Source organism: Poecile atricapillus, chromosome 1 (assembly GCF_030490865.1).
Source record: "Poecile atricapillus isolate bPoeAtr1 chromosome 1, bPoeAtr1.hap1, whole genome shotgun sequence".
NCBI lineage: Eukaryota > Metazoa > Chordata > Aves > Passeriformes > Paridae > Poecile > Poecile atricapillus.
Window position 1 is genome coordinate 143,388,713 of NC_081249.1, and position 141,495 is coordinate 143,530,207.

General features: G+C 43.6%; 6 protein-coding genes across 6 annotated transcripts; 4 read left to right on the forward strand and 2 right to left on the reverse strand.

Moving 5' to 3' along the window:
• The first annotated feature begins 9,880 nt into the window (after positions 1–9,880).
• LOC131585948 (embryonic protein UVS.2-like) lies at positions 9,881–22,733 on the forward strand. Its single transcript, XM_058852627.1, has 11 exons — positions 9,881–9,989; positions 10,151–10,175; positions 11,137–11,271; positions 12,560–12,677; positions 13,237–13,415; positions 17,087–17,168; positions 18,094–18,221; positions 19,949–20,064; positions 20,481–20,706; positions 21,753–21,871; positions 22,437–22,733. Exons 1-11 carry the CDS (start codon positions 9,921–9,923, stop codon positions 22,665–22,667), a joined length of 1,428 nt encoding a protein of 475 aa, XP_058708610.1. The 5' UTR covers positions 9,881–9,920; the 3' UTR covers positions 22,668–22,733.
• Positions 22,734–27,057: 4,324 nt separating this feature from the next.
• Positions 27,058–39,427, forward strand: ZFYVE19 (zinc finger FYVE-type containing 19). The gene is made up of 11 exons (XM_058853532.1): positions 27,058–27,283; positions 27,779–27,900; positions 30,504–30,557; positions 31,055–31,215; positions 32,427–32,572; positions 33,471–33,585; positions 34,124–34,333; positions 35,106–35,185; positions 35,894–36,004; positions 37,396–37,538; positions 38,900–39,427. The coding sequence occupies exons 1-11, from the start codon at positions 27,230–27,232 to the stop codon at positions 38,970–38,972; spliced, it is 1,269 nt and encodes a 422-aa protein (XP_058709515.1). The 5' UTR covers positions 27,058–27,229; the 3' UTR covers positions 38,973–39,427.
• Positions 39,428–44,125: 4,698 nt separating this feature from the next.
• Positions 44,126–51,085, reverse strand: PPP1R14D (protein phosphatase 1 regulatory inhibitor subunit 14D). The gene is made up of 4 exons (XM_058853546.1): positions 50,647–51,085; positions 46,419–46,514; positions 46,201–46,233; positions 44,126–44,241 (listed from the first exon to the last, which is right to left on the reverse strand). The coding sequence occupies exons 1-4, from the start codon at positions 50,827–50,829 to the stop codon at positions 44,173–44,175; spliced, it is 381 nt and encodes a 126-aa protein (XP_058709529.1). The 5' UTR covers positions 50,830–51,085; the 3' UTR covers positions 44,126–44,172.
• Positions 51,086–59,507: 8,422 nt separating this feature from the next.
• On the forward strand, positions 59,508–79,237 carry SPINT1 (serine peptidase inhibitor, Kunitz type 1). The gene is made up of 11 exons (XM_058864413.1): positions 59,508–59,649; positions 59,829–60,301; positions 67,789–67,940; positions 69,337–69,472; positions 71,324–71,494; positions 72,187–72,213; positions 73,136–73,261; positions 74,169–74,219; positions 75,014–75,184; positions 75,864–75,920; positions 77,008–79,237. The coding sequence occupies exons 2-11, from the start codon at positions 59,872–59,874 to the stop codon at positions 77,202–77,204; spliced, it is 1,518 nt and encodes a 505-aa protein (XP_058720396.1). The 5' UTR covers positions 59,508–59,649; positions 59,829–59,871; the 3' UTR covers positions 77,205–79,237.
• A 20,077-nt stretch (positions 79,238–99,314) lies between these two features.
• Positions 99,315–103,934, reverse strand: RHOV (ras homolog family member V). The gene is made up of 3 exons (XM_058850358.1): positions 103,734–103,934; positions 100,361–100,419; positions 99,315–100,037 (listed from the first exon to the last, which is right to left on the reverse strand). Exons 1-3 carry the CDS (start codon positions 103,927–103,929, stop codon positions 99,597–99,599), a joined length of 696 nt encoding a protein of 231 aa, XP_058706341.1. The 5' UTR covers positions 103,930–103,934; the 3' UTR covers positions 99,315–99,596.
• A 9,599-nt stretch (positions 103,935–113,533) lies between these two features.
• Positions 113,534–122,786, forward strand: VPS18 (VPS18 core subunit of CORVET and HOPS complexes). Its single transcript, XM_058857846.1, has 5 exons — positions 113,534–113,669; positions 116,540–116,681; positions 116,868–116,959; positions 117,658–119,528; positions 120,250–122,786. Exons 1-5 carry the CDS (start codon positions 113,579–113,581, stop codon positions 120,976–120,978), a joined length of 2,925 nt encoding a protein of 974 aa, XP_058713829.1. The 5' UTR covers positions 113,534–113,578; the 3' UTR covers positions 120,979–122,786.
• Positions 122,787–141,495: the final 18,709 nt, after the last annotated feature.

Below are 141,495 nucleotides of genomic sequence, written 5' to 3' on the forward strand. Positions count from 1 at the left end.
TAGTTATAGCTGGATTTGACGTATTGCTTCGTGCATATAACATCTGGGTCTTGCACATGGAAGGAAGAGATTTTGATGTTTCTGTGATTAAATAATAATGTGTTACATTCCTCATGTATCAAGCACATTTTATGACCATATATCCCTCTTATTGGGAAAGTTCTTATCTAAAATCCATTTCAAATCTCTATTAAAGATCCTTCTGCATAAAGATAGAGCACTTACCCATTATCTTGTAGAGCTGTAATCAGTCTGCTCGCTTCTCTGAATGCAAATGCTTTTTGCTCAGTTGTATAAAATCCTGAACTCCAAACATCAGCTTGGCTTATTGTGTCATTACTTTTTGTTCTTTGTTGTGTTTCTTTATAGTTCTTTGAAAGAGCATTGTTAAATGAGGCAAGCTGTTTAATGCCTGTGACAGAGCCTCTCTCAACCTGTTACATGACAAGAAAATAAATACACTGAAGATGATATGAGGAGTCACTGAACTCTCGACATGGTCTGCTTGTTCTCAGAGCACCAAGAAAGAATGGGTTTCTATTTCATTATGGCAGGAGGTGTTCCATGAGGCTTCTATTAAATTACAAAGCACTTCCACCAACAGATGATGGCATCTTCTAGTGAGATTTTATACAAAATGGGTTGTATAAAAAAAGGACACATTGTTGGCAAGCAAGGATTCTTACAGCCTGATTTTTCACCTACATCTCATATCATTCATTCACATCCCTGCAAAAACTAGGTAGAAAATGCTACAACCTGCAAGGATGGCATAAATGATAAAGTAAGAAGAGCCATTATAGAAGCATAAGTATAATGGTTGCACCTCCTGCGCATTACATAATAGTTATAGGAGTATTCAGATATTAAATTTAGGACTTCATCACTGAGGTCATACAAAATTCTCACTAATTTCCATAGGATTTTTCTTTTGTTTCAGTACAGTAGGAATACATCAGATACCCCATCTTTTAACTCCCAAACTGGTGAAGAGTTTTGTTTTGTCTGAGGATAAAATTCTTTTTAATTAGAATTAATGTTTTTTGAAAATTAAGAAGATACAAATTTTAGTTTAGCTTTAAAATATAACAAAGATAGATTGTTCATGTAGTATATGGTTAACTTTGAATCACTGGGAAAAATAAACTAACAAGATTTGAAATCACTTCATACTAAATAAACTGTGAAAGCATTTATATTTATAGGTTTCCTAAATTAAAATTCAAATGAGATTAATTGCAAAATCCAGCCTAAAAAGTGACTGAAAGCTGCATTTCATCAAAAGCCATGTGTTTGGCAATAAAATCAGGTTTTGATAATTTTAATGAGGAGAAAAAACCTCAAATAAGCAAGTCTGAACTTTTGGCTTCACTTAAACAAAGCTGCTGTATTTCATATGACTTTAGTTATAGAGCACGAAGGCAATTTAATTTTTACGTAGGCTTCAAAGTCTTGCAATAGAAAACTGTTTCTCCCAAAATGCCAGGATATATAACTGGATTCACATATGGGCTTCCCAGATTTCAGGAATTTTCAGATTCATTTTTACTTTGAACTCATGCCAAGGACTTGGAACTGTACAGACAGCAAAGCTCTGCTAGTAGATTCTGCTGACATTTGGAATCACCAGTGACTTTTTCTCAAGATCTCAGAACAAGGCTCTTGATAATAATTCACCCCTACCATAAACAATAAAATTCATATCATAGTTTCTCTCTTTACAGGGTATTTTTGACCTGTTTAAGTATTTTTTTCCACCTACACAGACAATAAACTTTTTTACAGGAAGGAGACCCTGACATGATAATGCTTTCAGAGTTATGGTGTTTCCGATAACCTGTGCTTCTGGCCAACATCCTCTAATGAATTTATCATCCACTGTGTGATCTCCCCTCTCCAGGGTAAAGTTTCTTCTCAATGTTGACAGCAGGGATGAAAAATCAACTAGCTGCCTAGAATCTGTGGTCCAGAAAGAATACTAGTGGCACTGAACAGAGATACACTTTTATTCCAGTAAAAATTGTACCTCACAGTGTTAGGACATAATGGAATATTGACTTGGTTAACCTTCTGCTGAATTTCTGTGTTCCTTTTGAGTGAGTGGAATTTTCCTTTCCCCTGTTCTTTCAGAGATGAGAGATTAACATCAGTGGCTTGTTTCTCTGCTGGGCACTGTGTGAACTTTCCTAAGATCTACAGGTGTACTTTGGGCTATAACTTGGTCCAGATCTGCTTGTCCACTGCAGCTTTAGCCAACTGTCTCTGTGCTGCCTTCTTACTCCCTCTCCCAGGTAATCTTTCCAACCTGACCACTGATCCACAAAGCATGCACTGTCTTGCATTAGTTCCATATTAATGTTCCAAGTTTAATAATTCTAATAATTAATAATTAATTACTCTGGAATAGTGACAGTGTTGTTGAACTGCAGTGCTAGGAAATAGGCAGAGACCATCTACCTGGGAATCTCTAGCAAAAAGAAAAATTACAGTCAGTGTCACCAAGTTGATACAGTAACTGCCAGAGATGCTTCTCACACTTCTCACACTTCCCACACTTCTCACATAGGCACACTTTGTGTAGCTTTTAAAACTACCCACATTCAACAGCTTCTGCTCAAAACAAGTTTCCACCAAGAGCAGCTGACAATACACATGAATATTGATGGGAAAGTCCAATCACTAGGCAAAAAATATTTCTATTTTATTTTAATCCCCCAGACAGCATCCACAGAGGCAGGTCTGTGTTCATGCTGCCTTTCATGCCAGGCTAGGGCAGATGTCAGCACCTGGAATGGTGCCTAGGATGTTGAACACTTCAAACCAACTATATGTAATCCCAGAATGACTAGCAATAAACAAAGAATAGGGTTACACATTCCTTTATTTGGTGTAATATGCAATCCATGTGTACTTTTTGCAGTTTACAGTCAATACAGATATTGCAAGCTGACACAGGTGACTGCCTCTCTTCTTATAAATTAGGGTTAGAGCAAGTTCCAGTCTTCAGATGATAAATTAACTCCAGAGGACTGTCTTTCATTCTCTAGGTGCTGATCTCACTTTAGTAAGAACAGAGGCTCCCAGATAATTACTTGAAGCAAAAGCTGCATGAAAGAGGGAGTAACCATGAATTAAACGGTGCACTGGGGATGTCGTATGAACAGTGAAGGGGGCACATATATTAAAAAAATGCCTGGCAGTACATTAATCAAAGGATGCACTCTCATGTATTTCTGAATATTTAATTGGAGTTGCACACAAAGTGGATGACAACAATGCCTCAGAGCTCATGATATAATACATAACCATCATTTTGACAGGAATCCAGTTCCATCTCAGACCCAGTTCACAGCAGTGGATTAAAGGGTGTGGGGGAGGGAGATTCATACCTTGGCTTCAATACCAAACCAAACAAGAAGTATTTTGCACAGGCTGTTTAAATGCTTATTACAGACTTCATGCACCCTTAAAAAAACCCTTGAGAGCAAATGTTTGTTAGTGTTTGTTTGCTTAGGTGCTTGCAAGAGACACTGCCCCAATGCAAAACCCTGTGCTTCTGCCTTTATGCACTTCTGCTTTTATGCCTGCATATGGGGATTAGCACGTACAGTTAATCCTTTTTCTGAGCCTAGTGAAATGTGGTGGGACCATTACTGCCATGAAAGGGAACTTTCATCTCCTTCATACTTTTCTCCACTAATGGGCTGTGCCTTGATAATTATAGCTCTAAAAGGAAAAAAAATATTGACCTCAGTTTGCTTATTGTAGAGACACTATGGAGATAGGATACCAGCATTGCCCTGGAGATAAAAGCACAGGTAAGTTATATGGATTCTAGTAACTGTTGAAAAATATATGAGCTAGATAAAAAGCAAAATCCTAAAGGTCTCAGTTCTTCACTGCAGCAGGGAAAGTGCTAAGTTTGCACAGCAGAATTGCATAAAATGCTGTGGCAATTGTACTGTGGCTGTACTGAAAGCACAGATTCAGATACAACAGACAGAGATTCTGTCACTTTATTTTTCACTTCCTTCTTTCTTTGCTTTAATTTTACTGTTCATGAGTTATCCAGTTCTTCCAGCTGATAGAGGCAGCAATGTACCCTTATATAGTTGTTTCAGTTCCTTTTAATCATCAGGAGAAAGACAGTGACCAACATGAATTTTAATTTTTTTGTTCTAGTGGAATATTGGCATCTGAAATATCTGACTTAAATATTAACCAGCACTAAGATACTACAGCAGGTTCTTAGATTTCCCTGTTTAAGGTTTGACCTTAATTTCTGTGTAGAAATGAGAAAATAACACCTAGATGATTTGTAAGTGCTTAGAAAAGAATGCTTGAAAACTGGAGGCTCTGTTCCTTTGCAAATATTGCTTGTCAGGAATGTGTAGAGAGTGAGGACATGGGACTCACTTCTCGTTCTACTACTGAGAGATCCTGGATATGCTTCTCCAGGAGTCAGCATCTGAATTTCTTTATTGATGAAATGCAGCTATTCACCCCATTTTTCAGTGTAATATTTTAATATAGTTTCATGATAATTTGAATGAGATATGCTAAGAAAGTTCTGAATGTTATTATCTGGTTCTACTTTTTTTTTACTTTTTTTAACATAGCAGTGAGTCCCAAAACATGTGCTATGCCTACAAATACTCAGAGAAACTGAACCTATTTGATTTATGAAAGAAATGTTAGCTTTCTCCCAGGTGCTCAATGCTTACCCAAGTAAGAAATTTCATCTGAAAGTAGTCTCTTGTGTATGAAACCATTTTTTCTTTCTTGCCCTGAAAGCTGCTATGGAAAAGCATGTACATGTATATATGTTTCTGTGTTTCTTTAAAGTCCAAATTCTGGTTGCAGAGAAAGACCTGAAAAATGCACATTTGTAACATCAACCTTTAAAAAGATTCCCAAAAAGCAAAGAAGTGAGACAAGAGGAGCAACTAAAAGAATAAAAACTTGAAAATGGCAAGAAAATATTATTATCTGAAATGGAAATAAGATGTGTAATAGACATTGTAAAAATACAACAATCATGCTTAGATACAGGAAGCAGCAGAAATAAAGAAAGGAAGATCTGAATAGTGAAAATATAAAGCAATGTAAATTCTGACAAATGGCATCATATATCATGGGTTAAATGAGAATTTATAAAAACCAAACCAACAAAAATCAATCAAAGTTGATGGAATCAGTAGATAAGCAAGTAGCAAAGGAGAAGATAAGATTACTACAGCAAAGCTGTGCATCCCTTAGATTGATGGCCTACAGAGCAGAACAGGGATGTTCCTGATGAAACATTCCTTACAGTTGATCTGAGGAATTCTTACGTTCAAGAAGAATGTCTCAGAGAAAATATCACTGCTGACAAGAAAGGGTTTTAGCCCAAATCAGTGCAGTAAATAGTAACAAATTACTAGGAGCAGATGATGCTCACCCAGGAGCTCAGAGGCAGCTCACATATGAAAGTGCTCAGCTGCTGAGTGAGCTCTGTAAGTGCTGCTTAAATCACCACAGTGCCAGGGCTACAGGAAAGTGCCATCAAACGTTAAAAAGGATCCTGGATGAGCAATTGCATTTCTTCCATGCCATATCTTTGGCCTAGTCTTGGTCTCCTTCCTGGACCTCGGACATGTTTTGTCCTTGTCTTTAGTCTTGTCTCTGCCTTCAGCTTCTGGATGCAATTCACATCAAACAGGCTGTGCTCTCCTAGGGAGCCCCCCCTTATAGAGTAGCCCTTTTCTGGCTGTTCCCTTCTGGCCCATTTGTCTTGGTTCTCTTTCAATGATGTGTAGTTAAAGTGGAGCTAGAACAGAATAGGAGGATTATTTGGGTTCGAAGTAAAAGCTCCTAGGAGGACTCATCAATAAAACAAATCTTGAGATTTGGGAATCTTTTAGAGAAAATGGTGCAGTTAAATGGCCCATTTTCCTAATGGGCCATCAAAGCACCTCAGAAACACATTGTGGCATTTGTATGCATAATCTGTAAGTATCTGGAGGAGGTGCGTACTGCAGTCACAAGCTGCAGAAGCTAAACCAAAGTTTTGAGATGGTTCAGGCTAAAATTGGTGCATCACTTCTCAGCACAGCTTACAGGACAGACTCTTCATGCCTGTAAACATTTTTATGCAGGAAGCAGTTAGTGGTGCCTGCTGAGACAGGGATCAAAGGAGCGAACAGTGGTGATGGGGAATTCCTGACTGTTCCTGGAAATGTGTCCCACTTGCACAAAATCCAAACCACTAGAGAGCAGCATTAAATCAGGACTTCTGTTACATGTCTGAACATAAAACAATGCTTTAGTGTGATGTTTGCAGTTGGACACTGGCTTCTGACCAGGTTTTACCAGAACCAGGGAAGATATAGACCAGCCAGTCCCATCTGGCTCAGTCCTTGGGTATGTAGATATTCAAATACTGAAAACAACCTTTGTAAGTTGTCTCCAGGATCCCAACTTTCCCCATGCATCAAGTTCAAAGGCTTCAAGTTCTCTTCAGCCTACAGCAAATCAGAAAAAAACACTGTGCTGTAAATGCTTTTTGTCTCTAGGCATCATCTGGGGTTAAGGGTCACTGACCCCTGGAGTTATTTCCTGTGCAAAATCTTTGGACTTGCCCCTCTAACATTGTATCGTTCTGACACTGGAAAGGTAAAAGATAAGTGATGGTAAAATAGCAGAGTTCACACTGATGCGGGAGTTTGGGAAGAACAGAGTCTGCATACATGTTGTTTTTACACTGACTTCAACATAGTTCAGCATTGACTCTGGTGATTTTTTTTCTTTTAAAGAATAAATCTTTATTTTAAATAAAAACATACCTAAAATGTGAAAATATGTCAATATATGCAGTGGAATAAAATGCTGTAACATACACCTCAACTGACTAATTATATTAAAACTAGCATTCAAAGGCTTTTTGTATCAAGTGTATGCTTTGCTCAAAACCTTTTCTATGAAAGGTTTGCTTTTGCTGCCTGGTGACTGGGACAAAGTAAGGACCAGGGAACAGATTTAAATCTTATTTTTGTGATTTTGACTTTTTCCACAAAAGCCAAAACACTTTTGCACTTGATCAAGGTCAATGATTTAATTATTCTAAACTGATTAACTGACTGACAACTCAAAAACAGGAAAGCTCATTTTCTTCTCTCAGTTAATGAGGCATGAATTGCATGCTTTCACTAATCCTAGCATCCTGAAAGACATTATATCTGTAAACAGTTAACTCTTAAATATCATTAATTCTAAACACAAATGAAGTTTTGCATATGTTTTTATTGTTTAACACTTTTTAGCCTGTTATAATGTAGTATAATAGCTTCATTTAATGGCTACAGGTATTTTTAAATGCTCTTCCACAGAAGCTGACTTCTCCCTCAAAACAGCCTTCAAAAGAATTGTCATGTAGTAAGTGCAATGCTTTCTATAATTGTTACTTTAAAAACTAGGGATTTTTATGTAGTAAGAATAGTTGGCCTCTTTATATAGAGATATCTGTGATTCCTCCTCAAAAGTAATCAGCTTCCTAAGGTGAGCACACAGTTGACTGATACCAACTGTTTGTTCTCTAGAAATTACCTTCATAACCTTTGAGTGAATAGCTGAGGAACTGAGCTTTAATGTGATATTCCACTGGATACTGAGACATGGCCATTCACCTTCCTGAATTTTTTTTCCCTTCACAGGAAGGGAGCCCTTCATAGGTTCATTCACTCTAATGTTTTAGACAGGGAAAATGCCCCTGTGCTTTCTCATTATGGAAAAAAATGGGACATACAATACTTAATGCTTGTGATGATATGTGTTACTGATACAGAACTAGGGAAAAACCCTCTTCTTGAACACCTATAGGTGTTTGTTTTTTTCTGATTTTGTCATTTAATGTTTTGCCAAGACCAGCTTGGATTATATGGTAAAAGAATTGCCCATTCTCTGTAATGGAATAAAGGTGAAACTAATTAAGCACCCCCAAAAATGTAAAAAACATAATATTAAAATTTTTAAAAAATAGCAGTAATAAAATATATGGCAGATCAAGGTCAGTGTGGCCAAGAATGAGAACTGTCAAATGCAATGTAAGAAAAGGCATATGGGAGAAGTAAAGCAAGTTACAGCTGTGTAGTCAAATTTGGATAGATAATGAAACCAAGACCTGGACAGTATTCTGGTAGAATATCAAAGCAGATAATGTAGACAAGGAGGATCAAAAAGGAAATTTGCATCTATGAGACAACTCCTGATAATGTGCTATTGGGCGATACAAGACTTTGGTCTATAAATTGGCCTTGATAAACACCCAGTTGTTTCTGGCAGTCAGGAAAACTAATTAAACCATGGGATAAATCCCTTGCTTTGAGGGATTTTTTCTTCCCATGGAATGAATATGCAAAACTGTATGGCAGAACTTCAAAGGGCCCTCTCATCCCTACTTGCTGCACACCTGGAGTGACCCAGCTGCAGGCTCTCCACAGTGATCTGGTCTTGTTCTCTTGCTTTTATTGCCTAATAACTTCTGCTCTCTCCTCTGTCATTTTGTGATGTGTAGCAGAAATACACTCCTGTGACTCCTTCTGTCTCTCTTTTGAGCCTGATCTTGAATAGACACAGAGGTTGCATGGAACTGTACTGGAGGAACTCTAGTTAACGATGTAACAAACTAATGAGGACTTCTGAACTTCATCCTCTGATCAGCCAAACGAAAAAGGGTCCTTTTTATCTGCACCTCATTATTTTTCTACATGGAAATGATAAATGCAGATAAGTTGTGGAAGTCACAGAGATGTGTTTTAGAAAGCTGAGGAGCAAACTGTTAGTAGGGTAAAATGAAAACATTAGTAGCAAAGCTTTACATAATATCAGCTAAAATTTTCCTAGCAAAGTACTTCTCAGAAACAAAGGACCAGCCCATATATCTCTCTGGAAAGGCACTTGTCATCTTGATTTGCTGCAGATCACATAGGTTCCTCAAAATATTGTTCTTGTAGGAAATGTCAAAAGTTTTCTTGCTTGTTTCTTAAAGATCTGATACAGTAAATCTTTACGATTTTCAGTAGCTCCTCAGTATTTTTTCAGGGGATCTGCCTGCTATGGTGATGTTCATGTGGCTTTAGCATGAATATTCTAATTCTTTGGCTTACTCTTACAGTGTGAGTTTTCTAGGATTCAGCCTGCTTTTCTAGTCTTGTTTCTATTCATGGACATCAAAGGAAGGAGGGCTTCCCAGAAGCCGGGAAGCCAAAACTCTGTGACCTGGTGGTTTTATGTATTTGCAGACTCCAGATAGACACACAATTTATGTCAGCAATGATTATATTGCAAGATACCATGTTGGAAAAACAATTTCTGTCAACAATCAGATTCATCTCTGACTCTAACAGATTTTTAGTGCTCCTGGCCAGAAATGCTTGGCTGGGAGCTGTGCACAGAGGGGACAAGCAGATAGATGGGCTCTGCAGAGCAAACTAAGGCAGTAAACAGTGGTTTTAGTGGTAGTAAACTAAGGAGTTATTATCACAGGTAGTCAGTGTGGATGGATCAAAGAGTGCCTTGAGATGGAGTTTTGCTGTAAACAGACTGCTGCTGGATATCCTGTCCCTTGGTCAGCAGTGAGGGGACCTGCAGCAGCTCATGGCTTCTTCTTAGAATTAAAGATGAGTCACTTTAAGGTTACTGAATTTTCTTTCCTATTGCTCCACTTCCTCTGTTTTCTGAAGATAAATAAGAAATGAGAGCCTGGAAATTCTCTTGAGAGGTCCTGCAGCTTGTTTGTTTTGTGAAAATACTTCTTGTTATCTAATTTTGTTACTCTTGTTAACAACAGCAGCAGCTTTCCCATACAACTTGCCCCAAGTAAACTAACCACAATTTTGAGAACTGAGCTGCAGAGCAGAGAAGACCATCCTGGAAATTTGAAGATGAAGTGCTTTGTTCTGCCAACTCATTTAGCATTTCTCTGTAGCTTTGCACTAAGTAAACCTGTCCAGGTGTGTCCCTGCTCTGAGATGTTGAGAATTTACATTGCTGCTGCTGAGTTGCTCTATCTTAAAATTAATTAGAAACTCTTACTGCTGTGTTTCTGCTTGATAGAAGTTTTCTGCTATGGAGATGAGCATGTACTAAAATATACGCGCTCTTTTTTTTCCAGATGCCTACAAGAAAGGATGACTTAGGTGAGTTTGATTGTAATTATTATATAAAAACAAAAGGTTTTGGTGGAGCTGCCTCAGTATCATGATTTGGTATCTTTTTCTCTTTGAAAATGTTTTCTTTTCTCCACCATCAGTGGAAGGCAATCCACAGAACTCAAATGTGTTTTAAAATCACATTCAGTGTGATTTTTTTTATGCTGTTGTGATAAAGAAATTAAGAAGAATATTGAACAGTTGCTACATGAAATGTTTTTTTTCATATGTAGCCCTAGCAAATCAGAATATTTTTCACTTTGTTCTCTTTCTTATGTGATATATGGTACTTTCCTGTCTGCTATACCCAAGACTTCTGACATTTTTTTGCCTAATAACAGAGAGCTTTTGTCTGTGAGAAATGTATTCCCAGTGTTTTAATGTCAGAACTGAGGAGCACATCACAATGTCTTATGTCAAATTCACAGTTAACCTGGAAATTAATAGCTTGCATACATTCAATATGCATGATAAAAACAGTGATTTCTTTTGTATGTTTAATTATATTTTTACTGAGGTCAGTTATAATTTTTCTTTAATTCCACAAGCTCTAATGAAGAGAACAATGACTTATAACACTTAACATTCCCCTCTGAAAGCTCCCAAAGCTTCTTAAGCTAAAGTTTATTTAGTCACAACTTTGATTACAGCTGCACTATGACATTAATACTAAACTTTTTTAAATTTTATTTTATGTATGTATGTATTTATTTGTTTGTTTGTTTGTTTATTTATTTTTATTAATACCAAACTTTTCTATCCAGGAAGCAAGGCAGACCTAACCAGTCTAGTATACAAATCCTTCCTCACATTATTAGGAAGTGAACTTCAGTGAAAGGAGTTTCCAAAGATGCAAAATCTTGGTTAGTGTGTACCTCTCACCTCTCCTTCTGCACAAGTATTTGCCTTCTCAGTGCCTTGTATGTTCTTTATTTTCTGCACCTGCCAGGTGAAATAGCTGTGTATGAAGGAGACATCCTATTGAGAAGAGGGCGACGCAGTGCAATTAACTGTGAGAGCTGTTTATGGCCCAAATCACAAGACGGACTGGTCAAAGTTCCAGTTAACATCTCTTCTGATTTCTGTGAGTGTATGCCAATGGATGCTCTAAAGTTAGCCTTGATTTTCCTGTCCCTATACTCCCTGTTATTTTATGTTTCTCTGGCGTGCACTGAAAGCAACCTTTGCCCAAGTGAGAATTTATTTACACGTCTCTTTTTCTATCCTGTTAACCCCATGGAAGTTTGGCTAAGACTCCAAACAGATCACACTAAAATATGTGGTTACTTGGGCCAATAGTCAGGTAACTAATTGTAATTTCAAATATGAGCTCGGTCCTGTTAGCCCCCATGTACTTTGATATTTAGAAAATACATTAGAAGAGGCATAACTTGTTCACATTATAAATGTATTTTTGTCAAAATTGCCACTAGGAACATGTTTTTGAACTCTATAGTTTTCTTTCAAATCTCTCATAGAAATATTCCCACACTAGAACCCCTGTAGAGGCAAAAATGGAGGAAAAATCCTTGGAGATATTGTTTGCCTTTGTTGATTCCCTCTAGTCAGTCAATCACTCTGTCCTGTGCAAAATGTTGCAGGAGTGAATTCCATACTGACCCTTCTTTCAAGATCTTACCTTGAGAGAAAATGGCATGGAAGTAAAATACAGCCTGAGCCTGATTCCCTCTCCTCGGGAAAGGAACTGAGGAAAGCTCAATCTCTGTGTTACCCAGGCTGCTCCTCTGCCCACGTACCTCCAGAACTGCAGTATATACTCTTGTGGATAGGTGAGGGTTATTCCCTCTTATCTCCCTCTCTCCAAAGTTTAAATATTAGGAAATTGAGATACACATCAGTTGTAGATGAATCATAACTGAGGAAGCCAAATTAGGCCAAAATGTTCCAAAGTAGATAAACACTCTGATCTTTATTTGGGTACCTGAATAGAAACAGTGATCTTCAGAGCCTTGGCTGTCTCAAGTGATTCCAAGGGGTCTGTGGCAAGCATTTGCTCTTTCTGATAAACAAAACAGGGTTTTGGTGCTTAGCTACAATCAGATGGCTCATTTGGGATATTTTAATCCAATTATTTGTATCTGATACTGCCTCATTTCTTCTGTTCTGTCTAATGGAAGACACAATGCCAATCTTTTGCTTTCCATCAGCTGTCTCCTAAATAATATGGGATAGCTGTAATTGTTATACTTCCCCGTAAAAGTCCAATCAGTTTGAAGATCTCCTTTTTTTACTATACTTGTATGATAAAGAGCTAATGACTGCTGTGAAATTTTGAAGGAATGTACCCCATCAATGCACTTTGGTTTTTGATTAACCAAGAAAGATTTCTCCTGGCCCCCTTCTCTTTCTAGCAATGACAGAGAGGTCTTGGATTGCTGATGCTCTGCAAGAGATCTCCACACTGACCTGTGTGCAATTTGTAAATCGCACTACAGAAACAGACTACGTTTATGTTGAGCGAGGGCAGAGGTAAGCTCCCGTCTTCTGAGAATGGCAGCACTCAAAAGGTCTTTCAGATTCTTCTGGCTTGTTTTGAATTTTAGTAATTGGTTTGGGGTTTTTTTAATTCATCCTAGCAGTAAAGATTTAGAGACAAAGTGCAATTTTTCATTTTTCTTTAGATATACTGGTAGTTACATCAGCTAATAGGCTGCAGGAATAAATGTGTGTGTGTGGATTTAAAGATAATGGGGTGTAATTCAAAATAAGAAATTTTTCTTAATTGTTGTAAACATTTAAATAAGTATAATTGCTTCAGGTTCTTTGCTTAACACTTTATACTCTTTCACCTTAGTTTGATATAGCAAATTTACTGGTTTAAAGTTTGCCATCCTCATCACAAAGGCTTCATTTCCCTCCCACTGTGTCATTTGACAGCTTCCAGAAGCCTAGATATCTCATGCCAGGGACTATTTGCATGTCCCCTGCTGTGGCTGCATATCTAGAGAACCTTGGTGACATAATCAATGCATCTATATATTTGTATTTGTAAATGTGATCCTTTTGGTTATTGATTGCTTCTTCTCAGCTGCTGGTCTTACTTTGGAAAGATTGGAGGACGTCAAGCAGTAGGTCTGGTGAAAAATGGTTGCATGGATAAAGGAGCAATTCAGCATGAAATGAACCACGCACTGGGTTTCATCCATGAACAGGCACGGAGTGATCGGGACAGGTTTGTCAAGATTATGTGGGAACACATAGTGGCAGGTATGTCCACTAAATCTTAAGAGAAAATATATCCTTACAGTTAAAGGAGAATGTTTCTCCTGTGAACAAGAATGCAAGTAAGGAGCATGATTAATGCTGGCTGAATTGCAGCAGCAGCAGCAGCACATTCAGTGTGATGGAATTTCTTGTTCAGTGTTTGTATTAAGGGAATTTCTTGTTCAGTGTTTGTATTAAGGGAATTTCTGTGGCTACACCTATGTCAGTGTGAAAGATGCAGCCTAAAAGTAGCTCTATATTCTTATTTTGATTGCCATCTTGAGCCCAGACCCCAAAATACCAGGATCATCAGGATTACAAAATGTTATTGCAAAGACAATGGCCAGAAGGTGAGGCTATGGGACCCTTAAGTGAGGGGGGTGAAGTGTGACATTCAAGATCATGATGGGGAATCACACAACAATTCTATCCCGGGAAAGCCATGGAATTAGGGGAAGGCAGCCAGTAGGCATCTTGGCAGTGAGTGAAATACACATATCCTAAAATGTGTATGAACAAGTGGCTCAATGTGGAGGCTTTGGAAACACATGCAAACATTAGCATTTGCAAAATTCTGGGACCTGGCTTGATGTGAGAGGAAAGACTCAAATTATTTCCTCCTTGTGGACAGGATCATATACACATGAAAAGAAGGAGCCGTGGGGAGCAATCAGGAGTGGTAATTCTGTAGAGGAAAAATGAGTAGATACTATTTATGGAAAGGAATGCAGAATGAAAAGTTTGGGCAGGTGCCCAGGATCTGTGTGCTGGGAACATGGGCTCATCATATACAAGAGCTGCAGGTTCTGGGGAGGAAAAAGTAGAGAGAATGGCAAGAGATCCAAGGGAAAGTGAGACAGTGGTCCATAGAAGGAAAATACCAGAAGAAAGTATGCAGGGAGTCACTTGTCTGACATCTGTTAGAGAGCTGAGTAATCCATAACAATTGTAAAAATACAATAGTCAATTTAGTTCATTATAGAAAATAATAGTAAATGAGGCTGGACAATTGAATACTAAATTCTATTAAGTCTCTTCAACAAATAAGATAATCAACTATTCAATATCATGCACAGCTAAAAATATATTCATCTTCTTCTCCAGATGGAACTTGATTGTTTTTATTGCAAATTCCTAACACACTGTTCTCCAAACTTTCTTCAGCTATTCCCATGATATCCTAAGTAAATTCCATTTTTGTTGTTCTTTATTGAGGTTTCAGCCCTAATGTTAAGGTATACTTTTGCTGTGAGTTGTTTGCCATTGTACAACAAGGGTGTACCATGTTTGAAATGTCAGCAAAAGATGTGCTAGGAAAGAGAAGTTGATCTTTTCTAAAGTTCATTACACACTAAATACACTAAACACACATAATCTTACACTAGTTTTGCAAAGGGAACTCCACAGGTTCAGATGTCATAATTCCTGAAGGATACACATGTAACCAAGCTCTGATTCAGGCACAGTATCATGAAATTATAAATGAGGAGGAAGAGGTAAAGAGGACAAGGGTTTTCCAAAGGAGATGAGGTATATCACTGGTGTTTTGGGTGTTCACCATGGGTGGAGAATGAGATGATTGTTGTGGCAAGGGAGTTGAAATGCAGAGTGCACAGCTCAAGCACTGTAGGGAAAAAATGCAAAGATATGAAGGGAAAAGGAAATAAAGAAAGAGCTATGTTCATGAGGACTGTAATGTTAAAACATGCTGCTGTTAACAGTGCTGATGCCAGAGCTCCTGCTGACCCTGATGGTGCAGAACTAGACCTCAAGACCTTTTCCAGCATGTCAGCTTACTCACACAAGCTGTTTTCCTTCTGACAGGACTTTCATATTGTGAATATTTTCTGGCTTTTGTTTTTATCCAGCAATTTACCTTGGAAGCCATCCTACTTCTTTGTTTTGACAAAATGCAGCATGATTGGTTGTTGTCCACTTAGCTACTGGAAACTCAGTTTGTTTTTCCTACACTTTTGTGGAAAAAAAAAAATATTCAGAGTCTTCAGCCATAGTTTCTTTTTCAGCTCTTCTGAGTCATTGCACTTGTATTCTGTCAGAAGTAGAGTTTTTTTCTTTTTTGAGAATAGAAAAGATGGGGTAAGTCCCCAGATATGTGCAGGTCTAGACAGCCAGATCTCTCTGACATGTGATGAGGTAGGTAGTAGTTTGCTGGCAGCACCTTAGTCCAGCCAGGATGCTGTCACTTTTTCTTTATTTAGCAAACTAATTCAGCAAAGCACTTCTGTGCCAAACAGCCATATGCTTCAATGTTTCACCACGTTTGAACTGTGTTCTCTGTTCATCACCTCAAAAAAAGCTGCACACTAGCTGATAATTCTTTCTGAAGTCAGTGTAGCAGATAAGAGGGACTGAGATTAAAACAGAGTCAGGAAGGCCAATACTGTTGAGAAACAGTTTAAGCCTTGACTGAGTTTTACAGTTATGAAAAGCTCCAAATTCATGTTTATCCACAAATTTTCTGTTACTTGGGATTTCAAATCTTCTCTTTCATCTCTTAGCCCTCAGTCCAGGACCAGTGCTGAAGAACATTACTGTCTGAGATCTGCTCTGGCTGCAAGCCTGACAGCTGTGTTAATCTCAAGGATGTCCAACTCTGAACTTGTCCAGATGGTCTGTGGTTTACAAACCACATTTGTAGTTACAATAATGAAGGTACAGAACTGGAAAGTAGTGCTCAGTGGCTAGGGCTTTAGTCTTAATGCCAGGCTGGCTGCATTCAGCTCGCTGCTCTGACAGTGCTTGTTTGCCTCTCTCACCATGGAGAATTACCCAGCATGTAATTCATATTCATGATCTCCAGTCAGTGAGAAAAAAAAATGTTTTCTTCATATGAAACTCTCTCCAACTGTGTCTCTCTTTCTTTCCCTCTTGTCTGACTATCCTGGAAGCCGTAAGGAATAGCTTCAGTGCCTAACTTGGAGAAAGAAAGCTAGGTGATGTGAAATCCCGTCTCTGTCCCTGGGCCCCAGCCCTGTACCACTGTAACACCTTCTTATCTCATATTGGCTTTTTAAGGTTAAACAGATGAAAAGTGATGAGATGCTCAGCAGCTGTTCTGACAGAATTTGTTTTTCTGCTTCATGTGAGTCATATCACTTCACTCTAGTCACTACTGAGGGGTTTGACCAGAGACAAAACCAGAACATGTCCAGTAGCACAGGCTCTGGGGCAAGTAACAGGGAAAATGTATTCCTTTCTTTTGTGGCATTATAACCCTATGGTGGAAGGACTCAGCAAGACATCACCCATGCATAGCTCTGAATTTTTCACCTAGGTGGTCAGCCAGATTTCACTCTCAAGGTATGCAGCTTTGGGGACATAGTTTGGATGATTATGGTATTCAAGATGATGCACTGAAATGTATTTGGAGACACCCTAATGAAGATGGACAGAGGAATATTTTGCTTCAATAATAGAATGTATTCATTAATAATATCAAAATTTATTTTATTAACTTTATATTCTGAAACCTACTAGACTGTAAAAATGGATTTCCATGGATTTCAAAAATCTCTAGTGGTTTTGATATATCCAAGATCTCATGAGAACACATATTGGTATCCTATGTTACTCTCTAGATTATGACAGCAGGGAGTGTACTATTAGAGCAGTAATAATTGTTCTGATTGAAATGTTGCTTTCCTACCTTACAGGGGAACAAGGGAACTTTGGAAAAATGAATTCCAAAAACCTGGGCCTTCCCTATGACTACTCTTCAGTGATGCACTATGGCGCGTAAGTTTGTGGAGATATCCTTTCAAAGGAGCAAACAGCTTTCAGATCTTCTGCTCAGATCTAGGAAGAAGAAGTTGCTTGTTCAGGGAGTGACTTTTGCTGTTCATTTAAAATTCAGTGCATGGACATAATTAAGGGTGAGCATTTGTCAGCAGGATTCATGGAAAACAAGAGTTGATATGGATAGAATCAAAACATAGGACCAGATTTTCTTCCAACATACTCTTGCCTCTTGCTAAAGGCCTTTAACACGGCTGTGGCCCAAAGTCTAACTACTGAATCACTGATCTAAACCAGTTCTGAAGTTTAAATTATTTTGTAAATGTAAATGTCGCATGTAGGCATGTAAATGTAGTAACAGCTGATCATAGACAACAACATTCAAGTACAGAGGCAAGAAAGATGCAATTTTTTTATATCATTGAGATGTTGTGTGTTGCCTTATGTTAATCTGGGAACACTGTCTAAGGCTGTGTTTTAGTCCATAATGTACAAGCTTGTATCATGCCCTTCATTTCCACAAGCAAGTAACAATTTCTGAACAAAACTGTGAAATAAAACTGGACTAGCAGGAGGCAGGAAATTGCAAATAGCAAATTGGCAATTAGTAACTGAGACAGAACTATTTCTGCTCCTCTGCCTCAGGAACCAAGAAAGTGGGATTCAGTCCATTTTGCTTGACATTGGTGAAAGGCATTTTCACTCAGGACAGAGCAGCTTTTTCTGCTTGTTTGCTTTTACCTGCTCAACACCAAATATCTGCTACGCTGTTCCTCTTCAGGGAGGGCTACCAGGTCTCTGAGAAGCTTCTTGTCCATTTCCATTAAAATTCTGTTTATGTGGTACATGAAAAATGATTATGCAGTTAGAGAACTTCCCTGTCTATGAAAAGCAATCTAGAAATGTGATTTCCTTATTTCTACAGGTATGATTTCTCCAGCACTCCAGGAAAACCAACTATTGTACCAGTTCCTGATCCCTCTATACCTATTGGGCAGAGAGAAGGGCTGAGTAACTTGGATGTAGCTAAAATCAACAAGCTGTACAAGTGCAGTAAGTGTTGTAGGTAGAAGGCATGTGAATACTCCTGATGTCTGTAGGCACTGACAGACATCCCCCAAAAGAAACTTTATTTAGCAAACTAAGGCACACAGTCCCTTCACTACGTCTCTCTCACCCTACAACACAAAACTGAACTGTCCCTGTGCCAAACTACTGCCTTCTTGGAAAGGACAGTTTACTTTCAATAATTCACTCTCATTTTGAGTTATCCTCACCTAATCCTGCTCTTTGAGATAAGCAAAATCCATCAGAGAAGTCATGGTTGCTGCCTCTGTCAAAATCTCATTTCAGGAAAGGTCTGAAGGTTGCAAAGCATGTAAGCTTTTCCTCAGCCATGAGTATAGCTTAGAGTCATGTGCATCAGTAGTGCCAGCAGATTTGTGATTTCTCTTAATTAGAAAATAACTGCAGGGCTGTAAGTATGGGTGCCATTCAGCCTGATCAGAACACCTTTGAGGAGAAAACCATTGGCATGTATAGATATCTACTTTCTTGCCACATCCATTTTTTAACTCATGCCTGTAATATCTTCAGGTCTAGAAATACCTAGCTTTCCTCTGTAAACAGGAACTCTTCAGCCAAGATACACAAAACATCTTGGTATAACATCACGCTCCTGCACTGCATGGGCTTTGCTTCAACTACCAGGAAAAAGGCTAATTGATTTATATGGTATTTGACTTTTCTGAGATGTTATTCAATTAGTTTCCACCAAAATAGCAAGAAGCATTAACAAGATCTAAATATTAGTGTACTGAATTCTGCTCTTGTGTTAGAACTTAATTAAAGAATTTGAATTGAGAAGAAATCAGCATTTCTTCAGCTGGATTGTTAGGTACAGAAATCATTGCTGAGAGTGGTTCTTCCAAATTCGCAACTGCAGATATAACTTCACAATTTATGTGTCTCAAAGATAGTGATAACAAGTATTTAGCAATATTTATTCTTGACAGTGGGACTGGGAATGAATCACACTTCAGTACCATTACTATGCAATTTCATAATTAGATCTGTATGTTTTGGAAGAAAAGGATTAAATTTTAAAAAAGACGAAAAATTTGGGAGCTAAAGAAACCCATAAAAAGTCTAGTTGTCTCAGGAAAAGTAGGAAGCAAGAGAAAAATGTCATAAATTCCTGTGAGTAGATGTCATATATTCATATTCTGTAATTTGGGGAATTCAATAAAATGCAAAAAATTAAGATGTGAAAAGACAAAAGACAGATGAGATCAGGCTTTGTATACCAGTCATTAGGTCTGTAGGTTGACTTCAGTGCTCTTTGCTACTATCTTCTCTCAGTGACTACCTCTCTCAGCTTTGACAAAATCTTGTTTTCAAGCTTGATTTTTGTGCACCCTTATGAATACACATACAGCTGTGGATGGAAATTGATGTACTGCTGTCATTGAAAGTACTTCTGTTGATGAAAGTTCATGAAAGACCCAGGCCTTTTTTAGTAAACTGAAATATGTGAGGGAAGCCCTATTGCCTTTCAAAAAAACATTAGTAGCTGAAACAGGTAAGCACTTTAACTACCTTTATTTCACTTGGAGGTTTTCAATAACTTGCATAGCAAGAACAGCAATACAGTTGTAAGCATTATAATTAATTTAGACAAGTTTGACTGCTGCAAATGATTGGAGAGACCTGTCAGGCATTTTGGGAATATTTTTGTGCAGTTTTCATTCTCTTCAACACTGTTTGGTTCTTCCCTTCAGATTGCTGTAGCTCTGTGTTGCCTAAACCCAAAGGCTCGTTCTCCTCTGTCAATTACCCATTCCCATACCCGAACAATAGCAACTGTCTGTGGTTGATCCGCATCCGTCGAAGTAAGGTAACTTTTATTAGGAGAAAAAAGGGTTGAACCACAGTGTCCAGGCTACACAGCATTATTTTGCTACCATGAGTAACTCCTGGGAGTCAGTTCATGGATCAAGACATTTATTTTGTTATGCAGTAAATTAAAGTCTCAACAATTTTCATAAGAGTTAAGACAATTAGCGGGATTATTTCACTCGATGTTTATGCAGTTCAGATTGGATGGCTTTTCAAAGACAAGCAGTAGTGAAACATCTGTCTCTGGGATCTGAGTAATAGGACAACTAGGTGAAATCCTGTCTTCTTTTTATATGGAAAGTAAGGTTTCAGTAATACAGGGATAGTAAAATGAATATGAAGGTTCATGTAGATGGTTTGAGACTTTCCCTGTGTATAACATTAAACCCAACTTTTGCTTTTTTGTTTCTCCAGATTTTCCTGCAGTTTGAGGCCTTAGATCTCCAACACTCCTCAGACTGTTCTTCTGACTATATAAAAATTTACAATGGGAACAGCAAGAGCTCCCCTGTATTGCTGGACAAGTACTGTGGGAAGGCTCCACTGCCCTCCTTAGTGGCATCTGGATCGACAATGCTGGTAGAGTTTGTAAGTGATGAGAGCATTACAGCCACAGGATTCAGAGCCTCCTACAACAGAGGTATGAACAACACACCTTTACAAAGCCTGGAGAACAGCATTAGCATTACATTTGTGCAGAAGAAGTGAAAACTTTTACTATACACTACAGAGTGGGTCTTTTTGCTGTCATTCTTCACACTTTCACAGCAAATGGAAATGCAGAAGGGTAGGCAATGATGGGTCTGAAGGTTCACAGGAAACAGAAAATGGGATGTTGCATGGGTCTTATGTTTGTTATCCTGAGGTCTCGCTCACATTCTTCTGAGAGCCTCTGCTAGGCTTCTTCATATCTCCAGAACAATGTCTTTAAATAAAAACAATGCAATGACTGACATTAATAGAAGAAGTGCAGCCAAAGAGCACAAAGTCTGCAGAATCAACAAAAGACCTCAATCAATGGGTTGCAAAGCCTTTATCTGGACAAGACATTATTCAAGGTTTTGTGGAATTTTACGCAGCAGGAGAGGTACTGACCTTGGGTACCTTACACCTTCTGAATTAAAAGTTTTCTTTATGTACATGAAACACAGTACTTCCCGTAGACATGTGAGGAGTGCTTTTTTTGCAAACACAAATACATTCTGGACTGCCAGACCAAATTCTGTTGTGCTGTGACATGCTTTCAGCAAGAAGGCAGTAGCCCAAAGTTGCTTTATTTCAACTGCAAATCCAAACTTCTTTAGAGCATAAATTGAAGAAATCTTAGAAAAATGTTATTTTTACTCTTTTTGCTTTATTCAATGGAGTAATTTCTAGAAAGCACTAGCTCTAGCTTGATAATGCAATCTTGAATACTTGAGCTGCTTCTTTTCTGAAGGGCAGTTAGTGCCACCAGAATGCTATGCTAATATGGGAGCAGTTGATTGAAAAGACAGATTCTAGTTCCTTCAGTACAGCTGCTGGTACAAATACTACGTGAAGAAATAAGGTGCTTCAGCAGTAGATTTTCATGGTAGCACATTTTTTTCTTGGTTTGAAGAAATAATACAGTAGGGTGTAAGCAAGCTCATTTATACTGATAAAACACTCTTCTTAATATATCTGATTTTCTCCTTTACTTCTTAGTGAATTGTGGAGACACCTTCAGAGATTCAAAAGGAGTCATCACCTCTCCAAACTACCCCAATAAATACCCCAAAAACCGAGCATGTTTCTGGGTCATCACTTCTCCAGTAGGATACAAGGTAAGGCACAGACAAATTCATTTGTGGGTTTCATCGCTGTTCTCTGATGAAAGCTCTGTTTCCCTTGAAGAATAAGAGCTGTTATGTCACTTTTTCAGCAGGCATTCTCAGAGTAAAAATGTGAAAGCAAAAATTAATTTTAAGAATTTATGCTGGATCTTGGTATCTATAGCTCAGCAAGGGAAAACCTTTACAAGTGCAAGTGAACTCTTATCAATCTAGCCTGTACCACAAGGCTTTGCTCAAAATAATCCCTAGACAAGAGCTCCCACTAGAAAACTGAAATATCACACAGTGCTGTTTTTATATTTCTCTAGAGGAAAGAATGTGAAGCATAGAAGATCAATCTTGTCCCTTGCTTCTTCTTCCAATCCAAATACTGATGAACTAAGCAAATAATTTGTTACTAATTTGCATTGCCATATGGGATCAGGATGTGGTGCATACACAGAATAAAAAATGGTGCCTGCACACAAGGAGTTTAGAGTATTTGTTGTTGTTAAAAAATGGGTAAGAAAAAAGCCTGCAACCCAGAAACAATGTGCTTTGGTTGTATTTTCTCCAGATCTCTCTCAAAACATTATCCTTTGAGCTGGAATATAGTGACAGATGCATCTATGACTACTTGCTCATACATGATGGAAGCCGCCCTACATCACCTGCAGTTGGCCCTTATTGTGGGACAGAGAAGGTTGCAGACTTTACTTCCACTGGGAACTTTGTGCTGGTTGAATTCCACAGTGATTTAGTGTGGGAGTTGCCTGGATTTGTGATGAGTTATACATTTGCTAGGTAAGTACAATACAGATGGTGTTCGAAAAACACAGAACGAGAGTAAGAGTCCAGCTAGCCACAGGTAAAAGTCAAGATGCCACCAATTTCAGAAAAAAAATATAGCCTGATACCTTTAACAAGCATGAAGTTTGACCTCATAGTCTTACAACTACAGTTAATTTTCATGGTGAATCACGGAAAGAAATGTTCCTGCCCATGGGATGCTTCTGTCTGAGACTGTATGCTTTTTATTATAGTATTCTCATTGCTGGTGTTGCATGGTGAAACACAATAGCAGAGCTGAAACTATGTAAGCAGATGTCCAAGAACTTCTAGTGGTAGAAACTATGCCCATAAAAAATTTCAGAACATGGCTATATAGCAACTTTAACCTGTATTCTGGCAAACGCTATCACCCAACCTTAATGTGCATTCCAGCATGCATACAGAAAAATCTTCAGACACATTTATTTATGTTTTGAAGCCAAGATCACTTACACAGTTCATATAGGCACCAGAGCTTAGCCTAGAAATCACCACTTGACACCAAATAAGTGGTGTCACGGAACAGCATGACATACAGTACCTCAACTCAAAGATTTGCACTACTCTGTGAGGTGAACCAGGTCAGGGAACAGATTTAACTGAAGAAACTAAAGTTGAGTGGCAGGAACAAGCAGTGAGGGAGAAGTCATGGAATGAAGCACCTATTGTTGTCACTTTGCTGTGGCCTGAGTCAGGTATTGAAATTGTCCATAAGGTGTTACCAAAATATTTTTTTTTTAAATGAGGCCTGAAAACCTAATGCAAAGACCATTGACTTTTCTCTTTGGAGAGCATTTTAGGTGTGAATTACCTTGTTTGTAGAGAGAAATCCTCCTCTAAGGAGATGACTGGAGTAGAGAAAGAAATCACCACTGTAAACACCTAACACTTTGGCTTGATTTGATGAATTCAGAATTAAATGCTAGTGCCAAACTGGGAGATGCCAAAACATAATGAATAATAAAAGATTTTGCTGAAAGTATGTCTTTGTGAAGAAGAGCATGTAGAAATTGTCAATTTGCTTTCCTAGTGCAGCCAAGAAAATTTTGAATTATGATGACTTTGTAGCAGTGGGGGGCAGGGGTTTAAGAACTGTAAGGTTTTGCTTTTTAAGCACTGGTTAATTTTCACCTACAGAAGAAGGATAATTGATAAGTTGTGGACATCAGGGTTTAAAGCTTGCTTGCATCATGGTGGGAAAGTGCATGCACAGCAGGCAAGAAATATTTCTATTTCTTACAAACTCCAATCTTATGGCTATAAAAAGAATTTCTTCATTTAATTTGGCTCACTATTTAGATTGGCATATTTTTGGAAAATGTAACCATTTCATCAGCATGACAGAAAATTAAACTCTACTTCTATTTTTAAGTTCAGCTTCACACTGAAAAAATGCTAATTCTTCTCCTTGAGTCTGAGGACTTTGATGGAGGTGCAAAAGTAACAACTCCATGACAACTCTCACTGTATAACAAAGTTGAATGGGTCCCTGTTTTAAACAGCCAGTGCTGAACAGCTTTGTAACTTGAGTATTACTTTAGATTCCTTTCCCTTGGTCTGATGTGGAGCTCTAGATACATGCAATGTTTTAGATGTTCACCCGTATTTGGTAAAAGAATGAACAGCATATTCCAAAAGCAATATACCACATACAGGAATACTGGTCTTGCAATTTGTCCCTAGAAATATGCTTTTAAGTAGGACATTGCCCAGGTATAAACACACTTATGTTCTGAACTATATGAAGGAAGAGTAACCAGCTAGTAGACACAAGGGACAGTATAGTCAAAAGTTTAGGATTTAAATTCCACAATAGGAGGATTTTCAGAAGCTCTAATTAAAGTTCAGCACTCACTTAACACACTCTTGAAATCCAGGATGTAAGGATTTAACCTCAAAACACAGAGGTGTCTAGCAGTGATGAATATATGCATTCCCATAGATGTACATAACTCAAGACACAAAGAGGTTACTTTTATTGCATACAAAACCAGATGTTTTTAAAGAGAGACCCACTTCCACAAGCCTCTGTGTGTGTAAGAAATAGGAGTGTTTGTGTCCAGGTATTCCTTTTTTACCTGCTTTGAGACTGTCCTGTTTCCTACCTGGGAGGCAAATCAGAGCTTTTGAGTTGTATGCTTTTTGTAGTCTGTAAGAACCAGAACAGAGATCTGTCAATTATTGCTGCAGGAGAAAAAACAGCCTGGAATAAAACATTACAGAAGCACACAAAAATGTACTATTCATAGGTCTATTTTTGTGTTTAATTTAAAACACATTTCCCTTACATAAATAAATAACTGTGGTTGAGATGACACTTGCATGACTACAACCCCGGTTATTGAATCATGGAATAGTTTGGGTTGAAAGGGACACATAAAGGTCATCTAGTCCAAAATCCTACAGTAAACAATCATCTTCAACCAGTCCAAGTTGCTCAGAGCCCCATCCAACCTGACTTTAAATGTTTCCAGAGGTGGAATATCCACAATCTCTCTGGATAACCTGTTACAATGCCTCACCACCCACACATAAAAAAATGTATCCTTATATCTAGACTACATCAACCCTCTTTAGTTTAAAACCATTGTCTCTTGTCCTACCACAACAGGCCCTCCTAAAATTCTTGTTCCCGTCTCATATAAGCCCCCTGTAAGTACTGAAAGGCTGCAATAAGGTCTCCCCAGAGCCTTCTTGTCTCTTGACTCGACTCGACCCAACTCCCTCTGCATGTCCTCGTAGGAGAGGTGCTCCAGCTCCCTAATCGTCTTTGTGGCCTCTTCTGGACGTGCTCCACCAGGTCCTTGTCTTTTCTGTGCTGAGGACTCCAGACCTGGATGCAGCACTCCAGGTGGGAGCTCCCCAGAGCAGAGCAGCTACAACTACGTAGGACAGAGAATGTACAACTTGCTGTGCCACAACTGAGTTTGGCAAGAAGAAGACATACAAACCAAAGCCCATTTAAACCCTCCTGCACTTCAAATAGACATTGAAAACCTTATAGGCTAAGTCGTCACGTAGGATTTTATACTCGAGTTCTCTTTACCATGGGAAACATCTGCGGGGCAAAAAAAGAGAAATAAAGGAAAGATGCTGCTGGTCTGCTGCCAAATGGCCTCGGGCTCAGGAGCTGGAGACCCGCGGGGGCCGGGCCCCCTCTGGCGGACACCTGCAGGGAGCGGGAACGGGAATGGGAGCGTGTAGCGCTTCTTCTGCAGACAGGTGACAGAGACAGGGCTCCCCTCCCGCCCTGGCCACGGCTCCCGGCTCCATGGGCAGAGCAGCCGAGGCGTTTCTCAGCAGGCAGCCTCAGTTTCCCGGCCGTGATCCCCCCTCGCACCTCTGCTGTCAAGGTTTCCTTGGGTGGCTGCTTGTATTTTCTCCTAAAGGGCTGCACTCCAAATTCCACCTGTCAATCGGTAGGTTGCACTGTAACATCAAGACTGAAGTCTCCTGTTCCTGTTTTCCCACTGAGCTCTCAAAAGCAAAGACAATGAAGCCTTTTATTTGAGTTTATATTTGTCGCGATTCCTTGCTTTATGCCTACAATATCTAAAATGTCCAGGTGGTCTCCAACACAATTGCTAGACAGATGCAAAGTTTAGCTTCCAATTGTCTTTCTAATGTTTTTTACCATTAAAAAACCTAACCAAAAAAGCATACAAATGCCAAAAATGAAAGATTGAGAGAAAACCCCCTCCCCTCCCCCATTTTATTCCTTTAAATTTATCCTTATTCATATATTAAGGAGTTTTACTTCCTCGAATAAATCAGTCCGTTTCTTAATTTGTGTACGTTTTTACAACGTGGGGTTATATATTAAACTGGAAAGAATGCACAGTGTACCTGCAAACCCACACTGTTAACAGGATGACTCATTTGCACTCCGTGACTCTACAAGCACCGCAGGACATTTACCCCTGAGGGCAGGCGGATCAGCACTGGCAGAAGGATGCGCTGGCGGTAACTGGAGTTTTGTAGTTCAGCTGATTCTTGCTCTTCTGAGACAGGATCTCACCACAGGCTTAGAACAGAAGAAAAAAAAAAAAAATCGAAAAAAACCCAAGAAACCCAGAGTAGCCTCAGGACAACACTGTCAGCCTTAGAGAATACATTTTTTTGTCTTATTAACACCCAAGAACAGCCGAAGCCCTCCGGGACACGGCGCCTCCGGCGTGGGCGGGCAGCGGCACCGGACTGCAAGTACCAGAAAGCATCGCGCGGCGATGGTAGCCCGGCCGGCCCGGCGCAGGGGCCGTGGGGAATCCTGGGCAGTGTAGTTTATTCGCGGAGAGATCTCTGGCGTCTGAAGGCGGCGAGAGCGGGGCAAGGGACTACAACTCCCGTAGGGCCGTGCGTCGCCAGCTCTGTGCTGAGGGGACGGGAGGGTGGTGTCCGCGCCTCCCGGCTTGTGACAGCCCCGCTCGCCGCCGGTCCTTGGGCCTGAGGTGGCCACGGCACCGGCACCGGGGAGACCATGGAGCTTGGCACAGCGAGGGTGCAGCGCCATGCCTGAGGGCGGGCCGGGGCCGTAGCGCCATGGATAGCCGGTGCTATGCGTGCGCGTCCAAGTTCTCTGTCTTCAAGAAAGAGGCAAGTCCGGCTGCGGGGGGTCAGGAGCGGGCCAGTCCCGCGGGTGCTTCCCCCGCAGTGCAAGGGTCTGAGGAGGGAACTGGGGACACGCTTCCCCGCCAGCATCCTGGCGCTGATGTCCTTGCTTACTGAGCTCTCGTGGTGCCTAGTTCTGATATGTCTCCAAATATAGGAAATTACTGACCGAAAAAAAATAAAAAATAAGTCATTGAATGCCATCCCTCTAATCCAGGATTCTGTCATGGTCTCAGACAATTCATGCACACACTTCGTTGTAGTGTGGGGTGAAGTGGTGACTCAGCTCCCAGCAGGAGTTGTGTGCTGGTGCTCCGAGACTCTTGAGTCTCCGTATCTTCAGCAGCAGCTGGTGAAACAGTTCAGTCACAAAAACATCAGCGTAAGCCCAGGTTTATTCTGTGTGTGCCTCGGCCCGCCAGCGGGGTGTGGTGGCGAGGTGGTGAAGCCCTGTCCTGCCCTTCTCTCCTGTCTCTGCAGTGTGGCTGCAAGAACTGCGGAAGGTCCTTCTGCTCGGGCTGCCGGAGCTTCAGTGCTGTTGTTCCCCGCTGTGGAAACACTCAGCAGAAAGTCTGCAAGGAGTGCCATGATAAACTAACGGGGTAAGAGGGGAGTGTTTCTTCACCCAAAAATAGTTTCCTGCTTTTTTTTCTTCAGTTTACTTTCCATGTGATGTTGCAGATTTCTGCAGGAGAACTCTGCCTTCCATATTTGCATGATGCTGCCTGTACCCCGGAATTCCAAGACAGGACGTCTCTGAACTTGTTGTTATATGAGCTCTGCAGTCCTAAAAGAGGAATCAGGATTTGTGCCTGTTCTCTATGGTTGACAAAGTAGTTTGAAAGCATCAGGTTTAAATCTTCACGGATGGACACTGAATTCCTGTGGACAGCTTAACTACATAGGCTGAGGTTAAACCACACTATGTTTTTGCCCAGAAACCTACACCCCTTTAACAGTTCTGGCAGTCTTCTCAGATGTGTATAGTTGAGTAGCCTGACAATAAGATGTTCAAAGTGTTTTTACTTCTGTGGGCAAACAATGACATAAATCCTTGTTGAGGGTTCTCTGCTATGTGTGGCTTGAAGACATAAAGTTTTGTAGCCTAAAATTTATAAAATTTTTGCTTTTGAAAGAAAACAAAATTATTTGCAAACATAACCAGTAGACTTCCTGTTGAAAACAAAACATGTAGTTCAGTAGCAGCAGGATTATACACTTGAACAAACACAAGAGCACAGATGTACACTAGAATCCCTCTGTCAACCAGATCTTCTGTGTCCTCCTTTTTCTCTTGCATTTCTCTTGTTCCTTTTCCTCGCTTTTCTCCTATAGCAAGGAAATTTTACCAGCAAGGGAGGAATTTTCTGGCTCTGCAGGTGTCTAAAGGAGAAGAGCCTCATTAGTGAAGGTCTTCATCTTCATGGGCTGCTGAAAATAGGGGAAGACAGTATTGTCTTTTCAGTTTGGAAATTTTCTGATTTCCCTTCACAACTTCAAAGGCATTAAGAAAACAGGGCCACCTGTCTTGACGTTTCTTCTGGGTCTTTTTTTCTCATAATTTTAATATCAGCACTAGAGAGCTACAGCAGAAAAACAATCTTCCCTGACTGGATAGCAGATAGATTATAGAATCATAGAATGGCCTGGGTTGGAAGGGACCTTAAGGATCATCTATTCCAGCCCTATGCTGTGGGCAGGGACACCTTCCACTAGGCCAGGTTGCTTAGAGCTCCACCTAACCTGACCTTGAGCACTTCCAGGGATGGAACATCCACAGCTTCTCTGAGCAGTCTGTTCCAGTGTTTCACCACTCTCCAAGTAAAGAATTTTTTTCTAGTATCTAATCTAAACCTGTGCCCTTTCAGTTTAAAACCATTCCCCTTTATCCTGTCACTACATGCTCTTCTAAAAAAGTCCTTCTCCATCTTTCCTGGAAGTTTCCTTCAGGTACTGGAAGGCTGCAGTTAGGTCACCCTGGAGCTGTCTCTTTTCCAGGCTGAATAATCCCCGTTCTGTCAGCCTTTCCTCATAGGAGAGATGCTTCATCCCTTTAATAAATTTGGTGGCCTCCTCTGGACTTGCTCCAACAGGTTCATGTCCATCCTGTGCTGGGTACCCCAGAGCTGGATGCAGCACTGCAGGTGGGTACCATGAGAGAGGAAGAGAGGGGCAGAATCCCCCCTGCTTGCCACACTGCTTTGGATACAGCCCAGGACACAGCTGGCTTTCTGGGCTGTGAGTGCACATTGCTAGGTCATGTCCAGCCTCTCATCCACCAGCACTCTCAGGTACTTTTTGGCAGGGCTGCTCTTGATCTTTTTGTCCCCCAGCCTGTGTTGATAGCAGGAGTTGCCCCAGCCCAAGTGGAATACCTCGCACTTCGCCTCATTTAACCTCATGAGATTCCCAAGGGAATCTTCTTGAGCAGGTCCCTCTGGATGGTGTCCTATCCTGCAGGTAATACACATAGGCTGCAGTTCTGTAAGCTGCATATGTTGTTCTTCGTTGCAAATAGCTTTCAGAATCGAAGCCTTAGAACTTTGGAAAGTGTTCTAACAATGTTGCATTCAGTCATTACTATATCAGCCTTAGCTGTGATTTCTAAGAATGAATAAAATATGCTAACTAACTTACATAAGTGTCTAGTTTAGTCCCTCAGCCTGAACACAGCAAAGTAGAAGAGCTATACATGTTTGTGGTGTGCAGTGTTCAAGTATCCTGGAAGATGTTATTATATAACTTTCCTAGCACTTTGTTTTACTTGTATGTTATATAATTCTGTGTTTGTTGCATGCTCCAGCTCCTTCCAGAGTGTCCTGCTGCATGAAAGCTAATTACACTGGGAGTCTTACCTAAGTACTCCCTACCTAATCTCTGGACTGGGAGGTGCAGCCTTGTGGGAGGCAAGGGTATTTCAGCCCCACCTCCTTTGGATCACTGCTATTAAATCACATTCTGTCTAAACGCAAAGCAACTGGACCAGAGGACAGAGATGAAGGCTCCCACTGTCCTGGACAGCTATATTATCTTAATCCCTTGCATAAGCTGATTCCTGTCAGTATTAATGAGGTTAAGAAAGGGGCTACACCAAGAGGTCAAGGGGCACCTATTGATTTCTCTTGAGTTGAGAGACTAGACGATTGTCAGTATTGTCAAGTATTATCAGTATCTTGAGTTCAGAGAAATCATTTTTGTCTTTCAGAGAAGGATCTCAAAGCAGTTCAGCAAAATGGTCACCACCAGAAAACTACAAAAAGTGAGTTGCAATTGCCAAGCCATTCTTTCTACTGCAGAGGAGCCTTTTAGGCCCTCCTCTTCTCCTGTGGATACCATCAAGAGTGGGGCTTGTAGTGTGGGTATTTGCTTGTTCAGAGTTAGATTAAGGATGGAGCTTTTGTTTGCTGTTTGGATTGTTTGTTTGGAGGGGTAAGGAGTATGCACTTTTGAACAGATTCCTGAACAGACGCCTGCAATTATCTGTGGCTGGTCAGAGTTGGCTTGGGAACGGGAACCTTGTGGTGAAATGTTCCTTGTCTCCTGGGAAGTGCTGCCAGGTGTGCTTTTCTTGTGAGCTAACGTTTCCCTTGCTCTTAGGAGTACTTTATTGTGCTGATATTGGAGAGAGTGGTTTCGTTTGTGTTCTGCACTGGCATTCTTCAGATAGCCTGTTGGGCTCAAAGAGGATGTTTTCTTATCTCCAGGTTAAAACCCCTGTTCTCAGTTGTCATGTATTTTTTTCCATCCTTGTCACAGGCGTGTAGCAGCTTTTGAGGCTAAACAAAACCAGCTGAAAGACCAACGGAAGGCAGCTGCAAAACCGCCAGGTCAAGCAGGCTGCAGATACCAGGGGCTCTCAAAAGAGGATAGAGCTATTGCAGAGAGACTGGAGAGGCTCAGGAAGGAAAGGAAACCAAGTGAGTTTTAGAGAATACCATAAATACCTTGGGTGGAAACACTACTATTTGGGAAACAAGGAACCTGGAGGGACGGGGAGGTGCTGGGCTTTAAGAGGCTGTGATATTAGGAAGATGAAGGCTTAAAATAGGACAGAGCATCCAAGCAGCATCCAAGTTCTGCTGCCACAATGGCCAACTTCTACAATGATTTTAGATCAATGTTCCAGTTTCATTTTGCTTCTTGGGGTTTCTCTTGAAACTACTACTCAGTTTTGGAGCAGTGTCTTACCTGTAAAATCATTTTCTCATTTTCCATTTTCTGGGGTAGAACCTGTGTCAAACCCACTTGGAGTAGAATGAAATTAAAGTCTTTGGCCAAACTATTTTGAAGCAGGCTTCCTGTGAGTCATTGTCTTGGGCAACAGCAGTTCTAGCCTCTGTGGGACTATGTTCTGACCAGCCTTGTCTCACAGAGAAGGAAAAGGATTTTCATCCCAGTCCACAGCTGTCAGGTTCTGGGACTGCTTTGAGGTGTTTGCATGAGAATAAACTATTTTAAATGTTATATGTGGTCTCTAAAAGAAGAAGAACGTTTTTCAGAGTGGTTACCTGGTTATCATGGAATCATCAAGTCCAACCGTTAACACAGCACTCCCAAGTCCACTACTAAACCATATCCCAAAGTGCCACATCTACACATCTTTTGAATACCTCCAAAGACAGTAACTTAGCCACTTCCCTGGGCAGCCTTTTCCAGTGCTTGACAGCCCTTTCTGTGAAGCAATTTTTCCTAATATCCAGTCTAAACTCTCCTGGAATAACTTGAACCATTGCCTCTTGTCCGTTATGTGGCAGGGGAGAGTTTCAGTCTGATAAGGCTGGGATTGCATTAGAAGATGTGGGACCAATGGACTGAATTGCGTAAATGACACTCATTTCTCTGCCTGTCCCTAGAATCCCAAGTCAGCTGATTTCCAGATGACATCACCCTAATATAGATAAACTGTGAAGGAGGCAAGGATTTGGAAGAAAGGGATAGCAGTTAGCATCAGGGTAGTCTCTGAGTCACTGCAGTATGACCCCTCAGTCACATCAGGGCTGGGCTAGGTTTTTTCTGAGGTGTTCAGAGTCTGATACCAGAAAGAAATACAATTTTAAGGAAGAAAACATGCAGCTTTTCATTTTCAATAACAGAATAATCTCCTCCCTTGGGTTAATGTGAATTGCAGAGTCCATCCCTACTCAGGCTGAGATTGAAGCCAGGCTGGCAGCCTTGAAGGAGGATGGCCGAGGACCTGTTCCATCCACAAAGGAAATGGAGGACCGGTTGGCTGTCCTGCAGGGGAGAGATCCTCCTTCCCAAGCTCCCAGACCTGTAAGCTCCCTCAGCTCTTTAGTCAGCAATTTATTCTGAGCTGACACAGTAACTGGTGACACAGTATGCTAACCATTCTTCTTTCTTCAGCTTTCTTGTGTCCAGGTAGCTTCCTTCAGAAAACTCTGTTTCCTGATTGTGTCATTGCTCCAGAAGCAAATCACCAGCCTTTAGTAGATCACTGCTTCAATTTGAATGCAACATGTTCCTTTATGCCAGATGTAGTTCCTGTGTATATTTTTAACAATAGATGCTAAGGTTTTTTACTCTCAACTCGTTTATGTACCTGAGTGGTCACAGTTTCTCAGAGCTGCTTGTGTTGGAGGCTCACCAGCCCTACCTTCTAATTACATCTTCTAGTTTTTACTGCATACCAGCTGGGCAGAAGCCTGTTAATTTTTCCAGGAATGGAAGCCCAGTGTGATTTGTCTGAGGTTGCAGAGGAATCAGTTGGATATATGCCTTGAATGCCTATAGGAATGGTCTTGTCCCGCAATATACCATTTCCTTACGGTTCTTTCAGCTGCATGCCCAGCTGGTGTCATATGTCTCTGGTCTGTGGAGCTGCTGGCTGATACTGTTGGAATGACACTTTGTTTACACTGGAGGTAGTGGCAGAGCTGGAGTTCAGATCCAGCAGCATGCATTCCTAGACATTCAGCACCCCTTTGCTATGTTAGGGTGACTGCTCTTTGAGTTTTGTGCATTCAGCACCTCTGAAAGTGAAACCCTTACAAATCTTACATCATGTAACTCTAAACTGAGATTCTCAATGTCAGTGGAAGCAGCTTTGTATGCTGCTCCCATCTAGGGTGATCTTGGTTGCCAAAATTCTCCTCTGATTGAGTATGCCACTTTCCTCTCATTTACCTTTTCCCACACTCCCCTGGTTTCTTAGGTACACCAACCTCCCGATACTCGAAGTCTGGTCCAGAAGACAGATGACTTGTTAACCCAACTGTCTGAGGAGGTTGCCATTGATGAGCATTATAGACCAAGAGTTCAGCCTCCAGGTATTTGTTTTGGCTTCTGAAGACCTGTTTATGTCTAATAATGTATGTGCTATGCTGAGAAGGGAATTTGTGCCTCCCTGTGTAACTCTACATGTGAGCTGAGTTTGTCCGTATCTTCCCCTTCTAATCCCCCACACTGACCAAGAGCAGCCATCTGGCTCCACACTGGGTCTCAGTGTCTGCTTGGAGATGGTTCCTTCTTGTCAGGGTTGTATTATTCAGATTCACTGTTTCTCTAAAGTGACTCCTCCCTGAGGAGGAGCTATTGCTTCTCCTAATGCACCTGTGCACTGTTACAAAACATCAGAATCTGGCATACCATTCCTGGCTGCATTGCTTTCTCTGTAATCTCACTGTAGGCCACAGATTAGCTCATTTTCTTCATGTACATTGAAGATCCTACTGGCATGCCTTTTCCTCATGTTACCCAGCTTCATGGAGGGCAGCAAGCTGCTCTCATAGCATTATTTGTCATGTTTTCTGTACCCAAGGAACATTGCTGCTGAGTCACCAGTGTGTTCTGTGTGTCTGTCTGCAGCTGTTAGTAGCCAAAGTTTGAATGATCTCAATCGGGAAATTGAAGATTGTGTTTGCCCTGCAAATCTGGACCCAAAACAGGTAGAGGAAGAGAAGAATAAACTTCTGGCAGAAGCTGCTGCTGAGCTGCAGGAAGAGAACACTAGGCAGGAAAAGATCCTACAGGTTGCCAAGAGACTGGCAGCACTCAAAGGCGAGGACCCAGAGAAAGGTGGGTAGCTGTTGCCGCTGAAGATGAATAGATCACACGGACATAGGTCGAGGTGTGGTGAAAAGAAGAGAGAGTTTATTTTTCCCCCCAGGATTTATAGGCTTCTGACCACGGCCAGGGATTGGATGGTCAGGATAACACTTTCTCACTGCACTGGCCATGAGAGATGCCCATCACAAGACGTGTAACAGAAAGAATGTACACATATCTATGTTTACAGTTACTGTCCTGGGAAAGTCTTCAGAAAACTATGTTAGCAAGCTCAGAAGCTGAGTTTTCAGGGCGACAGGTAGCAGATAAAAATACAGTGCCAAGAGAGGAATCAAGTTGCTATGACAGAATAATTTCTTTATTAGTGCTTATCCATTTCATTCCTCTGCAAGAGGAATGATATTGTTCTGCAAGAAACTGATATTTGGTTCTGTCTGCGAAGTTGTATAGGTTGGTTTGTCATGAAATCAATATGAAAGATCTAAGTTGAGGGTAAAGGCTGGGACTGTATGGTCAGACTGCTTTGTCTTGCGCCCTTCTTTGGGATAATTCTAGCATGCTCTGGTGAGGTTAACAAAACTTTTAAAACCAAAACTCTGGTTTTGGTGGGGATCTTTTCTTTCTCTCATCCAAGTATTAAAAATAAACAGTAACATCCTTTTTGAGGAATCTGCACCTTAAAAGGTCAGAGCCAGAATGCCACAGCCAGTTCACACCACAAAGAATTGTCTCTGGTATATGGCAGGTGTGAGTTACAGTCTCACATTTCTTACTCCTACAGTTACACTGGAAACCTATAAGCTCCCTGACAGTGATGAGGAAGTGTCTGAGGAGGAGGCCATTCGCAGAGTGCTGAAACAGGTCAGAAGTGGCAGCTGTGGCCTTGTTTTTCTTCCTCTTGCTTATGCCTCATGTGTGTGTTACCTGGTGAGCGTACAAAGGATGTATTTCTGTACCTGAGAAGAGTTTAATTTCCTTACTTTCCTAGTGCTTTTCCAATAACAGCTCCCAGGGGCCATTCAACTATTTGACAGGCAATTGACAACAATATTTCTAGTCTGTCACACTGCCTTTGTCATTCATGCTTAGTGTCTCTGGTGGTCTGTGTGTGTCTCCTATATAACCACACTTTGCTGGCATTTCCTCACTGCTTCTTGTTCTGTGTTTTCCTCCAGCCAGTTAGAACATGGATGATGAGATGTGCTGTGTAGCTCAGCTTATGCCTACATTTCTCACTAAAATGTCTCTGAATTGTCTTGCAGGCAGACCTGAGCTTAAGTTTGTCTGATATGTCACATGTGTGTAATTAGCATGATGCTGAGGGCCTGCTAGCTGCACTGCAAAGCAGAGTGTGTGAGCTGCAGGCCTCTGCTGCTGCAGACTGTCCACAATGGACAGACAGTATTCCAAGTGCAGATTGAGTTTACCTCTGTCTGGGTAACACCAGCTGCATTCAGATTTGTCATCTCCAGTTACTGCATGAAAGCAACAAGCACAGGAAGTTTAAGGCCTAGAATGAGGCTCACAGCTGTTTGAAACAAGAGATTTATTGCTTTGTATTGTTACCAGCTCACAGAGGAAGCAGCCCTGGATGAAGCAAGTGGATTCAACATTCCCCCAGATCAGATCACCCAGCCAGGACCCTCACAGCAGAACCTGTGTAAGAAGGCAAAGCAAAAGGTCAGTGAACTGGTCAAGATGTCTTGAATTGATGTCTTGAATGTTCCAGGGTGTCAGGAGAATACAGTTCTGCAGCAAAAGTTTGTTGTATCCTTGGCTTGATGCAGAAAAAAATATAAAATAACCAACCAGTTTCTCCAGAGCAAACAATCCAGGCAGCTTCTGCAAGGCTGACCAGCTCTGAGCTCAGCTGTGAATCATCCTTGTACTTACAAAAGGAATTGTTCCCTGGAATACAATTCCTTTTAGGCTGGCTTTGTGTTGAATGTTACAGTGTTGTATAAATCAAGAGAAGTTGGTAAGACACCTCACAGTATGGATATTAGAGAATTATACATATATATATGTATCTGTATAATTAGATCAATAAGGCCACGGTCTAGTATCATACAATCTGAACCAGAGTAAATGGGAGTTTACCAGTGCTTTCAGCATGTGCAGACTAGAACCTCTAGATAGTATTCTACTGTCTGTGTCTTCATATAATGTCAGAGGAAGGAATTAGTAGCAGGACATCCTATTCTCAGAGTGGATTCTGGCCTACTATGGAAATAGATACATGATCTCTAATGTATATTACAAGAATTAAATTCACCTGTGACTCACAGGCACCTGTCAGGCCTACTCCCAGTGGAAGAAATTACGTAATTGTAAGCATTATTAAAAACATCCATCTCAGGTATGACACCTTGCATTTCTGGGATTACTGATGCAAAAGATAGTGTTAGGAAAAGATTGTGTCAGGGGGCTGCTTTTGCCAGTGTCCAGGCACTATGTCTCAGTGTGTTTTCAGTTCCACAAGAGTTCTCTGTAAGGGAGAAGGAAACCATAGTTGGTTCAAAAGATCTTTTTGTCCTAGCCTCAGGTACAAATGAATAGTAGTGGCCTTTTGGCAAAGCACTTCCTTTGTCCCTTGTAGTTTTCTTTCTACAACAGGGAGAAAACAACACCCCCACCTTCGCATTCCTTTCCCTTCCCACTTAGCCCCTTTCAGCAAAACTGATCTTTTGCTTTTGCAGCAGGAATTCTCTGTCACATGGTATTATTGTGGTGCCTGCCAGAATATCTGGGCTTCATGCCCTTAGCACACACAATGTAGGTGTGTGTCACTGTAGACACTAAATGAGGCTGAATACCTATTTACGTTCCAAGCAACATAGATTCAAACCCAAATTCTAGCAAGAACCTTGCGTTTTTATTTAGCAATCTAGACACATATGGAGCCTGTTCCTGCACTCTGGGCAGGTTCATCTCATAGACTCATCATCAACAGAGAGGAAACTGTGGGGACTGGGGACAGGTCACTGTGGCCGTCATACATTACAGTTAAAGTCCTTTATTATCTGTGCTGGGGTTTGAACTCTCTGTCTCTTGTTTTCTGTGTGAATTAGAGCCACACTCCAGCCACCTCAGCTCTTGCAAGGGCAGATGATAGTGATGAGGATGAGTTACCCTGGTGCTGCATCTGCAACGAAGATGCCACTTTGCGCTGCCATGGCTGTGACGGAGACCTCTACTGCCAGCGCTGTTTCTGGTGAGTATCACAATTCCTCTGGATCTGAGAGGTGGGTCAAAGGTAAGCTTGGCCCCTTTTGTATATTTTTCTCATTGGGTAGAAAAACAGGCAGTAGGAGGCAGGATTTGAGGAATCCAGATCTGAGCTGAATTCTAGGTGTTAGAGAAGTACTTTCTTGTGATCAGTAGTTGTCTCAGGCTTCAGGGAGTAAACTGGTCCTAGGCAGAAATGCTTCAGTGCATGTTTGGGCACATTGTCTGAGTGTTCTGTGGAGCAGCTGATGTGCTGCATTACGTGGGATGGGATAAATGAGACCATTGTTCAGTGACTCCTATGGCTTGTTAATGCCATTGATGCATGACCTGGGCTGGATTCCCTTAAAGGGCGAGATCAGATAATACGAATTACTGAGGCTTTTCTTAGGTTGAGACTTTGCAATCCTAAACCATATTAAAAAATTCGTTGTTTAGATATGTATTTGTGAGCTTTTTTTCACCAGTCAGACCTTGCAGCAGCTGTAGTCTTGGTTCTTAAACATGTATAGCTTGATTTTTGACAAAATTTTCATGTGTCAGATTTGGAGGGTTAATTCATTTGAATACAAAGCTATTCCTAACAGCTTGTGTGATTTCTCTTTTTTCATGCCTCAAAACTGTTGGGTAGTTGGCTGGGTTCTCAGATTAGTGCTGGATGACATTAAGACATCAGGTTGCTAAAAATGAGGTTGCGATAACAAAAGATGCTTTTGTGCATATTCTCTCATTTCCTGCAAATGTATTTGTAGGGAAATGCAAATGCAGGGGGGGGAAATGTTTGGAAAGCATATGACTGGCAATGTTACATTATTAAAAACAAAACATACAAACAAAACTACCTGACAGCAAAAATCAGTAAAAGCAGATTTAACAGTCTGGCAGGTGAGTGCCATGCTTACTCAGCACTGCCTGCTCCTGAGTGTGGTTAAGACAGCTGCCAATACACTGCATTATTTTCAGTTATTTTCCAGCGGTTTCTGGAGGAGACTGTCATTTTGTCTGTTGTCACAGTTGCTAATGTCCCTGGAATCACAGACACGGTGATGAAAATGAGCTATTAGTTACATTAATCTCTTCAAGAGGGAAAGAAACAGAAGGAGCTGTTGTTATTTTCAAATCCAGCTGACAAGGATGAGCAGACCTTCTCAGAAAGCACCTCAGAAATTTCTGTTACAAGCAAATATCTTAAGTAGTTAGTCCACATGGCTGCCAATCAGGTCCTCACAGCCAGCCCTTGGGATAAGTTTCTGCTTTAAGGGCTGCTGGGTGATATCTTGTGCAGTGGCTAAGGAGGGATTCCTGGCCTGGGTATTTACTTCTGACCACACTTTGTTTACTTCTTAGGGAAGGCCATGAGGAGTTTGACCTGAAGGACCACCAAACCTCCCGCTATCATCTTCCTTGCAAACAGAAGTGATCACACTCTTCATGGGGAGAAGAGGAGCTGGAGAATGGGAAAACAGAGGAGCTGGTCAGATGGAAGAATCCAAGTGGATTTGCAGCCAAAACGGGTGATGTTTTGGACAGTTAAAGGATGTGCTGTAATCTGAGAGAGGCTTGGAGGGCATGTGACTGTTCTCACAAATACACCTGAGAAGTGCAGGGTTTGCTGTGCATGCTTGGGGATAAATGGGGCCTTGATTTGAGGAGGTGGATACAAGTCCATAAATACAGACGGTGAAGCAATGTGGGTAGCAGTAAAGTTGTGTGTTTAAGGCAGTACTGACTGCCTGATAAATAACTTCCTGCTTTTACTAACAGGTTATGCACTGGTTCAACAGGCAGCAAAGCACTTTGCACTGAGAAAAATGTCTGCATTGTGATCACTTGTGTGATGAGAACTTCAAAGCATAATAAAAGTTATTTACAGAGGCCTGTGGTTAAAGTGTCTCCTGAATATGCTGATAGCCCTTTACAAAGTGTTGCTTTCTTATAATGGTATGTTAGTCCTAGTGTCAAGTGGCTTAGGAAAAGAAATGAAGAATAGTGAAGTCATCAAAAATGTTTCTGTGGCATGACTGGGAAAGATGTAGGGCAGTGTTGCTCACTGTCTCAAAAGGAAGGATCCTTTGGAAAGGTAGTCTGCTACTGAAACAGTGTTGTGGCCTGCAGTGGCTGTGCCAAGGTCATGTCTGTAAGAGCAACATGTTAGTCTGAAAGAGTTGTGTATTAGTCTGAAAGGAGGATTTGACTTTATTATTTGGTCCCCTGGTAGGATGTTACCTGTGTGATGCTCTTTCTGTGGTTATGAGGGAAGCTCAGTTGCACATGTCCATATCCCTCCTGGGAGACAATTCAGATGCAAGCGGCACTTGCCAGTGCTCAGAACACTTGTAAAGAGACTCTGTTATTCCATTAGCATGATCTCTTTCCAAATGATCTGACTTCTGAGAGAGCTCTGTAAGGTTGACAAATTCCAATTGCAACAAAATAAAGGATTTGCTCTTGACAGGGAATTTCCAATGAATCTTGCCTGTCTGGTTTGACACTGCCACTCCCAGCTGTCTGCCTTGCCCCCATGCTTAAGGTCGGTGTCTCCGGGGTGAAGTGATGAAACAGTGTTTACCTGCACCTCTGGTCAGAGGACAGCAAATGAATTAAACCACTGTTGAAGATGGGTTTCTACTAACGTGCTGCTCTGGATCAGACTCTTCAACAGAAACCTGGTTCAAACAACGTAGAATAGAAATGCTTTAGGTTAACACAGTAAAAATGGCAAGCATGTCCAGCAGTGCCATCAAAACCTTTTCTTAGGAAGGGCTGGAAAAACCTGACTTCTGTGGAAGATCTTCTTTCTCCTGGCAACCCTTGTTTCACCATTGCCTGTCTCCTTGGACAGGCAGATGGAAAAACTACTTGAGTTGTTCTGATGCAAGAGCTCACAATTAACCCTGTGTTACACAAAATTTAAGTAAGTTACAGCCCTGAGGAGCTTGCAGTCTTAAAAATCAGAACAAAATGCTGTTCTTTCTTTATGTTATCATAGGAGCGACACTTCTTCATTGCTATTTGACATGGATAATTAGTCTGATATTAAGACAGCCCATTTCTGTTTGAGGTTAAATCCTTCATGTTTCACATATGCAGGGGAAGGTGCAAGTATCTGTTCTTATTTCTCTCCTAAACTGATCCACTGCTTTGGGCTTCAGCCTGTGTCTTCTCCAAGCAGTTAATAGTAATTTTATTACTTGATTTACAGCTGCTGGTTTTTTTACTATTAGTCTGAGCTGGTATGATACTTGCAACATTTTGAATGCTTCATCAGCAACAACAAAACTTTTGAGCTCCCTTGCAGTTAGGCAGCCTCTGTCCTGTAAGCCCTGCCCTGTTTCACATCAGTCGTAATGGAGGAGGTTGCAGCCGGAAGCAGTTTATTTAGATTCCCAGATTGGTTTCTGTGGGGCCATCCCAAGGAATCCAGAAATGCACCCAACCCATTACCTGAAATAGAACTTAGTCATACATGGAAGAGTCTCTTCAGTCATACAGACACATGCTGCTGCTTTCCCTGCACCACTAATGGACATTTTTGTGGCTGCTGCACTTTCTGCATGTAATGGGCCATTTTAGTAGTAGTCCAATCACTTTCCCCTGAGAAGCCATTCCCACTGTAGCTGTTGCCTCAGTGAACTCCCTGTAGTGGGGGTAGAGGGGTATCCAGATGGGCAGTCTGCAGGAAGCACACCTAGCTGAATCTGTGTTGTGAAAGAGGAATGCTGCATGACCTATAACTGGGCAGTGCACTGTTAGCTGTGTTGCTTACTCCCTCTCCTTGTCTTTGAAAAGGTGCTGGTAAACAAAGACACTGGTAATCAGTCTGTTTCTGTCAGGCCAGATCAACTTCAGTCATAGCTGTTCAAGGACAGAATCTCTTTCTGCAAGGTAGTTCGGCACCTTGCAGAAGGAGATTCAACTTGTTTGCTCTTGTCTTTGTAGGAAGTCATGAGGGAAAATGAGATTTTCTTTCCCTCTCAAAATGTTTTGTACATGAATTATCAAATGTAGGCTCCACTCCAACAAGAATTCAAATTATAAAAGCTCATGAACTTTTATATATTGAGTTATCTTAGTATAATCAAGAATGTTTCAAGCAACATTCTTAGATACTACCTACATACTTTTGCTAGTGGTGGTGCAGGGAGACAGCAAAGTTAACTGGAAGATGTTTGTAAAAAAAAATTTCAGGCACTGATTTTAATCTGTCCTTGTGGTCTAATGTGAGAACAGCCAAAATGTAAATCAAACCAAGTATGATTTACTACTGTTTAAGAACAAGACAAAAAAGAAGTTACTCTGCCTTATGTTGCTTTTTCTTTTGCACCAGTGAGTTGAGAAATCATCTACCACTGGCCACACATTGTCTTGCTCACCTGATCTCACTGTGCTCAGCTGAAGGCCAAATAAGCATAAAGACAACTTCAGTCAAGCAGAGTTTTTGGATCCTGCTTTGTCTTTGGTTCTAACAATGTCTACCCTAAAGTACAAACAAAAATTCTTTTTGCATCACTCCATATTGAGAAAATACAGAACAATGCCTGGGGGGAGAAAATATTTCTCTTGGGCCAGAGGAGAAGCATGTCATGTCTTTGTGCTGTTGCAGCTCAGCAGAATAAAACAAAGCCTGTTGGTGGGGTATGTAAGTAGTCTGAACTCCTATACTACAGTGTGCTGTAGCTAATTACATCTCTAGTTTAGGGCAGTCAGCTAATGGCCTGTCCACCTAGATCTTCCACCTGAACTTCTGTTTGATCCTAGTCTGTTTTTAACAGTGTTCAGAGGTTTCTGTTAATATGCTGCTCTCTTTGATCAAGGGGTGTGTTATATGTCTTAGCAGGTGTCATCTGTAAGCAATGCCAGATCTGTAACCATTGCAGCTCTGGATTTAATTTTTTTTGTTGTTATTTTACTTAAAAGTTGAGATTTCATGGGGGTAGGCATGTCCCACTAACCCCTATTTAAGCCAAAAATGGCACATTCGCGGAACTCCCGTAGATAGATATTGGCCCTGATAAAGAAAGACCATTCCAGACTCCAGCATAGTGGGTGAGGCTTAGAACATCTTGGAGCAGCCTTTGAACAAGATATGAGGTCCATGGCTTGCCAACTTCCAGTCACATACAAGAACAGCATGTGACATGAAGCAGGCCCTTACATCACAGTTGTTACTCCAGCTTGGATTTTGTCCTCTTAGAGGACAACCCACAGTTTGTTCACTGACACCTGGAAAATAGGAGGGAAGAACAAGATCATAGTCATCACTGCTGCTGATAAAGATGGAAAGACTAATGCATTTAAGATATTACTGGTACAGCCCAAGACTCCTTGTTTGTCTTTGTTAGCTAATCTGCATGTCCCTCTGGTTCCATAATCGGCCCCTTCTGCCCCGGCTCACCAAACAAACAAAAGATATACTCAAAAGCTGGCCTTGAGCATTCTGCTCCATAGGAGCCCCTCTGGATGTGATTCAGACTCATGTCTTGTGTTTGCATGGCAGGCATCACTGTAGGGACAGTGCATAATGTGAGAGTGTGCTGCCTAAGCAATCAGCCTCCATCTGCTGTCTTATTTCCTAGTCACATGTGTCAAGTTACTGACTTGCTGAGAGGCTGGATGTAGTTTCTCTGTATTTTTCCAGGCAAACATTAGTTGTAGCCAGAAGAGTTTGTGCAGCAAGGTACTACTCTTGTGGACACTCAAGTGTCCTACTTCACTGCTCGTTTGTGAGACCTACCTGTCTGCAAAGACTCGCTCCAAGATGCTCCCTGAAGGGAAGTTGGGAGCAGGTATTTTCTTAGTTCAGTTTTTCTTTAGAATCTAAAGAGAGAGCAAAATCAAGCAGTGCATAGCTGGTTTTCTCTGTTTTAATATAAAATTGAGTATTTTTCCAACATCTTTTTAAACTAGGAGAAAAATAATTTCCAGACCTTGTTCCTTTAGAAAAGGCATCTAAGTCATAAGTCTTAAATTCCACAAAAAGGAAAAAAAAAATCAGCCATTAGCCTTAGCAGCTGTTTCACAAACTTCCCCTTAAGTAGGCCAGGTGCACTCAAACTATTATATCTTTTCTGTCCAACCTTCATAAGTAACAGAGGCACATACTTTTTAATAAGACTTACAAAGTATGTGCAATGCTGTAGAGTCAGGTACAGCAGTAACAGGCAGGAGATCACAGTTGGGTCCAAGCCAGACTGAAATGAGGTGCAGCTTAACAGTGGCTGATTTTCCATGTTGATGAATGAGTGATAACCAATGCCTTGTTTTCCTTGCAGTGGACAAAAAAAGAAGTCTTGATGAGCTCCTGAGAATTGTATTCAGTGCTCCTTGGCCAGCATGGAAATTCCTAGAAGAATCTAAAGGAGAGGGACATCTTGTCCTGTTCCTCAGGTTAACACACTCTTTAAAAATAAGGAAAATGTACAATCTAGCTCCCTGCTGTGTGTGTAGATCTGGAAGGAGTGGAGACTTCAAACCACTGGTACAAAGTTCACAAACTTGGTGATGTTTCTCAATAATAGTAAGTCCTAAAAGTATTCAGAAGTTCTGTTGCTGATCCTGGTTTTTGTGAGGAAGATACACGTTTCCTTATAACCAAAGCTGGGTTCTCCATGTGAGCAAGGTCATTTCTTCTGAGGATTGGTGACTCTCCGGAGACCTCTCAATCGACTAAGCAATTCCGTAATGAAGTCCTACGATAAGAATTGGTTGAAGAAGGATGTCGTATTAATTCCAGCGCTCACCAGCCCAGACAGTACTATGGCATTTCCATCATCCCCACATTCACCCTCGCACTGAGCAGAAACCAGAATTTTGACATATATTGAGGAAACCTATCTTTTAGCTTAGGAAAGGAGACCTTGTGATGGATGAGAAGGGTCTAAAAGCTCCTCTGCTTCCCTTCCCCTGTCTCCCTTTGGAACAGACATGACTTTCTCCTCAGGAGCTAGCCTGACCCTCTTCATACCAGATACCTGCTTTTACCACCATGAGATGACCTCAGGATGCTGTTGTTCTCTTTTAGGTTCCACTGGCTTCCTGTTGCCACCATAACCTCCTGCCCACTTCTGCTGCCCTCCCAATCTAGGGCAAAGCAAGTTGTCCCTCTTGTTCAACCAGTAAAGCTCCATGTTGTGAATTACAAACCATCCTGGAGCTGTGCCAGTTCTACAAGGAAGTGGCTGGCAGAGAAGAGGTGGAGCAAAACATGTAGGACTAATGGGAACATTGCACAGGGGTTGAGGACAGGCAGAGCAGATAGATGGGCAGTTAATGGAGACAAACCCTGACTACTTTGCTGACACAGCCAGGGACTATGAACTAAACTAGCCTATCTGGTTATTCCAAGCAGAGGGCAATGTGACTAGTGCAAACTTTACCCTTTGCGTGGCAAGTAACGTCACCATAAAGAAGTGTGCAGCCTTTCTTGCCCAAAGACATAGCTACATGTTCTTGTAATTAGGCAAGGTCACTGGAAGTACTGCAGCTTGTTACCATTTGTGCTGTGTGGAAGCCCAGCATCCTCACTTGTGTCGTCAGAAGTTGCCACAATGTGCTCTGGAAGTAAATGCCTAGGATCATACATTCCTTTTCAGTCAGTCCTTGTCTTGTCTGCTTTCTGCAGTTAGATTGCTGTAATCTTTCAAGGGGACTGGATTCAAGATCCCCAGGGTGAAAGTACGTGTTTTTGCCAATGAGGCAGCAGTATCTGTATTCAGCAGATACTGTGGTGTCCACAAGACACTTTCATGGCTTATAACTTAGCAGAGAAAACTCTCTTCAGTTATTGCTCTGGGAATGTGGGATTCTTGCCTCGCATATGACATTCAGACAGTCTATTTCATATTGCCAGCTTTGCTGAAATGCCTTCTAGGAGAGTATCTGTGATGATTGCTACAGCCCAGTTTAATTTCAGTGATATTAATTGTGATTCAGTGATTGAATTTTAGTCATGCATTTATCTCAATTTCTTATGTTCATCACTGCACAGACACATTGGCTGGACAACACATGAAGTCTGATGGATGATGTGTAAGCAGAATGTTCACATACAGTGCATGTGCAGCAAAGGCAATCCCGGTGTGGTGCATGCACACAGTATTGCCTCCAATCATCTGGAATTAAATCATTGTGGGATTTAACTGTCTAATTCAAAGTCAAAACTTGTAAAGTTACCTGGGGGGAAAAAATCCATGTGTAAAACTAACCTACATGACCACTGCTCAGCAGTTATCTGCCCAGTCCAACCTATGGGCCATTCTACATTTGTATCACTCATAACCCTAGAGTGTTTTAAGCTAAGAACGCATTTAGTTAACAGTGTAAAAAATGGTTATGTGAGCTATGTCACTGGCTGTGGCTTTTCTACACTGAGGATCACATAGCAACTCAGACTGATCAGCTTAGGATGTCCAAAACATGGAAAGAACTTCCTCTGATGGTGAAGCATAATTCCTTATTTGCTCCAGTGCTCTGCCTTCAGCTCATCCATGTGCATTTATATGTAATTCTACAATCACAGAATAAAGTGATTGAACAAATCTGCAGCAGGATAGTGTCGTGTCTTGGCTACTCAACGAAGCAGCAGCAAAGACACTGTAACAGAATAGTATAACATGTATACATGTAAATTTATATGGTGCTTTACTCACCTCTGTGGGGCTGGAGCACTCATGGAGGATTTCCTGAAAAAACAAGGAGTCATCATTTCAGTATTTTATGAGATGGTCTAATTCTCCCCTCCCTACAAAAAGGAAGGCACAAGAAAGTATCATGCAACACTGCAAACACCTATACTCTACACCATATCCCACTAGTCTTTATGAAGAAAACTTCAATGACTTAAAGTCACCAAGTCCCTCTATCTGACCTGTAGTTTTAATTTCTGTTCTTCATTTGGGACCTCCAGGAGATCTTCAAGATCAATTTGTGGTTCAGGAGCTGCTGCTTCTGTTTCCTCTCTTAGCTAAAAAGGAAAAGAACCACCAGAGTTAATTAACCTTCAAACTTCTAAGAACTCTAGAGGCCATCTTTAAAGAACTAAGCAGCTGAGTTGCAATAGAACTATGCTGCAATGTTGAGGTCAAGATATAAATAATTTCAAAAAAGGGAGACTCTTATAATGAGGGCATGGGTTCCAGCCCCTTTGTGGTATCTGTGACAGCCATCCTATTGTACACATTCTTCATCTTTTCCAACCACTACACTGCTCAGGGATCATCACCCATCATTGGAAGACCATTTCAAGGATATCAAACTGCAGTGCCATGTACATCAGCCTGTGACACCCTTCATCTGTGAGGATCTCACCAAACAGAACTCCAACAGGCTTAATCTTAGAGAGGCATAAATAATAGAAGGAGATTTTAGGGTTTTATGCTAATCACACTCACCTACTTTGTATTTATACTAAGGCTTTTTGCAGTAATGGAGAGAAAAATAGTTACGCTGTTGAATGACCTCACAATACTTTCCCAGCTTTCTCTAATAGACATGAGAGGGATAGTCTCCTTTAGTTTCCTAATAGTCTCCTTTAATGAAGGAGGGACCCCAAGTTTTGGTGACTGGAGTAATAATCTTGTAGTGGGTGCATGGGGGTGCATGGGGGAAACATTTGTAAACTTTATCACAGACACATTTTAGCTTCACAAATGTCCACAAGGAAAGCAGCCTGTGTTTTTCAAGTGTATTTGCAAAATGAATCACAACACAACACTAGTGATATTTTGGCATAGTAATCAGTAGAATAAGGGTACTGGGTGAACAGCACAGTACCTGGTTGCCAGGTTGTGGCATTTATGGATGTGTATGTAAAACATTAAGCACTAAAGGCAATACTTACAGGAAAAAAAGAAACTTTTCCTGAGCAGTCACTGATACCAAGCCAGAGAGTAAGTAGAAAGCCTTTGTTTTAGCTTTAATACACAGCTAACTTACGAATAAATAATAAACCAGAGTGCACAGTGACACACACAGTATTCAATCTTAAAAGTAATAGTTTATATGTGACATTTTAGAATAGGTGTTAATCCAGTCTGATTCTGTCTGTGGTTAAGAAGCTGAGTAGGCTGAGAAGGCGAGATAGGGTAGGAAATCCCTGTGGTTTTTAGTCCTAGTGTGCATGCTGTTCTGGCTTCCATATGCAAGGAATCCTCTTGAAAATCATGGAGTCTTAGCTTTGTTGCAAAAAATCCTTGTGACAGTAAATATCATAACATTCCCTGTATCAGGAGATGATGTTTGAACTAACCTTGCTGGCATTCGAATCTCTGGAAGATACTCAGGAACACTGCACTGCTCAGGGCAGGTGGAACAAAGTAAGAGGTAACAAAGAGACAATTGTAATGGAAGCTGATGGATACAAGGAAACCCAAAGAAGCAGGGCAACTGAATAGTCGTGTCACAATGCACAGAGGAGAGTAGGATGACCTGCTGGACATCTCTGTGATTACAAGTAATTTACTGTGACACATGTATGTATTTGAAGAGATCCTATTAACAGTCTCTGACCTGGCACAACATTATGTTATGTAGTTCCTTGTAGCAAATCTCTTATGCTGGCCTGAATACCTCAGGAAGCAGGGAAATTTGTTGTGCTGAAGAGATACTAGCAAAAGCAATCCACTAGCAATCTGTTCCTGTAAGGGCATGGCTGGGTTTATCACTTGTGCCTGCTGGGATTTTGCAGTAGGGAAAAAGAATCCCCTTTGGGCAGCTACTCTGATGACAGTGAACAGCTCTTACTTAATTCTCTGGAAAACAGAAGTCATAAACTGACTTGTTTTTCTGACACCTTTACAAGTGTAAAGGTCTGTCTCTACACTACAGCAAGTAAGAATAGCACATGGAGAACCCCATATTGGGTCATGTTACTGGTAATACCAACTGCTTTTTGTCTGTCTCAGGAAAAAAAGTGCCAAAAATTTAACTCTTCAAAAGTGTAGTGATTCCCCAAAGGACAAGATGTTCTGTTAATCAAAGCATCAGCCATTCTCCTTGCTTATCTCTAGCAAACCTCAACAGTCAGGAAACAGACTCTGTGAACTGAGCTACCAATTGCAGGGACAGTCCCTTTAATGCCAGCGCAGGCATGTGTGGGAAGCAATATTGTCACTGCCGCTCTTTTGAACAGCCTTTGCTCACCAGGACTACCACGTCTGCAGCACTTTGCAGACACACTGAACTTTGTGTCTGTCTGACTGGGTCTGCTGATAGATTCTGCTTCCATGTGCACGGTATAATGTTTCATAATGCATTATGAAGAGGCTTAAGATGCAGCTGAGAATTTATTATTATCATTTTAATAAGCTGTAGAAAACAACTGGAAATTCACAAATAACGTAAAAAGATTAGTCATTTTTACTAAGCAAGCTATATTTGGGAAACCTAAAAAAGTTGGTTAACAGAACAGAAGCAATAATATACTCATTTTCAGAGAAGACGTGCATTTGCAGCAGAAGGAAGGACCTTTTTCTCCATATTTGTTTTCTACCTGTTCTTTGCATAAGGCATAAATAAAACAGAAATGAACTATTTTTATCTCCCAACATGGCATGAGTCTGGCACATTCCCACAAATATCAAATAGGAAACAGTCACACAGAAAATCATTATAATAATGATTATAACAATAAAAAACTTCAGCAACAACAATAATAAGTAGAGACTTAGAAGCAGTTCCTGAAGTCTGGGTCTTCAGCTGTGGAGGTGACATGATTCTGTAGCTCTCAGGCCCAGAAAATCTGCCTGGGCAGGCAAAAATTTCTCTGTACCATCATGGCAAATAGCATGAAGCCCACCATTCCTGGCCTGTTCTAACATGTCCACTTCACTGTTGATTGCAATTTGAAGCTGCTGATGCTCAGAGCAGAAGACTCTAAGCAATCATCAGCTCTTATTTCCTTGTCTCTCAAAAGTGTGCTTAACACTGTGCTGAGCTGCAAATACAGAATACAGGACAGAAAGGGCCTGACAGTTCATTTAGTCTGTTCCCATCCAGGACATAAATAAGTGGTTTTACACAGTTTGTTAAACCCATCTGTGTCATCTCTTGAAGATGGAGATTCTCTGTGGGTCAAGAAAACTGTGTTCGCCTACCGTATCAGCCACTGCCCTAGAGAGAAAAGCAAAACCCTTAATCAAACTATTTAAAAAGGTTTGAGACCATGATATACAATGGGGAAAAGCCTTTCATCTTTTACTGTACCAGACTCCAAAGGATTATCTCAAACACAGAAGGGCACAATTGCTTCTGAAAGCACCCAGCATGAGTGTCATGCATCTAAGGACAATATATGAATAGAAGCAATAGTACAGGGTTGAAATTTCAATATAACAGGCAGTGCTGGAACTTGAATGGGTTGAATGTACTATTCAATGGAACTTGAATGTCACTAACCCAGCAAAAAAATGCAATAGCTCAACTAAAGACCTATACTATTCAGGTGCTGGATGTAGGCACTCCTGGATCTTTCATACTAGGACAGCTCTCAAGCAGGCGGGAAGAATTTGGGAGTAACTGCTCCTAGTGCAAAGGGAAGATGAAAAGGGAATTGGTGAAGATGAAAGCATAAGATTTCTACATTTGACCAAGAATTTTTTTCCCATTCTTCCCTGTTGCCAGTAGCGTGTCCAGACTCTGCAGTTACAGATACAGCACATTCCAAAGTGTCTCATTCAAACAGCAGGTAGAGCTTCACTGTTGTGTCAAAAAGGAACAGGGATACACTGATCACTCTAACCCAGTTAGCTTGGATACTACTCACTGCAAAACCACTCACCACGTGGAGTTCAGCAACAAGAATCATCCTGGGTTTATACATCTCTCTAGGTTGTGCTACTCATGCTGAGCAATAGCTACATCCCCTCAGTGCGTGCAGCACCAGGCAGTTCAAAGCCAGTTGGATTGCATCAGTGCAAGCTTCCCTGCCTGCTGACACACCAGTCAGAGTGCTGCAGAGGGGGCATGGAGATACCTGATGGAAGTTGAAGACAAGGAGCTGTTTCTAGTGAGGCAGAGCAAACAAACATCTGTGCCAGCACACAGGGCCTCTAGATCCATTCACCTGACAAGCAATTGGACTTCCCCCAGCTACTTACCCGGCATTGGTACAGCTCCTGCAGCTGGGCATTGATCCATTCCTCCAGGTCTAGCCAGCGCTGTAGGTCCTTGCGGTTGTACTTTATGGTCAACTTGCCCAGTTTCCTGTGTGATGATTCCTCCCCAGGTTTCTCTGGCGTCTGGAAAGTCACCCGGGGCAGTGCACTGGAGTTGCTGGCCATCCTCACTGCCTCCTCCTCAGACAGCAGGAACTCACCTTCTGGGCTCCCTCACACCTTTTCTCAGTCTCCTTTAACCAAAGCTTCTCTGCAACCACTGTCTCCCAGCACAAGCTAGTTACAGGCACCAAAGGTGGGAGGCATTGGTGTTCCTAGGGAGAGAGTTAGGGGTGGCCCAGGGCTGGGGCAGCACCCAGGCTCTGCAGGCAGAGTTACAGCCGCAGACTCTTAGGTTTCACCATCAGATGTGCTGACAGGAGTAGGGAGGTAGGCAGAGTTGTTGTAATAACATCTGTTGTTAAAAGAAGCCAAGTGAACCAGGGAATTGATGAACCATGTTTGTTAATATTTAACACAAGTCAGCTCCAAGAGGTGGGGAAGAAGGAGGTTTTAAATTACGGTTTTCCTACAGGCATAACTTACATGCATGTGCAATTCCAGAGGGCTGATCCATACATAATGCATTGAATCCTGCTGCAGTTCACACTCAGTAAACTTCCTGCAGCTACAGGGTTTAGTTCCCTTTGAGATGGTATATTTGGCATTTTCATCTACAGCAGTGGACCCAGTACAGATAAGAAGTGGTCTGGAATCAGGCAGTTCATCCATTATTTTACAGCAGTAAGTCAGGAAATGACACAGCAACCCATAGTTGAGCTCAGCAGTTCCATTTTTCATTCTATATTCTCTAGGTTAACTCCAGCTGTCTCAAAAATTTCTGTAGAAATCCCAATTACATGAATTTGAAATGATTTGAGCATGGAAATTCTGGGATAAAAGAAAATATTTGTGCTCATATTATGAAAAAAGTACAGTATTTGATGAGATGGCATTGCAGGGGAAGACCTCACTAGGGATATAGAACCATCTCCCACAAAAAAGTATTCACGGTAAACAGGTTCACCTGCTGAGGCATCATAAATGGCTATCAGACTATATATTATCAATGCTTGGTTTACAGTTCTTTCACAGCTGGTTAAAGGTCTGCAGCATTATTGGCCTATACCATTTAGAAGGATATGTGTGAGAAGTGCACACTGCTGTCGTGTTCAGAGGAACAGAAATCAGGCTGGTTGTGATTACAGGTGCCAGGACACTGGGACATCTGTGTCCCTTCAGATGCTGTCACCCCTCTTTATTCAGCTGTTCCCAGAGCCCTCCAGCAGCCTGCTCAGGGAGGTGCCCCACCACATGGACAAACCAACTGAGACTCTCCATCCTGAAGCAGATCAAACACCTCCAGTCTCATGACTCATGTGGAAAAAGCAAGTAAGCCTCTGCTGCCAGGAGCCAAGGTATTTCCAATTTGGAGGCCAAGAGCTAAATAAGCCAAAGGAAAAGCAACTGACCCTTCTCCCACCAAAAGGTGCTGCCAGGCAGCGTGAGGCAGTCTGCAGAGGGGCAGTCCTCCTGACACAGTTCTGTCCCCAAAGGGATGGTGGTACAGCCAACCAGCAAAATCTTGTACACAGGATGGTAAAAAGAAGAGCAGGGCTGTTACAGCCCTTCTTTTAGTCCTTAATGTGAGGGGGGAAAAAACCCCTCCTTTTTAGATGGGAAGTTCTGCAGTTTGCTTTCACATACATGAAGAATAAAGTATGAAAGTATACCTGAAACTGATATTATCTCCTCTGTTTTTCTGACAGCCTAAAACTTCTGTTGAGAAGACAACTGTTAGCCATGTAATTTTAGCAGCTTTACCCATTTTTCCTCATATACTGCTTGGCAGTATCTCTCCTCTAATCCAATTCCTAAAACTTCCTTATTTGGGTCAAAGTTACACAGAAAAATCTGTGTTGAGAAGCTCATAGCATACATAGCGAGTGCAGTTTCTTCAGAGATTTTTAACGAGGTGGAATCCTTGTAAAACCCATTGAACAACTTATAATGTCTTTACAACTGTTGACTTTTCAAAGGTTAACATGACCTAAAATGGGCAGATATTGACAAGGTAAGTCTGGACCAAAGGACACACATTCCTGTCTCCAAATAGAAGTGCTCTATTTTGGTGTTCAAGGACTGACATATTTGAAAGGGGAAAAGAGGGGGAAAACTGTACTGCTTTGCATCCCAAGAATCTCTAGAGAGGGTGGCATTAAGAGCAGAGAAAGAGGGCCAGACTTAAAGGAGAAGCTACTTGTTATCGCTGAGTCACTCCAAATATCTGCAGCGGCTGAAAGGCTGGCAGGGAAGCCCCTTTCTTCCATCCCCTGTGCTAACTCTTGAGCAATTTAGTTAATCTCTACATTAAAGGCAGGGTTTGCCCTGTTAACACTCTGCCAGCATGGTTGAATTTATGAAGCAAAGGATCCAGAAGTCACATGAGAGCTGTGAAAATGAGGGAAAAGAGAACATAACCTACTCTAGTGGCTCTTCAAGTAGCTTGAACTGCTGCTGAGTTGAAACCTCACTTGAGCTGAGATGCCACATCTGAAAAGATCCACAGGCCTGTTCTCTGAGTAACTCAGAGTCACCCCAGGGCCTGTACTGTACCAACAAAGTGATAAACAAGGGCTGCAAGCCAAGGGCCACAAGCCCTCGTGCTGCTCTATCAGTGCCACCCTACAGCTGAACAAGACGTTCAGAGGATGATGTCAGAGGTCCTCTCAGGAAAGCTGTAAGGCAAAATGAGCCAGATTACAGGATGTTCATCATACTGCTTTGGCTTATTTCAGTTTAGTCATGAATTTGTTGTAATAAGAAAGTGGCTATATAGAAGCAAATCTTTACTGATAAAGTAGGCCTCCTCCAGTAATAAACTGTTTTAAACTATGATCAAAGCAGGAAGAAAAAGCAAAGCCAGTGCAAGATCAGTGCTTGAGGGTGTGGTAGAAGTTCCTGCAGGCTCAGGACTCAGGTGCCTCATTCAAGGTAGAGGATGTTGTGAATGAGGCAGTATCTCCTACAGGTGCACCAGCCACCTGCCAGTGTTGGTAAATGCCAGCTGCCACCAAAAAAGAAGCAGCTTCAAGACTTCCTTCACAGTGCCACACCCCATCCTGCCCTTTGTTTGCATCACAGCACATTCACGTGGCCAAAGGGACAGAAAGACATTCACTATCTTCTTTGGACAGAATCTCAGCGATCTCAGGCATGGCTGGGAGATGGAATCTTATTTTCAGCCTAGTTATCTTTCCCTATAGCCTCAGGCGTACAACCTGGACCAAAATTTCTGGAGTGTACACACATACGTGGGCAACTAAATCATCTAATCAGACAACCTGGTTTTTCACAAGAGTTGTGCACATGTAAGCTCCAATGGACCTCCTGCTGCAGCTGTTTGTGACCATTTGCTCTGCAAATCTGCATATAATTTATGTTGGTGAATAAAGGGTGTTTAAACATGGCCAACACATTTGAATTGTTAGACTGAAAGAAACACTATGCCTCAGTTTCCGTGTGTGTGACCTGGGGTTGCTGATCCTCCAGGCCTACCCTAAAAGAGAGATGCCTCTGAAAGGACGGGAGAATTCAGTACTGTGGAGTTGGACTTTTATGACTCTATGTGGTGCCAGAGAGAGCCACTAAACCAAGCTGAGCACAGGCATCATAGTACCAAACAGCTGTGACATTGATCCGGGCAGCAGAGCATCCAAGGGCATGAGTCAGATCCAGTTACACTCCTCCATTCTTGAAGCTAGTAATCTCCATCCCACACCTGTGACCTAAGATGGTGCTTCTCTTTCTTCCTGAGCTGATGACTGTGGTGTGTACTTAATTATTCAGCAGGGCCCCAGCTCATCTTTCCACAGAACCAGGCTGGCCCCTTTCCCTTGAGTCCCAGCCTAGTGAGGAACATTTCCCTTCAAGACAGCAGAAGCCACTCTCCACCTGCTTTAGAAAATAATCACTTTCCCTGTGGTTGAAAATGTGATAGCTAACAAAAACCAGAGAAGCTAGCAGAGGTGACTGTATCAATACTAGAGTGACAACACAAGGTAAAGAGGTTCTGTTCCTTCCTGGGAACAGGAATAGGCACAGAAAAAATGTTGTGCAATAAGACAATGTAGACAGGACTGAAGATTTTAAAAATCCAGAGCCCTAAGTGAGCAACCCAGTACACCCAGCATCTTGATGTCCATCACCCACTTTCTTTATTTTTCAGTGTCTGCATGGGAGTGTGGAAACCAAAAAGGCTGCACCTTTGCCCTAGAGTTCTAGCGAGTAGAGGGAGAATGCACCCTCAGTTTCTGGAGGCATAGGGAAGCAGACCAGGATATCCAGCTCATACAGTCCCCAGCTTCACCTGAGAAGTATTGCCACCTTCCCATCAGCACAGGCTGGAAAGCCTCTACATTCTTCAGCCAGGTGTCACTGATCAGCCTTACTCCTTTCTCCTGACAGGCTCACCTTCCATAAGGCACTGAAAAGACACTGGGAAGGAATAATGGCAAGTGCCAGAGGAAAACATTTCCCAATTTGACTGATCGACCCGAAATTACACTATTTGGCACTGTCTCAGAGAATAGAGAGGTCTCAGCAATAAAAAGGTCAGGTGAGCTGGCCTGCCCACCTGCCCTCCCTCTGGCCTCTGTTACTGGCAGTCAAGTGAAGCATAAAGGCTAATGTCTCATCAGCAGTTCAGAAGGGTAAATGAGAAATAGTTATACCTACTCCTTTGGCACACCAGTTTTCCTTGTCTGTGTCCAGCATGAGGTAGCATGTTGAGTAAGCATCTCCACTGAGGAAGAAGGCCCCCTTCCCTTTAAATACGTAGGTGAAGCTGACAACATGAATTAGATGCCAAAATAATTGTTTGGAGATCTTTGGAAATCTGCCCGTGTTGTTTGCTGCTAACCCTCTTGTTTGTTGTGTTCCCTCATTACTCTGCTGTTTCTCTAGAGGAAGAGGTCTGAGGCATGTATTTTCATATAGCACAGAAGTTTCAGTGAGTCTTTGAACAGTGGAGTTGGAGACAAGAGAAGCACTGGCAGAATAGGTGAAGGGGATCTTCCTTGTTTTCCAGCTTGCTTTCAACATTTTAGGCTTGCAGAGGCTGTACAGCTCTTACACCAAGAAGTTTATTATGACCCAGTCCCCTTGAAAGGGTGTTGTTCCATTTGCAGGGACTGTACTGCTCACACCTGCAGGGAAATTGCCATCTACAAGCAGAGGGGAGAGCAGACTTTCCCAGGGGGCACTGGCAGCTGCCCTGAAGGTGTTGAAAGAAGATTTCTGGCAAAGCTGAAGGAAGTAATGGAGGAGAGTCCATAGGGAGCCCGATGGCCAATCCTGTTCCACTCACAGACGTTATGAAGAACAAATCAAGTTGCCTGTGAGAAATTCGGCAGGAAATCTAAGTTTATTCTAGTTCCTGCAAACTGAGGGTTCTTTGCTTCACATTTCCATACCCATCTCCCTGTAAAAATGTAGCATGGACAAGACAAAAATGCAAATACTTTCTTGGTGTAACCAGTCTAGACACTATTTCCACTTCTTTCTTTCCCAGTGCTCCTGCCCTTAAGGGTTTACTTTGACCAGCAACATTTAAATAAAAAACAGTACCATGAAACTGTAGTCAAGAACATCCCCGAAGAAACTATATACCCTCATTGTAACTGCCTTCCCCAAAGCTACCTCGATGCAATGGGAATGGCTCTCAGGAGGACTCAGCAGCCTGTCATCCTTTCTCCTCCTTTGCTCCACAAAGGACCAGTGGTTAGTCATAGCCTGATGAGATCCCTTCCTGTCTCCTTCCTTTGCCACATCTTTGTGCCGTCATTTGCATCCAGGTCTCACCCCTAAGCCTCACCAGGAGGTTTAACCTGAGGCAAATACAACAAAACAAACAAGCAAACCTGTCTCCCAAGTGTTAATTACACACGGAGCTGTTCCCAGGTAAAACACAACAGAATGGATTTGTCTGCAGCAGCTGGTGGGACAAGCTGCTGTGAGGAAGTCATTGGGCATGGTGATGCCATGGAGCTGGGCTGCACAGCAGGGCAAAGGGGAACCTGAATCAAGTCTTCCTTATTTTTCTGCTTGTTGTAGCCACTTCCTCCTGGAAGGTGAGCATCCAGCTGCCGACAGGTGCTGTGGACTCAAGAGCGATCACACAGAAAGAAAGCAGGTGATGGAGGCTCCTGCACTGCATTTGTTACAAGGCATGCGTGTCTAAGACCTCTTTTAGTCTTAGTCAAATATTAAACTATGGTGTGGTTTACCCCCCCTGAGTCATCCTTGGAATAGTTCTTTCCAGACTGAGAGCAGACACTTCAAAGACAGAAAAAAGTTAACAATGACTCACTGTTTCAGGACCCCTTCAAAACACTCCCAAGTTATAAAACCACACACCCTACTTTCCCTTCATACTAACATGAATAATACATGTCTCAGCTGAAGCCATGGGAATTTATTCATTTTGCAGAAGACAAGGTCTGTAATAGGATTTTGAGGTTAGGAGAGCAAAAATTGAGTTACCGAGTTGGAAGAAGAGCTGCTGCCACAGAGAGGGGTTCCTAGTAGAAGTTCTTGATCTTGGGCCCAATGTCAATTAAAAATTTAGCTACTGAATTCCTTCAGAATAAACTGGGCATATTTAGAAACTGTGCTACTATTACTGAATATACTGAATAAAACTAAGTATAAAGTGACTTTAAAGACAGTTAGGGTGAGCAGCAGAAAACCTTGCAGCAGAACTTAGCACAGCCTTCTGCTAAGAGTAAAAAACAAAAAAACACCTATTGTTAAGGCTAGACTTTATCCTCTTATGAAGGTGCTCATTCTTTCATAAATATTTTTATAAAATGGGGGGAGACACTAGAGATGCCAATCAATGAACCCTCCCAGCTTCGTATTTGTAGCAATTACATTACTCTTATATTGCTTGGCACAAGCAGAAGAGACATCATGTCCATCAGGCTAGCAGGAAATCTGTGACAGATTTTGTAACACAACACTACCGCTGAGATAGATTACATTATTGCCAGTGAGACAAAAATATCAAACTGCAGTGTTTAGGCACAATGTTACCAGTGTGGATACTCAAACACAGTGGCTGGATTGAGGTGGGGCCAGGTGCTCTCTGAGCTCCCTGCTCCTGTGTCAGAGAATTGCACTGACTCCACTCCTGGCTCCACTCTGAAGGCTTTGAATATTTTTCCAGGAAAAATCTATTCCAGGTTAAACACAAGAGACAGTTCCCAGCAGAGCATCTCAGGCAGTGCAGAACAGGAGACAACCTTGTTGCCATTTTTATTTCTCCTGCATATATTTAGATGTTCAAATACAACAAAACAAGCAAGGTCAGCTCCCCCTTTACTGCTTGCATGGTCTGCAGGCAGGTCCAAAAGATCTGGTTTGTAAATGGAGTGGAGACACCCATGCTTCTTCTGACAAAGGCTCGTAAAGCCAATGAGGAAAGCAAACATCTCTAAGGAAATCAGCTCTGCAGATACACGTTTCCTTCTCTTAATTTTCAAGGGGTTTTTTTTATACCTCACCACTGCCATATCAAAGCAATTCCCTTTTCCTAACAGATGTCAGTACTATACAAATGTCAACATCAGGCTGGAGAAAGCCATGAGAGGTATGGAAAAAATAATATTCTCACAATATTATCTTCCCGTGGTCCTTGTGACAGCCAGGAGGCAGGAAACATGTCTCTAAGGACTCTCAAGAAATCCTGTGAGGATACACCAGGCTGGATCAGAGATACAGAAAGAACCAGCAAGAATTGAAATGCTGGACGCCAGAATGGTTTCCCAAACCACAAAGCCAACTCCTGTTTGATACATAGCTGCTGTTCACCACCTCTTTCTGAAGACATACCATGGAATGCTGTCTCAGATTTGCTGTTGTTATTTTAAGTGATGAAATATTTCACTATAAATAATGTCCAAGCAAATTACCAACACCCCCAGCTCTCCTAAGGACAATGACAGAGGGATAAGAGCACTTTACCCAGGGGTTTTAGGACTGTTTACCAACAGAGATGACACAGGTGTGTGTCGAACAGAGGAATTTGATCATGGATCTGCAAGTAGAAGCAGGAAGGAGGAAAATACATGGACAGGCAGCCTTTGCATTCCCATGCCCCCAAACAGCACCATCCTGCAAGGCAAGGGCACTCCAAATGGACCACAGCTAACCTATATGAGATTGAGGACAATGGAGTGCTGCTCATGAGTGGAGGGTGATTACTTAACATTTTCACTGCTGGGGTAGCAGAGGTCCTGCCACTCCGGCAGTCTCCAAGCATGAACCCAAGTGCTTCCACTTAAAAAAAAAAAAAAAATATATATATATATATATATATATATATATATATATATATATCAGGGAATTCATGATTTAGGGATGCCTACACTGAGCATAAAACTTCTTGCAGCAGCAACGGCGGTGGGCACTGCAGACAGGCTGCAAGGCTGACTCATTTGGGGTAGCGAGACACGGGCTAATGGTGCTCCGTGCCAGTGGCTACCGGAGCACAAGGGCGACTGCCACAGAACACGGATCGTCTGCTTCTCGGCTTCCAGTTCCTTTGGAACATCTAAGGATGCACGGGGATGCAGCCAGCACCCAGCAGGTGGGATGCTCGTCTAGAGCGGCTGCCATCGCACCCCCGGGATCGAGAGAATCGCTCTTGGCACCGTTCCAAGGGGAGTAGAAGATCGTATCAGCTCGTCTCTCCTCCCCTTCCTCTTACGCAATTCAGCAAGCAAGGGAGTGACTTGATTTTTTTCCCACCCCCCCACTCTCTCAGGGAGTTGGTTTTCACTTCCTGCGCTCGCCGAGCCTTTGTCTCCTCTGGCCGCAGCTGAGCGCTGGAGGCGCGGCGGGGACACCCCGCTCGCAGCAGCAGCTTCAGCCGAGAGCGCCCAGGTGGGGGCTCAGAGCACACCTGGGGACGAGGTGCAGGGTCAGGGGACACGGCGGCTTCATCGGGGCGAGCCGGAATCCAGAGCGCAGCCTCGGCCGTGCTCCGGCTCCCTCTCTCCCCGGGGTGGCACGCACTTGAACACCGTCCTTCTTAGCTTCCTATGTCTTCTCCCTTCCTTTAGGAAAGGATTGAAGTGTCGAGACAGTGAGAAGCGGGGCGCCAAGATGGCCAGAAGGAGTCCGGGTCCGTGGTTTGTGCCCTGGCTCTGCTTGGTGCTGGTGCTGGACTTGGGCGAAGGGCAGAAGGAAAAAGCCTTCGGTGAAATGTGCCTGGAGGAGTTTACGGCTGGGCTGCCGGATTGGGTGCTGGACACAGACGCCTCCGTCCAGAACGGAGCCACCTTCTTGTCGTCCCCCATGGTGCATCGGAGCAGGGACTGCATGAGAGCCTGCTGTAAGGACCCCACCTGTAACCTGGCTCTCGTGGAGCAGGGCCCGGGCTCGGAGGAAGACCACATCCAGGGCTGCTTTCTCCTCAATTGCCTCTACGAGAAGGCTTTCGTCTGCAGGTTTGCCAGGAAGATTGGCTTTCTCAACTTCTTGAAGAGGGACGTGTACGATTCCTACCTGGCAATGCAGAATCACAGACCTAGTGGTAAGGTGCCCGTAGTGGATCCCTGCAAACCTGGGTCTGGAAGAGCATTATGGTTACTTGGTGCCAGCTCCTCCGGCCATCATATGAGCTGCAGTGCTGCCAAACACTCGGGGTAGAGTGATGCTAAAGATGGGGGTTCTGTGTTTTCTTCTGCCACAAAGGTTCTCCCAAACCCCAGTACTCATCTTTAAGCTCTGTGCCTCAGTTTACCTGTTAGTAAATGAATAAGGAATCTCCCTTTGGCCTGTTTGAAGCAGGTGGAGCATGTGATTACCAAAGTCGGAGTTTTTGCTACTTGACAATGTAGAGAAAAAGGTATTATTTTTCTTCTCCCTTCCCCTGGACCTTTGAGGTTGGAAAGTGAAATCCTCTAAAAATCTACACATCACCAGGTTTTAAAGGGCTGCATTAATCTCTTAATTGCTCAGGGGCTGGAGGCAGGGTGCAATCCACTTACCTTTATTTAACAGCAGCCTGGATGGTGAGGTGTGTCAGTATTGCTCTGCTTGTTGGGGCTGGTCACTGCTGCTGGGAGAGGAGCGGCTGGAGGAGGCTGGATATAAAATTTCCCCTTTGGAGAGGTGGGTTTCCCCTCCCCAGTCCCTGTTTCCCTGCTCCAAAAGATTGTGCATGGACACAGAGAGCCAGGTGGAAAATGAGCTAATCTGAAGATGGCCACCTGCTATCTCCAAAGAATTGCAATGTGCTCAGAAACACTAAAAACACAGCAGTTCTTCCTTTTGCTCCCTCCTGTGTTTTGGTTGAAGCCTGATAAGGCTGGCATGTTTCTAGCCTGGCTGGGCCTTTGGCAGCCATAACCAGTTTATCATTTGTTGACCCCTGGGCAGGGCTGTTAGGGCATATCTCAGTGGATAATCCTCCTCACACCCCCTCCCAGCCCACCTGCGGGAAGGAAAGGATCTGTGAAGATGGCAAGGGGAGCATCCAGGTGGGCATAAGGGCTCGATGATATGAGCTGAATAGATCTTTGGTCTTCTGCTGGGATGTGCCAGCCTGAGGCCTTGTGGGTGCTGGAGGTGGGAAATGGTTCCAAACTCCACAATGACCACTTCTCCATCCTGAGTAGCAGTGTGAGGGGTTTGGAGCAGGGCACAACTTCTCTGAAGCGATCCTTGGGTGTTGCTGGTTTGAACAGCAGTGCAGCAGAAGTGGTCTTCCTGGTCCTCTGTCTATACCTCTGGCTTCCTACTGGATTTTAGGGCCTTTTGGTAAAAGTGTCTCACTGTTTCACTAGTTCTCCCTCGTCTCTGTTTCAGGCTCAAAGTCCTTTTCATGGGAGCTGCAGTTAGGGAGGAACTGAAGGCCACATCCCCAAGGCTGGAGGTGGCATGCTGGCAGCTGTCTAAACTCCTGTATGCTTAGTTATAGGAGGAAAAGGGAATGCATCATCTCCACTACATCCTGATTTCACAAGATTAGATTAAAATACAATGTACTGTTGAGCAATTCAGCCTCTTTACCTCTGTGGAGCAGTGCCTCATACAAGAAGACTGTAAGCCCCTCGTCCCTTGACTGGTCCCAGGGTCTGGCATTCCATGTGTGTGGCTCTTTAGAAAGTGTCCCAGGGTCACCAGCCTCTCTGTATGACCACTTGTTTGCTAAAATATGGTGCCGAGCTGCAGCATCCCAGCCACCAATTGCAGTCTTGCAATCTGTCCCTAGCGCTCCTTTCATCGATCCTGGGATGGCTGTGGAGGAGCAGGAAGACCCAGGAGGGCTTATCAGTGAGAAGTGAAAAGCACTCCAGAAATGCAGTTTGGATTACTCTGCCTGGAGGCAGCCGTGCCTCTCCTCACTCACGTGGGATTTGTGCCTCGTACTGCTGCGGGTGTAGGAAGGGCTCGGTCTCTTGGACAGCCTGTTTGTCCTTTGGAGGGTGCTGGGTGCCAGTCAGGTCTCCAGCTGTGGTGACAGATGTTGGGCAGCTCACTGCTGTGTATTTGGGTCATGCTGCAATGCTTGTATTGTGCTTTGATGGGAAATGTGTTCCTCTCCTCTCTGAAATTTTTATGCATTCGATACCAGAAGCTTGCTGCATCATCTTGGATGACACTGGAGGGCTAGCAGGGGAAAGAGACCAACGGAGTTATCTTACTGCAGAAATAGCTGAGTCCTCCTCCCCACAGAAGTTGATGAGACACTTAAGAATGCAAATGTCCATTTTGATTCAGATACAAACCAAAAAAACCCAAACCAAAACCCCAAGCCCCTCCAGCTGTGATGCTGGAATTGGGTCCATGCAGGTCTGCACAGGAAGATGGATGCCTGGCTGTCACTGAGGGGGAAAAGGGGAAGGGCACAATGGGGCAGGTGCAGGAGGCCAGGTGAAGGAGCCTCTGGGCACTGTGTCCACCTGGCAGCATAAGGAAACTACAGCATTTTTGTTTTGGGACCTTGTAGGGATGCCTGAAGAGGTCGGGTGAAACAACCATTAAAGAAAGCTGGTTTTGGCATGTCAGGTCTTCCTCCCAAAATCTTGGCCCAGGTTTTGGACTGGAGACAAAACTAGTTTTCCTGCTGTTTTGCTGTATCACTGCTAAAAGGTGAAGTTTTGTGACTACTCTGGATCCCAGGTTACTGTCAGCCCTCAGATTCTGGCCCTAAGGGTCTGCAGGAAGCTTATCTGCTGCTTTATCATGCATTCCTTTCTTTTCATTTCCTTGTATGTGCTGCTGTCAGGTGTTCTAGGAGCCTTTACCTGTATCACTCTTCCAACACCCTCTGCAATCATAAGAATTAAATGTATGTTTTTTCTAGTGAATAATGAAATATCCAGTTAGCGATCCCAGTGGGTGACATGAAACAAAAAAGTCACACGTTGTAGGACCCACACTACTCCTGCTACTACAGGGAACAGACCTGTTGAATTTAGAGATTTATATATCTTTAGGAGGAGACTAGGTAACACTTGAGAGAGAGCACACAACTGGGGACTGATGAATGGACAAATTTAATCTTGGAGTGTTTCTGGAGCCTGATGGGAGTAGCTGAAAGCTGGGAGAACATATTCTTGCAGTGCTCTTGCCCTGATTCAAGCATCCACAGTGAGACTGTTGGCAGCTGAGCACAGGGACAGAGATACCTGCTCTAACCCACTGTGGCCACTCTTACAGTGTTATGACCTCAGAAAAACCTGTGGGTACAGGCAACAATGAGTACAGCTGAAATCTGGGTTCTGCACATCTTCTGAATATATTTTCAGTATTGTGCAGAACAAGAGCTTCTGAGTTCTTTGAAAGTTGGGAAGACAGCTTGGCGCTGTCTCTTATCTGTTGCAGCTAACATACAGCCTGAAGTCTCTGATGTTATTGTTAAAAGGCATGATCTGCTTAAATGATTCCTCAGCCTGAACTTTGGTGCGAGTTTTCTGCCTGGCTCATCCGGGAGGGGCAGGCTCACCATGAACTTTATTGGTTATAATGGGGCCCAGTGTTTAAGTAACTAGCCCAGCTTATTCTGGTCTAGGCAAACCAGTTTTGGGTGTGAAACTGGAAAATAACCTCCCCGAACCTTTGTCCATTTCTTGAACTAAACCTTTTGTGGTTCTTGTGAAATGCTCAGTCACACTCTCCTACTCCCGTTGAATCCAGGGCTTGTGAGTGGGAGATGGGAAGTGCTTGGGAGCCACAGGGTTCTGATTAGATATATCTGTTCCTTCCTCACCATGGAGGGCGATTTGCAGGCTAAAACTTTGGTAATGCTTTCTGAAAGGAGAGCTCCCCAAGAGTGAAGCTCATGCCTCCTCAAATGCTTGGTCCCACACTGGTTTCCATTCTGTGGGCAACCAAAATGAGCACCACTGGGGCTGGGACAGGTCCCCCTTTGGCTGGTGCTGTTAAGGCCTGAACCAGCTGCTCATCCTTAAGCTGAGGCCAGGAGATGGGAAGTTGCACAGTCAGTACCCACAGCACAGATTCAGAGGCTAATGTGTACTGGAAGAGTCCTGGCAGACCAGCTGGTCCAGCTCCCTGCTCAGAGTGGGTGATAAGGGGCTTCCACTCCTCTTCCTGTGAAATTAGTGTTTGTCGTGCAGCATTTCCTGAAGTGGCTACATCATGTCCTGTCTCCGGAGCTCCAGCTTCTTCAAAGAGACTGGAGGTACAAACCAATCTTTACTAAAATGGCATAAATACCTGTGGGAGAGTCTTTCCCTCTGCCTGCTAAAGCAAATAGACTGGTTTCCCACATTCTGAGGAAGGATGGAGGGAACCTAGTGGCAGCAGCATCTTAACTTATTCTGAAAATATAGTCCATTCAGTCATACTGTATTGTTTTTGAGAGGTTAAGTTGACCTGCTGTGTGCACCACTTATAAACCACTACAAAAACCTCTAGAAACTAATGCTGAGAGCTGCTTGGCTGTGCATGAGTTAGAAAACTGCATGGCTTTATCATAATTGTACTTGCTGCCTAGCCAGGATGAAGCCCTTAAGTAAGAGCCTTTATTTCTCTTTCTCCAGGCACTGCATTTTGTTGCCTTGTTCCCTTCTCTCTTTCCACCTTAGGCAAATTAATGCTGTGGCGGCATGCTTCATTACCTCTGCCCATGGAAATGGAGAGTTTTCTAGTGTGGATGGGTGAGGAAGCTGTTCACTGTTGAATGGCTTCCCTGGAAGCAATGCAGGAGCAGAACTTTAGCATTTGTGGGAAGAGCCACACTGCTGCCCACCTGCTTTCGCAGCAGGCAGGTTCTACTGGCTTCTGATGCTTGAAGTCTCCAAGATCCCATGTCTCATGGGTGGAATTTGGATGGCCTTATTTTTGCTTCTGTCTCTGTTCCTGGCCTGGTCAGTGGCTTTTGTCCCCTGTGAGGTCTTTCCCTTCCTGGCGTCTCAGGGTTCCCAATGCAAGCCACGCTTGCAAGTTGCTTCTGCAAAGGCAATCGGTGATGGGCTGTAAGAGCCCCTCAGTCACCACAAGAAAGCTTTCCAGCTCTTTCTAGTGACAGCTTCAAATCATTCTGAGGTATTTTTAAGCATTGCTTTGTAGTCTCAGCTACTCAGGGTGTATCTGCATGAGCTCTGGAATGGAGGAAATCTGGTTTTCTGTAGATCTCAAGGGCAAAAGCTATTCTGAATTCCAGAAGGGCAAAACCTCCAAACTGTGAGCTATGCAAGTACATTCTGCCATGGGATTTCAATGGCAGATTGAACCTGCAGTGCCTGCAGGTTTGCATAGCAAGGTCCCTAGTGGGGTCTCTCCCCCTACTTAGATGCTTACTTTTGAAGCACTTGTGGAAATTTTATTACCTTTTAAATTCCTGTTCCCCCATCAATTTTGGTTCAAGTTAGCCCATCAGAGGTGAAGCCAGACAGCCACTGACTGCACGAGCTTTAAAACATGAAGAAATCTTTTGAAAAGTGAAAATCAGGGTCTCAGGTGTGAATACAGTGTGAGTAATAAAATTTTTTAAAGCAATTTGGGTTTCCTCTATAGAGCTTTCCTCTAGAATCATAAAGGAAAGATACATCCCCTACTGATGTGTTATATAAATGGGAGTAGAAATTGTCACTTACGATATGACTCCAGGAGTATCTTTCACAGTAAAGAGCATGCCACAGACAGCATCGTAAAGCTTTAACCTCCCTGTTAACTGCAGAGTTTTACAGCAGAAAATTTCTGTGGTTGAAGGAGCATTATAGCAAAGGTAACTTTCATTTTTCAGAGTGAAACAGAGTGGAGTCCCCATTGTACAAGCAGTTTGCTGATACTCTGGGTCAGTCAGTGCTTGGTTCTGAAGCTCAGGTGGAAAACAGCCACGTTGCCAGGGAAGGCTTCATATGGTCAGTGTGGCAGAAATACTCCAAAGTCACTCAACTTTCAGACAGCTTAAGGAGAAAAGGAATAGACTTGAAAAACAAGTCCTTAATTTCTAGTGAGCATTACTCCTTAGCAGTCACCACAAATAAGGAAATACTCTTGACAACTCTTCTGGATGCGAGGCGAGTCAGTAAATTTGGCTAATCAGAGATGGGAACTGGATAAGTTGCTGACCCACTGAATAGAACTGAGCTTTTACTTGATCATGCAACCCACAACCCAAAGTAACTGGATGTTTGGCCTGTAATTTTTTTGTTTAAAGTGTACATGCTTCAAAATGTCAAGGAAAAACATGATTTTGAGTCACGAATTAAGGATCAGCCTCTGTGTTGTTGAAAAACTGGTCTTTTCCTTGTGCAATTGCACCCACCTACTGGGCTCACCCTGGCAGGATGGTGACAGGGAGTAGGCTGCCTTTCTCCCTGCCAGGCTCCTGGTGTTTGCCTAGCAGGAATGGCAGGAATGTGTCCCCTTTCCAGAGCTTGCAGCAGTGTGTACAGGGTGACAGAATAACTAAGTGGCCTGTTTTAACGTCAGGTTTGTTTGTTCGTATGTGTTGTATTAAATGTCCCTTCAGTAGACTGCAGCAACACTCAGCAGCTGGGATCTGAATCCAGATATACAGGATTCAAACAGGAAATTAGGAGCAAGTCTGCAATAGTGAAAATAATCAGCTAATGGAGTAATTTTCTAAGGGGTTTGGACACTGATCCTCTCCTTCAGTCACAGTCAATATAACAATGTAATGGCAGGGTGATTTCTGTCTAGCTTATGTATGATGGTTGGTGCCTTTACAAAAGACTCAGGCTGAGCTGGAGCACTGAGTCTTGGACTTGCTGCAGGTGATACCAGGTGGAGTTTTACAGGCTGTGAGCTATGCACAAAGCTTGTGATCAGAGACATTCAGGCCAAAACGAGTTATGAGTCAGGCTCAGTGGTGTCATTGTATAGGCTGTTCTTGCTGGCACAGGCAGGGATCAGTTTTCATCTCTTGTACTTATGGTCTGAAAAAACATTTAATAGATTGTGGAAGTTGCTGATAAGCTAATCCATGGAATGGTACAAAATCAATGATCTCATGAATGGTGTTTCTGTGCTGTTTTAAAGGTGTGTATGTCAGATCATGGGGTGGAAGATGAGCTGGAAGAGAAATACTTCCCATCCAAGTCCCACATTGTGTAGCTCTGGCTAAATACACTGACGTAGTGCTTAGAGATAGTGGTAAGAATGATGAGAGTCGGTTCCACATTCTTCAGCACCGACATTAGGCTGTTTCCCTAAGTGAAGGGCAGACATTGCTCTGTGCTGTTCTGTGAGGATGTGGTCCCACCCTCAGAAGCACAGTGGCCGTAGCCACATTCTTATGGTGGTTCATGGGGACAGAAGTGCCCATGGGGCCAACTGTCTCAAAGAGAGTGCCATAGTGGGTTGTGGGCTTACTAAATTAGTGAGGGCAGTAAAAATGGTACTGATTGCCTATTGCTCAGGCTGCAAGGAGCACAGCTGTACAAAAGTGTTTTCCTTTCAGCAGTTGAAGTCTGATTGATTTAGCCTGGAAGAATCCCCTGCCATTTTCTTTGTGTAATGGAGACAAGGACTAGACCCTTCAGCCTCTTACCCAAGCCTTGTTCTACGTTTCTTCTGCAGATGACCACCCTCCAATAGCCCGTGCTGTCAAGGACATGAGGGTACAGCCGGGAGAGCCAGTGATGCTGAGAGGCACAGAGAGCACGGATGACCATGGGATAGTCAGCTATGAATGGAAACAGATCCTGGGCAACCCCTCTGCAGAGATGAAGGTATTGAGCTGCAGGGAATAAGCAGCTTGCTCAGTGGCACCTGTGGTCTGCACTGGGCTGGCCAGTCAGAGCTCTGACTTAAAGGTCATCTTGTCCTTCCCTCTTCAAGCCTGTTCCCAAAAACTATAGAGCACTCCTTGTGGTTGTCCCCCTCTCTCACACACTACTTAGAAGTGTAATTTTTGACCTCATTAGGTCTCAGGCTCCCTGCACAGAGTGCTGTCACAAGCCTTCCTGGGCAACACCTGACCTGCCTGGGTGGGAGCAGCTGGCAGGGCAGAGCTTCCACGCAAGAGCTGCCTCTGGTCCCAAGATCCTATAGTTCAGTGAAGGGCTTTCTCTTAGTTTTACTCTGTCCACCTCAGTGCATTTCCTCTTCTGTCTCTGAACAATCCAGTCTCAAGCTCTGTTTCTGTTCTCCTGGGGCTTTTCCTGGGCCTTGCTTCTCTTTAAAGCATTAAGTTCTTCCTCCTATTTTATCTGAGCTGGAGCTGAACTCATGACTCCTGTCTGGATCCAAGATCTATGGGTTGTGAACACAGCCTATTTGCTAGATGTTAAAAGTGAATTGTGGCTTTGGAAGGGCAAATTATTTCTTTTAAATTTCTGCAAAATGCTTTGGAAAGCCATGGGGTTGATGTGGAGTTCTTGCAGCGCCTTTTGAAAGAATTAGCAAACGAGTACATCAGGCCAACAACTGATTTAGAATATCAGCAGTGACAAAGTTTAGAGGACCAAGGGGACTCTGTAATTCCGCAAGTGCTCCTTTCCTTTTCCATTTGCCCTGGCCCAACCAATGCAACTTCTGTGGAGGGGGGAGGTCCCCTAATATTTTGCTGTATTAAGTACATAAAAATTATATATGGCAAGGCTGTGCTCTTTTGAAATCTAAGCAAAACCAGAGGTAGCATGGAAATGAAGGTCCAATTCTGTTGTAAATATAGAAGAAAAGTTTGTGTCAGTAATATTGTAGCTTTCTCTTCTGACAAAATAATTCAGCTACCTTATTCCCTAAGGTATAACTTCCCTAAGGTAAGTACTAAGTAAATGATTGATAATAGGTTTTAAGTTTTAAAAAGTAACGTAAACATTACAGGTATTTCTGTCCTCTCCAAAGAGTTTTATTTTCTCTTGTACTTTCACAATGCCCCAAAATTAGATGAAAAATCTAATTATGCTTGTGATACTTGTTCTCTTTCTGTTCCAGCTGGGTACCAGTCCATGGGTTTGTGGGGATTGTCTAGCATTGAGACATTTTTCTTGCCTGACATCTGCTTGAAGGTTTCCATCCAAGTTCCTTTCTCCCTAATGCAGGAACATGCACCTTGCATACCTTCAGTCACTCCTTCCTTAGAAGTACTTTTCTCTTACATAAGCCTTTCTTTTGCATTCTCAGAAGCATGAAGATGATGTAGAAATCTCCAACCTCCAGGTGGGGACTTACGTCTTCCAGCTCACTGTCACGGACACTGCACAACAGCAAGACTTCACCAACATCACCATCGTGGTGTTGAGCTCTGAGCAGACAGAAGGTGAGCCTGAGCCCACACATACCTACCTGGAGTCATCGACCTGTTCTAGCATTATTGATGCTCTTCTCAGAGGCATAGATGGGAGAAAAGCACAACCAAGAGCCTGGACTTGAGTGTCAGCTTTTCCCAGCAATAGCCTGCACCAGTAGTGCCAGGTCCCTGCATTCAGCGATCTATTTTGGGGTTTTCACGTACCCTTGCAGGAGATGGTGCCTGCAGTAACCCCATCTGCTCTGCCTGTCATTGCTCTCTGCTGGGTGACAGCTCAGGGTGCAACTGAAGTTGCAAAAGAGGAGAACGTGAAAGGTCTTGTTGACTCTGTGGTTTTGCTGTGAAGGCACTTAGGTTGCAGGGTAGGTGGAGTCATCTGCAAGACATTCAATGTATCCCTGGCTTTATTTTTTTTTTCTTTAATGGCTTTTTTTAATGATGAAAATCTTTGGCATTTCGAGTGTATTAGGAGTAAGGAGTTCTTGGACAAATGGTTGACTAGTAACTAAGCAAGGGATGTCTTCTCCTATCTCAGGTACCATAAAAAACATCAAGTGATGGGAAAGGTGTAATTTCTCTTTCCTTGCCTCCTTTGGGCTGTATTTTCTATGGATACAACTTTTCTCTAGTCTTTCAGTCTCCTTTGGGCTGAATTCTTCTGGGATCTTCCCTCGTGGGGAGTTCCACTTATCTCAGTCTTTATGATTTGAAGAAAACTCCCGAGCTCATTAGAATCTTGTTTCTCGTGTTTATTGAAGGATCCTTACAAAACTTAACAGGTCTCTTCAGGCTGGTTACAAGGTTAATCTTTGCAATCTGGTACATTTCTTTCTTCTGATGGTACAAACAAGGCCTTGTGGCACACTTCATGTCTGATGCACAAAAATGGCCCCAAACTACGCAGTTCTATTATCTTTATACCTATTTTTACCCAATTAACAATAGACACGTATATTATTTTTCTTAATGACCCAATGACCCATCACCTCTGTGATGCACTGCGGCATTTTCTATCCAAACACTTACTATTACCCAAAAACCTCTAGAAGAAGAACATGAAGAAGAAAGAAAAAGGGACAAGGGACAGCACCCTAAATCCTCCATATTGTCTCCTGTTCTCTAAACTAACTTTTTCACCCTGTGATTTCAGAAACTTTCTAATCTACACACCTACCTTTCTTATCTAACTTTATCATTTGTTTTCATGTATCACCATGAAAACATGCTCATGAATTTCATATTATATGAAATTCAGTGTTTCCTTGAATCTTAGAACTAAATATTAAAAACAAGGGCACACAGTCTGTATCTCAGACTCCAACAAAAGGTCTGACCAAACTCCAATACCCCACATTCAACAGTGTGCAGAGGTTGGTCAAGCATAGTAGAGATTTACTCTTTCTTTGGAAAAGTGCAAGAACCTGACGTGCTATCAGTAAATCTCTACTATGCTTGACTAATCCCCTAGGATTTTGCAGCTGGGAGATTTTTTTTAAGCAGAAGATGGTGTCTTTGTGTTTAATAACCATGTATGAATCCCTTTTTGACCTCATGTAATCCTTGAAAAGCAGCAACCTCCTGAAGCAAGGAGTTTCACAGCTGAACTATGTGGTGTGTGGAGATGCAGCTCCTTTTGTTTTATGGATGTGGCACCTTCTAATTTGGTTTTGTGACCCTCCCTTTCATGTAAAAAAACTAATTCCATGATTCCCTACTCCACTTCTCCATGTTGGTCAAGACTTTATAAACCTTTCAGACATGTCCTTGGGAAGATTTTGTTTGCCTTCACACATACAAAACAGAAAGTCTTCCAAAGGACTTAATCTAACCCAGACCCTTTGCTGTTCACTTTCTTGACAGAGCATTGTTTGACTCCAAAAAAGGTGGGTTGGTGTCGGGGATCTTTTCCACGCTGGTTTTACAACCCGAGCCTTCAGCAGTGTGAAGAGTTCATTTTTGGTGGCTGCAAGCCCAACAAGAATAACTATTTACGGGAAGAGGAGTGTGAACTCGCCTGCAAGAATGTCAGAGGTGAGTCCTTCAAAAATCCAGCCCCCTTTTTCTCATAGGATTGGGATGACCCTATGGACAAGTACTGCAGCCTCTTGGCTGACACCTAGTTAGAGCGCAGTAAGCTGAGGAAACTGGGCTACTTATGGATGGGCAATCATTGTCACACTGCCAACATATCTGACCAGCTCCTAAAGCACTGGACAGTTCTCTGGCATTCCTCTGGCTGCAGAAGCCCTCACCAAATCTTTGTGTCACAACTGAAACCAAAATTCAGAGAGCAGCATTGTACAGTTGGGGGTCAGAAATGCTTCACTCCCAGAATCAAATTAATCTCCCTCCTTGGCACCCTCAAGCCACTGAGAACGATTTAGTGCTGCTCAGATAAATGGGCTGACGCTCTGCCAGGCCCATTGCAGTGGACAGCTTAAGGAGGTTAAACCTTTGGAAAAGAAAGACAATTTGGAAATGGTCTAGCTTGTGGTGGGAAATTCCCCTGTGCTCCTCCAGGCCTGCCTCATGTGGGTACAACTCATTTGGATCTCTGAGTTGTGGGCATCCATATTTCACCTCTGTTATCCAGGGCCTCCTTCCAGAAAATCCGCTCTTCTCATGTGATACCTGAAGGCAATATAAAGCTGATCTTAAGTTGACAAAATGCTCTGGTGGTAAATTTATTTTATTTTATTTTATTTTTCCCCTTGTCTCTTCAGGTTCTGTTGGTGGGCGACAACAGCCAGGTGAGTCTCCCATGGGACAATGTAATCCTACTGCAAGCCTGGGCTGAGTGTCTCATGTCCATTCCTGTGGCTTTTGATTAGGACTCAGTGTGGAAAGTGGAGCACTGGAGACTAATTTCTTTACTAAGCCTTTCACTTTCATGTCATAGGATAATTTAGATTGGGGATTACCTCTAGAGGTCATCTGATCCAACCCACTATTGAAAACAGGTCCAACTTTGAGTCACACTAGGTTGCTCAGCACTGTATGCAGTTCAGTTTTGGGTATCTCTGAAAAAGGAGAATTTGTCTGGTCAAAATGTGCCAGTCTTTGATGACTCTCATGATAATTTTTTCCCCTTATATTGAATTGCTTTCCCTTGTTGCAACTCCTGTCTGTTGCTACTCATCCTATTGCTGTGCTCCAAAATGAATGTCTCTTCTATAATTTCTGTCTTCTCCTCATAGTAGGAGAGCCTTGTGCTCCAGGCTCTTGCTGAGATTACTCTAGTATGCCAATGTTTTTTGTCCCTGGGGAGCTCAGAACTGGGCACAGTACTCAGCACTTGGAACCACCTCTAGAGCAAAGAGGTGCGAAGCTCTTGCAGCCCAGTGTGCAGGTTTCAGTTTGGCTTTCCAAGTTTAATCCTCCATGCTTGGGCAATATCTCCATATTCTTCCTGAGTAGCTCATTCTTGCTTCCACCTGCTAAATAATTCTTTCTGAGAGGAAACATGGCTGTTTCCAGAGCAGTGTTTCCTTTATAAACAGGATTTTATTTTTTTTCTTTTTTGAGTCTAGGGTGTCACTAAGGAGAGATCTTTACCAATCTGCCTAGTTTCTTGTTTGCCAGCCCTATCAGCAGCTTTTAAGTCCTTCGTAAAGCATCTGACAAGGAGGAACAATGAATTTTAATGAGCTATCTGAACTGTTTCTGATGCAGTATGCAATGGGAACTGTCAGGCCCCCTTCTTCAGATGCAAGGATGGTTGCTGCATTGATGCCTATCTAGAGTGTGATGAAACTCCTGACTGTGCTGATGAATCAGATGAGATGTACTGTGAACAATGTAAGTACTTTAAATTCTGGCTCAGACAACTTTACCACCTGCCCAGGAATGGGTCCAATGTAAGTTACGGGTGCTTAGTCAATACTTTGGTGTCTTCTGTTCTTACTCCTGACCCTGCATTATCTCTTTCCACAGTATCACACAGGTTCTGCCATTTCCTGTACCTCTGCTGACTGCAAGAGATGACCTTCCTTCTGTGTGACCTTCCTGCCTCTTAAATACGCTTTGACTCTCTTCTCTGCACTTACCTGTAAGACTTCAGGCCTGTCTTTCTGTCCCCTTTCAATATTTTTCTCACTGAGTGACCTTACCTGCTTTCTTAGAGTTGCTAAATGGGGAAGGAAGCCACTGTTTCTCCAAGTCTGTCCAGTGGCACAGTTCCCTTAATATCCTCTTATGCTAATGTAAATGCACAGTGCTGAGATGCCCAAATCCACCCTATCTCCTCCCTTCTTCCGTCCCTCCACCTCTTCTGAATTCCTATCATCTCTTTCCTATGTGTGGGTGTTTTGTTTCCTTTTTAGATTTGCAAGCCTATGCTTCATCTCTCTTGTTCTCTCTTACATTTTGCACTAGTGCTCTTTTATATTTCGTAAAACCTGGAGTGACTTTTCCCATACTTCTTGATGGAAAACAAAAATGAGAAAGCAGCCTTTTTTTTCCTTAGTTTTGTCTCTGTATCTGTGGATTGGAAATTGGGAAGAGTTCCTTGTTACTACATTTTATTTTTCCCATGTTCCTCTCATAGCTTTGAGATATGTAAGAACATCAAATGGTATCTCCCTTCCTCTGGCTTGTGATAGCAAAGGAATGTGCAGGAAAGCCCTGTCTGCCCGTGTATGCATGGACAGAGGCATTTCTTTTCAACTGGTGAGAGAAGTTTTAACAGAAAATGTTTCCCTTGCAGATGCCCGTGAGTTCAATAGACTGCAGAAAATCAATGTCACACATAAGCAAGGTATGCACCATCCAGAGCACCTAGGCTGACCTCTGCCAGCTTTTGGCTTTTTCTTCAGTTTGTTGTTCCATGGTAAATCTGCTTCCCTCTATAAATCCAAAACCAGGTGTAGCATCTGGATAGTCCCTGTACTGAAAATGAGCAAGGGCCTGTTCTCTGGCCTTGAGGACAGCTGTTGACAGCAGGCTTTCACTCTCCTGCCTAAACTTTTTCCATCCAGGTAGGTCTCATGCATGTTGGTTGCTGGGCACAGTACCTGGCCTGTACAAAACCCTCCAGCACGTTTTTTTTTTGGAAGTAGTGCAAACCAAAGTAGTGGGGAGGACACAGCAATGTCTGTGCTCAATCCCATATTTTTTTCTTGTTTGTTACACTGTAGACAGTGGACCTATCACTGGGCTAAAAGAGTATGTTCCAAGTCACTTAAATGCAGCTCTGTTGTAGAGGAGACCTGAGCTGATGTGTGGTTTCTGTGTGTTCAGGCTCTTCATGTTCCCTTCTGCCTCCCAGGGAGGACAGGTCATTTCCACAGGGGAGTGAATCCAAGGTTTACCATGACTGCACACTCTGATGTTCTTTTTTCTGCTTGCTAGTTGGATTTATGGCAGGTGCCAGCTCGCCTTGGCATTGCCAATTTGACCAGCTGGCAAGTGAGCACTGGGGACCTGAGAGACACTGTTCTGGCTATGGATTTCCTCTGCCATCGTGCTTGTGCTCTTTTGTTGTGAGCAGAAAATTTTGCTGCTCTGGGAAGACACAGCTTGAGCTAAAGCACCTCTGCCTTGCTTTGCCAGGCCACTGTGTGGACTTGCCTGATACTGGACAGTGCTCCGAGAGCATCCCCCGCTGGTACTATAACCCATTCTTGGGGAAATGCGACCCCTTCACCTACGGGGGCTGTGGTGGCAACAACAACAACTTTGAACAAGAGGAAGAGTGCATGAAATCATGTTCAGGCATCACAAGTAAGCAAGCATATATAGTGAGGGCTGGAGTTTTACTGATCACACTGGGAAAACCACTTCAGATTAGGTTCTGTGGTCCCAAAGAGGCAGTGTCTTGGGAGCTTTCAGTCAAAGCTGCTCTGCTGGCAAATGCTGGCCATGACCCACAGTATGGCATATGGGGGATGGTGGACTACAGCATCTTTCTGCAATGCAGCCTGTCATTTCACAGAGCTGGAAAGCATTTTGGGTGCTGATGTTGAAAAAGAGACAAAGGACGATGACAAAACTAACCAGAGATATATCTGCTTTGAAGAGAATCTAACCTCCTAGCTTGGTTCCAGGTCTCCCCAAGTGAGAGGGGAGTAATTGAGAAAATCCTCCATGACACATAGTAGCCTGAAGTTTTAAACAAAAAAGGAAAAGGGTTACACTGTACATTTGGTATGTATTGCTTTGGAGGCCAACAGGAAGAATTCTGCCAAACTGTATTTGTTAAGATGCAAACTACCTCTCTCAGCTATGCTGGACCTCACAGCCTGCCCTGAGAGCTGAGTACCGTGGCTGTGGAGAAGGGATGCTGTGTGCACTCAGTTGCTTCAGAGAACTGGAAATATTCTCCTGAGAAACCTGTCTTATCCCCTGTTCACAACCTTCTTTGTAAAACGTTTTCTCCCCCCCTCTCTTGTTCCAAATTTAGAAGCAGATGTCATTGGCCGAAGATGGGAATCATTTGAGTCCCAAACTGCTATGTTAAGTAAGTAACAATTTTCCCAACCAGTCTTTCTTGTTGCTTTTCCTTGTCCTGAAAAATTCATTGTATTTCCTTGCAGAAGTAGCCTTCTCTCCCACACCCCTTTTGAAGCTGAGGGAGCAGTGTGGGATTTGTGGGATGCTGGCAGTGGCAGGAGGTGCTTCTGTGCACTGTGCATCTGTGGCCCATTTTTTCCTGTGTCTGTGACTCGGTAGCTCATACAGAGAGTCCTGTTTTTCTTTCCATCAACTTGCATGAATGTTCCACTCTTCAATATCAAAAAAATGGGAAGTAAATCTCTTCCTAAGGGCCAATTTCATATAAGAACTACTAACTTCTACATGAAAGAAAGCTCAAGTGGATATGTGATAATATATCAAGTGCTATAATATATATAGTATCAAGTGCTAGACTGTGGGGAAGTGTGATGACCCTATACAACCACTCTACAACACTAAAAAAGCCCAACACTATTGAAATACGAATTCTTTTTAAAATGTCACATGAAGATTATTGCTCTTAAATCCTAGAGATCGATTTAATGTTTAAATTCACATTGTCTCTCAAATGCATCATGTTTGACTGTCTCCACTGATGATGCAGGGGTTTGGTTGGTTGGAGAACAAGTGCTCACACCAGTGCAAAGAGTACTTTCCCACAAAGTAGGATGGCCTATCCTCCATAGCTCACTCCGTCAGTGTTGTCCCAGCCAGGAGGTGCCTTCTGTGACCACCCTTTGGTGGCCTCCCTGTTGGGGTATGACACAAGGCTGCTGTTGCAGAAGGATTTGATATTCCTAGGATTGTCAAATGGCCAAGGCTGCCAGAGTCACAGAGCAGCCTTTAGAGGGCGTGGTGCATCTGGGAAATGATGGGAAGTATCATTTGGGAGAGACAGGCTGGCCATGCCATGCATTTGCCATCTTTCTTTGTCGGCTGTGCGGTGACCACCCTGCTGTCAGGCCAGCTGTTGCCTCTTCTCTTTGCCAGCACAGTTTCTGCAGCAGCTTTTGTGCTTGCTTTATCCTGGCCACTCGTGTGCATCAGAGTTTGTAGAGCGTCCCTTCTGACATGTTCATGTATTCCTGCAGGTGCCTTTGAGGTAGTCATTGCTGTGCTCCTCGGCATCTGCATCATGGTGGTCCTGGTGTTCATTGGCTACTTCTTCCTGAAGAAAAGGAATAAAAACAGCCGCCGCCGTCAGCCTCCCACCGCTACCAACTCAAGCCTCTCCACTACAGAGGACACTGAGCATCTGTTCTACAGCAGTGCCACCAAACCAGTCTGACCTACAGCCTCTCCCTCCAGCTCAGCACTGGGGCACTCCCCAAAACTTCTGGAGTTCTGTTTTTAGACACAGGTCTGTGCCTGAAGGACTCATTCTCAGTGAAGACATTTGGAGCATCAGGCTGAGATTTAACTGTGATTTGGCAGTACTAGTATTTGTGATTGTCTAGGCTAAATGGCTGCTCTGGAAAGTGAGGAACTGGGAGCATTCTGTTGCTCTCTGATATCCATCCGTTCCTAACCTCAAACAATCCAGTGAAACTCTGACTTACATCTTTCTTCCTGCTCAAACCTGGAGCACAACTTTGCTCAACTTCCTGAAGGAACCTGGAACTGGATCTGGGTAGCATACATGTTGGTGAATGATGCAAGCTCACCAGAACCAGCAATTTGTTTTCAGTGTCACTTTCTGCCACTTAACCTTGTATTTTCCTACCCTTCTCACAGTCCTCTGCAAGGTACCCTGCCTTGCAGCAGTCTACCTGGTCATGATGCATCTCTTGAGGTCTGTGGAATTCACATATTCATTCAGACCTCATCCAAGGGCTCTGTGACACTCTCAGGCAGTTCCTGTTTTCAACATGGACAGAAACAGAAATACCTGCTTAAGTCACTAGGCTTTGTTTTTTAACAGAAAAGCACACCTAGACCTTTTGGTGGCTGGCTGCTGTGTTTCAGTCTCCTGTGTACAGTACACCATTGTGTTCACCATTTTTCTCTGTGAATTGCCCTCGTTGCTTTCCCAGTGTTCAGACTGAGCCCAAACATATTGAGAAAATATATTCTCGCATGAAGTAAACGTCCATACTTTTCCTGCTGATTGTGCAGGAAAGCTGCAGCTTTGATTTTACTGCACGTTCCTCGGAGCACACAGCGTGCCCTGAGTCTCTGGCATCTCCCAGAGCACAGGAGTGGGCTGGATACCACCAGCTAGTGTCCACAGTTCCTTGCTTCTGCTGGCTCATCCCTCCTGATACAAGATGTGTAGAAGCAGGGCCTGGCAGCTTGGAAGATATCGAGATGTAACGGAAAGATAGTAACCCCCCCTCCTCTTTAGTATGGTAATGCCTCCTGCAATTAGCCAATAGCACCTAGCTGTGATGAAAGCAGATGGGAGTAACACAGTGAACCTAGGTTATAAAATATCAAATTCTCCAGCAATAAATGCCATTTTGCCATCCATCACATTGATGCCTGTGTTTGCAAATGGGCTGAGTGGCCTGGGCATGGCCACCGTGCTGTTCCTGAACCAGGGTGTCTGCCTTGCTTAAAAGGCAACAAAGATGAGCCCAGCCTAGCTCCAGGAAGTCCAAAGCTCATCTCTGGCCCCAAGGCAGCGCATGATATCCCCACTTTGGCAATGTCTTGGTCCCAGTCCTGGTCCTGTATGTTCCCCTGTAGTCCCCTTGCAGTGAGATGCTTCCAGGCTCTGTCCTGCAGCATCTGCTGGTCCATGCTTGTACCTCAGTGAGCTGAAGATTTCTGTTGAGGCAGAAGCTATTTGTGAAGGGCCTGATGTGCTGACATGTGTGGGGCTGGCACCAATCCCTAAACTTCCAGTGCCTGCTGTGCTTGGAAAACTGCTGTGAAGAGAGGAAACTAATGTGTGTGTGTGTGTGTGTGTGTGTGTGTGTGTGTGTTTGTGTAAGAAGCATAAATCTATGTACAGACTTCAGTTTAAATGCTTGGACTCTTTCAGGGCCAAGGGCAGAGTGGTTCTGGAATGCTCTGATGAAGCCATTCCCAGATCAGGACACTGCTCAGGTCCTTTCAAGGGCAGTGGCAAGAGAACTGCCTCCTTGGGCTGATGCCTGGGCTGAAAGGAAAGAAACTGCTGCCCAGAGTCTGCATGTCTCTCCCCATCACAGGCATCTGCCTCAGCGTACTTGGGTCAGATTCCTCCTTTTTGTGATATGTCTCATATAGTTTCTTCCATCTCTTTGTTTTTTCCCACAGCCTATCATGGCCTATGCAATAAACCTAATGTCTTGATTTATTTTTTTGTGTGCTCACTCTGATAATAAAAAGATGTTTGTCTTATCTGGCTTGGGAGTGGTGTCTGAGGAGCAGTGACCTGCAGAGGGGGCAGGTACCGTTCCCATGCCTGCTATCTCGCAGCCTTTCATCTGCCCCGACTGCCTTATCTCAGGAGAGCTGCTGCAGCAGCTGTCCCATGGCGTGGGGAGGGCTGGAAGCGGGGGATGCCACATATGAGGATACCTGAAGAGGAAACTACTGCATGAGGTGTTCTGGGAGAAAGATTATTACCCACCAAGTCACCCGGAGAGCAAGGCAGGGTGTAACCTGAAACTGGGTTCCAGCTGGTCAAACTGGTTTGGGCTTTGGGTCTGAAACTAAAAGCAGGCACTATTCTTCAAACAGGAGTTGCTCTAACTGTGTCTTCAGGCTGGTGATCACTCAAGAACTGCGATGTAAAGTCAGCTAAATGTAACTGGCTAATTGGCAGTGGGTTTGTGCAGCAACTGGGCGGACCTGCCCGGCACCACTGACCTGGCCACCCTGGCTGGCCCTGCAGCAGGAACACATTCTCCACACACTCTGCTCTGGGCTGTAGGCTTTGCTCTGGCATGACCACACACTCTACAGCAGTTCTCCCACTCTGCCATCTCCAGCTACTTACAGGTGTAAGTGTAGATATTATTCTTCTGTCCCCCGAAGTGCTGCTCCAGGAGCAGCTCCCATGAGCCCAGCTCAGCTTGGCCGATGGAGTCACTGCTCCCCTCCCAGCAGTGACCCCTGGCCTGGGAGTGCCGCCTGAAACCGCGACTGCTTCTCTTGACAGCCTCCAGAGAGAGGTGGGTGCGTGCTTCACAGTCTCTTTACTTGCACCACACCTTTGTGTCCCGGTGCTGGACACAGCCCTGCTGGAGGCCGCAGCTCCGGCCTGAGCCCTGGCCCGTGTGGCTTCTGGGCCCACACACACAGAGTCCCACCTGCCTTCAGCCCCTGAACCCCCCTGACACAGGGGCTCCTGCTTCCCAGGAAAGCTCGGTTCTTGGAAATTTGCAGATGGGAACATGAGCCCAGAGTTTGAAACTTTGCAGAATGAGAATCCCACTCCCCAGGGGGAGACTCACCCAGGCGGTGAGTGGAGACTGCCTCACTGCCTTATTGCCCAGCCAAGAACAAACTCTGAGGTCAGGACCTGCCCCTTGGCCTTGCAGTGTACACAGACAATGCCTTCCTCACTGAGGTCAGTGTTTTCCAAAGGGTTGTTTGCGAGCCTCGAGAAGCCAGGCTCCTGCCAGGCCCCAGGAGCTGCTGCCTCACTGAAGGGAAACTACTGCCCCTTTGCATTGTCCTTCTGCCTGTTGGTGATGTCCACCTCTGCAGAAGGATAACTGCAGAACCTCTCTGCCCTTTCTGACCAGCAAAGCTCTTTAGTCAACTTGCTTTGACTGTCAGGAAGGAGGATTTGCCTGAGCTTTTGGCTGAGATTATCCCAGCAGGCTGGAGGGGACCTCACAGGGTTTGTGTGGCTTACTGGCCTGGATGCAGGAATCATTAGCTCACAGCTAAACGTGTGTCTCTGGCTTCCCCGGGCACAGTGGCTCTGCAAACAAATGCAGCAGCTGCCCTGATACAGCAAGGGATGGCTCCACAGTGGCAGGCCAGAATACTCTTCCACACACAAAAGCCGCAGTGGGGTGGAATTTTCTGGTAAGTTACTTTAGCCCTCAGGCCTAATCTATTCCCTAAGGAAGAAATTATTTTGGTTTTGAGACCAAACTCTTCATTCTGGCTAAAAAGAGCTCTAAAGCTGGGGGAAAGAAAGAACAATTTTGTGTGCAAGCACTGCATAATGTAAAGACAGATCTTGACTCTCGTTTCTGCCCACCTTACTTCAAGCATTAGGAACGACCAGACTTGCTCCTGCAGTGTGCTTTGAACCCCTAAATGCAGATTCAAAGTCTAGTCCACCATGTGGTAAGCAAACCTTGCTCACTAAAATAGCACCTGTGTGAGAAATAGCCTGTGAAAATTTCCCAGATATTCTTTTTTTTTTTTTTTTTTTTTTTTTTTTTTTCTCCTTGGAAAAATGGAGAGAGAAATTGGAAATACTCTCCCTTGGTTATCAAGAACAGAACTGCATGTTATTGTAATAGCTTGTGGTCACAGAGAAATACAGTCACCTCTAGAAATTCTAGCAGCTCTGATCTCTTTTGCAGCACCTATCAGGGCAGGAACCTTTCTGCAAGGAAACCTGGCTGACCAGTTAGTGTTTCCTGGGCAAGGTGCCCCATGAGGTGTGACAGGGTTTGTGTGGCCCTTATTCAATACTTGCCTCTCCAAGATGTCCTCATCTCCAGCTGTGTCAGGAGTTTTGAAACCAACCATCAGTTCCTGTAACAGCTTTAGAAGATTTTACAGAGGCCACCCAATGTTTAATTACCATCTTCTCCAAGTTGCCCAGAGCCAGCCTACATGAGAGGATACACAAAATTACATTGAGCAGCTGATGGGAAATGCAGAGGAAGAGGAGCCCTGCTGGAGCCAGCCACGCGCTCTGATAAGAAGGGAATTTTTCCACAAGTCTCAGTGCATACAAAGAGCCTATGTCTTTGTTCTCTGCCCTGACACACCTGACCCACATAGCGCCTGTTTCAGGATTGTTAAAACATATTTGTGAGCAGCTGAAGCAAAACACTGGTCCAGAAATTTGAGCTGCTGGGACTTCCCCAGCCAGAAACTCTTCTTTAAATGAAATGATAGTGTCCTTCTCATGTAGGCATTGTGGGAGCCCTTCCCTCCCTCCTCTGCATCCCCAGGGGCCCCAAGACTCCATGAGCCCTGGGCCGCACTGCTGCATTTTTTATTCAATATAGGGTATTGTTCAGCCAGAGCAGCTGCCCAGGGTGCTTTGGAGCTCCTTTTGAGACGTCCACAAGAGGGGGCAGCAATAACTTAATATCCCTCTTGGTGCTGCCTTGGACGCTGTACTGTCAAAGCAGCAAAGACATGGTGCATTGCTGGAGGTGGTGCTGAGGTGTGAGATGTGAGCCTCTGTGAGCTCCATAAGATGCGAGGTCCTGTTCCCTTCCTCCCCACCTATATTATGGTCTAATGGTATGGTCTGTATTACCAGGCTCCCTCAGGTCTCAAAGCATCATATCCACCTGCAAGACAGGGGAGAGGTGGTAAAGCCTTCAGAAGAACAGAAGATTGACTTAGGGTCTCCCACACCTCTTGTGAGTGTTCTCAGCCCTGGGTTTACTTCCCTTTGGTTTTGTATGGTTTACACAGAGGAAGCCTCAGATACTGCGGTCACCAGTTCAGCCCCAAACACTTGTCAGTGAGACTAAAAAAAGCCCCACTAGGGCACTCTTTTTTTCTTTAGCTATTTGGATCACTTTCCCAGATTTCTCTTGATGACTTTTACTGCTCTCACCAACATACACACTATATTTTGAAAGAAATAAGAGACTTTTTCCCAGTAATCAGAGGAGTTCAGGCAGTAGAACCTTCATTAAAACCAAAACAAGCCAAAACAGCTCTTTCAATAGACTGTCATCAAATTTGGAAGCTGGTAGCTCTGTCTCCCAAGCTTCACCATACAACCCTTCCCTGTAAATCTACATTAGAGGATGAAGGGGCATTTGTGACACACTTGAGGAGTCTCAGCAGCTCTGGGGAGCTGTGGGGTCATTGCATGGAACATGCAGCTCTGCAGGTGAGCAGACAGGAGCTGCCGGCAAGGATGCAATGATTTTATTCTAATGTCCTCGCTAGAGGTTTTTGGTGCATGGAGTTTCTGTTAAACCAGTTTGAACTGGTTCTCTCTCATATTTAGAAACTATCCCTGCTTATGCTGTAGAATTACACCCTGTCAACAAATTTTCCTTTCCCTCTTCTCTTAGTATTTTGGGATGGGGGAGCTCCTCTCCCCTTTACCCCAAACCTGGGCTAATCTGTCTTAAATGGTAAATGGATTTCCCCAGGAATCACCTCCTTCCTGCCATGTTTTCTGCTAGCTGATCCATCCACCACTCCTCTGCTGCTCAGCCAAGCAATTTCCATCCTACTTGCATTTATCTCCCTATTCAGCAACTAAGGTACTGGCCAGAGACAGAATCTGTGCAGAGCACAGCCCCTCAGGTAAAGGGGAGAGCTGGCACAGTGTGTATGTGCCCAATACCATTCTTCCCATCACCTTGTACATGCACATTCTCAGCCAGGGAGGCTTTATCTTCTCTCTTTTCTCTTGCATTCCCATCACATTACCTACCTTCTTAAATATTTGAGGCTGTAAAACCCATGCAAATACCTGGCCCTCACAAAATGAGTAAGCAACTGGAGGGCTCTGCTTGGAAATAGTCAATGTACCAGACACTGCCATTTGAATATTAAAGCATTGTGTACTGGGGGAACTTCCGCTGTTGGCAAACCTTGGGGCAAGTGGGTGAGGTCCAGGAGGAAGTCCAAATACCAAGAAAATAGCTATTTGCTTTCATCAGTATTTTTTCACCATTAGGCTCCTCTTTCTCCACACGGCCTTGGATTCAAAGAACTGATCTAAGATCTCACATGCTGTATCTCACAGCTGATGTTTCACAATCCGCTGCAGCTTCTTCCAGAACGTGTTTGTCTCTGTGCACTGGAGGTGAGCTGTGCTCCATCAAAAGGGCAATGGTCTTCATACTGCCAAGTGCCAGGCAGGTCCATTTGGTGGGACAGGCTGGAAGGGACATTCTGTTTCTCTGCTGGATGAGCTTTCTGCTGGGCTGTCATGGCCCTCTCTGTGGTGGGACCCTCCAGCCAAGGGTGTAAGGCAGGGTAGGACCCCTGGGTGAACAGCAGCCTGCAGAGCTGATGGTGAAAATTGAGCCTAAAGGAGAAGCTCAGCACTACAACTCAGTCTCTCCTACAGCTAGCCCCTGCTGAAGGAATAGTTCTGCACTCATTTAGCTTTTGTCACATTAGCGCTGCAGCCCCTGAAAAATTCTGGAAAAAGCAATTCATTTTTCAGGGGTCTGTTTTCTGCTAGTATGGCTCCTTGAACCAACACTCAGGGCACCAGCTGAGCACCAGCACTGGCAGAAGAGAACCTACAGGAGCATGGCTTGGAGAGCACCTCTAAGGGAAGCTACCCAGAAATATCAAACCATAGCAGTCAGTCCTGGCATCTCCCCGAGCCCCATATGTTCTGGTTCTACAGTGCTGGACTGAGGCTCTAAGAAAAACTGCATCCAGGTTCTGTCTGTTGTCCTGCAAAGTTCAGAGAGCTTTCCTCTGAAAGGAAACCTTGTAGCAAGGCTGGTGTTTGGGCAGGCAGTTTCCTTGCTGTCCTGCTTTGGCCGACAGTGCTGAAGCTGAGAGAGCCCAAATGCTGCCCTAAGCTGCCCTCATCTGCGCTTTCACATGGACCTGCAACCTCATGAAAGGCTCTTGCTTCCCCCACACCTCCAGGCTTGCTGCAAATTGCCTCATCCAGCTGCTGAGAAAAAGGGGGCTTTCCCAGCTTTCTTTTTTCCCCACTACATTCTGTTTATGTTAATTGTGCGTGATTAGCCAGCTGTGGGCTGGAAACTCTTCTGACAGTCTTTTCCAAGGAAGCCATGAGGAAAGAGTCAGGAAACAGTGGTGGTGAAGCCCACATACAAAACTGCAAAAGCTTCTCCCTTGAGCCTGGATTTCTGCAGCAGGAGGAGCAGGATACAAATGCCCAGGAGTGTAGTGTCAAGTAGAACCTGTCTTTGAGAGAAAAGCGACCACTTACTTTGCATAAGTCACCTGAGACAGCAGGCCAAGTATTTCCTGGCAGGGCTGTGTGTGTGACCATCAGTAGGTCAGGAGAAAAGCCTTTTTGGTTTTTTTTCAGTAGTGCCGAAGAGCTCGGCAGGTTTCTAGACCGGAGGGAACCAAGCCCTTTGTCCCTGCTCCCCTTCCTGTACTCAAGAAAGATCCTCCAGAAGTTTTTTGTGGCTGAGGTGATCCCAAGTCTCAGCAAACCTGTAGATTGGACACTTGAGCCTCCCTTTACTTTCTGTCTTTAGCAGAAGCAAAGCAGAAATGCGTAGTGGTTGTCTCCAAACCTTGAGAAGAAGCTGAGGAAATGAGAATGGCAGAAAGCACAGGATGCTTGTCCTTCTTTGGGAGATAATTGTCTTTCCTGACTCTGTCCACCTAATGCCCTTTCTATTTCATAGCTCCTAATGAGGTTTCCTTCTGAGATGGCCTAATTGATATGCAATTAATGAAATCCAGAACAGTTAACCTCAGCTCGTAATTGGCTTTGGAGTATGCGCTTTCTGTGTCAAAATGGGGAAGGGTTTGTGTGCCCATGTGTTTGCTGTGCTGCCTCTTCTTACCAAGCTCAGAGCTTGGTCAGAGCATACAAAGATCGTACTTTGTACGATAGGGAGGATCATTCCTCTTCTGTGAAGAGAGGGCCATGTTAAACTGCAATGACTTGTGAATATGCCTGGTCCCATGGCCTCCTCTGTCATCCCTTCCAGCAAGCAGATGCACCTTGAGGTGCGCAGCAGAGACCTCCTCTGTCACTACCCACTTGCTCCCCAAGTTCTGCAAAGGAGATGTCACATGTGGATCAGCATTTCCTTTCCAGAGCCACTTCTGGTTTCTGCACATGAACCTGTGGCAAGGGCTGCCAGCTGACTGGCACGCTCATTGCAACATGTCTCGGCCACCTCTCCTCCACAGGAACACGACCAGCAAACAAACCCCACGCTCAGCACCCACTGCAGTTCCCACTGCAGTCACTGGGCAGACTGGGCTGTGGTCAGGCAGCAGACAGGTAGAACCAGTACCTGAGGCATGACTGGGCTTGTTCAAAGCCTTAACTTCCTATTGCTCCTTTGTCCCTCTCCTGTTCACTTTCCCATAAACTCTACCTTTGTTTGACTCTCAGCACACCCTGCTTTCCTGTCCTTCTGTTTTTTTTCCTCAGAGACTTCTGATATACATTGCAAGATGTCTGGAACTGCCAGACTCTGTGGCACAATCCAAATATCACAGCATCAGGCAGGAGATAATATCTTTCTCCAGTTGCAGAAGCACCATGTCTCTCTGTATGTTCCTGGACACTGTAAACTTTCTGCAGAAATCCACCAGATGTAAGGGTGTCAGGAAAGGAAGTGGCAATAATTTTTCCCAGTTTGAACCACTAAGGAGATTTTTGGCACTGTTCAAAATACTCCAATAGCTCTCTGGGTGGGACACTTGCAAACTTCTCAGAAAGCTTCACAGGAACCCTAATAACTGAAAAGACACCTGTCTGTAAAAAAAGGGTGCCTCTGATTTGAAGAAAGCCAACTTCATTTGAGTAAACAGTGAAATTCAAGAAAAGGAAATGTTCATCCCAGTATATGCACACTGGACCCACACTCCAGCTCCTGCCTGTGAATGATGTTCAGCAATTGTGTGAAGGTTGACCTGGCTGTTCTCTCACTCAGCTTAATGGTGCTTTTCAGCAAATATGAACCAAACTGTCCTCTCCAGAGTGCCTTTCATCTTCTTAGAGCAGAAGACAAAACAACTCCTTAAACTGTTCAGAGCTTGACTAGCCATCTCCTTGTGACCAGACTGCTGCTTATGTGACATGGGTTTGGGGCTGTCTGCTGAGATGCTGTGCTCCTGGTGTCTTGGGTAGATTTTTGTGACTCCAGACCTGTGGGGGGCAGAGTCCTTGTCCCATCTGAAGCAGTAAGGAAATCAGCTCTTTGCCCAGTTTTCCCTGGAAAAAGTGACAATCAGGAGCCCAGGCTCCTTACTAAGGACACTGTTACAAGGGAGAAGATGATGGATGGTGCATCTTAAAAGTGGTCACTGAAAGCAATGAGACAAACCGTGCTTGGCTCCTAACCAAGTCAGTGCTTGTTTGTGCTGCAATTAGAGTGGAGTAATACATGCTGCACATAGTACAGTCCAAATTTCTCATAGAGATGAGTGTTGTGGAGCTGGGCAAAGCTCAGGAGTCAACCCCAGCGTGATTGTAATTGTGAGGCATGGCAGTCCTTTGAAACTGCTTTTGAATGCAGAGCTGGAAAGGGTCTCCTGACTCATGTCCACTTACCTTCTATTTTAGACAATTTTGTCATCTAGTAGTTCTCACAAACAAGACATGCTCAGTCTCCAAAGGAAGGGGTTGTCCTTACAGTGTTCCATCTGTAAACCTCTCCAGAACCTCCAGGCTCTGTGATGAAAAAAAATCTGCTTTCTAACCTGTCTTGAATTTTGTGCAGCTCACACCCACTTAATTTTTGTCCAAAATTGCTCTTTTGTTTAAGAAGCTTCTTTTCTACCCCTAGAATGAGCAAGCTGAGGATCTCATGAAGAGGCTAGCTAGTGTCTGTGTCTCAACTTCTCCTTGCAGTTCGTCCCAAACTGCAGTGTGTGATGTTTAGAGCATTGGACCTCCTACTTCCGTAGGATGAGCAGTGAATCTCACAAAGTAAGAGAGATTTAGAAATTTTTGGGGTGTCTAAAGAAGCTGAGACTGGTGATCTCCTCTGGGACAAATTAGAGGGACTACCCTGCTGTCTCAGGCAAGGGTAAATATCAAAGAGGATTCTGCCATGGCCAGTGACTCTGAGACACTTGTTTGCCAGCCATATTTGGCCAAAGTTTAGACAGGGTGAGAAGATAGCAAACCTCTGTATTTTCATGACAAAATATAATCTAACATAGCAAGGTCTGTTTGCTCATTTAGTTTAAAAGCCCCTCTGTTTTCAACCTCCCCAAACTCTCAGGAAGCATCCCTCCCTCTTGCAATGCTTCTCCAGTCCCCAAGACTTGCATGTTGTGTCACTGCTGAATTGAGGAAGCTTTTCAAATCAGGGATGGGGACTCCACTGATGCTCTCTGCTTCACAGATACAAAAGAAAGAGATCAACCCCGCTCTGAGAAGTTTATTAGCAGATGCAAGCATGACCCCATGCCATCTAAACCTCCAGGAAGCAAGTCAGATTGATGCTCCACTGATAAACATATCAGCGGCTGAGGAGCTGTGCACAGTGCAGCTCCCACAATTACAAACTCTGGTTCAAAGGCTTTTATGCAAAGGAACAATGGGCACCAAAACAGTTTTGTAGCCTGTTATGCACCACGGTGTTTTGCTGTGAAGGAAAGGCTTGCCCTGTCAGAGAAGCTGCTTTTCATGTCCCTGTCTTCACAGCACAGAGCTAAGGAGGCTATTGTCCACCATTTAAGAACAGAAGCCAGGGATGTACATGCTGGCTAAGGAGGTGAAAAAGGGGTTTTAGTAAAAAGGGAAGTGCCAAGCAAAAAAATGTTCTCATTGCAAATCTGTCCCTATTATCAAAATATTTCCCTGTCACCAGCAGTGCCTGAGATGGAAGTGACAGTTCATTTGTTTTGCCTTTGCTGCCAGCAGTGGAGCACATCTGTGCATGTCATTAAGTAGCGTGCAGAAGACATTTACATTTTTCCCTCATGTCCATTTTTCCTCTTTGCTCACTGAGTTGAGGTTCTGCCTTTGAAAATCAGTCTGTGTTCAGCATCATCTGGAAAACTGTGGGATGTGAGCTGCTGCCTAGCCAGACCCTCCCATCTCAGGGTGCTCACAGAACTGCTCTCACCTACATCTGAACCAGCTTTTCTTGTGCAACTCTGCAATCAGCCATGCATATTATGACTGGGCAGCTTCCTTACACCCAGAGCAGCATTTACTTTGTGGGGGAATGCTTTGTGTAAAGCATTCATGCTCTGCTCACTCAGCAGTACTGTGGCAGGACTCTCTGGACAGCACCTCATATATGGAGTGAGTCCCTCCAAGGTCCCTTCCAGTCTTTATGAAAGGCAGGCCTTCTTCCAGTTCCCTGGGTTTCTTGGAACTCTGACCCTTCTACACAAAACTAGATTATGCCTTAAAGTCTTTCATCTCTTTACTGGGATGTGTTTATTTTCAGTCAGTTGCTTTCCTTCCTGCTCATTTTTCCTTCTTGACCCCAGAACAGCAAAACAGTGTATTTGCACAGCAGCGAGAACTACAGAAAGTGCATCCATGTTATTGCAGGAGAGTATAATTCTGTCCTAGGTGATGGACTCTTTGGAGGGCAAGGGAAGAAATAAAAGGGCAGTGATCCTCATGGAGTTATCCCAGCAGGCTCCTAACACTTCTGCTTTTCCAACCTCATTTCATAGCATGGTAGGTATGATGTGAAATGCTCTGCTTCCTGACCAGCCAGAGAGGTTGTGCTGGAAGTCATGATGGAAGTGCAATTTAAAACCACCAGACTACTTTTGCTCTCCTGCAAATGCTTGCTTGGGTCTCTGGAGGTACAGGCAGGCTGGTAGGCCAGGGTCACCTGAGTGTTTATTCACAGCCAGGATCTCTGTGAGGTTGACACGGACTTCAGTGGTAAGGATACCTACAGCCAACATTCAAGAGTGTTTGTTGGCAGGCTGAGCTGAATAACAAAAACATTAATTAATTAGTAATAGTAACATAGCATCTACTTCATATTGTGCATAATACTGATTTTCACCTTTCTTCCAGGTGCTGCAGCTTGCTGGAATTCCATTTCTTCTCTGGAGCATATATTTATACTACTTTGGAATATTTCTGGCAAATATTCCAGCGCAGATTTTTGTCATGACTGAACCCCAGGGTTTCTGTAGGACACAAAACTTCCCCTCTAGGAAACCATTAATTCCTTCTCTCATAAATGAAAGAAGCAGCATGGTGTGTTCACCTCTGAGAGATCTCTTTTCCCACAGACACAAGGGTTCTTAAAAGGGATGTCCTTCCAGCCAGGGCTCTTACGGTATCAGAGCTGCAAAGGCTGAAGATGCAACTTGTTTATTTTCAGCAGGAAGGCAAGAATCCTGAAGATGACCAAATCAGTATGGCTGGGTTTCTCCAGGGTTCATAAAGACTCATGAGAACATGAGTCTTTGAACTGTTCTCACTGCTGAGAACAGGTCTGTGGTCCAGCAGCCCTGGTGGCATTGCAGTGGGTTATCACCAAAATTGGACTGTTCCGCACAAAAATCTATTGAAAAAAAAAACCCTATCAAAATGTGAAAATATTGGTTAGATACTCCTGGCCAGCACCAGCCTGTAACCTTTTTATCAGTTACACTGTGTAAGATGAAAAGACACGTATGCAGAGTACACGAAGCTGCATAGTAGTTGGGGCTTGCTCCCTGCCAGGAGAGTTTCCCAGGAGCAGAATGACCAAAGGCAACAGCTGAGGTCTCCAGTCAAAGGAGATGTCTGGAAGAACCTTGTAGGGGGAAGCGATCTTGCAGTGAGTCACCCTAGGCTCAGGTCTGATATCCCTGCCTAAAGAGGCAAAGATAATTGCCTGTGATTAATGCTGGCAAACTTCTGTGAACTCCAGTGAGGATATGAAAGGACTGACATATCTCTTTGAGATGGGGGTAAGATAGAGTACAGCCAAGTGTGGGAAGAAAATTAAGCTGAGATGTAGTTTTTAATTACCAATAAAGCCATGCTCTAGAATAGAGGGTTGAGAGCAGGACTAGGTCTCTTCCTACTCTTTTGTGATCCTTGATGTACAGAAAGGAGTTTAGGGAAGAGCAACCTGGGATTGCTGTAGAATACCACTTGTAGCATTTAAATGCTTGTGCTGCCCCCTCACCCTTTCTTGCTCAGGAACTGTAGTTATTTAGACCACAGATGTAGCCAGAGAATTCCAGTGGATGCCAATAAAACATGGAAGGACAGCATCAGTGAGGTCAGCACTGATATTTAGCAGAAGAAAAACTACATCTTTACTGGCTATTGATGTGGATGAGGCAGGAAGAAGGCTGTACCCCAGAGTGTGCTACTTCCTCTTGATGAACCTCCCAGGTGCTCAGCAGCCCCACTCTGGTCTCACTTCTGGAAAAGGGGGAGGGGAATGGTCCAAGCCATGCCTGGCAGCGAGTGGCAACAGGAGGATTTTGTGCCCCTTGGATGTATCTGTTTGCACCTCAGTCAGGAGGCAATGGTGAGAGCTCGGTAGTGGTGAGCTCGCTTCATCCAGCCACATCAAGTATGGTGACAACAGCACAGACTTCAGCCTGGGTTTGGACATGACTGCCTGGGCCACCAGCTGCTTGCCCAGAGACTTTGGACTTCTTGGAAGCCTGTGCTTCTCATCAGCTTCTCTTGTCTACTAAAGTCTGCAAAGGTGTGTCAATATTCAGAATGTCTCTTCTCCCTCTGCCCATCCTAAAAATAATAGACTCAGAGTGGGATGCTGTTTCTCCACCCATAATTAAAGCTAGTTCAGACTCTTGTTCTGGAAGAGTTCCTGCTGGGGCTGGGCCCCCAGACTTCCTATGTGGTGTCCTCTCATCCACATGGGCTGTGGCTATGCTCAGATAGTTCTGCCTGTGCTACAGGCATCATGTGAAAGCAGCAGAACAGGCATGAATGTCCTACATTCTGCTCTTGGGTCCATCTCTTTATTTTATCTGGGGACTTGATAGTTGAGTGGAGACACCATGTTTCAGTTTTTCTCCTCTCCCACTACATCACCAAGGTGCCATATGAACTATTTAAGTAGCAATAGGCATTGAGCTTCCTTTTAATCACTCCTAACTTTGCAGACCATAGGATTCATGTTTCCTTCAACAGCACAAGAGAGTTTGATTTTCCAGTTCTCTCTGGAAAGTCACAGAATGCAATAATGGAGACTGATATCTGGACATATTTCAGGACTTTTATCCTATTTTGAGGACCATGAGAAGAAGCATTGTGAAGTTCATGACCCTCCCCCTGCTATGGCACCCTGTGAGTATCAGTTAATAAATGTTTATCATACCCCATGGAGGGAAAGGAACTCCATTTTGCAAATGGAAAAAGGAAGTCACTCACCCAAAGCTCCACAGGGGAATGATGTTAAAGCCTAAGATAGCATTTCCAGGTTTCTGATGACCTAAGTTATATTAAGATGGACCTTCTCTCTCAACACCTAATGCAATATCTTTACTATCCAAAAAGAGATGTTTGGAGACAGTGAATAAGTGCACTGCATGTAAAGCTAGGCTATTGCTGTTACTGGTACTCACAAGGCAGGCAGGCACTGCAGGAAGTCCTCTTTCTCCCAAAGTATGGCGGTATTTTATTTATTAGCACAGTCTCCCTGTGTTTCAGGTTTAGCATCATTTGACAAGAGTTTTGTACAAGTAAGACTTTACTGTTAGATGCTAATAACTTATAATTCTACAAATCTATTTGGCTCACAAGAAAGAAACCAAATCATCCTGCAGAAGATATCACAACATTAGATATCTTCTCCTACCCTCCCTTCAAATTATACACTGCTGCCCAGATAATATTCCAGGGTGGCTGACATATTTCATCTGCGCTATGTTATTAAAACCCCTTAGCAAATGGAATGAAAATTTTTCTGTGCTATGTATAGCACCATGTGTACAGCTATCCACTGGGAGTACAGACTGGGTATCCACACTTTGATCTTTACGGTTTGGGTTTTGCAAGCCTTTTTTTTCTCTATGCCCGCCAAGCCTCTGGCTGGCCGGTGGCACTGGCACTCTGCAAGAAGCCTGCTGCTCTCCTTTCCTGGCAGAGGTTTCACAGGGTTTCTAAGTCTCCCTCCACTGCGGTTATTAAAGGCTTTTGTTTATCTTGTGAAATCTGCCCCGTGAATGCTGACACTGACTGAAGTGCTGGGAGAGTTTCCCTGACTCTTCCTCTCTCTGTCTCTCACGGGTCTATTCCCATGAAAATGATCTCAGGTGTGCTGTGCGTCATCAGTCTGCCCCGGGCGCTCCCTGCCTTACTGGCAGGGAAGATGAATGCGCTCCTTCTGAAGCTCTGCCCGTAGCCGGGTGCTCCTCCTGGCTCCGCGCTCTGCAGAGCCGTCCCAGCGGCTCCGGCCACGGCGGGCACCGGCTGTCCCCGGGCACACGCCGCTCCCCAGGCTCGCAGCCCAGCAAAGGGCTCCCTGCAGGAGAGCAGCTGGGGCTCTGCGATACCATCCGAAACCCATGTGCACTGCTTGGGCAGCATTTTCCCAGCCTCTCTCCCATCCAGCCCTGCAGGGATGCAGCCTCTGACGGGAAAACCGAATCCTCCCACGATGAGCTCTCCTTCAGCACGTGATGCTGACTTTCCCTTGTGGATGAGAAAGGATATCAAGTCTGTAGAGCTGAGGTGTTGACACACCTTCCAAGGTGATCCCAGCTGGATCCTTGGCAAATTCCAGCTAGATCCCTGTGTCCCTGCTGCCACTGAGTAATGTAACCAGGTGTTTACCTGGAGAAGCAGAGGGTTAAGCTCAGTTGCAAGGTGAGATGCTTATGAGGATGGTTGAGGAAGGGGAAAGCCCATGGCTTCAGTGCCCTGAGCTCCCTGCAAAGTTTAACATCTGTAATGGCAACAGCAGCACAAGCGTTCACTTGTAGGTAACTGCTTGGGAATCACCAGTGCTGTCCCCACCAGGAAATTCCACCAATCCCTCAACACAATGATTGGTAGTGCAGCCACAGGAAGGGGGCTTTGTTTTCTGTGATTGATTCGCTAAATTGTGCTCTCTTCCACAGGAGGTCGAGCTCTTCCACCCTCACCACCAGCAGAGCCAGGTCCCATGGGAGGACTCCCATTGCCAGCTGGAGGAGCAGCGGGCACCAAGCCTAGCTCTGAGGCTGCCACTGCAGCGCTTCCTTCTGCGCTGAAAGCCTGGGGAAGGTTTCAGCAGTGCCTGGCTCGCTTTCTGGGAAAACAAGGAAAGAGAGCTTTACCCTAGACCCTGGGAAGCCCGTGTATTTTCATTGTATTTTAACTTTAAGAGATTGTCTGCCCCGCCCAAGATTATCTCATGGGAAAGAAAAGCCTGGCTCAGTGACTCGTGGTGAAACTTGTCCCCGAGCCAAATTTCTTTGCACCTGATGTTCCTCCATAGCAGCAGAAACCAGAGTATTTCAGTTCACAACACTGCCCTAGGGGTAGTGCTGGGGATAAGGGGTTGGAGGGGGAGGATGGGACCCACATCTCCTCCTGCTCCTCCAGAACAAGTCCTGCAAGTTTGGATGCCGAGCAGCTGTCTGGGAGCTGGAAAGGGCATGGTGTCACCCTGGGAACGAGGATCACGTGGGGCTGCAGCAGAGGGAACCTGTCTCAGGGATAAGTTGAGACATACCCTGCCCTCTTGTGCAATAGGTCTTTGCAAGTACAATGCTGTATTTATACGGTGGGAACGGGGAGCCCAGGGCTGGACTCTGCAGAGGCATGAGTAAGCAGCTTCCAGGAGGCCCAGGTGCCAGCTGGGCCAGCTCTTTGATTCCTTTTCTGGGAGCAGATGCAGACTAAGTGCTGGGTCTCTACCAGCATTCTCCAGTACAGGTTGGACAGTCTTAGAGACATACTGTAAAGTTCAAGTGGTTTCTTTGGATGGATCCTTTATCTCCCAGGCTCCCTACAGAGTGATTTAGCACGGGTCAAAGAGGGGCAATGATGTAAAGCAGACCATGCAGCCGAGGACAGCATCCTGGGCAAAAAGGACTCTCAGCACAATGAAAGAAGAGCAGTGCAGTTAGCACACAGGCTGTGAGAGGACAAACATTCCTCGTGGTGACAGCATCTGTTTGAGCAGTGCCTCTGCTCCCTTTTGCTCTTCTGGTGTTCCCATGCTTCTCTTTGAGAGACTGCAGAAAGGACCATGGGAAAGGACTAATGTAGCCCAAATTAGGGACAGGAAGACATTAAGAGCAAAATTGAAGCAGATTACTTAGCTGCCACTACAGCTGAGAAAAGTCAAACCAGACTCTGCTTCCAAACTGGGCCTAATTGATAAATAACATTAAACTTGGAGCAATCTGAAGAAAAAGGCCAGTTAGCACCTGAGGATTAAATACGGGAGTGTTAAGAAAGTGATAAGGTTGTTAATGCAATCACAGCCCCCTCAGGAAATGGGGGAAGGATGCCATTCTAAGGTAATTGCATTTCAACAGGGTTCCTCCTGCTGGACTCCTGTTAGCTGCTGACCTGATAATAGTTCAGCCTGCCCATTCAAAGTAAATAGGATGTAACCTACAGGGCATAAAGATCTCCAGAAGGACTTTCAGACTTACCCTTTTGGTGCTGGAAGGAAGATGTGCTGAGTCAGATGAAATTTGGTATTATTTTGGGGTTTAATTCCCAGGCAGGATTCAGCGGAAGATGAGGAGAGTGTTGCTAGCTGGAAACCCTTTTTGGCGCAGTTAAGCCCATTTAGGGTGTAATACCTACAGAAAGAGGAAGCTAAAGGGCCCTTTCCATACTGTGTCCCTACTGCTGCTGACGTCCAAGCTCAGGTCCTTTGGAGATGGCAGCTGAGAGTGGCAGCGAGCACATTGACTTCATGGGGATTTACAAAATATGGTGTGTGCCTCTACTGAAATACTTGTACTGTTATCTGTGCTGGGTCTCAACCAGCATTCTCCAGTACAGGAAGGACAGTGTTCCTTACCAGTGACTCTGCTGGACGGAAGGGTATGCAGCAGTCTGCTATCCAGGATCCAAGCCAGAGCCCTGAGCAAGAAAGAAGGTATAAAAGAGTTTCTACCCAGCAGGAATGTTGGTGTTTTTAGCATTTGGTACTGAGCTTTGTGCTATGGAGCCAGTCAGATCAACTAATCATAAGGATCCTTTTTGACAGGAAAGTAAGCAGCACTTGTGAGGGATTGTGCTGGCCCAGCAATGGACCGGGCTAGCTTCACCCAGCCTGGTGGGGTGGTTTGTGTTAGCAACAGTCTCCCAGGAACTCTGCTGTGCTCTCAGCAGCATCTGAAAATACAGGTTGGTCAAGCAGCACTGCAAGGCAGAAACAAGCCCAGACTCTACCAAAGCCAGGCAGTAGCAAAGATCCAGTACTGTACAGTAAGAGGATGAGAGCAAGGCTTTAAAGACACCTCAGGTGGCTTTGGTAGGAAACTCCATTTAATGAGATAGATTCACCCCCCCCACACCCAGGAGTTCAGCTTTGTTCATGGATTTCAGGGAGTTTTAGAGTGCTTATTGTGCATATGACAGGATATGGCTCAGTGGAATGACTCACTCCTTGTAAAGTTAATTCACACTTTGCTGCTATTTCCATTCACAGGTGCTTCTGTAAGATTTAGTGCCAGGAAGCTACAAAGCTGGGAGCCAGCTCCAAATACTCCCACAGGTTACTTTACATCTAGTAAACAGTGGTGTATAGAAGGACAGTGTGATTGTGTACTTGATAAACAACCGTGCCCCCTCCATCCCCCAAAAAAACAAAAACAAATCCTAAAAACCCCAACAACATCCTTACCCAAAAACACAAGTTCCCAAATCATGTTTTATGTGCAGTAAATTCCTATTCCCTTCTAATTTCTGAATTTGCTCATTATAACCTCTGATACGCTGGGTTTTTGTCCATTTTCTTTCCTAGCTCTCTGCTGAACCACCACACTCCTCACTTCCCAGCCCTCTCACTCTGGAGCAGCTTTGGGGCTCCACATCCGGACAGGCAGGAGCTCTGATTTATCTGTAATACTGAAGACAGGGCTAAAAGGGTTAACTTGGATAGACCCTTTGCATCCTATGTGGCACAGGCAAAATTTTTCAGAATTTGAGCAGTGTTTAACTACCAAGGTAAGTTAAGTTGGTTGCTAAACTACCCATCAGCCTAATGACAGAGCAATGTACTGTTATTAAGGCTCCAAATGCAAGTCCTACATGGGCTTGGCTCAGTGAGTGCTGAGAAGGCCTCCTGACTGGTCCCTGGCTGGTGGCTTCTGGGGAGAGGCATTGAAATGTTTGCTTCTCCATCCCCCTCAGCAGCCTCCATGCTGAGTGGCTGCTGAGGTAGAGAAAGTAGAGAAAGATTAACTGAGGTAACAGAAGGAACCTGGAAAGTTTCAGCTATGAGGGGATTTTTACCATTGTTAGTGGGGGTTAGGACATGGAGTGAGAAGTGGGGCTATTTCCCTGTTACGCTTATTGTCAGTAAAATGGAGTAACTCCTTCTCCATATTAAAGCCCAACTTAATTTGCACTGACAAAATTACAAACACAAATTGTGGACATTAAAAAAATTTATTTGAACAAATTTTAGACACAATCACATAGGAAGAAAGTAGCTCTCAGTACCGTTTCTTTTCCAGAATGAAATAACCCCTGTTTCATACCAACCTGCTGCAGGACAACCCTTGCTCTCCTCAGCAGGAAGGAGGCTGGTGTTCTTTCCACCTGTGGATTTGCTCCACAGGGATATGGCATGCCCTTTGGCAGGTCACACCACAGCCCTTGGTCTCACAGGCTAAAGAAATGTGTAAAGACCCAACAGACAAACTGAACTAGTGATACAGCAAAGGTGCCTCTACAGGTAGGATATACACACAGGGATGTATTGGTGAGCGAGAGCTTTGTGAGGAAGTAGTGTCCTATCTAAACCTGTGTCAGACATGTCACTTCTAGTTACTGTCTCTGTGCTGACCATCTCTTAGGACTCCTCACTGGACTCAAATGGCATTTCAGTTGGAGAAGTTGTTTCAACATTCAGCTCATTTTGCTGCACCATCTTTTTCAGGTGTCTGAGCCTTATCCTAGAAGCAGCTCCAAGGCTATGGGCCACCTGCCTTCACAGGAAGACTTCTCTGCCTCTTTCATCCTGCCATATTGCCCAGGGAGACAGCAGTCTTGTCTCACATCCTGGGAACTACATAAGCTGCACTACAAAACCAGATGGCTGTGAGAGATGTTCACAGGCATTTGCTGGGAGCCATTACTTGTTTTTGCCTTGCTACAGGCTCACAAGCTCACCTATGCTTGCTTTTGGTCTAGGGCAAACCATCCACAGCTATTTCTCTTTCTGTCACATTACTCCAGAGTGTCCTCAAAGTGATGGGCTGTGCCTAGATGCAGAGAACCCCCTGAGTGTCAAAAGCATTGCTTGACAGACCTGTCACACTCTCTGCTACATAAACCAAAATGAAATGTCTCTGCTAAAGAAGATTTAGAGATTGATGCAAGTTCTGTAATAAAATATAATAACATGTGAATAGACTCTCTGGGATATTAATCCCCCGAGAAACAGGTGAGAGGGGAAGGGAGTGAAACATATCAAGTTATTTTCTTATAGCATAAACTTCATGGATGTCCTTTGCTTTTGATTTCAGCAGATCAAGCAGTGACTTTTACAAAAGGGAAGTGTAACAAAAAGAAGCCCTGAGTCCTCTGTTCTGCAACCTCAGGAAGAACAGTACAAGTTAAATTCCATTCTTCTGTGTAGATCTGAAATGGAGGGTTTTACTAATGAAGAGGAGCTCTCTCTCACTATGGCCCCCTCCTTTTTATTCAGAATGGAATGTATGGACAATATTACTTTGAACTTCATATCACTAGCAAAATTTTCAGGTCCCTAAAGGTTTCCCTGCATATTAACATCTCAACTAAGTAGAATCACAACTTTCATTTAACAACATTCATTCTTCTTTCCTTCTCCCTCTACCTTTCTTCATTCCATCTTTCTCCTTTCTATTTGCTTCCTTCCTTCTTTCTCCATCTACATTTGACCCCTTGGTAGTGTTATAAACCCTTTGCTGCCAGTTTTTTCTCTGTTAGACAGAGGCACTCCTCACTGTTCCTCACCTCTTCCTTCTTTTGAAACACCACGTACACAAAAGGCCTTTCAAAGTTGGTCCCCAAGCCCACAACTACTTTTTAGGACAGGATTATAACACTGGCACCCAATGGACTAGAAAGTCCTCTCAGAGAAGGTTTTGCTCAAAGTATTACTGTAGCTCCTACTGCATTTTCTCTTCAGCCTGCTAATAGCCTTTACTTAGGAAATACCTTCTCAAGAGTACTCCTAGTACAGAGCCTTTAAGAAAGAGTGCTGCTTTCTCATAGCCAAGTGAATTCTACCTATTTTGGCAAATGGAATCAGAGGGGGAACCCAAGGCTCATATGACAAAGTCTGCACCCCATACCTGACCACATTGCAGTTGCAATGTAACTGCCTCTGCCCTACTCTGCTATGCCTGAAATCAGCCAAAACACAGGCTGATTTCAGAAGTCACTCATGTTTATTATGCTGCATCAGAACTCTGAAAGTGTGTGAGCTTCAGAAAACTGGTGATTTTGAACAATGTAAGGAACCTTCCTGTTCTGGGGTACTGAGTCTTGATGTACTAAAGGCTCACATTAGTTTGGGACACTACAGACATGTCCAGCAGGTATTATAGCTGCCTGGACCATTCCACATCTCAGCACTGGAATTCCACTCCAGCAATGGGAGTCTTGTTCATGTCTCCTAAGCATCTGATACTTGTACCCAGCAAGAGACAGGTTTCCAAGCCCAGCAGCTTATCATACCCTCCTTGCTGGGGCCATAGGAGCAGTCACTCCAAGAAGGTGCAGAGCCAATACTGGCATTGGGTGTTTCTTTTCCCCTCCCTCAAAGCAGCTTCAGACAAAGCAAAAGAACTTCTTCCAGCGGCACTTAGAGAGAGTCTTGATGCCTTTGGCAGTCATCTTCTTTTCCTGACGTGCCTTGTGCTCAACACCGCTGACAATGGCCATGTCAAAAACTTCTTTAAGGTTCTTCTGGGTCAGTGCTGAGCATTCCAGGTAGGCTTCAGCCCGGATTTTGTCAGCTAGACCTTCTGCCTGAGGCCGGGGCACAGGCTTCACGTGATAGCGATCCAGGCTGATGAGAACATTGACATCGTCCCGCAAGTCTGCCTGTGTCCCCACTAGCAGCACTGGCGCCCGGGGGTTGTGAGTTCGTATCTCAGGGATCCATTTCTCTGTAATGTTTTGGAAGGAGCTTGGATTTACCACACTGAAGCAGACAAGGAAGACGTCGGTGTCAGGGTAACAAAGAGAGCGCAAACAGTCAAAGTCCTCCTGTAGAAAAGGGAGGTGAAAAAAAAAATCTTCATTGCACTGCTCTTCTAACAGCATGATGCTGCACTAGCTTTTCTACAAGTTAACTAGGATAGCAACAGAGGCAGGGCATTGTACTAACTTTGTGGCCCTGCCCCATTTCAGACACAAGTTTCACAGCCGAGGGCGTCTGTCATTCACTTGTCTGACTGCCATATCAGCAAATGGCTGGTGCTGGATCAGTGCATTTCCTTTTTTTTTCCAGTTAAACTGCCTTCCTCAAAGCCTGAAAACTATCCCTGTCCCACAGGACCACAGCTGACAGCTGCTTTGATAGAGCTTACCTGTCCAGCAGTGTCCCACAGCTGAATCCGGACTGGGGCCCCATCCACAAGGACCTGCACTGTAGCAGAAGGAGAATAAGGATGAGTCTAAAGCAGCTGACCAGCATACACACATACACTCATACAGGCTTTTCCTGAGCACTTTGGTTCATATCCTGCTGAACAGACTCATTGAAGTCACTCAGGTCTCATCCTAGCTGAGCATCCTCCCACACCTCATTAAGACTGTTGAAGCTTGCACTGGAAACATTAAGAGAACTGCAGTAGATCTGATTGTGATTGCTCTCAGGTGTTTTGTGTTCTTCTCCAGAACTCTGAAAGAATAGTTCCATGTTAGTGGACAACTGCTCCTCTAGACAAAAAGAGCCCTTAGTCAAACAGTTTCCTAAGAACCACTTGTTCTTCTACAACCCAGGAAAAAAGATAAGGACAAAACCAGAGAACTTCAGCAACTTGCTCCCATCTTCTTGGCCAAGCAACTTCAAATCAGTATCCATCAAACAAGATATTGGAGATTTTTCCCATCGAGACCAGAAATTTGGTCTTAAAAAAATGTTACGTGTCTTAGCTAAGGAAAAACCCACCTTTGTAATGAAGAAGCTATTAAGGAAACAGTGATGAGTGAAATCCCTTTCAGAGACTATCCACACACTGAAAATCTGCTGAGTTACACATGTAAGGTTTGCTCCCATTTCACTCCCTAATCACAGTAAGCCTTCATGTGGTATCAGCTGACTCAGGCTGAGGGCTGGCAGGACCTCTGATGGCAATCAGGAATGAAACTGTTAGTTGTTTAAGTGCATAGACACCACAGAGATTGGCTAGGAACTGAGGAGAGGGAAAAAGGGGTTGTGGAGCTGGAAATCACTTGAAAGTCCTGACAAGGTGGATGGGGCTGTGCTTGGGTGAATAGAGACAGACATCATGGCTAATGTGGCAATGGCTGGCACTTGACATGAACTAGCAAAACTCCACTGCTGTGTGCAGAGAGGAGGCTTTATTGTCCTTTTTGTTTAAAAAAAAACAAAACCAAAAAGCTCCCCAAAACCCAAAAACAAATAAAAAATCTCACAACCAGAAGCAGGATCGATCTTTTGTGATTCTTCGAGTAATTAATCAGGTGAGAAGTGACAGAAACAAGAGAGTTTAACACAAGCTTTTGAAGGAGAGCACTCCTCCTTGAAAGCAGTCTGTGGGGGTGGGGGAAAGGGGCACACAGACAAAAAGATGAACTGAAGTGTGTTGAGAGACCAAGACTGGAAGAAAAATGAAGGGGTGGGTGCGTCCACCACAGTGCCACTCCTCACAGCGTAGCTGAAAGTCAATGCTTCCGTGTGACTGGGAAACAGTTGGGCTGTTACCATATCTTTGCCCCAGAGGAGGAAGAGAAACCTGTTCCTGATCAAAGAACCTGCTAGATCCTGACTTGATCTTCAAGGCAGCAGGCATTTGACTTTCTAGTATCTGGTTTTCTCTGTCTCACAAGTACATTGAGAGAAGGAATTAGCATCTCTGAAATGTCTTGCCATCTTCAGAAGAAACTCACCACATATATTACCTACTGCTCCAGCGTTTGCAGTTTCATCCCATTTGCTGCTAGCTTGAGCTACGCTAGCAACTCTGCAACAGCCCTCCAAATACCGCCCTCACAAAGGTCCACACCCTCAGGATGAGGATGGATCATGGTACAATAGCAAAGGGGCTGGCAGAACAGGATAGCCTGGTGGAGAAAGGTCACCGGGTACACATTTCACTCAAGGCTGCTCTGCCTGGCAGTGACACCCAGCAGGAGGTAGCCAGACAGATGTGTGTGGCTGGGTCACTGGTTCCCCTGATAATGCAACACCTTCTCCTATCTTGTTATTGGCATCACAGTCCCATGACCAGGATTAAGGTTAGAATTGAAACTGCTCAGTTCTGCTGGCAATTTCAATGGCAGGTATTCCCCTAAAGTGGAAGGAATTGGGTTGAAATTTCTGACCTGGATCCTGAACTATAATATGTGACTCCAGGAAGGGACTTTCTTGAGGCTTATCCAGATTAAGAGTAGAGGTGGAGAGGGAAACTTGTTTGTTTTTCCATTTCTTCCCAATAAGCAGAAAGTGAACTTCACAAGATACATTTTTAATGTTTTTGATTTCTGTCAGTTACAAATCCTATGAACCTCTGAAGTCAGATTTAGTACTGGGACATCCAGACTGGGACTAAACCTATGGGCAGCTGTCTTCAAATTACCTGCTGATAATCAGGGAGTCTCTGCACTCATCTTGCCTTCACCTTTCTGAGCCATTTTATTATGGATTTTCCCTTCCAAAAATGTGCAGTCTAATAACCAAAGTAATTTTAAGCCTCTCTTAGTGAAATCCATACACATGACTGTAAAGAGAGCAGAGAGAGAAGTAACTTTTCCCTTGGAGGACTCATGATTCCTTACTTCTGTTCACAAAGGACTTCTGGACCGTGAACAGCAGCATGTTCCCAGTTCAGTTCCTTCAAGTAACAGTGGAATAGCTTGGAGAAGGTCAACAGTAAATCAACAGCTCTCAGAGTGAGCAACTGAGGGGGGACATTCAGACAAAAAAAACACTCCCTGTATGCACCCCTAAGACTATGACACATTAGATGTCTCATTCCTGGTCTGACTTGAGCACATCTCTAATCTACCAATCTACATCATCAAGTAGTGCTGTGTTTCTTCATATCAAATGAAGATAAGAAATCTTTCAAAGGGCTTTGTATTCTCCTGGGGTTTATATTAGAAACTGGAGCCCAAAGGAAGGGGAGTGTAGAATAAGAACAAAGATAGCATTTACAAAAGTGGAAACTAATGAGAGCTCATCGACTTGCAATTCTAGCCAGACTTAAAAAGCTCGTCAACTTTTTGACCACCTCTATTCAATGCTAATTTCATCAGACATGTAGGGAAAAGAATGGCTTTCTTGAGTATCAGTTGAAGCTAAAATCACAGTGTTACACTACTGGCTATTTCTGAAGCTAAAACCATCACAATCAATAAAAAAAATCTAAGCCTCCTTCTATTTAGCCATAACACCACAAAACCAGGAAGGTGCCAAAGTTCATAGAACTTGCAAATCAACTCGACACAGTTGCAGAACGGAGGACCTCCACCTGCTAAACCTCGCAAAACGTTGGAGGGACTCGGTGCGAATCCCAGAAATGTCCTGGGGCTGTGTGCCCGCAGGCTGCGCGGCCCGCAGAGCCCCCGGTGCGCAGCGCCGCCGTGGCCCCGGGAGCACTCGCCTCCATCCACCCTGGGAGCGCGCTCCTCCCGACGCCGCATCCCGAGCTTTCGCTGCTCCACACTGGATCCTCCCGGCCGCCCCATCGCCGCGCAGCTCGGGCGGGCACTTACCGGAGAAGGTGTCGAGGGCGGTGGGCTGGTACTCGTCGGGGTACCCGTTGGTGGTGTAGCTGACCACCAGGCTGGTCTTGCCCACGGCGCCATCGCCCACCAGCACGCACTTGATTCCCAGCTCCGGGCCGCTGCCCCGGGGCGGGCTGTGTCTCCGTAGGGCGGGAGCGTAATCCAGGAGCTCCTGAGGCGGCATGGCAATGGCACTGACGGTGGCACCGCGGACTCGACAGGGCTCAGCCTTGGGAGCGGCGAGGCGGGGCCGCTGCCATGCTCCTGAGAACGGGCTGCTGTTGGGGCTGCCGTGCGGGGCCACCCTCTCCTGCTCGCCGAGCTTCGCTCCTCATCACTACACCTGCCACCGTGCGCACAAAACCAGCCCCTATTTCCCTAGTCCCGCCCTGGCCCGCCCCACCGGGAGGTGGCCGGGCCCAGCCCTGCCCTGCCCGGCCCGGCCCGGCCACCTCCTCCCGCCGCCGTCCCGCGGGCGAGGCTCCCGCTGCTGCAGCCCCGTCCCCCGCGGTGCCCCCGAGCGGAGCCTGCCCTCGGAACTGCGGCAGGTGCCACGCCGTGCTCTGAGTCGCGCACACCGGGGAAAGCCGCGCTCCATCTGAGTCTTCCCCGCTTCCTTTTCAAAAGAAGCAGCTCCAATGTCCCATTTGGGGCATCTGTGATTTCTGCCATGAAATCAGGACAGAAATAAAACCAACAGTGGTGGTCAATGTTGTGAAGGACAATATAAAAGAAATGGCCAAAAATTCATCACATCTGTTAACTAGGCAATCCCCATTACTGGGTTCCTGGGGCCCAGCCAAGCTGCTGCTACCCGCTGGCAAAAGCCACAAAGTGTATTTTCCCAGCTGTATGGACAAGTGCAGGAGTTCCCAGTCTGCTGCCTGTTTTTCATATTCACCTCTGGTAGCTCACACACCACAGTGCCCTTGGCAGCTAAGAAGATGGCTCCATCCCTGCCCTGAGGAGCTCACCGTCTAAAGAAGTATGACTAAACAAACAGAGGAGTGGGAACACACCACTTAAAAGGAGAGATACAGCCACACTATCTCAGCCATCACTGCACGCCAGTGTAGCAGCTCCAAGTGATTAGAAACACTGGAGGGAAAGTATTAATGCCTGCAATACCCAATATTGCAACATTAACTTTGAATGTGGAGCTGCTTCCTAATGGAGGAGCTAAACTCAGGCTGTCAGTGACCGAAATTCATTTAGTTACCCTGATGTCGTTCGTGGTCCTCTCAGCAAGGCAGACCTGTGCCTTGCTGCAAAACTAGGCAGGTTTGTGCTGCAAGCAGCTGCTGATCAGCAGTTCATGAGTTTGTCTTGCTGTAGTTTGCATCCATGCAGAGAAGATATAAAGGTGTTTCGCCTACACTAATGTTGAACTTGAGAAAAAATCTTTAAGTCAGGCACAGTCTAGAGTGCTTTTCCCTGTGACTGACAGAAAGTCATAAGTACCGCAACCCTTCAGGTTCAGTGGACAAAGCACGTCCACTCTTTGGAGACAGCCAACAAACTTCCTGGGAACTGCAAGAAGACTTTTCCTCTGCAGTTTTCTCTAGCAGTTTGCTTTAGTCAACCCCTTATGTGTTTTTACACATAGTGCAGCCTTAAATTTCCACAGCTACAAAAATACAGGGGATGATATTAGCAACTAGGCTGCTGCTAAAACATGTGCCAGGTAGTCTTGCTACAGCAAGTGGCTGCTATCTCAAGGGACTGGCTTGCATTAGACTGGCTTTTTCCAGTGCCATGCTCTTCATTGCTAGTTCAGAGCCAGGTGACAGCTGAACTGCTCCAGAAAAGGCAGAATGCGCTGGGGCTGATGATACTCTGCAGTGTGTGAGGTGTGGCAGTGCCTCCAATGGGACCAGCAAGGACATGCCACACTGCAGCTGGGACAGGCAGCACAGCAAGCGAGGATCTTGCAAAGCTTTCCCAGTGCATTTCAGACACTGGCTGACTTTCTGTGAACCATGATATTTCCATTTAATCAGAAGAAATGAATGTAAATGAGGGATTATTCATCAAATTTTTTACTGTTAGCAGGGACAAGAGATGAAGAGAAGTTGATAGCTCAAGCTTTCCATTTGCTGTTTACTTAGGAATGTATCTCCCTTAAGAAGATACACTGTTGCCCTATTCCAAGGACCCAGCCCTTTTTCTCTTACTCCTTTACTAAAATCTCTTCCTTCTGGGACTATGCTCCTTTTCCCTTGCAGTTTCTGACAACCGTTGGTTGACACACACTTAACTTGTCAATGAGCTTAAGTGATTTTTAATCTATATTTAAACTAAGTGATTAAGCAAACAAACAGGGCCGCTCCCACAGATTCATTTCTCAGGTCTTGCCTTGGTCCTGACAGCTACCAGGATGCAGATTCAGTTTCACAATGCAGAGAGCAGTCAGATATTTTGGGTTTGCTAGATTTTTTTGTACAGTTTTGGCTTTTTTGCAGTGAAAGTCTGTCCCATTACCTGAGCTGCTGAAGCAACAGCTCTGGGGACTGGCTCTGCTATATAGGTAGCAGGTACATTAGGAGAGCCCCTTTGCATGCTGCTTGCCTGACATCCTCCTCTGCCAAAATCATCTGTTCCTGAATGAGAAATACACAGTCTGCAAGGCTGTATTTGGCCTCACTCCCAGGAATTATAATTAGTACAAATTATGATGGTATTTCTCATGATGTGAATTCCTATCCACCAGGAATTAAGTGCAGAAGATCAAACTCTTTCCAGGCAGATCAAATACAGATTTCAGGTACTGTTAGTGTTTAGCCATTACTCAGCTGGGCTGCACTATCTGGGCTGCACAGAAAAGCTGCTCCATTAAAGTGATTTACAGCGGAAATAGAATTCTGTATTTAGACAACGTGTGATTGTCACCACCAAAAAACTTCATACATCTGTACAAAGTCCTGTTATTAGAAAACCCCAGTTATTTAGAGGAAGACACTGTCGTCCTAATTAGGAATGGCAGAAAGAACGACACGGACTCTCAAGGGAGTCAGAACAGGAGAGAATCTCTAGTTTATTGCTACAGCCATGTTATATAGACTAGTTCGTGGAAAGTACAGAAAAGAAACTCTTATTGGTTAGTAAAGTACTACATTACCATCATTGGTCAGTGGGGTTCACCACCCCCCTGACCCTCTCCTGCAAGGAAAACAAGAGAACAGACAAACAGCACCTGCAGGCTGTTTTCTGTCTTTGAGGATTGTTTGAAATCCTCCCATGAAATTCCCAGGCTAGCTTCTCAGGCAGGGCTGGCAGGCCATGGGCCTACAGCCTGCTCCGAAGCTAGCCTCCATAAGACACTTCCTTTTTTGCCCATCTCTATTAATTATAATAATTCTTCTCACTGCTGCTGTGGCAGGACAAGTCCACATATGGACCAAAACAAGAACAGTACATAAGCCAATTTGGATAAGGAGGACACATGGGCTTGTCCCTTGTGGGGATGAAACTATGAATCAGCTCAAACTATTCCATATAATTTCCCTTCTGAAGTAAAGTGTTATAATAGTGTGAAATGGTGACTCTGCTTTTTTGCAGATGGTGGTTCTGACTTTCAATGGCTCCTAAGCAATGCTTGACTTCCAACAACTTCATTCTGTTCCTCTGACAACATCGTATTATGCCTCCTTGGCTGCTACTCTGCTTCCCAGTCTTGTCCAAAAGTCACAGAGTGGAAGCCATTATCATTTTTGCAAAGACTAGCAAACTACTCATGTTGCCTCAGAAAAAAACATTGCATATTATGGGAGGTGGCAGTTTTAAAAATAGCATGGCTCCCTTCTCACCAAGAGAAAGGAAACAAAATTATCACCCCCTCCTAACATCCCAGGGAGGAACCCAGCCTTCAACATTACCTGCATTTGTACAAGTAGGCTGTATATGTCAATATGGTTCCTTTGCAAATGGTGCCCTGGGATCACATTTCTGAGTCTGTTCACAGTGCTGCACAAGAGAAACCCTAAACAATGAGAAATGGGGGCATGGTGAGAACAGGCAACAATGCCATCACGCACAGGGCAGGTGGGTGGGGATCTAGATTGGGGGGGGGGGTGGGGAAGCTAAACTGGAGTGCAGATGCAAGAGCAAACTGGATCCTGTGATGTCAAGAGACACTGAGGAAATCGAGGTACTGCCGCTGCCCAGCTGGTCGAATTCGTAATTGCAAGCAATGACACAACCAGTTCTGAGTCATCCAGAGTTTGTCATGCACCTGAGTTTGCATCCTTCCTGGGAAAAAATCAAGCGTAACTATAATTACCATTTAAAAGGAGTGACAGACAAAAGGGTGAAGACAAGAGCCCGAGCCCAGTTTTCCCTTGTGGTGTGCCTCATCTAGTTACTGTAACCTTCAGGAAGTTATGTCAAACACTTCTTGGTATCATTTTCTACCAACTTGGCAGAGGCAGAAACAGACACAACACAAAGTCAGTGAAACACCAGGGTGTACGTTCACAGAAAGATGATAGGAGAAATCCAAGGAAGAAATATTCTAGTACTTGCTTTCCTATATAGAGTTTCTGATTGATAGGAACTCCGTAGTTTCTGAGTCTACAGTAATAAAAATGCTTTACAGTTCTAAAGCAGCTAATGGATACTTCTGGTGTGAACTGGAGATGTGTGCTTTCGAAAAGCCTTTGGGGAAAAAAAAATAATAAAGGAGAGAGAAGCAATGTTAGACTACAGCTCCCACTATCCTGGCCTCTGAACTACTTCTTTGCTCTTTGAAAATAAAAGCAATGCCTGGAAGATGCACAGAGATGTTTCTGTTTTATCTGTTTAATGCCATTCTTGTTAAATGTGGAGGCAAAAAGCCACAACAACAATATTATACTACATTTTCAGATTAAAGACTAATAAGTTTAAATGAAATAACAATGCCACTAGCTTCAAAAATATTTTCTTAAACGTTCCAAAGGAAGACAAGCACCGTATTGTACCAAGTCCCTTCTCAAACTCAACTTCATCTCCTATCTGACTTGCTTAGGAACTAGTCCTACCTCTCAGACATACTATGAATAATTTAGAAGTGTGTTGCCATCTGCTGGAGAAAGTGCATCTTTTAATATATCAACTGATGACTGTGAAAGAACAGGCAAAGTTTAAGGCATTCAAAAACTTTCTTTAATCTGAAAGAGAAAAAGCAAATTTCAGACTTAAGACAGGTTGGAAGACAATGGTCTGAGCTTAATTTAATTATGTCGCTCAATCGGACACTTTACACAAAAAAACCCCACAAAAAAACAAAAACCAAAACAAAACCGAGGCGCTAACGTTTAACAGGAATGGGTGAGGGAATTAGCAAGAGAAAGGTGATAAAGTTCATATCCCCCCTGTGAAACAAGGAAAGGCGGGCAGTTAACACTAAACAGTGAAGGGCTGGGTTGAAGAGGGATCAAACCCCCTTAAATGCTGTAAGATCACTGTCTCCGCCAAGTTATCAGTTTCAGTTCTCAGGCTTATCATTAATGGATCTTCCTTGAGGATCAAAACTGACGGATTAGCCACAGGGTGCTGGTGATGGGAAAAAGGTTTTCTCACTACAAAAGCATGTTCTTGTCCTGCTTTTTTCGTATTCTAGGACAGATGGGTTATCCCCTAGGGTTTCCATGGGGGCACTCGGTGGGTTTACAAAGGGCAGCCTGCTCTGGAATGCACATGTAGCATCAACAGTCATTGGTAGTTCACCTATGGCAAAACAAAGTGTCAGGGGAACCGTGGTCTGCAGGTCTGCAATTGCTGCTCGGGCATGATACAGTTCCACCCAGTGTTTACTGGTCTGCAGGAGTCTGCTTCTGACAATGGGTTTGAAGAGCTTGGGAGGTTGGTTAATGGTTAGGAGGAGGGCTCTGGCAAGATTTTGAGCTTTGATCTTTTCCAAGGTAAATTATAATAGTTGTATGGCTTGTGTAGGTTCCAGTTCAGGCTCTCATGGGTAGCTGTGATACCCGGGGTACACAGCCTCTGTAATTCTGTTTACTGCATTAAATTTGTACACAGCATTCAAAAGGTCACTCAGAAACACTGTCCCTTCTCTTTGGAGAAGGTATCTTGATTGAGTGGGGGACACAGGTATCTGCAGCACTCTCTTCAAAGCAAGTACAGGGGTGTCTGATAGCCTGGAAGTATATTATACCTTTGCTGGTATCTTATGGAGGTTGGTGCATTTAGGGAGTTACACCTATTTGCCTACGGCTTTTAAGAATATAGGGTATTTTTTATGCTGATCACTGTGAAGGAATATTCTATATACAGTGAGGTGGAGTGATGATGAGTACCGTCTGTAGTGGAAATCTGTGAGGAAGTCCAGGGTTTAATTCAAATTTTAATTGTGTCATTAGATTCTGCCCTTACTTCTTTCCACAGCCACATCTTCCTGCCCTGTCCTCTGCACCAGCAGTCATGTTTAGATCATGGATCACAGAGTCATCTGCTGCGGGGCAATGAACTGTCTCACTCTGCAATCATATACGCACTGATGTGCACCAAGTGGGGGTTGGACACGGCAGCCAGGAATGACACAGACAGCATTGAGGAAGCCCAGACTTAAACAGGGTTAATCTGCTGGGAGTCTGGACCTTGGACACGTTATATGTTTGCCAATGTCGTTATCTAGAATCACCTGTTCCTCTAGGCATCTGAGAGAAGAGAGTAACATGCCATGCAACACCTAGATGTTGATAGCTGTGTCCACAGCTTGAAGAAAATGTGAACTGTTTAAGGCAAAATTACTGCAAATTGCTGCACCTGTGATCACAGCCTTACCAAAGCAAGGTAAGGATTAAGGTTTCCAATCCAAATATATTGCCAAAATCCCCTAAATTTTCTCGCACAAGTGCCTCCTATAGACTTACACCACTGCTACACACAAAATGTAATCATCTGATTCTCCACACATTCCTGGTGAATCAAAGAGCTGATAAATCTTTCGTCTGCAACCACTGCTCTTCCCTTCTTTTCAGAATATCAAATCTGTGAATGTAGCACTGGAATATAATTACTGCACACGTTTGTAAATTAAATAATCACAGCAGATGATACTGCAGATGGATGGAGCAAGCTTGTGGGCTTGGGTTAGCTTTAGGCTGATGTTTTATTTCCAAATAAGGTGAAAATCTGGCTTCCAATTTAACCACAGTAAAATCAGACACAGTTTTCTCATGAGCCCTAACAGGTAATAATATCTGCCAGAATGAGAACAGACATTCCTTCAATTTCTAGACCTGACCAAGAAAAAAACAATTTATAAGACATGGCCTGATCTAAGCTCTGAGTGGAAATAGCCCATGGAGAGAGCTGCACATGGATAAATTTGTGTACAAATATCAATTTAGCCTAATATCCAGATATATTTCCCTCTTACCAAATAACCCTTCAGTTATTTGTTACTGTTAAAAATATGACTAAAAAGAGAAAAAGTAGAAGCATCATTGTTGAAGACAACAGGGGGAGACTTCATATCAAATGGGGGGTCAAACTACGCTCACCCCTGTGACATAAACATGAGCTGAAGCTGCAACCAATGCAGAGAATTGTAGAATGCTCCAAGAAACTAATCATCTCCTCTTTTTAAGAGAAGTCAAGAACTTCTTGGTTTGATAAATCCTGGATCCGGTACATCTGAATAAAGACTATGATTGGTGATGACTTTTGCAGAGGAAATGAATGCTTTAAAATGTCCTGTACACTAAAGGATAATGTTTGAACAAGAACAAAAGGATTCAGACTAGCCACAGCTTATGTTAGACTGGAAATCGGAGCTCAAAATCATGGGAGCATCTAGAACAGGTATGAGCTGTGGCAGTCAGGGATAAAAATACCCACGCTATCAGACAGAGCTTGACAGGAGTAGAGAAAGGACTATATGATGTGGTAACTACAAGAGTGGGAGAATGGATCTGATAGTCCAAGAAGTCCCTTCCTACCTGATTAGCCTAAACCTAATGTAATTTGTTTGTACCTTTTGAGATGCTGAAAGAGAACAGTTGCTGCTTATGAAGATGAGTATGATTAGACAGCAAAAGAATGTGGTTTTTCTATTTTGGCTCAGAGGTGCCACATAAAGAGGGTAAACAGCAGAGGCTGTGACTGGTGCTTGCAGGCAGGCTATGTCAGCAAAAGCCATGTTCTGTTTTTAGCAGAGTAGGCAGAGGTGACCCTGTGGAGGCGTGCCATGGGAGCCTCCAGGAACCCAGCTAGTGTGGGACCTGCATGTCTGGCTCAGCACTAGGGAGAAGGCCTGAGGCTGAGTGATGCAGACCGCAGCCCTAGTTTCTGAGGGTGCGGTGTCCAGTAAAAGAGCAGAGAAAAAGGAGGTGTAACTTTGTTTGTGAGAAGCCAACCACATGCAACTGCTCCTTGTGGTGCCTCACTGCCACCTGATGTGCAAACCGAGTTTGGGAAGACCTCTTGTGTCTTGTAATGGATCCCTCTCTGTTGCAAGCTGTCCTGTACAGAGAGACATTTCTCCACTGCTTCCAGAAAGTGAAGTTTATATCTAATATGCAGTAGATAATATACTCATAGTGTAGTACACAGCACACATACAGTATATACATATACATCTCTATTCATTTTATAGAGGATGAAACCCAAAGGGTTGTGTAAGAGACTAGTCTTTTTGTTAATGCCGTTATAAATTCTGCTAGTTTAAGCTAGAGGGTAAAATTGTAACAATTGTTGGCACACAAAACAAAAGACAAACCAAAAGAAAACTCCAGGTTATAAATACTATTTAGCAACACAGAAGCTGGGTCCAACATAGAAACCTGGGATAAACTTGCAGAGCAAGTCTAGTATAGTTTAAGGACAGCCTTACTCTGGATACCCTTATGCTGTGCCTCAACGATCCCTCTAGCGATAAAGCCAAGATTTTGCCACCTGATGCTACACAAGAGCCACAACACAGGAGTTTTTACAGAGTGTTTTAAAGCAGACAATTCCTAGTTGCAGTCAGTAGAATTGCTCTGGCAATCAGGGCTAGTAGGGCACACTGCTGCGTTAATGAGGTGATTTCTCATGCATGTAGTCGCACACAAAAGGACGGCGTCACTGAAAAGTGGGAAAGAAACCCTTCAAAGCAGAGTTACAGGTTAGAAAGCCGACACCACTTTGTAACAATGCCAGGTAAATGGGGATGAGTGGGGGTATCTCTGCCTATCATGCACACCAAGATTCACACCTCTATTACTTATATGCAATTTATTATGTGAAGATGTATTTACATTCAAAGAAGTTTACAACTATTTCCAAGCAGCCTTGTACGCATGCTAATTAATCGTACAGGTCTTATTATACATGCTCATGTACTAGGGAAGGGGTCTCTAGTGGTCGTGTGGGATAGTACCCTACCTCTATTTAGCCCTCTTTGGCGGCAAATCCAAGTTTCCATGTTTGGCATGGTCCTATCTTGTTATATTCGGCAACAAAACCAGAGAGTACAACCCACCTAGAGGAACTTGTGGTTATTACTGACGCAAAAAAATGCTGACTGTTCATCCAAGTGAGCCCTTTCTTATTTCAGCATAAGCCTTTCGGTATCGGCGGCAGCGAGCGGGCACCGTGCGGACCCCAAGGCCTGGCAGCAAGGGGGAATCACCGGGCACGGGAGTGTGAGGGATGCGAACCCGCCATCGCCATCGCCATCGCCATCGCCATCGCCACCGCCATTGCCACCGCCATCGCCATCGCCATCGCCATCGCCATCGCCATCGCCGTGAGGGAGCGGCTCCTCCCGCCGGGCCGCCCCGCCCGCCCCGCGCATGCGCACGGCTGGCGGGTCAGCTGAGCGCGCCGCGCCCGGGCCGCGCTGGGCCATGGCCTCCATCCTGGACGAGTATGAGGACTCCCTGCACCGCTCCGTCTCCGTGCAGCACAGCCGCGCCAGCGTGGGCATCCCGCACTCCGGTATGTGTGCGCCCGGGCCTCCCGTGTGCGGCCTTCCTGCTGAGAGGGGGAGGCGAGGCGGCAGCTCCGGGTGGGGAGCAGGGCATGCCAGGCTGTGCTGCCTGGAAGAGGTGTGTCACCGTGTGTGTGACACGGCTGCGGCTGGTTTTTCCACGGCTTGCTGTGGGAAGTGTTTAGAGACAGGGAGCGCTTGATTCCTGGCTCAGCAGAGTGGTGCTGCCTATGTGTGGGAGGCTCTGGCCTGAGGCGCTGCGCGGGGCAAACGCGGTGCGTGAAGAGTCGCAGTGCCTGTGTGGTCACAAATTACCACCAGCCACACCTCAGCCCTGAGCAGCTCAGTGGTAGCGGGTTGAGAACATCTCATCGTCACCTTGCTTCTTCTTTCTGCCCCTCTCTGAGGAAGCCATGCTTTACCGGGTTATGGATGTGTGCACAGCTGTTCCTGCATGGAGTTCCTTTCCTAACCCAGGCGCAGTTTACCAAAGACTTCGTTTCTCTAGCGTGGTTCTTCTAGGCTGACATGTGACCAACAAAGCAGTCTGTATCACTACTACACTTTTCTGTCAAGGCATGTGAGGCTTTGGTACACTGTAGTGTGCAGGGAGGTGTCCCTTCAGTGTAAAGTAATGGTGTGATGACTAGTCCGTTTTTTCTTTCATGTCAGAGGAATTTATTCCATTATTATTCCCTAATAAATTCAAGTTTTATTAGGGTCAATAACCATTTTCTACTAGATGTCACCTCTCAGTATTTTTTGAGTGTGGCAAGGAAATGTAGGTTATGAGAGAACTCTGTTCCACCTGGTATTGTCATGGTAGTACCAGCTGCTATGCAGAGCTGCATTTTTGAGTTACAAGTTTGGAAATACATGGACACGTTCTTTCAAGTTTTTTTCCTTGTATAGTGTTGCCCACTGGTAGCCTTTGGGGAAACCAGGTTGCGAGGTTCCTATATGTACTAAGAATTGATAAATTTTGTCATGCTATGTATATTATGGAGTATGAATACACTGATGGAGTTACTCTGAGTCTGGGCACTGAAATAGGTATGTTCCCTTTGTTTGTTTTGTCATGCATGGTATTTCTTTGTGTGGCATTAGATAAAGAATAAGTGGCCTGAATAGGTGTTGTGCAAAACAGTATTGGGACAAGTTGTGTCACTGAAAATAAGTTTTCTAGGACTCAGCTTTTCTTCTTGACTGCTGCAACACTGTCTTCAGTCATGGCTGTCGTAGAGTTGAGAAATCTGCCTGTTTGCTTACAGTTGTTATTGGCAGAGGAAGTTCAGGAAACTGCTTAATTGCAAAGGCACAGTCTAATCAGGATTTCAGTTATTCTTAAATCAGGCCACACAGGCAAGTTTTAATAAAATTTGGGTTGGTAAAAGTTGTGGGCAATCTGAAGTTTAAATAAATTTGTTTTGTAAAAAGATACAATAGTTAACTTCCTGAAAGCAGACCTTAAGGTTAGGTTTGCAATTTTGGGAGACTTTGAAACACTCCTCAGTTTCAGGGAGTTGTTCCCTATGCTTATTAAACTGCAGGTGCTGTTTCTCAAAGTTGTAGATAAACAAGCAGTGACTTTGTATCCAACCTAAAGTCCTGCTGCATTGTGTGGCTTCAGGTACGTTAGCTCCAGCTTTGAAAAGCCTACTTTAACCCACTAGACTTGACCATACTAGTGATCTTAGATCTTTGGACAGATTAGAAGGTCTGAGGAAATATGTAGCTTTGCCCAGAAATCAGGGTGGGAAATGCTGCAGTAGAATCTGGCTTAAACAGAAGAGGGACACTGGAGATAAGATGAAGGATGAGACTGTTTGAAAGGAATGAATGTAATAAAATAGACATCTCCTTTGTATAGAGAACTGTATATTAAGGAAGTTCATCTTTCTTCTGTTAGGGACAATAGCTAAAATACTCATATTAATGGTGATGATCCTATGGGTGCTATTAAAATAATGGATACAGGCCTAAAGAGTCAAGAATGCTGAAATCCAATACTTTGGCTTGAACTATGGCTGAATTAAACCATAAACAGTTTCTCCTTAACTCTAAACCCTTACCTCTGTATAGGTGCTATTTGTTCCCTTCTCTTTCCTACCTGCATTTCAGTTTCCTTGCTGAGTCAGCCTTGCTTTGCCAGGTGACAGTCTGAAAAAAAATTCAGACTACCTGGATGAATGTGACTTGATAATCTGATAACATGTGGATTTTTCAGAGTAATCCTTCCCTTTATAGTGATATATAAAAATATGTATTTATTGGTTAGCTGTGATATCATGTGAATGTGCACCTTGGGAGCTTTTTGTACGTGTTTTGAACTGCAGTTCATACCAGCAAATTTAAACTGTGGCATTGCAGCTCCCTTATCTGAAAAGAAGAACATCAGTTCTACTTAACTGGAAATAGAGGAATGCACACTTGGATAAATAGGTAGTGCAAGGTGTGGATCAGTGTGTAAGAAAAAAGCACATGCTGAACAAAAGACTGCCTACTCAAGTTGTGGTTGCTTTGTCTCTTCCTGCATGTGCATCTTTCTTCTGGAAAAAGTGTATTTTAAGGATTCTGCAGCTGGTCTAGAGGTGAGGCAGAGGCAGGGAGAAAGCATTGGTGGAATAGACAATTAAAGGATTTGGCTACTAGTAGCAGGCTACTTTCCACTACTACTGTTTCAACACCGGTAGGGCTGGAATTAGAGATTCCTTTTTCTCTGTGTTTCTGCTCCATGGAGCATACTTCCTTTCCAGTAAAACTTGGAGTAGGACATGATCCTTTTAGTATTATAGATTGGATTTTGATGTAGTTTGGGGCTGTTGTTGTTGTAGGGTTTTGTCTTTTTAGTTTCTAAGTGTTTATGTTCTTCCTCCAGGGTATGTCAATGCACGACTGGAGAAGGAAACGCCAATATTTAACAAGCAGAGGATTGATTTTACTCCTCCAGAGAAAATTAACAGCTTAGTGGTCTCCTCTAACCAGCTCTGTATGAGCCTTGGGAAAGACACCCTTCTCAGGTAATGCTGCCAGAATCCTGAAGTTATTGTTTGTTTTTCCCCGCCTTCTTTTTTTTCCTTAAGTTGTTAGAGAAGTTACATTTGCAAACTGGATTAAAAGTCACGAGCCCAATATGGAAAACAGGTGAGGGGTTCCACGTGTGTGGACTTTTATTGGCAGCCTGTTTTCATGGTTTCTCTTTGCAGGATTGATCTTGGGAAGCCAGATGAACCTAATCAGGTAGAGCTGGGACGCAAAGATGAAGCCAAAGTCTACAAGATGTTTTTGGACCACACAGGTGAGGCAGTGGATCGTGGATATTTACAGACAGTGGACAGAGCAGAACAAATGCTGGTGAAGGAGTTCTCTTTCTGCTTTGTACATAAGGAGGTCAACCTTCCATGAGCCAGACTCTTTCCCAGTGTCCCTGTCCACTTTTGATTTGCCCTTTTGTTATTAGTAAAGCATGGGTTTGTTGTGCCTCTGTTCTGTTTTTGAACTCTGGAATAAACACACGCAATTAGGCTGTTCTGAGCAAGGCTGCTAAAACCAAAGGAAATGTTACTCTCTGCTATGTGGTTTATATAAAGAATTTTTAAAACGGGTCATAAAACATCTGCAGTTCACTGTAGCGTAGACTGATTTTAAACAGCTAAACAGAAGTTTGGAAAGAGATGCTCACATCTCTCACCAATTGCCAGGGATAGGAGGGAAGTCTGGGAAGTGTTTATCCTTAGAACATTTATTGAAATAGAATACCTTCTTGCTAAAGCGTCTGGTACCAGTTATTTGGCGTTGCAACATATGGGCTACTGTTCTGATCCAGCGTGGAAATCCCCCACATTCCCATGAATGCCTGGGAAAGTCTTGGATTACGTATGTTGATATTGGAACTTATCAAATGTTAGGATTAGAAGCTTCAAGAATTTGGCTTGCTTAGGCACAGTCTTGATTTGTTCTCTCCTTCTCCCTCCCATACCCCTCTGCTGTTGGCAGGCTCTCATCTCCTGATTGCTCTGAACACCAGCGAATGCCTTTACCTGAACAGAAGCGTTCAGAAAGTGCGGGCGCTCTCCCGCTGGAAAGGACACTTGATTGAAAGTGTGGGCTGGAACAAATTTCTTGGCTCAGAAACCAACACAGGGCCTATCCTGGTGGGGACATCCCAGGGGCAGATCTATGAGGCTGAAATCTCTGTCAGCGAAGGAAGCCTCTTCAGCACGAACCCTGACCAGTACTTCCGACAGGTCTACACTCTGGAGGAGGAATCTGGACCTGCCCCAGTCTGCTGCTTGGAAATTGAACGAGGGATAGAAGGGAAATTTTTTATTATAGCCACCACTAGGAAGAGACTCTTTCAGTTTGCTGGCAAAGTGCCTGAAGGGACAGAGCAGCAGGGCTTCAGCTCCATATTTGCTGTGCATGCTGACCATCTGCCCAGTTTTCGGGAGTTTCCAGCCAACTTGGGCTTTAGCGAGATAGCCTTTTACACTCCAAAACTGCGTTCCAACCCACGCTCCTTTGCCTGGATGATGGGAAATGGTGTTTTATATGGTACACTGGATTATAGTCGTCCTGATTCGATTCTGAGTGATGAACGGGTCTGGGTTTATCCTCCTGATATTGACATAACTGTAAACAAGCCAATTTCCATTGTACTTACCCAGTTCCACTTCCTGTTGCTGCTGTCTGACCGAGTGAAGGCTGTCTGCACTCTGAATGGACAGGTTGTTTTTCAGGATCTGTTCCTGGAGAAGTTTGGCTTGCTGACACGCATGATTAAAGATCCCACGGTCCAGCAGATATGGATCCACACTGAGAAGGTAGTCTTCCGCTATCATGTCCAACGGGAATCTAGAGATGTGTGGAAGATGTATATGAATATGAACAAATTTGATTTAGCAAAAGAGTATTGTAAGGACCGTCCAGAGTGTCTTGACATAGTGTTGGCCAAAGAGGCAGAGCACTGCTTCCAAAACAAGAGGTATCTGGACAGTGCCAAATGTTACGCACTGACCCAGAACTACTTTGAGGAAATTGCTCTGAAGTTCATTGAAGCAAAGCAAGAAGAGGCCCTGATGGAGTTTCTGATTAAGAAGCTGAGTAACCTAAAGCCTTCGGAGAAGACACAGACCACTCTGCTGACCACGTGGTTGACAGAGCTGTACCTGAACTGGCTGGGTATATTGCAAGGAGATCCCTCACAGCGAAATCTCTATTTGGATACACGGGAGAAGTTCCGCACTTTCCTGAGCAGTCCTAAAAACAAAGACTGTCTTTTTAATAATCGGGCATCGATCTATGAGCTGTTGGCAAGCCATGGCGACACAGAGCACATGGTCTACTTTGCAGTCATCATGCAGGATTATGAGCGTGTAGTAGCTCACCACTGCCAGCATGATGAGTACGACGAGGCTCTAAACGTGTTGTCCAGGCACAGAGATGAGAAGCTCTTCTACAAGTTCTCTCCAGTTCTCATCCAACATATCCCCAAGAAGGTAGTTGACGCTTGGATTTCTATGGGCTCTAGACTAGATGCCAGGAATCTCATTCCAGCCCTAGTAAACTACAGCCAGAGTGCCAGCACCCAGCAGATCAATGAAGCCATTAGATATATGGAGTTCTGTGTCTACCAGTTGGAGGAAACCCAGCAAGCCATTCACAACTACCTGTTGTCTCTTTATGCTTTGTGTCGGCCGGACTCGCTGCTGTCATACCTGGAGCAAGCAGGAACCAACCCAAACAGAATCCACTATGACCTGAAGTATGCGCTGCGCCTGTGTGCAGAGCATGGGCACCACCGTGCATGTGTCCACATCTACAAAGTGATGGAATTGTATGAGGAGGCTGTGGATCTTGCCTTACAGGTATGCGTGTGTCTGTGCACGCTGTGGTACACAGGAACGTAGCTTATTCAAGTTACCTTGAACAGCAGAGAATTGAAAGGAACTGGACAGACTCACTGGTATCAAAGCTGTGCAGCTGAGGCTTGGAAGGAAGACCTGGCTCTGTTAATATTTTTCTGTGCTTTGACAACTGTTTTGAGTAGGCAGCTGACTGACAAGCTATAACTGAGGGTGAGGGCATGGAAAGTACAAGGAGTACTGTCTGTCTCAAGCTCAGTCTCTGACATAAAATACCTTTAACAGACCTGCATTTATGCAAGGTTTGTACAGCTATTGTTAAGGCTTCTAATTACTTCCTAGTCCTAGCTTTGGTAATTATAACAGAAGCCTTTGTCAGCTTAGTCTGACCTTCAGGGAGATGCTGGATTTTTTTCCTGTTGGAATTCCTGTGTCTTTGCTGAAAAGTGGGGCCAGTAAAGATACTGTAACATGAATTTACCCTTTCTGTGCTGGCCTTTGCTCTCTGTTGGGGAGCAAGCTGATCTTCAGTGAGGCGTATTGGTGGAGAGGAGAGGTGTCTGACATGGAAACAAGGAGCAGGCCAGTAGTGCAGTCCTAGGCAGTGAGATAGCAATAGAGGTTTTCTAAATGCCTCTTCACATGGACAGCAGGCTTTGAAGTTGAATGGTGGATAAACAAATAGAGAAGCTTAACTCTGTTTCCTTGTCTGTCCAACTTTTAGGTAGATGTTGATCTTGCCAAGTCCTGTGCAGATCTTCCTGAAGATGATGAGGAGCTCCGGAAGAAGCTGTGGTTGAAGATCGCTCGCCATGTTGTTCAGGAAGAGAAGGATGTTAAGAAGGCAATGGCCTGCCTCTCCAGCTGTGCTCTGCTGAAGATTGAAGATGTGCTGCCATTCTTTCCAGACTTTGTAACTATTGACCATTTCAAGGAGGCAATCTGTAACTCCTTGGAGGATTACAACAAGCATATTGAGGAACTGAAAAGGGAGATGGAAGAAGCCACACAAAGTGCCAAGAGGATCCGAGAGGACATCCAGGAAATGAGAAATAAGTATGGCTCTGTGGAGCCTCAGGAAAAATGTGCTGCTTGTGACTTTCCACTTCTAAACCGCCCTTTTTACCTTTTCCTGTGTGGTCACATGTTTCACTATGACTGTCTCCTGCAAGCAGTTTTCCCAAACCTTCCTGCCTATAAGCAGGCAAAACTTGAAGATCTTCAGAAGAAGCTGGCAGCGACCAGCCAGCCATCCAAGAGCCACCATCGTCCCAAGGACACAGACACCATTAGCTTGGGGAAGGGGCAGCAGAGCCGGGAGCAGATCAAAGCTGACATTGATGATATTGTGGCAGCTGAATGTGTGTACTGTGGTGAGCTGATGATCCGCTCCATTGACAAGCCTTTTATTGATCCCCAAAAGTATGAAGAGGAGATGCAAAGCTGGCTGTAGTTTTTCAAATCTTCAACTGTCAAACAAATTATGAAGCTTCTGTGGTGGGAATATAACCTTCAGGAGCAAGAACACAGTGACTTCTGTGCAACTCTAAGTAAAGGGTAGTGGAGTCTTTTTACCAAGGTTAGGGAGAACTAGTCTTGAAAAATGGGGAGATATAGCTATGGCTGTCTAAGAACTTTAACAATACTTAGAGCTAACCTACTGGAATATATTTTGCAGATGTTTCTGCTTGCAGTACTTCTGAGGTTCTCAGTGTGAAGCTAAATGGAGTGCCTTGTTGTCCAGAAGGAATTGGGAACAGCCTGTGTTTTTTCTGCCCTGTTGTGTGGTACTTGTTTTGGTGAAGATGAGCTGGAACATAAAAGTAGTGAAGGCCACTAAGCAGTGTAGTCTTCATTCATCACTTTCAAAGCTAGAATTTTTGTTGAGAGTCTGTAACCACATAGAAAGAACATGAAAGGACAGAAGCTCTTCCATATTTATATTTTGTAAGCATCATGCTACACAAATACATGTTTCTACACAATGTGATACAAGAATGTGTATAAATTTCAAGCAAGAGTATCTCATAATATACTAAAGTAATTTGTCTGCAATTCAAGATGTATAATTCTTTCTCACAAGCTTTATGCACAAGACCACACACATTTGGATTTTCTGTAGGTACTGTTTCTTGAAATGCCTGTTCACCCCTTCCTCTTTCCATCCTTTTTCTACTATGACTGCCTTTGTATAGTGGGTCTTGGTTTTGTCTTCACCCCAAAACAAAACTGGTAGATGCAGTAGTAAAGTTTCAGTTGACACTCTGCAAGCAGGAACACAATCTGTTTGTATATCTTGCTGTGGTTCTCTTCAAGCTGCACTTTAGCGTCAGACTCGAGATCTAGTCAGAGGTTTGCTCAAGGGTAGTCTACAGAAGAGTTCTGTTGGTGTGAAATTTGCTTTGCCCTTTGAAGCTAGTACCTTGTGCCTAAACAGTCTTTTGCCTTCCTGTTTTTGGAGATGGCTGCAAGTCAATGCTTCTATCTATTGCTTCAATTTGGAAAATTTTTCTCAAAAGGTAGCAATCACTGCATTGTGAGTGAGAGAAGAAAAAAAAATATTTGTTAGCAGTTTAGCAAGGGTTCCTTGTTTTGTTTTAAGAAAATAAAATCTTAATTAGGTTTTGCTGTTTGGGACTGAATCACAAAGGTAGTAATTGACAGAATAATTGAATGTTCTAAAAGAAAAAACAATTCTTGTAATTAAGGCAATAGAAAATAGTATCTTCTGAAAAAACACCTCAGTTCTTTCACATGAATATGTGTGTTTGTCTTGAACACCTCTCAATCTCCTAACCGCTTACCCTGTTTGTAGGGTTGTAGAAATGGGTCTTTGTGCTATTTTAGGAGAATATGTATTGGTTTCCTCAAGGATCTGAGTTCAGAACATCAGAAGAACATCTATGCTTTTGTTGGGAGCATCAGCCTGGAATGAATGAATTTTATCTGCGTAAAATGACACGAGTAATAGAAAACAGAAATGAAAGTAGGAAGACCTGAGGTTTCAAGATCTTTTCTTTGATGGAGCCATGGGATAGGCAGTCCCATTCACCACCTGGTGGTGTGTGTTTGCTGGCTTGTCAGAGAGCACTGTGTCAGTGGCTCCATTAAGCAGTGGTTCAGAAAACCCACATGCTGTAGTTTTCTTTGGCTCTGCATAGCCTTTTGCTATAATAAGCTAATAAGCTGGTGGGTCTGGCAGAAGAATTTGTGATGAAAATGAAATGTGAAGTTTACCATTAAACTTGTTATAACTGGCCACTCCTGTGAATCATCGTCTTTTCCTGTAAGCAGTGTGATATTTAAGGTTGTATGTGTTGTTATAAAGCAACAGTAGTTTCTCGCCCAAACCAGTTTCTGGTCAAAGGTGTGTGGCTATTTTTGTGCCCTTTGGCAGAACATGGGTATCAGCTCATTCTGATGTAGGGGTAATTTCAAATTATTTTGACATATTCTTAATACTTGTTCCATCTCTTTTGTTCTACAGGATGCTTTCCTGGTACATTAGAATGACTGTAGTCCTCCATTCTTTTCCTGTTTGTACTAGAGAAGTGGCACCACGAAATAGACCATTGCAGAGTGATCTGCTTGTCCATAATATTGGAAGAAGCCGTGGGAAGTGAGGCTTTGCCTCTAGTCTTCGCCTGAGATTGTGTGGTGGGGAAAGGTTCCTCTGATTCCAGTCATGTAGATTAATAGGTCTTATTTAACAAAACTAGAACTAGGTATTTTTTAATGACTAGTATGCAGTTTTCTCTGAGGGGGTGTAGACATATGCACCAGATACACATGCCACAAATCTCATTCTTCCTCACCATTGTTAACTGAAAAATCATTTAAGTGATGTGTTGTCAAGGTTAGAGAGTGTTACTGCTGGCAAAGACTGCAGCAGTGATTAAATGACTAGTGCCAGTAATACAAAAAAGTACATAAAGGTATCGTCTGACTTTTCTTTACATTGTCACATACTTCAAAAGTTTCAATAACCACTTACCTGTACTTGGCAATTTTGCAACATCACTTAGTGAAAAAGGTACGAGGGTTTATTTTTTCTTGGGGGTGGGGTGCCTTTGTGGTGGTGGAGGGAAGTGAACCCTTACTGTTCTACCATAAATCTAATCTGCAAGATCTCTTCCTCCTTGCATTCAGAATACAATTTTTATCTTTTCTCCTTGTAATTTCAGCACAGTTACATTTTAGAACTTGCAGTCCTTTGTATGTATTTTAGGCTATGAATGAACTATACCAGCTGGTAAGAATGATGTGGCCTTGGGTCTTGTCCTTGTCTGTGTGAATAACTCCTACCACTTATCCTAATGCAGCTGAGGAACAGCATAACCAAAAGGGTGGGCCCCACCTTGTGTACCCAGAACAAATATCTGTAGCTACATCTAGAGTGAAGAAATTCAGTTGTGCAGGCAAGGCCTAGCAAACTTGTGCCTACTACGTGACCTTTCCTAGGCTTTGAGCGAGGGATGGAGGGAAATGCTCTGAGTTGGGGGAGACAGTGGTGAGTGTGTGTTTTGAAAGAGTTTGTAGAGAATTTCGGGTGCACTTGCTGTTCTTGGCAGTAGCTAAGTGAAATGCTGAAAGCAGTGGGTTCTGTCTCCTTTAAAAATGAACGCCCAGGCTGGGAATTTAGAAAGGCAAATTCTTAACAAGCCACTAGATGTCGTTGCTGTCCATTTAAATACTGAGGTTTGCTGCGGGCAGCTGAAAGTGTTCTGTAGCAGAGGAAGAATGGCAGAAAAGTAAGGAGCTGAAGCAGGATCCTAGTGCCTTTGGAGGAGTGTGCTGGGAGTTTGGAGAGACAACCTTTGGTGTAAGGTATCTTGGATTTGGAGGTAAAAATGCTAAAAGGTCTTTAAATGGCAATTTCAGCTCACAGATCACCAATTCTCATGTTTTGAACATCAAAAGCTGGATTTACTCTGTTAATAAATGAGTATCAAAGAATTGTAGAATCATTTAGGTTGGAAAAGATCTTTAAGACCATCGAGTGCAACCCTAGGCTTGGAATTGCAATATCTGGTGGTCTTGGGTCTGGTAATTTTTGCTTGCTTCCTCTTCATACTCTCGTGACAGCAGACAGGGTGTAAGCCAGCTCCTGTACTGCCTGAGTTCACATGTAGTGTGTCTTGTTAAAAGCACCAGTAAAGCTGGGTTTGTAATATGACACTGGACACTAACTTGCATAAACAGATGTATGTTTGCTTTTTCCTTTTGAGCTGTGGCATCATAATCCCCGTAAAACAGCAAGTGGGAGTAGGTACATCTTGTACTCTATCAAAATAAGATGTAGTTTGACTCAGACCGCAGTCATGTATTAGCTTGTGTTTCTTGGAATGGGTAGCTCCCATTCACCCCTGCCCTGTAAATGGCAACATATAGATTGTCTGTGTTTACAAGTGCAAATTCTTAGTTTCTAGTGGGATTCTGTGGGAAGTGTGTTGTTCCTTGCCTTGCTTCATCCAACAGCTCTGTACTGAGCTGTGGGAAGACAGACTAAAACTAGACTTCTCCCTTGCAGTAAGTGTTCTGAGCTGAAATTTGAGGTTTGAAATATACAAGACTTACGGTATTTTTGAATTTAAAGTTGTTACTGCTGAGATGGATTAAGTATTTTTCTCCAGGATAGAGTGATGGAGTAAGATGTGATTCACTGTGGTATGTGAAGTATTGTAGTGTTTATGACAGAATCTTATGGATCTGCAAAGCAAAGAGGGGCTTCCAGGATCTTCTGTTGGTTTTGTACATGAAGGAAGTGATACACTAGAAGGAAGAGGGAATAATGGTTTCTTTAAAATAATTTGGCTGAACTTCTGAATGTATCTGACTTCAGAGAAGCTTCTCCAGTGAAACTGTGATATTGGGTGATATTGGGTGATATTGATGTGATATTGAAGTGATATTGAAGTGATATTGATGGATCTGTACTTCTCACACTGTAGTGCTAAAGCAAAAAAAATTACTTTCCTTTGAAATAAGGACTTTGTTAAAATTGAAGAGCTTAGGGCTTGAAAGAAGGACATTACAGACATTCCTTAAATTGTGAATTATGTATGAGTTGAGCTCCTAAACTGTCTGCTATCTCTGATTATGCCCTGCCCTGACTTTACACCTTCTGAGCCCTTTGGGATTTGCATTTCATGGTAATACTGTGATTTTGGAGACTTGTGATAATTCCCCTTCAATTCACTGTTTGGATTTTTCACTCCCAGATCTCAAGGAAAGGTGTCAGGCTATTTATTTAGGGTATGAATTTCAAAGCAACCTGGCCTGCAGCTGCTTTCAGGTGAGAGGAGGGGAAAAAAGATTAGACGAACTTGTTAGATCTACTCGTTGAAACTTGCTGGGATGGAGAGAAAAGGGGGCTCAGGCATTTCCTCTCTGTCACGCCGGAGGTACTGGAGGCAGCTTGTTTGAGTAGGACTGGTTGCTTAGAAACAGGGAAGTTTCAGGAGCACTCTAAGATTACAAGTACATCTATAACTAATCCTATACACTGTCTTTGCCATGGAGGGGCAGCTCAGTAGAGGAGTTTCCAACTTGCAGCAGGTCTATATTGGGTTCAGACTTGCTACTGTGCTTCCAGACCCCTGTGGTGATGGGAGAGCTGTTTTAATTCAACACTTGAGCTGTAGAGCTTGGTTGGTGTGGCACAATTGATGTATCAGGCTGTCTCACAGCACAGAGATTTCCATCATATGCTTCCTAGCACCACATAAATACTCTTGCTTTATAAAGGGGCATACAGACTGTACCTGATACGTGACAGGTAGTAATTCTGGCATTTCCCTACTTTGCAGGAGTTCATATATTCCTGCTGCGCTGCTGTGTTGGCTGTGGGCTGTGTTGTTGTCAGAACAGGATTAGATACAGCCTTTTGTTTGTTTGGCACATAGTTTGTTTGCTTCATCTGAACTGAGAAAACTAGTTTTTGGTAGGCTTTTATTACAGTGTCAGTGTTCCAGAGAAGCTGAACTGCAGCCTAGCCCACATTTCATGATCTGTCCTGAATGGTTCATTGTAGGTGATGGTTAATAGGAAAAGGATCGAACAACTGGTTTGGTATCCTAAACCAGATATTCCCTACTTGGTGCAATTTAAATCCACGTGCTGGTCACTTGGCATGGGGCATGATCTTCAGAACACAGCCTGAACTTGGAGGCTGCTGGACTCTGCTTAAGCAGACATCTGTGTTTTCCAATTAGTCAGTTATTCAACAGTCTTTTTTCATCTCTTTGTGTGTACATGCTGAATAGATTTTCTAGTAAACAAATTATTACTGTGAAACTGGGTTCATAAGAAAGTGGTTCCTATCTACAGATTCTCTTTTATTTTCACACATTTCTTAAAAGTGAGGTACACAGTGTGGTTTTGAGGAATGTCACAGGCAAAGAGGAGTACAAAGGCTGGTGGATTAGTTTTTGAGGACTCTTTTCTACAGACTCTACATGACAATTATTAGCAGCTGCCCTGGCTGTGTTCGATGGCTGCTGCATGTTTTTCACCATGTGAGCAAGACATTTATTCTCTGGTAAGAGCCTAGGAAGGCACAGGTAGTAAAAAATTGTTGGTCTTTGACTAATTACCATGGTTTTAGCAATATATCTGTTGTCCAATTTTTCTCATAGTAGTTATCAAGATAACAGTATAATAAAATATTCCATATGAAGCTGAACAATATGTTGCCATCCTTGATAACAGGACAGTAGACTTAGATCAGCTGTTTTGTTTGAGAGAATTGAGCAGTGGTTGGGTGAGGAAGATCGAGAGCCTTGAGGTTTACACTCCTAGATGCCCCAATTCTTTGTTGAATACTTGCCTGTGTGTCACAGCATGACTGTCTCGGAGTGACACCTGCATTTGTGTTGCAGTGGTAATTCTGCTGAACAGCCTTTTTGGGAGAAAAACATTTCCTTATTCTGCAGTCTGTTTCAAACACTTGCCTGCTTGCTCAGTTAATGAGATTGGAACAACTAGAACCATGTCATCTTTCTATGTTCTTCTGATAAGTTTCTTATGGTAATCCTCAAGATATGCTTCAAAGACTTGCAGTGGAAGGATTTCCAAAGCAAAAAATATTTTAGTAAAGGAAACATTGAATGCAGGGCGAACAGAAATGTCATCTTCTGTGAACTTGAGGGGGTGCAAATCAATTAATGTGGACTTTTCTCTTTATAAGTAGCATCTTAAATTTGTTGTTGGTTGTTGATTGAGAAATGTCTTGTGATCCTGGATGCACCTAGTATTGGTACCTACAGCCAGTCCTAGGAGATGGTGAAGTGGAACAATGTGTAGCAGTGTTCAGAAGGCAGCAAGACTAGACTCTGGCAGTAGTTTCCTTGCTGGTGTAGAATCAGTGCATTCTCCTTGAAAGCTGTTTTTATCTGCAGCATGGTTATAGAAACAGTAACAGCCTTTGTACCCTTACGGAGAGGTTACCTGGAAAGTGGTAACTTCATGGAATTGAGTGGTTCAGTATGATGTTTTAGCAGCTTTGAATTGCAGTGAGTTGCTTGCTTGATGCTGTGGCAGCTGAACCAAAGGTAAAGGTGTGGATTATTTGCCTGCCAGGCATCTTGTCATGCCCTAGGTTATGCTCTGAATGAAATCAATGATTTGAGAAGTTCATGATAAAATGAGGAAAAATAATTTCTGCACACAATGTAGATATTGCTGTGAGTCCTTCAGCACATCTGCGTTGTTTAGGTCAGAGCAAGACTAAATACTCTCTCTAGGTCAACAAAAATCTGTAGGTAGAGCCTTGGGCAGAAGTTCAAAGTGCTCTCTTCTTACCCTGTTCTTCAGAAATGAGGATACTTGTGGAACTGACTGCCTTCATTTGAGATCCTGAGTCACAAATAATGCCTAAAAAATTATTTTGATTCATTCTTCAGGCACCATCTTAGCAGCCACCTTTGTCTCTCATTTCTTTCACCTCCTTTGCTCACTGATATAGCAAAGAACTAATTCTGACAAAAATAGAGGAAGGGTTAATATGTGGGGAGTGATGAAGCTCCCTGCCACTACACTTGAAAACTAAGAAAGAAAGGAAGAGAATTATATGGAGAAGGTAACAGGAGGCCCACTGGGTTTCAGATTTCAGAAGGATGAAACATGGGATGCAGACCAAATTTGTGCCAGGGTAGTGTGATGAATGTATTGCAATCTTTATTTACATACAGCAGAATTAGTACAGGCTGTGAAATTTGTTGCTTCTGGCAAGTCTCTCTTTCCTGAAGAGTGTACTACTTTTCTCTGAGTCATAGACAGGAGCATGACAAGTTTGTGAAGGAAAAGGTGTTTCAGATTTTATAATTTGCATCACAAAGGATGATGTACAAGCCTCCTGTATTAGTGACATGAGGAGTTAGAGAGGAGGACAGAATGTACTTTGGATTCAAGAGGGTTACTGGTGTATAAACAATTCTCCTAGAGGCTGCTGAGTATCATACCTGGTTTTTAGGTGCTTTTATTTCCAAAAAAATACTGTGTGTATATATGGAAATACCCAGGACCTTTAAAATGCTATTAGACACTTGCACAGCTGAGTCACTCCTGAGGTGTCAGCAGGACAATTCCGTGTCATGTCTGAACTAATGTCCAGTGTAGCTGTGCTGAGATGTCTCAGTAGCAAAACAATAGGATTGCAGTTTTAGCAAAGCTTGAGATTTAAATCTACAGAGATTCCCCATAATAGCATAATCATGTTGAAGAGCTGAGTCTGGATATTTTTTTTGCATTTTTTCACTGCTTTTTCAGTGCCACAAATGACATGTGAAGAGAATTTGGGTTTTCATTGTGCCTCCATTCTTTCTGACTTCTATTATTAGTGAGCGTGGGAGGCTCAAGATGGAGCCTGGAGAAACTATTCCTCCCATTGACAAACAGGTATCTGATCTTGCAGAGAAGTGACTGAGTTGTTCTTCCCTGTTCCACGGTGGGTCACACAATATCTCTATTTCAAAACAAAAACAACACCCCAAAAAAGCAGTGTGGCAAATTTCTCTCAATCAGCTTTACTTCTGTTCTCCCTCTGAAAGTTTTAAGTTAGCTAATTTGGGTTACAAGCTATACAAAACCCCTGGGTTTTGGTAGCAGTCCAAGTTGGTAGCCTATGAGAAGTTATTGTGTTCAGATGCCTTCTGAGTGGGGACGTAAATGCAACCTGTCGCAGGCTGCAGCTGTTAGATGGAGATTGCAGTAATGTCCCTGAAACACTGAATTAAAAAAAAAAAAAAAAGCAAAGTTGTTGGATTTGAATAAATGGGGGTGTTGCTTTCTGCCCTTATGTAGTTCAGTACATATCAAAGTCCCCCTTCCTTTAATAGCAGGAAGGAAATAAGATCTGTATCTCTTGGGAACATGCTTCTAAAACCAACTTTCACTTGCATTCCTATGTCTCCTTTTAGTCCCTCTGAATAGTAAAAATTTGCATTCTCACATTTTAGTCACCCTGGATATTAGATCACTCAAGGGTGTTGGTTTTTGGTCACAGTCTTACTAACATCTTAGTTTGGGTGTTGGTGTTCCTCTCCCATGTTCAGGTGCCTAATATGGTTTCTTATCACCCCAAAACAGTTACTTTGGATCCCAGCCCAGCATGCGTGGGCATTGGCAGCACTTGGATATTTATAGAGACTTCTACTTCCTTCTTTTCTTTGGGCCACTTTCTTACTACAAGAATTCCTGATTTCTTCCATGCACCAATGAATGCAACCCTCCTAGGGTGGTGTCTGGACAGGGGATGTTATGTATGTACCTTCCCAGCTGCCAGGGCCAGTGCAAACAGGCATGGCACAGCACTGGCCCAGCAAGGCACTGAGGGGAAAAACAAAGTACTACCTTTTTCACACCCTTAGATCTAGTTTTGGGAGATTACTTAGCCTTGTTGATTTATTGTGTCATTATTAAACTCAGATATCTTGACATCTCAAGTGCCATTACAATGTGGTTAGAGAGAGAGAGTCAAATGCCCTGAGTATTTTTCTGGTTGATAATTTCTTCTGGATCTGTAGAGTGGCAGAAGGCTATAACTTTCAAACAGTACAGTTCTGGTTTTGTTTTGATCCATTCTTTGAAAGGTGAATCAATAAAATCTAATTCTTAAAGAAATCTTTACAATTGCCACTTAAAATTTCATCTTGCTTCCTAGGTGCTCTTAGGTAGAGAAGGACATCAGAAGATGTAGTTGTTTGACAGGCCCAGATGTGCAGAGTAGCTCAAAGTATTTGCTGACACACCAGCCAGCTGACAATGGGAATGCAGAGCAGCAAATTCCTTTTCTTTCCCCTGCTGGTGATTCTGGCTGGGTTTCTGTTCCACTCAGATGCCATTTTCCTCAAAAATTTGTAGGAATCTGGTAACTGCCTCATTCTGAAATTTCAGTTGAAATCTGTCAGTATATCTCTGTTGGGAGCTCAACACCAGAAATATGATTTTAGAAGCTTTGTTTCCTTTGGAAGCCAGAGGAATAATGTGAATATTAGATCTGGGATGCTGCAATCAACACTTGGGATTATGGGGAATGGAGCAGAACCCTAAATGCATGCTTAGAGAAGGAAAACCTACAGTGGACATATTTTGAGCATTTCTTATCAGAAGGCACTATGAGATTAGGAGCCATTGAATGAGTCCATATCATCCTCTGTGTCTCATTAACAGATGGTTTTAAAAGGCAACCGTGGAAATGCAAACTCATGCATGTTTGTGCTTGTTCTGCTTGTGCCTCTCCTGGCAGCATTTGCTGGCATAATCTGTCAGAAATTAACCTTTTGCTTGAGGTATTGTTACAGAGGCTGGTACAATTCATCCCATTGCCTGTGACAGATCTCTGTCTAACCCCTCCACACGCCTCCCACCTAAAAGGAATTATATCAGAATGGTAGAGAAATGCTGGGTGTAGGATCTCACCCTTGTGACGGGCAAACTTTCTTCTCCCACTCTTAAGTTTTTCTGTGCTTTCATTGCCAGGATTGTCCACACAATCCTCTACCCCAATTACCCATTGATTAGGGCTCCTCTGGTAATCTGCCAGATGCAGGTTTGTTACCAACAGATGGCAGAAAGCATTTGAGGTAATGAGAGAAAGGATAACGATTGCTGATCTGCATAATAATCAGCTTGTGAACAGGTTTCATGGGTTTTTTTTCTGTTTCCACTGGCTCAAAGATTGCACTGTCGGACAACCAGGCATCTTCTCTTGAGTTAAAGAAATAGTAAGGGAGGAACCAATTTCTTCCAGCTACTGTTAAGATTCCTGGAAATACACACACTCTCCACCACACAGATTAAGATTTTAGCCAGAGACTGCACCCAGAGTGCGAGGAGTGAACATCCAGTCCTCTTGTGATCAAGACCTCTAACTGACCAATGTGGTTACAAATACTTTCCTTTCTCTAAGACAACTCCTCGACTTCTACCACAAGGCAGGAAGATCGTCATCTCCCTTGGACCAACATCACCTTCGCACTGTCTAATACCTGATCTGAAAATAATTACTTCCTACTTCCATGTGTTTTAGAGTCCTTCAACCAAATTCTGCTGCTTTGCACATTGACACAGCCATGGACAAGTCTACATCTAAGCTATTCCAGAGTCCTTGCAGGAAGAAGTCTTCTCTGGAGTACTCTAGAGCAGTGTTACTGTATCTTATAACACAGTTTCCTGTGCTGCACAAGACCTGTAGTACAGATTTTCACTGTTTGAAATTTATGGGGTACTTAGGCTCTGTGGCTAACTGTCCCTGTCTGAAATGAGCCATGTAACACTCACTCAAAAATCATTTTGGTGCCATTTACTGTGACTTTAGGCAAAAGATTTGGATTGAAGAACTTTTCTCAAAAAATAGCCTTACACATGTGGGTGCTAATGCTGAGCTGTTCTCCATTTATGCCCCAGGTGGACTGGAAGACACAGCAGACAAGTTTCCATCAAACCCCTTTACTTTGTGAATTTCCTTCCTACGTTTAAGATTTAGATGGGGATTTTTGAAATTCAGACTTGATTCCATAGAATTGTAAATGCAGACGTTTTCTCTGCTAAACCTTTCTGTTTACTCTGGGTGCTGATAATGCAGCAGCCTCCTGCCAGTTCTCTGCAAGGACAGTATTTATCATATTCTCAGCTGTATCAGTTGTCACTAATAATTTTAGCATCTGACCTTACAAGAAAATCACTATTTACTCCTGTCCGCATGTTGCAGGTGTATCCTCCCTCTCCTGGAAGAGAGAGAGGATTTTTGGTTTTGAGCTCCTACTCTAAAGGACAAGGCTTTACTATTAAGTCTTGAGGCCCTGCTACAGACATTGCTGTTGGTTACAGGATTTTCCTGTCCTTAGCCTGGTTTCTAAGGAAACAATGCCTGGGCATCTGAGCTTGGGCACATTTGTTATATCCTTTTTTTCTGTGTCTGTGTTGTTTTTCCTTGATGATTTCTGAATTGATTTGCCAAGTGCAATTTTATTTGACACATACATGTAAAGTTACTGACTTTTACTGTAAGTTTCCTGAAAACAGATGATGGGGAGTGACTCTAAAGACAACACCCATGGTGTATGCTCAAAATTTGAGATACTAACAAATCTGTATGAAAGAAAAACAGGGGAGGCTGTGGCCAGAGGAAAAACTTTTTTTCTGATGCTGGAACTTATAAGACACACTTATATAGAGTTCAAATGCTAACTCATGTAACAGCCATGTTCTTTAATTTGACTTCTGCAATTGCTAGTGAAAAGTAGTCACAGTAGTCATTGTGAGGGGAAAAAGCCCCACATTCCTTGTATTTTTCAGAGACTATCTATGGCTGTCCTAATTTAGTACCACTGCAACACTACAGGCTATCCTTGTAGATTCCTGCAGGACACTTATTAACATGTTCTATTTATTTTCTGGAAAGAGAATGGCTTAACCATGTCCTGTGTTAGCGAGAGAGTGATGTTTGTGAAGAAAGATGGAGCTTTTAGCCATTCTGTTGAACAGGTGACCCCTGATTAAGTTGGGTCTTGCCCAGAAGCCCTGCAGGGAGAGAGAAAAGCCCAAGGCAGAGACTTCACACGCATCTGAGCTGGCATTTGAATTCTTCTGGCTTGTGGATGACACCAGTGGGCAATAAGATATGACAAGGTATGTGTAGGGAGGGAAGAGGTGAGAAAAGGGAGAAGGACTTTCATCTCTTGGCAATAGTAAGCTATTCAATTTACTGTGTCTAAGGCTGCTGAGAGTTTGCGTATGTAAAGATAATGTGTATTCCTAAGGCAGGATCTCTCTTGGTGGAAACAATAATCATGACAAATGGGAGTCAACTGCGAGACTGTGTGTATCCTGACAGCAGCATGCTGGGTGAAAAACAGACTTCTTGGAACTGATCAGAGTGTAAGTAAAAACAAGTGTGTGGGGGGTGGAGGGGAGTTGGTTTTGGGTTTTATGTTTCTCCCAAAGAGCACTGTGTGTTAATGCTTCTTTCTTTACTTCTTTCTTTGCCCAGGGACCTGCCTGGTGTTAACTGGCTGCAGGGTAGTGGGCAGACTTTAAGGTGCAGTAGTGTTGCAGGGTTAGGTGTTCTCTGCCATGGGAAACAGAGGCACACTGTGGCAGGGCTTGGGTCTGCACAGGCCACTTGGGAGACAGTGGGACACAGGCTGCTGGTAATGGGCAGAGCTCTGTCAGGCAGCAGAGACTGGAGGAGGTGTCCCTTGCTCTTAAAGGGGACTTCTTTAGCTGGGTTGCAGGTGCATGTGGGGAAGGGGGGTTTTCCAGGACAAGAGATGGAGTCTGGACTGTGTCCATCTCCCCCCATCCCGTTAATCTTTGCAAAAGACAGCTGTGTTTGTTAGCTGGTAGAGCAGAGTTACTTGGCTGCTGGCAGAGGGTAATGCTGCTGAGCTTGCTTCCTTCTGAGGGAGGTTGAGCAGGACTGTTTCTGCCACTGAATTCCCTGCGTAGATTGAGGCTGTCACACTAGTTACAATGATTCACAGAGATACTGGCATTTCTACACCAACCTTTTAAGTCAAGGAGTGGAGAGAGTGAGGGTCTATTTAAGGGACAAATAGAAGTGCATCTGGAACACAGAAATAAAAGCAGAGGGGCTTTAATGTTTTTAAGAGCATCCCTGTCCATAAGTTTCCTTGAAAGTGTTCTCAAGGCTGCTGTCACTTCAAGCCTGCACAAGACCAAAAGCACTTCTCTTTAGCAGGTGAAACAGATGCTCAAATAAATGAGGCTATTTTACTTAAGGCAGTTATGTTCAATGAAGTAGTATCCAGGACCTTTTTTGCTGGCAAAAGCGAGGCTAAGCTTAGAAGCCACTGAACTTCTGTTAATAGATTATCACAGATATTTTCTCTCTGCTGTTATCCTGGCTTTGACTCCTGGCTTTGGTCCACATAATAATACTGTACATCTCCTGTGAAAGACGTGGCACACATTATTTTTTCAGACAGCAGGGAGGTGCAAACTTTCCTGTTCAAAAGCAGTTGATTTGTTAGTAATTACAGATACCTAACTTCTTTCTCTGGCCTTTGTCTTTTTTCAAATGAACATAACCAAAAGGAGTAAGTGGGCTTGGGGAATAGGGAACTCGCATTTCTACATGTCTCTGTCTCATCCTTATTTGCATGTGCTTGTCCAGAGTGCTGCTGAACACCTGTGTTTGCTGCTGCTGAAATTATGTCTTGAGACTTTTTGGAAATAAATGGCAGGGTTTTTATTATTTATCCAGTACACCTGCTTTCACTTTCTTCCTTCCCTCCTATGGGAAGCCTCATCAAAGACACTTTTAAGGCTTCAGAGACAAACTACTACAAAAATATTGCTAGTGGCTTCATAGAAAAGAGTGGCTGGCACAAGGCATTTCTAATTCCTTGTAGTGCTTAACTAACTAGTCTGAGAATGCTGAGCTATTCATTAGCACACATAACAACAGTACTGTGTGCTACTTCAAAGAGGGAATTTAAACTCTGCAGCAGTCCTACTGAGATATTTTATTGCCTTTGACTTGAGAGCCTTTCTTCCTAGTGAAGATGTCTAGCTTCACAAGTGCAGGTTGCTTTATTTACAGATGGCACACTTTTAATTCGTCTTTAAAGGGGCTCGTTCATAACAGCCCCAACTCTAGAGTGAAACTGATTGTATTTTGTGTGTCATGTGGTGGGCGATTCTGAGAGAGGACTGGATACTTGTTTGGGCTAATCTTTAATAAGATCTAGGAAGATTTGCAGCCACAAAGTGGTGGGAGTTTTTGGGTCCTCCACAAAGCATTCCACTCTGCTATACATCCTGAGTCTTGGTCAGGCCATCATAAGGCAGGACACTTCATAAGTCTGTCAGTACTCCAAAGCTCTAGAGAAGTGCTAAGAGCTACAGAGTAGGGATGATGCAGGTAGTTTATAGGCAACAGATTAAGCTGAGATGCCTGAACTGATTAGGATCCTCAGCTATTCTGTCCCTTCCCAAAATGGTTGCTTTGCAGTGGGGTTAGCTGGGGAAGATCTGAGTAGAAGAGAACAATCAGTGCTCATGCTCTTTGAGAACAACTTCTCTTCTTGAACCAGCCTGAACAGCTCTGCTAAGTAGGAAAGAGGATCTGGTGGTGAGGAGCATCTTACCTCTTGATAACTAGCAGGAGATAGCAAAAAAACCACACAGTGAACTTGACTTTGATAGATGTTGGTGGTACAGGAGCTGCTGTGCCACTTTACCTGATTGCAGCTGATCCTGCAACGAGGGTGCTGCTTCCCACTTGAGGGAGACACGGTAGTGGCTGCAGGAAGAGACGGGGGGATTGTTTCATAACTATCACAATTGTAATAGTTATGAAACTCATAACTATCTCACGTGCCACCACACATGAGAAGTGCCACAATTCCAGGCTTTGTTCTGCAGCGCTCCATTTTCTGCTCTCACTTACTGGGTTGACCCAAAGAAAGTCTGTTTATTTGGGGAGTCTATTTTTAACTGAGCAGTGATTTTTTTTTCTCTTCCACTCTTTTTATAATATATCATGAAGGACTTTTCATGCAGTCAACACCTTTTGCAAACCAGAAGCAAATAAAACAGTTCATGATAAGTTACCATCTGCTTAATGCTGTCATTCTTTGAAGGCGTAAAAAACTTAGTACATCTTCCTGGTTCTCATACTTACTAACTCTGTGGGTTTTGAGTCACATAATGGTATGATAAAATGAGAAGAATGATACCTGTGGCAGGTGGCTGTGTGACTATCTCAGGCTCTCAAAGCCAACAGGAATATAAGACAGGCTTATTTCTGAGTCAGAAAAAGCTCTGTCACCATGTCCATGAAGTGGATAGGGAAAAAAAAGCTCCCAAAGAAAGTCTGTTGGAGGTTTTCTGTCCTCTGCCTGGATTGCTGCCAGAGCTGGTGATGGAATGAATGCTGCAACAGATTAAAGTTACACTAATCCAGATCATCCAGAAATGCGAGACCTCCAATCATGCATGGGGAGACCAGAAAATTACACTGTTGTCATTCTGAAAAACAAAATACTCTTTCCTAATGTTCCACTGGGACTATTATATTGCAATCCTGTGACCTTACAATGAACACCTAGGAAATCCTCAGTGATTTCTTGCTGCTCTTGCTTCATGTCTTTATTGTCCAGGAACTGAGGAATACTTTGAAGGCTGCCATCTGGGGTCAGTGTACTTATTCAGTATTGCACCTTGATTAATACATATTCAAGTCTTTGAAAATTGTTATTTATAAAAGCAGTACCTGCAGTGATCCAGGGTGCAGATACATCCCTTGAGCATTATCAAAAAATTGCCAGCACAGAATCTCAGCGGGGCCTGGCCTTACAGAGTACCTCTGAGGCAGACAATGCTTGTATGGACAGCTTTATTTCCACCACAACACATTTTAAACTGTGAAACAAAGTTGGTCTGTACCGGAATGACACCAGCTGAGCTCCCTTTCACTGCCTAAAATACAAACTTGTGGTCATTTTTTCCAGCTTTATTTCTATTTTTTTCCACTTACTCTCTCCTTAGGGTGTTTTCTGTATTACATCAGGGCATCACTTTGCATAATCTGAGATATCTCATGACTGCCTTTTTTAATCTGCCAGTAGAACTATTCTAGGCTTCAATTTGGGCTGATGTTACAGAAGAAATGCAATTGTAGTGAGTCAAAATAGAGTAAGGGGGAGATCCTTCTCTGAGGACCAAACATGCTGGGACTGAAAAACTTTATGTGTATACAAGAAACAGCACTGATTCACTTGCAGTCAGTCATGTGAGTTTCTTTGGCAGTCTGGTTCTGTTTTTCCTCGTTATAAAAAGTAGCAAATGCACTTCCACCAAAAATCTGTGCAGGGGTGGTTAACTTTTTTATTAGACTCCTAGGTACAAAGAAGAGCAACAACACTGTGGAAACACAGATTTTTTCCCTTGGGAAAAAGACAGCCCTCGTGGAGAGTTAGACTATTCATCTCTCTTGCTAGCTTTCATAACACATGAATAATTATAGGAGCAAAAATTGTAGGAAGGCAATGAAAGAGTGTGTTTCTGCATATTTGTTTAGATGTTGCAGGTCAGGCAAGCTCTTGAGGAAGAAGCCCCCAGAGCTTTCAAACAATCTTGCCAGCTGGAGAGCTGAGACCAAGAAATTCTGATACTTACAAAATGAAGTTCTGCTGCTTCTGTTTTGGGCCTCCAGCATTTTTTAGACTTTCTTCTACAGCAGAGAAGGACACAAGCTAACTTTGAAAATACAAGTATTTCATCATTGTCTTCTTTCAGAGTCTGGGCTTTAAAACAGCATTTGAAAAGAAAGATGTGAGAGTTGTGGCAGTGACTATTCCATCTTGCTTTCTCAAGCCCTTTTGTACAACCATGACGTAAAGAGACACAGCTCTGACGTAAAAGTGAAATCATACTGCACAGTCACAACATTGTCACATGGCACGGCTGCACATGCAGTGTGTGGTGATGCCATGGGGCTCTCAAAATCGCTCAGGCTTGTCTGTTGTGTCCCCACTCTCAGAACTTCATGTTGGTTTTCTGTGTAACTGATATCCTTTGCCTTTTGCAAGGAGAAAAGTTAATGCTACACCTTCTCCAAAGCAGTGCCATTTCTTCCTCTAATGAGCCCCTGCCAAACGCTGTATCTGAAAAGAATCTTTATTGTGTGCAAATATTCATCTGTAGCTCACAGGCTGATTGATCCCCTGTGGGTCAAGGGGAGAGTGCCAGGAAAGGGAAGAATTCGATTCTGCCTTTTCAAGACTAATCCTGAAACGCAAGTGTTCGCATGCTGGAAAGTGTTTCTGTACATTTCTGGGAATTATGAACATAATCCAATACAGCTGTTGTGCTAGCTTGTCCCTTTCTCTCCTCTGGCACCAGATGTGGGCCCCTGGATTTTGAAAACCTGTATAGGAAACCTCCACACCTGGTTGTACAAAGTGTTACTACTGGCAATGAAACTCAGCAGGGCTCAATCCTCTGTAATAGTATTATTGCCTTTTGTGCTACAAAGTCCTGTTAAACTTTGGCCAAGCGTAGGGCACTCAGTTTGGCTTCCTCTGAACTGTCATAAAGTAGAAGGAGGCGCTTAGTAAAAAACCTCAAACCTTTGTCTTGTTGGGGGCACTGTAGCTCCTCAGTCTTTCTCTGGTGTTGGGATAGTGCTGGAATTGAGTGTTGCTCTGTCTGCTATAGACTTTGTCCTCAATGAGATTGATTTGCAGAAAGCAATGACAGTGGGGGAAGAGGGGAAGAGAAATAATCTGTGTGTGCTATTTTACCAGATTGTATTTGCTACAGTTCTGTGGGCATTTCTTCTTGCTTTTCTTGGAGAGCGGAAAGGGTGGGGAGTAGGGGGCCGGGCGGGGGGAGGGAATAGAAGGGAATATCCACCATTTTACTTTAGCTTAGCCATGTTTTTTAAACTAAAAGAGAGATTTGGAAAACCTAACTGCTCTTGCAACCCCCACTATATAATAATTCAAGCTGCTCACAAAGCTTACAGGCTCTTCTACCTCTCCAGTGCTGTTTTTTAGCCATGGAGAAATCTATAGTTCTGGCCCTGTGGCATTTTTTAGAGGCGTGGGGATGTTAATGCCAGAATCTTGGCAACTTTCCAACCAGTGTAATTACATTCTGCCGACCTGAAATTCTTCCTGCTTCCACACAAGGTCACTTTAGGCACCAACCGAGACAGTTGGTTACAACCCAGTGCCCTGCTTTGCCCTCCCCTCCATCCCTTTGGTCTATCCTTCAGTCACCTTCTCAGAGGTACAGAGGGCTCCATGCTCACTCTAAGGTACCTGGTGCCCTGTAAAAATTGGGTGAAAGGAAATGGATCTGACCAAGTCCCCTGAACTGCTCTCATTAGGTTTTGAAGTATGACCTGATATCCCATTTCCTTTGATAAATCAGGAACTGGTATTTTAACAGACAGTGGCTCTTTTCTTGTTCTCTCTTCGACCCCTTTGGAGCCAGTGTGGCACAGAAAATTCATAGAGGAAATTACATTTATTACTTCTCCTAGCAAATGCGCCCTCTCTGCAATGTCATTTCATGCAGTGTAGGGCAGATGCAAGTCAGCCAGCCCATTTTCCTAATTTCATTTGGAAGGATCAAGAGACACCATGCTGGTCTCGCAGGCTGGGGGCTCAGTCTAGAAAGAAAAGGCGCAGCAGGCTCCGGCACTGATGGAATCTATGGCATCGCCCCAAATGTTGGTTGTCCAACAAGAAAAAATCTCAAGGACAAAGCATATCCTTCCAAAACCAAAACAAACTGCCCCAACAAAACCAAACCTGCCTTTGTGACAGTCCTGACTGGGAGGAAGGGATCTTGAGCTGAGGTAGTAACTCAGCTGTTGTTTCAGTGTAGATCTGTTTGTGCTGACTTTGCCTTCCCATCCTGCAAGGCAGAGCTGAAAAAACCCTTGACCAGGAAACTCTGATATTCAAGACAAATATTTTCTCATGCCCTGCCTGAAATCTCCTCTGTGGCTGTGAACAGACCTAAATCTCCAGGCACTAATCCCACAGGTCTTTGTGTATTAATTCTTTACAGTGCCTCCATGCTTGCTTTCCTCTTATGCCTGGACTCTCTTTGATGTCCCAGCTTGCAGGTTTTTAAAATAACACAACCTAGGAAGGATTTGGGGAGAGGATAAAACTTGTGAGAGAGACATACCGGCCAGCTTTGGAACTGTTTCTGTTGTAAGAAAAAAAAATAAAGTTTTCCTCATCTACACATTCTGTTTTCTTTTTACCCTCCTTTGCCTTTGATTGTTTATCTTAAGGAGATGCTGCTAGAAAGAGATGTGGTAATCATTTCTGATAAAATTATACAAAGGTGGTTTGAAGAGATATCAGGATGGTCCTTCAAGCTATTTTAATTTAGCACTGCTGTCAAAACAAATGTTACAGGACTTGTTCTCAAAATTGTCATTCTTATTTGAAAGTGGTAAAAAGTGAACAATCATTCAGAACAAACGTCCTCACCAGCTTCACCTCAGACTGAATTTAACACTTGAATGGGTTTAAAAAACTTCTGTAAAGAGTCAAGAAAATAAAGTATGATTGCATTTCTACTTCAATCAAACCCAAGGCAGTTCTCTATGAAGGTTTAATCTTTTCAATGGATGAGGCTAGATTTGAATCTGTCTCTCGAAACACACAAGATAGAAGTGCCGGGACAAAGTCTTGTTTTCAAATAACTGTGAAATCTCATGAATAGCATGCAGCTAAATAGCATAGCTAAAGATTAAGAAGACTGATCTAATAGGAAAAGCAGATGACCACCTAATATTAAAGCTGTTTTTTAAAAATGTATTAACCCAATTTCTAACCTTGTAGTCAGCTGCCTCAAAATTCTACTGCCTTTGGCTTTGAGCCAAAGCATCACTGCACTACACAGAATTACAATAACCTATAGACAAATTTAGAAAACAAAAGAAAAATAGAAATCAGCATATTTGAAACGCTGC

Excerpts from the sequence above, each read along its gene's own strand:
- SPINT1 (XM_058864413.1), top strand. The coding sequence starts at position 59,872 with ATGGCCAGAAGGAGTCCGGGTCCGTGGTTTGTGCCCTGGCTCTGCTTG. Across the intron at positions 73,262-74,168 it reads TGAGATGTACTGTGAACAAT|ATGCCCGTGAGTTCAATAGA; the intron begins GTAAGTACTTTA and ends TTTCCCTTGCAG. Across the intron at positions 75,921-77,007 it reads GTCCCAAACTGCTATGTTAA|GTGCCTTTGAGGTAGTCATT; the intron begins GTAAGTAACAAT and ends GTATTCCTGCAG.
- PPP1R14D (XM_058853546.1), bottom strand. The coding sequence starts at position 50,829 with ATGGCCAGCAACTCCAGTGCACTGCCCCGGGTGACTTTCCAGACGCCA. Across the intron at positions 46,515-50,646 it reads AGGAGCTGTACCAATGCCGG|CTAAGAGAGGAAACAGAAGC; the intron begins GTAAGTAGCTGG and ends TTTCCTTTTTAG. Across the intron at positions 44,242-46,200 it reads AGTGCTCCAGCCCCACAGAG|GACTTCATTACGGAATTGCT; the intron begins GTGAGTAAAGCA and ends TTCTTATCGTAG.
- ZFYVE19 (XM_058853532.1), top strand. The coding sequence starts at position 27,230 with ATGGATAGCCGGTGCTATGCGTGCGCGTCCAAGTTCTCTGTCTTCAAG. Across the intron at positions 31,216-32,426 it reads CAGGAAGGAAAGGAAACCAA|AGTCCATCCCTACTCAGGCT; the intron begins GTGAGTTTTAGA and ends TGTGAATTGCAG. Across the intron at positions 35,186-35,893 it reads TTCGCAGAGTGCTGAAACAG|CTCACAGAGGAAGCAGCCCT; the intron begins GTCAGAAGTGGC and ends TATTGTTACCAG.
- RHOV (XM_058850358.1), bottom strand. The coding sequence starts at position 103,929 with ATGCCGCCTCAGGAGCTCCTGGATTACGCTCCCGCCCTACGGAGACAC. Across the intron at positions 100,420-103,733 it reads CGCCCTCGACACCTTCTCCG|TGCAGGTCCTTGTGGATGGG; the intron begins GTAAGTGCCCGC and ends CTTCTGCTACAG. Across the intron at positions 100,038-100,360 it reads TGTGGGACACTGCTGGACAG|GAGGACTTTGACTGTTTGCG; the intron begins GTAAGCTCTATC and ends CCTTTTCTACAG.
- VPS18 (XM_058857846.1), top strand. The coding sequence starts at position 113,579 with ATGGCCTCCATCCTGGACGAGTATGAGGACTCCCTGCACCGCTCCGTC. Across the intron at positions 113,670-116,539 it reads CGTGGGCATCCCGCACTCCG|GGTATGTCAATGCACGACTG; the intron begins GTATGTGTGCGC and ends TTCTTCCTCCAG. Across the intron at positions 116,960-117,657 it reads GATGTTTTTGGACCACACAG|GCTCTCATCTCCTGATTGCT; the intron begins GTGAGGCAGTGG and ends TGCTGTTGGCAG.
- LOC131585948 (XM_058852627.1), top strand. The coding sequence starts at position 9,921 with ATGAAGTGCTTTGTTCTGCCAACTCATTTAGCATTTCTCTGTAGCTTT. Across the intron at positions 9,990-10,150 it reads CACTAAGTAAACCTGTCCAG|ATGCCTACAAGAAAGGATGA; the intron begins GTGTGTCCCTGC and ends TTTTTTTTCCAG. Across the intron at positions 12,678-13,236 it reads TATGTTGAGCGAGGGCAGAG|CTGCTGGTCTTACTTTGGAA; the intron begins GTAAGCTCCCGT and ends GCTTCTTCTCAG.